This window comes from Salvelinus namaycush, chromosome 3 (genome assembly GCF_016432855.1).
Source record: "Salvelinus namaycush isolate Seneca chromosome 3, SaNama_1.0, whole genome shotgun sequence".
Lineage (NCBI taxonomy): Eukaryota > Metazoa > Chordata > Actinopteri > Salmoniformes > Salmonidae > Salvelinus > Salvelinus namaycush.
In genome coordinates this window covers 35,216,507-35,360,685 of record NC_052309.1, presented here as the reverse complement: position 1 = coordinate 35,360,685, position 144,179 = coordinate 35,216,507, and the positions used below count along the sequence as shown (strand labels likewise).

The following is a 144,179-nucleotide window of genomic DNA, read 5'->3' as shown; positions in this document are numbered from 1 at the left end:
CCTGTAAACATCCCATGGCAACGCAGGAATGTTAATAGCGCACAGAGCTGCGGGACATAATGTTTTGGGTTCTCAGACCACCGTGGACAAGAGTAGAGGTTGAAAGATCTCCTTTATAGTAAAAGCATTGCATGAATCTATCATCGTGTTTGCTATGTCATTTGACATACTGTATTAGCAGAATCGTTTTTAATACCACACAAATTACCGAAATTAAAGGCTAGGAATGGACAGAGAGAAATTGTCACGATCGTCTTGACAAGAGAGTGAGGACCAAAATGCAGCGTGTGGAAAGTACATCTTCTTTTATTAAAGAAGAGAGAAAAAACAAGAAACGAACAACTATACAAAAACTAACAAAATAACAAACTGACGACCGTGAAGCTATTCAAACATAAGTGCTGACACTAAACACTTAGACATAGACATACCTAGAAACATTCACTCAACACAAACTCATACACTACACCCAACACCCCCTTTACCATATAACCACCCAAAACGACAAAACACAAACATTCCCCATGTCACACCCTGACCTAACTAAAATAATAAAGAAAACAAAGAATACTAAGGCCAGGGCGTGACAGTACCCCCCCCAAAAGGTGCGGACTCCGGCCGCAAAACCTGACACATAAAGGGAGGGTCCGGGGTGGGCCTTAATATGGCGGCGGCTCGGGTGCGGGACGTGGCCCCCAATCCACCATTGTCAATATCCGCTTCGGTGTCTCTGGTAGATCCTGGCTGACTGGCGGCTCTGGAAGATCCTGGCTGGCTGGCGGCTTCGGAAGATCATGGCTGGCTGGCGACTCTGGCTGCTCATGGCTGGCTGGCGACTCTGGCTGCTCATGGCTGGCTGGCGACTCTGGCTGCTCATGGCTGGCTGGCGACTCTGGCTGCTCATGGCTGGCTGGCGACTCTGGCTGCTCATGGCTGGCTGGCGACTCTGGCTGCTCATGGCTGGCTGACGGCTCTGGACGCTCATGGCTGGCTGACGGCTCTGGACGCTCATGGCTGGCTGACGGCTCTGGACGCTCATGGCTGGCTGACGGCTCTGGACGCTCATGGCTGGCTGGCGGCTCTGGCAGATCCTGTCTGGTTGGCGGCTCTGGCAGATCCTGTCTGGTTGGCGGCTCTGGCAGATCCTGTCTGGTTGGCGGCTCTGGCAGATCCTGTCTGGTTGGCGGCTCTGGCAGATCCTGTCTGGTTGGCGGCTCTGGCAGATCCTGTCTGATTGGCGGCTCTGGCAGATCCTGTCTGATTGGCGGCTCTGGCAGATCCTGACTGACGAATGGCTCTAGCGGCTCCTGACTGACTAACGGCTCTGACGGCTCGGGACAGACGGGCGGCTCTAATGGCTCGGGACAGACTGATGGCTCAGACGGCGCTGGGCAGACGGATGGCTCAGATGGCGCTGGGGAGACGGATGGCTCAGATGGCGCTGGGGAGACGGATGGCTCAGATGGCGCTGGGGAGACGGATGGCTCAGATGGCGCTGGGGAGACGGATGGCTCAGATGGCGCTGGGGAGACGGATGGCTCAGATGGCGCTGGGGAGACGGATGGCTCAGATGGCACTGGACAGACGGATGGCTCTGGCCGGATGAGGCGCACTGTAGGCCTGGTGCGTGGTGCCGGAACTGGAGGCACCGGGCTAAGGTCACGCACCTTCAGGCTAGTGCGGGGAGAAGGAACAGGGCATACTGGACCCTGGGGACGCACATTAGGCCTAGTGCGTGGTGCCGGAATTGGTGGTACCGGGCTGGAGACACGCACCATAGGGCGAGTGCGTGGAGGAGGAACAGGGCTCTGGAGACACACTGGAAGCCTGTTGCGTGGTGTAGGCACTGGTGGAACTGGACTGGGGCGGGGAGGTGGCGCCGGAAATACCGGACCGTGCAGGCGTACTGGCTCCCTTGAGCACCGAGCCTGCCCAACCTTACCTGGTTGAATGCTCCCCGTCGCCCGACCAGTGCGGGGAGGTGGAATAACCCGCACCGGGCTATGTAGGCGAACCGGGGACACCATGCGTAAGGCTGGTGCCATGTATGCCGGCCCGAGGAGACGCACTGGAGACCAGACGCGTTGAGCCGGCTTCATGGCACCTGGCTCAATGCCCAATCTAGCCCTACCAGTGCGGGGAGGTGGAATAACCCGCACCGGGCTATGAACACGTACAGGAGACACCGTGCGCTCTACTGCGTAACACGCTGTTCGCCCGTACTCCCGCTCTCCACGGTTAGCCTGGGAAGTGGGCGCAGGTCTCCTACCTGCCCTCGGCCCACTACCTCTAAGCCCCCCCCCCAATAAATTTTTTGGGCTGACTCACAGGCTTCCTACCGCGTCGTCGTGCTGCCTCCATTCGCCGGTATCCCTCCTCGCACTGCGCCAGAGAATCCCAGGCAGGCTCCGGCACTCGCCCTGGGTCGATCGCCCACCTGTCGATCTCCTCCCACGTAGTGTAGTCCAGATTACGCTCCCATTGCCATTCCTCCTTGCGCTGCTCCTGTTGCCGCTTATCACGCTGCTTGATCCCGCATTGGTGGGTAATTCTGTCACGATCGTCTTGACAAGAGAGTGAGGACCAAAATGCAGCGTGTGGAAAGTACATCTTCTTTTATTAAAGAAGAGAGAAAAAACAAGAAACGAACAACTATACAAAAACTAACAAAATAACAAACTGACGACCGTGAAGCTATTCAAACATAAGTGCTGACACTAAACACTTAGACATAGACATACCTAGAAACATTCACTCAACACAAACTCATACACTACACCCAACACCCCCTTTACCATATAACCACCCAAAACGACAAAACACAAACATTCCCCATGTCACACCCTGACCTAACTAAAATAATAAAGAAAACAAAGAATACTAAGGCCAGGGCGTGACAGTACCCCCCCCAAAAGGTGCGGACTCCGGCCGCAAAACCTGACACATAAAGGGAGGGTCCGGGGTGGGCCTTAATATGGCGGCGGCTCGGGTGCGGGACGTGGCCCCCACTCCACCATTGTCAATATCCGCTTCGGTGTCTCTGGTAGATCCTGGCTGACTGGCGGCTCTGGAAGATCCTGGCTGGCTGGCGGCTTCGGAAGATCATGGCTGGCTGGCGACTCTGGCTGCTCATGGCTGGCTGGCGACTCTGGCTGCTCATGGCTGGCTGGCGACTCTGGCTGCTCATGGCTGGCTGGCGACTCTGGCTGCTCATGGCTGGCTGGCGACTCTGGCTGCTCATGGCTGGCTGACGGCTCTGGACGCTCATGGCTGGCTGACGGCTCTGGACGCTCATGGCTGGCTGACGGCTCTGGACGCTCATGGCTGGCTGACGGCTCTGGACGCTCATGGCTGGCTGGCGGCTCTGGCAGATCCTGTCTGGTTGGCGGCTCTGGCAGATCCTGTCTGGTTGGCGGCTCTGGCAGATCCTGTCTGGTTGGCGGCTCTGGCAGATCCTGTCTGGTTGGCGGCTCTGGCAGATCCTGTCTGGTTGGCGGCTCTGGCAGATCCTGTCTGGTTGGCGGCTCTGGCAGATCCTGTCTGGTTGGCGGCTCTGGCAGATCCTGTCTGATTGGCGGCTCTGGTAGATCCTGTCTGATTGGCGGCTCTGGCAGATCCTGACTGACGAATGGCTCTAGCGGCTCCTGACTGACTAACGGCTCTGACGGCTCGGGACAGACGGGCGGCTCTAATGGCTCGGGACAGACGGATGGCTCAGACGGCGCTGGGCAGACGGATGGCTCAGATGGCGCTGGGGAGACGGATGGCTCAGATGGCGCTGGGGAGACGGATGGCTCAGATGGCGCTGGGGAGACGGATGGCTCAGATGGCGCTGGGGAGACGGATGGCTCAGATGGCGCTGGGGAGACGGATGGCTCAGATGGCGCTGGGGAGACGGATGGCTCAGATGGCACTGGACAGACGGATGGCTCTGGCCGGATGAGGCGCACTGTAGGCCTGGTGCGTGGTGCCGGAACTGGAGGCACCGGGCTAAGGTCACGCACCTTCAGGCTAGTGCGGGGAGAAGGAACAGGGCATACTGGACCCTGGGGACGCACATTAGGCCTAGTGCGTGGTGCCGGAATTGGTGGTACCGGGCTGGAGACACGCACCATAGGGCGAGTGCGTGGAGGAGGAACAGGGCTCTGGAGACACACTGGAAGCCTGTTGCGTGGTGTAGGCACTGGTGGAACTGGACTGGGGCGGGGAGGTGGCGCCGGAAATACCGGACCGTGCAGGCGTACTGGCTCCCTTGAGCACCGAGCCTGCCCAACCTTACCTGGTTGAATGCTCCCCGTCGCCCGACCAGTGCGGGGAGGTGGAATAACCCGCACCGGGCTATGTAGGCGAACCGGGGACACCATGCGTAAGGCTGGTGCCATGTATGCCGGCCCGAGGAGACGCACTGGAGACCAGACGCGTTGAGCCGGCTTCATGGCACCTGGCTCAATGCCCAATCTAGCCCTACCAGTGCGGGGAGGTGGAATAACCCGCACCGGGCTATGAACACGTACAGGAGACACCGTGCGCTCTACTGCGTAACACGCTGTTCGCCCGTACTCCCGCTCTCCACGGTTAGCCTGGGAAGTGGGCGCAGGTCTCCTACCTGCCCTCGGCCCACTACCTCTAAGCCCCCCCCCCAATAAATTTTTTGGGCTGACTCACAGGCTTCCTACCGCGTCGTCGTGCTGCCTCCATTCGCCGGTATCCCTCCTCGCACTGCGCCAGAGAATCCCAGGCAGGCTCCGGCACTCGCCCTGGGTCGATCGCCCACCTGTCGATCTCCTCCCACGTAGTGTAGTCCAGATTACGCTCCCATTGCCATTCCTCCTTGCGCTGCTCCTGTTGCCGCTTATCACGCTGCTTGATCCCGCATTGGTGGGTAATTCTGTCACGATCGTCTTGACAAGAGAGTGAGGACCAAAATGCAGCGTGTGGAAAGTACATCTTCTTTTATTAAAGAAGAGAGAAAAAACAAGAAACGAACAACTATACAAAAACTAACAAAATAACAAACTGACGACCGTGAAGCTATTCAAACATAAGTGCTGACACTAAACACTTAAACATAGACATACCTAGAAACATTCACTCAACACAAACTCATACACTACACCCAACACCCCCTTTACCATATAACCACCCAAAACGACAAAACACAAACATTCCCCATGTCACACCCTGACCTAACTAAAATAATAAAGAAAACAAAGAATACTAAGGCCAGGGCGTGACAGAAATGTATATGTGTTAATCTTATCATATTTCTCCAACAGCAAATCAGTGTGTCTTGTTTGCAATGAAGCTGTGCCTGTTTGCAAATAATTAAATCTGAGACGTCATTAGGAATCTGACCATGGTACTTTCAAAAGTTACGCCTACCTTTCCACCCCAGACAGAGTAGGCCTACCAACGCAGAACATTTAAGCTTTAACTGCTGGCTACTCTTCTTCCGTGGCTTAACTCAACAAGAGAAGACGGCCCCGGAGGAGATGGCTGACATTTTACATGCTCCTAACCGATTGTGTTTTTATGTTGTTTTTTTCCCCGTTGTCTGTAACTTAAAAAAAAACGTATTTTGTACATAATGTTGCTGCTACCCTCTCTTATGACCGAAAATAACTTCTGGACATCAGAACAGAGATTACTCACCACAAACTGGCAGAAGCTTTTTTTTCCTTTAACGAGTCCGACGAGCCCGACGTGAACGACATTTCCCGGGAACAGGCCAAAATCCCCGTAATTTGTGTGAAAAGACGACAGAGAAAAAGAGGACGGAGGTCGAACTGCCTTCTGATAATTCGTATGGAATTCGAATAAACCCCCCCTGCCTTCCGTTCTACTAGCTAAAGTGCAATCATTGGAAAATAAAATCAACGACCTATGGGGAAGATTAAACTACCAACGGAACATTAAAAACTGGAATATGTTATGCTTCACGGAGTCGTGGCTGAATGACAACATTATCAACATACAGCTGGCTGGTTATACGCTGTATCGGCAGGATAGAACAGCGGCGTCTGGTAAGACAAGGGGTGGCGGACTATGCATATATGTAAAAAACAGCTGGTGCACGATATCTAAGGAAGTATCAAGGTTTTGCTCGCCTGAGGTAAGAGTATCTCATGATAAGCTGTAGACCACACTATCTACCGAGAGTTTTCATCTGTATTTTTCGTAGCTGTCTACATACCACAGACCGATGCTGGCACTAAGACCACACTCAATGAGCTGTATTCCGCCATAGGCAAACAGGAAAACGCTCATTCAGACACGGCGCTTCCAGTGGCCGGGGACGTTAATGCAAGGAAACTTAAATCTGTTTTACCAAATTTCTATCAGCATGTTAAATGTGCATCCAGAGGGAAAAAAAACTCTAGACCACCTTTACTCCACACACAGAGACGCATACAAAGCTCTCCCTCACCCTCCATTTGGCAAATCTGACCATAATTCTATCCTCCTTATTCCTGTTTACGAGCAAAAATGAAAGCAGGAAGCACCAGTGACTCGGTCAATAAAAAAGTGGTCAGATGAAGCAGATGCTAAGCTACAGGACTGTTTTGCTAGCACAGACTGGAATATGTTCCGGGATTCTTCCTATGGCGTTGAGGAGTACACCACATCAGTCATTGGCTTCATCAATAAGTGCATCGATGACGTCGTCCCCACAGTGACCGTACGTACATACCCCAACCAGAAGCCATGGATTACAGGCAACATCCGCACTGAGCTAAAGGCTAGAGCTGCCGCTTTCAAGGAGCAGGACTCTAACCCGGAAGCTTATAAGAAATCCCGCAATGCCCTCTGACAAACTATCAAACAGGCAAACTGTCAATACAGGACTAAGATCGAATCGTACTACACCGGCTCCGACGCTCGTCGTATGTGGCAGGGCTTGCAAACCATTACAGACTACAAAGGGAAGCACAGCCGAGAGCTGCCCAGTGACACAAGCCTACCAGATGAGCTAAACTACCTATATGCTCGCAGGGAGGCAAATAACACTGAAACATGCATGAGAGCACCAGTTGTTCCGAACGACTGTGTGATCACGCTCTCTGCAGCCGATGAAGTAAGACCTTTAAACAGGTCAACATTCACAAGGACGCAGGGCCAGATGGATTACCAGGATGTGTACTGCGAGCATGCGCTGACCAACTGGCAAGTGTCTTCACTGACATTTTCAACCTTTCTCTGTCCGAGTCTGTAATAACAACATGTTTTAAGCAGACCACCATAGTCCCTGGGCCCAAGAACACTAAGGTAACCTGCCTAAATGACTGCTGACCCGTAGCACTCATGTCTGTAGCCATGAAGTGCTTTGAAATGATGGTCATGGCTCACATCAACACCATTATCCCAGAAACCCTAGACCCACTCCAATATGCATACCGCCCTAAAAGATCCACAGATGATGCAATCTCTACTGCACTCTACACGGCCCTTTCCCACCTGGACAAAAGGAACACCTATGTGAGAATGCTATTCATTGACCACAGCTCAGCGTTCAACACCATAGTGCCCTCAAAGCTCATCACTAAGCTAAGGACCCTGGGACTAAACACCTCCCTTTGCAACTGGATCCTGGACTTCCTGACGGGCCGCCCCCAGGTGGTAAGGGTAGGTAATAACACATCCGCCACGCTGATCCTCAACACAGGGGCCCTTCAGGGGTGCGTGCTCTGTCCCCTCCTGTACTCCCTGGAGTTCACTCATGACTGCACAGCCAGGCACTACTCCAACACCATCATTAAGTTTGCCAATGACACAACAGTGGTAAGCCTGAACACAGACAACGACGAGACAGCCTATAGGGAGGAGGTTAGAGACCTGGCCGTGTGGTGCCAGGACAACAACCTCTCCCTCAACGTGATCAAGACAAAGGAGATGATTGTATACTACAGGAAAACGAGGACCGAGCACACCCCCATTCTCATTGACGGGGCTGGAGCAGGTTGAGAGCTTCAAGTTCCTTGATGTCCACATCACCAACAAACTAACATGGTCCAAGCACACCAAGACAGTCGTGAAGAGGGCACGGCAAAACCTTTTCCCCATCAGGAGACTGAAAAGATTTGGCATTGGTCCCCAGATCCCGAAAAGGTTCTATAGCTGCACCATCTAGAGCATCCTGACTGGTTGCATCACTGCCTGGTATAGCAACTGCTCGGCCTCCTACCGCAAGGCACTACAGAGGGTAGTGCGTACGGCCCAGTACATCACTGGGGCCAAGCTTCCTGCCATCCAGGACCTCTACACCAGGCGGTGTCAGAGGAAGGCCCTAAATATTGTCAGACTCCAGCCACCCTAGTCATAGACTGTTCTCTCTGCTTCCGCACAGCAAGCGGTACCTGAGCGCCAAGTCTAGGTCCAAGAGGCTTCTAAACAGTTTCTTCCACCAAGCCATATGACTCCTGAACATCTAATCAAATGGCTACCCAGACTATTTGCATTGCCCCCCCTCTTTTACGCCGCTGTTACGCTCTGTTGTTATCTATGCATAGTCACTTAAATTAACTCTACCTGCATGTATATTACCTCAATTACCTCGACTAACCGGTGGCCCCACACATTGAGTCTGTACCGGTACCCCCTTTATATAGTCTCGCTATTCTTATTTTACTGCTGCTCTTTAACTACTTGTTACTTTTATTTCTTATTCCTATTTTTTTAATTGCATTGTTGGTTAGGGGCTTTAAGTAAGCATTTCACTGTGTTGTATTCGGCATTTCACCTGTTGTATTCGGAGCATGCGACTAATAAAATGTGATTTGATTTGATTTGACAAGTGTTTCCCTAAAAGGCGACTGGGTTTAAACATCTTCTATTGCACTGACAGTGAATAGCTTAATTACTTTATAGTGACAGAATTAGATTACTTCCCAAGCAAAGTCTATTTTTTGTCACCTCGGCTATAGAAGGTTGTAGCTCAGCCTCTGAATGTCAAAGAAATGAAACAATGATATTCCCATATGCATCTGAGTCAAGTCTTTCCCATTTATTTTACAGCTTGTATCTAGCATAAAGCGTAGTGGACCAAAGTGTGGTTATAGATCACTTTATATAATCAGATCCGTTTTCTTTTCTTTCAAATCTTAAGCTTTTTGCCATTTAAAAAAAATAAATGGTAGGCCTATGGCATACCCGCTTAATTTGAGTCTTGTTTTTAACTCAACAGCCCTTCACTGACATGGAGGTAGGGTATTTAAAGAGTACATGGTGGGTGGAGGAATTTACTGACAAATCTATGTACAGTTGAAGTCGGAAGTTTACATACACTTAGATTGGAGTCATTAAAACTTGTATTTCATCCACACCATACATTTCTAGTTAACAAACTATAGTTTTGGCAAGTCGGTGAGGACATCTACTTTGTGCATGACACTAGTAAATTTTACAGCAATTGATTATTTCACTTATAATTCACTGTATCACAATTCCAGTGGGTCAGAAGTTTACATATGCTAAGTTGACTGCGCCTTTAAACAGCTTGGAAAATTCCCGAAAATTATGTCATGGCTTTAGAAGCTTCTGATAGGCTAAATTATATAATTTGAGTCAATTGGAGGTGTACCTGTGGAGGTATTTCAAGGCCTACCTTCAAACTCAGTGCCTCTTTGCTTGACATCATGGAAAAATCTAAATAAGTCAGCCAAGACCTCAGAAAAAAAAATTGTAGACCTCCACAATTCTGGTTCATCCTTGGGAGCAATTTCCAAATGCCTGAAGGTGCCACGTTCATCTGTACAAACGATAGTACTCAAGTATAAACACCATGGGACCACGCAGCCGTCATACCGCTCAGGAAGGAGATGCTTTCTGCCTCTTAGAGATGAACGTACTTTGGTGCTAAAAGTGCAAATCAATCCCAGAACAACAGATGATGGAGGAAACAGGTACAAAAGTATCTATATCCACAGTAAAATGAGTCCTATATCGACATAACCTGAAAGGCCGCTCAGCAAGGAAGAAGCCACTGCTCCAAAACTGCCATAAAAAAGCCAGACTACGGTTTGCAACTGCACATGGGGACAAAGATCGTACTTTTTGGAGAAATATCCTTTGGTCTGATGAAACAAAAATAGAACTGTTTGGCCATAATGACCATTGTTATGTTTGGAGTAAAAAGGGGGAGGCTTGCAAGCTGAAGGACACCATCCCAACCGTGAAGCACCGGGGTGGCAGAATCATGTTGTGGGGGTGCTTTGCTGCAGGAGGGACTGGTGCACTTCACAAAATAGATGGCATCATGAGGAAGGACAATTATGAGGATATATTGAAGCAACATCTCAAGACATCAGTCAGGAAGTTAAAGCTTGGTCTCAAATGGAGCTTCCAAATGGACAATGACCCCAAAGCTTACTTCCAAAGTTGTGGCAAAATGCCTTAAGGACAACAAAGTCAAGGTATTGGAGTGGCCACAAAGCCCTGACCTCAATCCTATAGAACATTTGTGGGCAGAACTGAAAAAGCATGTGTGAGCAAGGAGGTCTACAAACCTGACTCAGTTACACCAGCTCTGTCAGGAGGAATGGGCCAAAATTCACCCAACTTATTGTGGGAAGCTTGTGGAAGGCTACCGGAACTGTTTGACCGACGTTAAACAATTTAAAGGCAATGCTACCAAATACTAATTGAGTGTATGTAAACTTCTGACCCACTGGGAATGTGATGAAAGAAATCATTCTCTCTTCTATTATTCTGACATTTCACATTTTTAAAATACAATAGTATTTTTACTAGGATGAAATGTCAGGAATTGTGAAAAACTGAGTTTAAATGTATTTGGCTAAGGTGTATGTAAACTTCCGACTTCAACAGTATATAGCAGTTTATAGCCTAATTTCATCTGTCAAACAGGTAGGCCTACCTCTTATTTCTTAAATAGGAAGAAATAGGCTCCAACACAAAGCCCTCTTTTTGTTAGTAAAGTAAAATTAAATTGAAGAAGGTTGAAATGAATTATGCCTACTGGAATTTGCCTACTTTCAGCACCATGAGCTGTCCATTTACGATTGATTGTGCCACGGCTGCTGCTTCAAGTTTCAGCACCACAGTGTAAGAATCTGGCTTATTGTGAGGTCAATAACTCTGATAAATACATCATGGGCAAGAAACATTATAGTAGTAGCAAGTTGACCTCTAGTCCTCCTTCTCATCTTCGCGCTCTCCTTCTCAAACTGAACAGAACATAGGCATAGGCTAGTCCGCACGCAAGATGGTGAATTTTTTTGGACTAGGCCTAATCAAACCTGCCACTGTAGGCTTATACAGCACAGCCATTGGTTAGGCAGCACACAAAAATGTTTTTGATCAGCAAGCGCAGAGCAGGCTCTTGTGTAATGCAGCCTAGTTGTGTTTACACCATCCCAGCAGCTATCTTAGAAATTTTACTTTGCTCAGTGCTTCTCCGAGCATGCGCTTAGTAGCTTATAGCCTATAGGCGCACTTGATATTGTGTACCCAGTGGAGAATCAGAGACGAGGGGCAGCATCGAGCACACATCGATATACACTGAGTATACCGAACATAAGGAACACCGGATTCACCTGGTCAGTCTATGTCATGGCAAGAGCAGGTGTTCTTAATGTTTTGTATACTCAATGTATACACTAATCAGAAACTAATTCTAAAACACTGAGAAATATTGAAATTTCATCAATAACAAATTACATGACCCTCCCCTGGACTAGATAAAAAAAATACTGAGTCCTCTCCTTGACTGAAATTGAAAAAGCATGACCCTCCCCCATTTTCCTCCAGGTAACCATTCTGACAATTTTGATCCATCCCTTAGTTGACAAGTCAACCAAAATTAAATAAAAATTAAGACTTTGAAATTACGTCTATGCCCAGTGGGTAGTGTCTGTTGCTGTTGCAGTTTGTCTAAGTGTGGACGACGTTTTAGTACTGTATGTCCTACATGTATATTTTGAACTTTGTCACACAAGTCATGACCTTTTTGTTAGTATAGAGAAGGTTATCAGTTAAAGCATCTTGTAATAATGTACAAAATAAAATAAAAATGATCATCTCTCTTAATGATGAAGACATGGAACGTAGGCTACGCCTACTCCCTGGTATCTTGTGGTTTGTCTTTGTTGATATATCGCCCACTCAGCAACGCCGCAGCAGTGGTTTGCTTAAGTGAAGCCACTCTTGCTGGTTATCATATTTATGGTTGATATATGTAACCCCTCACCCTTTCAGCTTTTACTCCCATCTTAGTGAAAACACAGCCCACAAAGCTCTCTCTGTTCCTTGTGAGGAATAAATAAAAAAAACATGCCTAGGAGAAACTGTCTTTAGTTAAAAAATATTCCTTGGCTCCTGGCTCTTAATTCTCCGGTGTCTTTTCTGATTGAGTGGTCAGTAGCTTTGGCCGACTGCACACTGTCTTGTCATGCCTCATGTAGATAAATCATTTGGTTGGGTTTCGTTTGGTCAGTGTGCCACTGCCAAGGTTTCTCTCTGCACCTATAAATTCGCTGACAACGTCCTATTTGAACAGTGATGTGTATTCATGGCTTCCCCAAAAAATGTACCAATAAAACAAATTGTCTCTCTGTGTTTCATAATTTTCCTTAAATTCGCAAGAGGCTGAATGTATCTCACAGGAGAAAGCATCTGAGCGAGCGAAACAGTACCCCTCTGTTTCTCTACGTGTATGCCGTCTATCTGATGCTGTCTGGTCCAAACGACTATGACATGGTTGCCCCCCGTAGCATTGAAGGCAAGGGAAGCCAGCGATTATCTGGCCTCCCTTGACAAAAAAAGTATAAAAAATGTGCCTATCAGCATTGAGCTAAACTGAGCGAGCTCAACTGTGAATGGTCCTGGTGCACCAAAAGAAAGTGTCAAAGGAAGTCAGTTTGGATTTGGCGTCACTCCTATCAAATCCCATTGAGAGCATACGTCATTGACAGAAAATTTTGAATTGTTGCATCTCGTTGTGTTTTGTCCTCCGGTGGCTATCTAACCAGCTAGCTAAAATTGGCCCTTTCCTACATTAGTCATGGATGGAGATAGGGATTTGGACTTGTGGTTTTAGTTATTCTCCGCACTGGCCAATGATTATAACGCCAATTCTGAACCTACCATTAATTAATACATTATTGTGCCTCTGGCCTGAGAGTATGAAAGTTCAATATGTAGCTAGATGTAGAAGGCTACTGTTAACCAGCTTAACGTTGCCCATGAATAGAAGTTAGGCTAGCGAGCAAGCATTTTAGCCAGGTAGCCTAGGACAACTAAAAATACAAGTGTGTACTGTATGACAGAGTGATAGACCGTTTCATCAACAGGAAAGAGAATAGGATGGCATTGGTGTTTCTCTACAAATAAGGTTAGTCAACATGTTTTTCTACTTGCACGAATGCACACACGCACAGAAATCAGAACCATGAACAGCCACATCATATTTAGCTTACTTTGATTGTGCTAAATTGTTTTTGGTATCTTTTAGTTGTCACTGTATTAGACTAAGCAGAGGTGATTGATGATGTTGAAATGTTGAAGTTGAAATTGTGCTGGAATAGGTTAGGCAGCTCCTGTTTTCTTTGCGACTTGTGGTAACTCTCTGTAGTTCTAAATCAATAGTTGTTTAGTGGTCCGAAAATGTCGGAAACATTAACTTGCTTGACCATGCTGTAGGTCATGTAACTGTACATGCAATATGCTTTGTGGACCGAGGTTGCTATCCGGTTTTGTGATATAACAAAGGTGTGGTTGAATTTATTTTGCCACTGTGTTTTCTTATTGTCTCTGACTTTAAGCCTATATATCATGGTTGCAAGGCATATGCATTAACAGGCTATAGAGCAAACAATGCAATTATCACAACACATAGTTTGTAATATATAAGATAGGTTGCTTGGCTTCCCCAGTGATTTTACCCACGCACCGCTACTGTCACGCCCTGACCTTAGAGAGCCGTTTTTTTTCTCTATTTGGTTAGGTCAGGGTGTGATGTGGGGTGGGCATTCTATGTTCTGTGTTTCTATGTTTTGGCCGGGTATGGTTCTCAATCAGAGACAGCTGTCTATCGTTGTCTCTGATTGGGAATCATACTTAGGCAGCCTGTTTTGCCACCTTAGGTTGTGGGATGTTGTTTTTTGTTAGCTCTGAGAAGCCTTCAGAACGTAACGTTCGTTATTCTTTTGTTGTTTTGTTTGGGTGTTCTGAGGAAATAAAGTATCATGAACACGTACCACGCTGCACCTTGGTCTACTTCATACGACGAGCATTACAGCTACTGTATTTGAATTCAGCTGCGTTTAACCACTTCTTCTATAAGCATGGTTGGAATGCTGCCCGATGCAAACCTGATCACAGAAAATTGTTGTTATTGTGGATCCCACGAAATTACTGTTAAAGCATCAAACTCCCCTTAACTGCACACCACCTCTGCTGCGTGTTAAACGGTCCGTAGCCCTTCATCGTCTGAAATTAATTTCCTCCCATTAAACGTTCTCATAAACGTTGTTTATATGCACATATTCATTAGGACAAAGACAGATATGTCAGACAGAATGTGTCCATTTTGTTGTGATTGCTGGTGGGAAGAAATATTAGCTCATAGTGTCATCCAACATTGCCTTTTATTACTTTTTCGTAATTCTTGGATAAAAATACCTGTTGTCCTCGTAAACCTTGGAATATATGAATCTGCCACTGACATTCAAGATTTATCGTTGGGAAATTATTATGCTGTGTTTCTGGTTCCTGTGAGGTTCCTTCTTGCAATTTTCAGATCAAGTTTCACTTCTAAGAAGGTTATTGATTACACAGCAGGGTCAATCCACAACTTGGCATTGGTTTGTTCAGAAGTAATGAACTGGAATGGAAGTCATTATTGTCACATAACTCACCAGTAAGTCACCAATCAAGTACAGTATTTGTCTGCCCTCAAGCCAATACTTCATTATGATTCACTTTGCAATCCAAGAACTATAAGATAATCGCTCCTTGAGTTGTATGAATAATAGGGTAGGTAGCTGTTCCTTCATCTGATTGTTGATTTATAGTCCTAGTGTGTTAGTTCAGAGTGCTTAGCTTTGCAAGGGGTTACAGGGGTTACAAGTCTATGGATGGCAATTCTCTCGATTAGTATTGAGTAGAGGGATTAGAGGTGAGTTGCCCCATATGGTCATTCTTATCTAATATGTAGCAATATTGATATAAACAGACCCCTCCCAAGTTCCATGATTATTAGCCACTTAATTATTGATGTTTCCTGAAGTGCTGCTCAGTCAGCCTCCGCTAATCCCAGTCACGTAAGGACCCTTAAGTGTAACCTACGTAGTCCACTGGGCTCAATTTAGTCCATTAACAGAGGTAGCTAGCTATGTATGTTTGCTTACAAAATGAAGTAAGGCTAAGACTCTATCACCCCAACCAGGGGCAACTGGTTTACAACTGTTGTATATCCAATGGAGAGTGCCAGCAGGTCTGTTAGAAAGCAGCTGACTCAGCACTTCCCCCTGCAGTGCTGGAGGAGTCATGGCACAGCGGGCTCTCCACTCCTACTGACTGGCATCTGCTCTCCCAGCGGACACCAGGAACTGTGATATTGACAAGCACATACAAACACACAAACACCGGGCACAGGGAGAACACCTAAGTAGCCAATTATAGTGAGGAGGGAAACAGACAGGTCAATGTCTTACTGAGATAGATACCACACCACTGAGGGGAGCTCTGTTGTTACTCAGGAAGGAAGGGTTCTTTTTGGCATCTTCAGGTAGCTAAATCACCCCCCCAAACAGATTAATTGAATTCATTGTACTGTCTCTCTTCAATGGCAATTCATTTTTGTAGCGTCATTTTGTTGGCTGCTAAGCTCCCCAAAGTTTCATTAAATAGCTTTATTTGGTCATTGCCTGCTTGGAACTTGCTATAAACCACATTTTCCCCATCAGTTTTAGGGGCATTATTGGATTAAATATCTGTTGTCCTCGAAGGTTGAGGCCATTTGATGCCTTGAAGCGTTCTCTGCTGAGTTATCATTCTCATTATTCCTTTATGTCTTTATTTCACCACCCAACTGTAGTATCATTTAGGAAACATAAGTGACATAATAGCAATTGAGCTTGGAGAGATGGTATTAGGTACAAATACTATAACTCAATCTTCTGCTTTTAGGGTACAATACTATCAAATCACATCACAAAATTCCATACCAATGACCCAAGCCTTTACCCATGACCAGGGTTCTAACATGCGATGAAATATTTTGTTGTGTGACCTGCAGTTTTAATTTGGGAGCACCAGTGAGACCCCCAAAAAATACAATGTACACTGAGTGGACAAAACATTATTTTGATGACATAAACTGACCATGTGAATCCAGGTAAAAGCTATGATCCCTTATTGATGTCACCTGTTAAATCCACTTCAATCAGTGTAGATGAAGGGGAGGAGACAGGCTAAAGAATGATTTTCAAGCCTTGAGACAACTGAGACATGAATTGTGTATGTGTGCCATCAGAGGGTGAATGGGCAAGACAAAATATTTAAGTGCCTTTGAACGGGGTATGGTAGTAGGTGCCAGGCACAACGGTTTGACTGTGTCAAGAACTGCAACGCTTCTGGGTTTTTCACGCTCAACCGTTTCCCGTGTGTATCAAGAATGGTTAACCACCCAAAGGACATCCAGCCAACTTGACAGAACTGTGGGAAGCATTGGAGTCAACATGGGCCAGCATCCCTTTGGAACGCTTTCAACACCTTGTAGTCCATGCCCCGACTAATTGACGCTGTTCTGAGGGGAAAATGTGGGTGCAACTCAATATTAGGAAGGTGTTCCTAATTTTTTGTACACTCAATGTATATACACTGTTGAGCGTGAAACCCAGCAGTGTTGCAGTTTTTGACACAGTCAAACTGGTGCGCCTGGAACCTACCTACCATACCCCGTTCAAAGGCACTTAAATATTTTGTCTTGCCCATTCACTCTCTGAATGGCACACATACACAATCCATGTCTCAATTGTCTGAAGGCTTAAATTCCTTCTTTAACCCATCTCCTCCCTTTCATCTAAACTGATTGAAGTGGATTTAACAGGTGACATAAATAATTGATCATAGCTTTCACCTGGATTCACTTGGTCAGTCTGTCATGGAAAGAGCAGGTATTCTTACTGTTTTGTACACTCAGTGTATATTTTTGTAATGATAATTGTTGTAATGATAAGGCTTTGCTGTACTGTTGTTTACCGAGCTCAGATTTGTTAGCGTCATGCTTGCACCATTACTACAGCAAAAACTGCTTGTTTCTAGTCCAAACAGTTCAAAAGATCAAGGCCTGATTGTTTTAATGACGCATCGTTCCTACAACGGCCGATAATATTATGTTGTTAAACAATATGAAATATAGAGGAAAAAATGACAGAAAGCGTACAATTACCAAAATAGAACTCAATTGATTGAACATGAAATGGATTTCAATATTATTGAATTATGGGGCTTATGTAGCCTACTGTATTTATATTTTAATGCAGTCATCTCGGTTTTTATTTTAAGCATCTTTTAATCCTTCTCTTGTTTGGAAAAGTAGCTGCTGCTTTTGCAACAGCTAATGGGAATCATAATATAATACCAAATACCAAAATAATTGCACAGACATGGGCAACTTTGGGTTTGTATTCATCTTCGTTCTAATGTTACCCGCGGTCACAGATAGACAGATAAACATCTTGATTCTATGTTTAGCTGAGATATTCTGTGTATAAAGTGCAAAAAAGGGCAAATAAGTATCTAATGACACATCTTATGACGCTATACAGTGACTAACTTCCTGATGAAAACAAAGGGCATACAAACAAAGCATACCATAGGAACCCACATTAAAACGCTTTGAGCCATTCAGTAGTATAAAGAAATTAACCCAAATGCTCAGCTGTGGAGAAAAATGAATGCTAGTGGGGAAGTATATTGGCTACTCTTCTATTTTCCCATATCAATGACTTTCCAGCTTGTTCTCTGGCTCGCCTCCAGTTCAGCAGGGCATCGACTGGGGCTGACAGTGGAATTGATGGGACAAAAATGAATTGGCAAGGCATCACAGAAACACTTCCTTGAATCAGTGCCCACTTTGCCTTGCCTCCAAAAGCTCAAATTTACAGTATATGAATTTTAACACTTCTACTTTAATATATTTTTTCCTAAAATGAGCATTCCACTTGTATCGTGCTGACTCAGTAGTATACTCTAGACTATGTGTACTACGTTTGCATATAATGTTCAGTTTTGTTCATACTGCAAATTTTTTGGATGAAAGGGCTCGACTGGTCTAGACTTCAGGCTAAGAGAGTTAGCATATCACAGGGACTGCCTTGGATCGCTTCCTAATTGAATAACTTAATTTGGTGATAAAAGCCTCAAACATCTAAGAATATTTCATTATGCAGAAATTGCTCTGATTTGATAAAACTGAAAGGAGCATGGGAAAAAACATAAAAGAATGTGGATCCATTGCGCTGCAGAGCTATTTTTGTGATATTATCATTGATAATAATAATAATACTTGTCATAGTTTCCAGGAACCCCCCATTGTCTCTTGTCGGTATTGATCCATATGATAACTCACAAACACTCAAGGGATATCTAAATAGAAGTTTGGCTATAATATCCTATCCTAACATTCAAAAATGTTACCAAGGTGACATTTCATCCTAAAAAGAGTCAGAGATAATGTTAACAAAAACCATAAACCTGTAGCTAACTTTGAACAAAAGTATTCACTACCTAATTATACATCCAGCTAAGGCATTTTGTGGTTGTAGAATCAGTATTTATAAACATTTAAATGTGCACAAAAATTTACTAGCTGGCTAGTGTCTGCTTGCTGAACCAGTCTCAAATCAATCCATATGAAACGAAAGGGATGCTAACAACTCCAGTTCACACACTCAATGCTGAATACTCCCTCTAGCTAGTTATAGATACATTCTGATTTCTTAGAATAGTCCCATCATTTGGTGATGTGCATCAACAAGCTGGCAAACTATCTACCATAATGGCTATTCAAATAAGCTAGCACTAGGCTGCTAACTGGAGCAAATTTGCTCAGCTGATCGAGCATGGTTTGCCGTAGTGAGTGATTTTCTGCGTTAGGAACTAGTGCAGGGGTCTCCATCAGGTCGATCGCAAGCCACCTGTAGCTCACAGCTACTATGAGTAGGTCGCCAAACAATTCCCAAAAGTAGGCCTGTATGCAATGTTCCATCGCAAACTGTCTTAAACAAATCTCACAAGTATCCGACACCACAAGCTCCCAGCTACTATCCTAGCTACTAAAATATAAAACAGAATTTGGGAAAAAATCTCACATTTTATAGGGCCCCCCTTAGAATTGTTTATGAACCATTATTTTACCAAGTATATTGACAGAACACACACTGCACAAATGACGCCATCTGAAGTCGGACAATGGGAACCACAAATACAGACATTGCTGTTGCTCTATGATGAAGAACAGTTGCTTAGTTATTCTTAAGGTCGTCTAGGCCCACAGATGAAGGGGATAGTTGTGTATCTTTGAACTTGACGTTTCAAAGAGAGACGATAAAAGCTCCTTAAATATCAAATCCTCCCCTTCCTCTCCCCTGATATTAGACACTGTTAAAAGATCACGAGTGAATTAAAGTGGTGTGTTGGTGTGCATACTGATTATCTGGTGCGATTGCTTGTGCTGAAGTGATTCATATACCAGCTTCAGTGCACACCTAAAAAGGAGCCCTTTACCTCTTTTGAGAATTTTGGGATAGTGGGCCCAAAGCTATTACGTCCAATAATTCAATATTGCTACTATCTCTCTGATTCAGAATGCGGAAGACACATTTCAGTTGAATGTATTCAGTTGTACAACTGACTAGGTATCCCCCTTTCCCTTTAGAGCAGGACTTGCAGAACGAGAATCGGATCCTGACTTTTTCTCAGTTACCCATTCTTTCCATCATCACAATGATTGACAAAATCACACACTGTTAATTACACAGAGAGCCTTTGGGTGCTTGTTGAGGATATGTTGAGTTAGATAAAAGCACTTCCCTCCAAACACATTGTGCTTTGCCTCCCCAAAGGCAATGTAGTGTAATCCTTCAAAAGTCTAACTCATCAAACCAAAGACAGGCCACTTTAAAAGGAAAACTGAAGAATAATAGGAGCCGTGCACTCAAACCAGGCTTCCTTTTCTTGCCACAGGGAACATAGACATTATGGATTACACCTTTAAACTGAGAGACTGACATACTGAATTAACTCAACGAGATCAGAGACTGATTAGTTCATGAGTTCAGTAGTATTGAACAGTGTTAATAAAGACTATCCCTTATCCTATGACAGCGTAATGACATATTCAAACAGACCAGCAGCTATGCATTGTCTACAAAACAGTAGGCTACATAAAGTTGCTCTTAAATCCAAGTTATAATAATAATAATAATTCATTTAATTTGTAAAGCTTTTCTCACATCCAAGGTGCAATTAAAAAAAAACAAAAAAAACAAAACAATCCAAAACACAGAACATAGACAACAATCAAAGGTGTCGTCAGATCCGGAAGACATGAGACCAGAATTAGGACAGAGAATCTGCAGCGCTAATAGTGTCTGGAAGTGCGTTCCACGGCGCGGCTATTATGGCTTAAGCAAAAGGCATATCCAGTTAAAAGCACCAGAGCACCTGCTGTTGACATCCCAGTGGGGGACATTAACCAAGCCGGTTTCCGTGACCCAAACTTATGCAGAGAAACCGCTGAACAGATCCCTCTGAATGAGGGGGAAAGGAAGTGCAGGATTTATTATGGGCACAGGTGTGGCTGGTGTGGGAGAGAGAAATAAAAACTTGAGAGAGAGAGAGAGAGAGAGAGAGAGAGAGAGAGAGAGAACAGTGTCAGTCAGTGTGTGGTCCACTGCCTCTCCTCTACTTTCTCACCGTTGTTCCCCCTCTGCCCACCTCCACCCACTCCTCCACCACTTTCCATTAAATCACTTGACAAATGGCCAGGCGACAGGTGTCAATAGGAGAGTTCTCTGTCCCCCGCTGCGCCTGTCTTTAGCTTGGGAGTCTGAGAGATGTTCCCATTGTTGCAGCTGCCCATGTCAGTGTGAACCCCACCTCTCTATCTATCTCAGGACTATTCCGTCCTCTCTCCCTGCGCAGCGTGACATGGGCCACCCAGCGGACTGGAGCAGCAGCCATAATAGTAGCATCTTTCAAGGTATTGGCATGGCGCACAGTCAATACAACATTAGTCTGGAGCTGTTGATATTATTTCCGCCACAGTGGATTTAGTTCCAGTCACAAGTTTAGATGTACAGAAGATATGAAAAGGAAAGCGCTTAACATTTTGATATGAAAGTCTGTGGCTTGGAGTTATGAAAACAGTCAATATGTCATTGAGCTTGACATTGTCTGACTGGTAGTGGATTAATTTGAGGTAAAGGAGGCTGTATTTTTGCTCCTGGAGTTGAGACTGTTTCAAGGGGAAACATGGGCATTTTTTTGTGAAAACAGAAGTGGTTGTAGGACTTCAAGTCCTGACGTTTAGTGCTAGGCTGTTTGAGGCTGCTGTAAACAGTGCTTAGGACGGAATGGGAGCAAAGAGTGCAATACACTGAGGGGTACGAGGAGAAAACCAACAGTTGTTTTTTAACTTTCACCTTTGGCACTTGCTGGTGGGGAGAGAGGCTTGGGATTGGTAGGCAGCTGAAACAGCTCCAGGCAGCAGAATTCAGACAAACCTTTCCAGTGCCAAACTTTAGAACATTTAAAATACTGAATTCTCCTGTCGAGCTTGACCTACTATTTCAGTCCAAATCAAGCCATTCAAAGCCCACACAGGCCCTGTCTCCCAAAACATTGTTTGGTGGTTTGGGGCTGTGTACCTCTAAAACTGCCAATCTTAATTTAAACACGGAAACAACTCACCTACTCACTGCCTGTTCATAATCCTCAAGACCAGGCTTATCCAAAGCCCCATTAAAGAATTCCTGTAAAAGAGAAGATTAGAATTCAGACTAGCCCAGGCTCTCATTAGCTGACAGCCGGGAGTTTGAGAATGGGGGGGTTTTGGGGTACTAGTCCCCCCCACCCCCTCATTAACGCTATGGTGCACCTGTGATCAATCTGCTATTCTCTTTGAGGTCATTAAGCCCTTGTGGCGGGGGTTCATAGAACTGGAGATATGCTGCTGGTTGATCCTCGTTTCGGGTGTGTCTCTGACCGGGTGACAGCGTCCTGACGTCTGATCGATAGGATAAAAGGACGGGTGTATGCAGATTGGTCTTTGTTGTGTGACTGGTAGAAGCAGGCTGAGAGTTCTGCCAGCACAAGAGGGATTGGTTGGTTGATGTAGCAGCACACACACAGGCCGACAGCAGCCCACATCCAGGGGATGGGAATGTTGGAGACATGCCAGAGAGGCTGGAGTCAGATTATTGGCGAGGTCGTACTGGAAACCATAGCGCTCTTTATATCTGGTTCATTTGATGGTTTTCAGTGTATTTCATGCTGAAAATACATAGAATACTTTGTCCAAAGTAAAGAGAAAAGCCACCGAAGGCCAGTGGGTTTGATTCCTCAGCTCCTCCACTCTTTCCTCTCTCCTCTAGGACCTTTCTGAGAGTATCTATTACATTGGTAACCACATGCCTGTGCACAGAGACAAGGAGATCTTTTGTCAGGTTCCTGTGAGGCTGCTGTCATGAGAGCTGACGTGAAGCAGGGATTCTATTTATAGGGTTGTAATAACGTCACATGCAAACGTCTGATATACGTTTTATATTTGCCACGGGCCACCTGACCTTTCTGCTTTAATGTCAGTCAAACTTGTCTGTCACTCCTAGTGATTTTAATTCTAGATAGAATATGAATTGCCTTAATCAGCTTAGGGTTGTCTACCTGGAAACGCATGTGAATGTCACTCTTGACTTCCGTACATTTTCCAGCCCCTTTTTGGATCATTATGACCTAAGGCTAGATTTATGATCTCTGGAGAGACTGTGAAAATACATAAAATTGAGAGAAGCCAAAAGGACCAAGAAAACCAAGCTGGAAAATAAAGTTAATTAATAGATCAATGAGAAAGAGAGTTCCAAATAGGGCTGGGCAGTATTTAGATTGTCATACCTTCGCTGCTTTAGGTAGCCTACCTCCTATCCTAGTTGGGTCTGCGAGATCAAGTATGCCTAGTATATGTGTGGTCTCAACGGGCAGTTTTCTTTCCAAGGAAATGTATTTCCTAAATATGATTAGGCTATTTCTACATTGCTTAGAATAAATAAATATTGATCACCCGTATTTGTCTCCATCTGAAAATCATCCCACTCCTAAAAGGTAGGCTGTAAAACGTAGCTCAAGAGAAAGTGCAAGTTTCTCCAACTCAGCTGTCTTCAAACTACGCCTTACCTATTCGCTGATATAGCCCAGTAATACCGATAGCCTAATATAATGATCCACATTAAAATCTGGTAATTTAACCTATTTCTTAGGATATTTTAGCGCATTTTGATATTGTCTATAAGGCGCAAAATTGCTGAGACCATGGCTGGCAAGTGAGCTGCATCATCACATATGCCTAAAATAACATTGCGAGACTGGGGTTGGGTTTGGACCAGTTCGGATTCGGACAGAAAGCCAGTGGTTATGGTATGGAAAGGTGCGGGTGCAGGTGGAGGTGGGAGCAGAATTAATCACCTCCCGGGTGGCGCAGTGGTCTAGGGGCACTGCATCGCAGTGCTAGCTGCGCCACCAGAGTCTCTGGGTTCGCGCCCAGGCTCTGTCGCAGCCGGCCGCAACCGGGAGGTCCGTGGGGCGAAGCACAATTGGCATAGCGTCGTCCGGGTTAGGGAGGGTTTGGCCGGTAGGGATATCCTTGTCTCAGTATGTTAAAAAAAAAATGTAATAAAATGTATGCACTCTACTGTAAGTCGCTCTGGATAAGAGCGTCTGCTAAATGACTAAAATGTAAATGTAAATTAATAAATCAGTTGCGCAGACCTCTAATGATTGCAAGAAGCTAACCAATTAGCTAGATAACTAGCTACTAAGTCAGTAAACCAAATGCACATCTGCAGAGCATTTAGATATCTAGCTGGCAAACATTTAGTTGTGAATTCCATACTGTAATATCACCTGGTGTATGCTGCACAACAGTGAGTGACTCACAAGTCTCCAGTCTCTCCTCATTGTGTGCTTGTAAACAAAGGACATGTGCCTGGGGACTACTGGTAAGCTTCATAAGGTCAAATAATGTGACAGGTGAAATGAAGAACACAATCTGCTTTATCTCCTAACGTACATCACAAGTTGATTGCAGGTATTTACTTAAAAAGTAGCTGCAAATATTCAAATGTATTAAAACACGTCAAAGATAAATAGTTTCAACGGTATTGACGGTATTGAAAAAACATCCAGTGGCGATTGATATATAGGCTACGTGTGCATCTTTTAAATTGATGAAGTTCTGTCCTTGAGCTGTTCTTGTCTATTAATGTTCTGTATTATGTAATGTTTAATGTTTTGTGTGGACCCCAGGAAGAGTAGCTGCTGCTTTCGCAACAGTTAATGGGGATTCTGAAAAATACCCCGTTAAACGGTATATACGGTAGAGGTCGACCGATTACGATTTTTCAACGCCGATACCGATTATTGGATGACCAAAAAAAGCCGATACCGATTAATCGGACAATTTTTATTTATTTATTTTTTATTTATTTGTAATAATGACAATTACAACAATACTGAATGAACACTTATTTTAACTTAATATAATACATCAATAAAATCAATTTAGCCTCAAATAAATAATGAAACATGTTCAATTTGTTTTAAATAATGCAAAAACAAAGTGTTGGAGAAGAAAGTAAAAGTGCAATATGTGCCATGTAAGAAAGCTAACGTTTAAGTTCCTTGCTCAGAACATGAGAACATATGAAAGCTGGTGGTTCCATTCAACATGAGTCTTCAATATTCCCAGGTAAGAAGTTTTAGGTTGTAGTAATTATAAGAATTATAGGACTATTTCTCTCTATACGATTTGTATTTCATATACCTTTGACTATTGGATGTTCTTATAGGCACTTTAGTATTGCCAGTGTAACAGTATAGCTTCCGTCCCTCTCCTCGCCCCTACCTGGGCTCGAACCAGGAACACATCGACAACAGCCACCCTCGAAGCAGCGTTACCCATCGCTCCACAAAAGCCAAAAAGCAAGGGGAACAACTACTCCAAGTCTCAGAGCGAGTGACGTTTGAAACGCTATTAGCGCGCACCCCGCTAACTAGCTAGCCATTTCACATCGGTTACACCAGCCTAATCTCGAGAGTTGATAGGCTTGAAGTCATAAACAGCTCAATGCTTGAAGCATTGCGAAGAGCTGCTGGCAAAATGCACTAAAGTGCTGTTTGAATGAATGCTTACGAGCCTGCTGGTGCCTACCATCGCTCAGTCAGACTGCTCTATCAAATCATAGACTTAATTATAACATAATAACACACAGAAATACGAGCCTTTGGTCATTAAAATGGTCGAATCCGGAAACTATCATTTCGAAAACAAAACGTTTATTCTTTCAGTGAAATATGGAACCGTTACGTGTTTTATCTAACAGATGGCATCCCTAAGTCTAAATATTGCTGTTACATTGTACAACCTTCAATGTTATGTCATAATTATGTACAATTCTGGCAAATTAATTACGGCCTTTGTTAGGAATAAATGGACTTCACACAGTTCGCAATGAGCCAGGCGGCCTAAACTGCTGCATATACCCTGACTGCTTGCACAGAACGCAAGAGAAATGACACAATTTCCCTAGTTATAAGAAATTTATGGTAGCAGGTAATATTAACTAAATATGCAGGATTAAAAATATATACTTGTATATTGATTTTAAGGAAAGGCGTTGATGTTTATGGTTAGGTACATTGGTGCAACGACAGTGCCTTTTTTGCAAATGCGCTTGTTAAATCATCACCCATTTGTCAAAGTAGGCTGTGATTCAATGAGAAATTAACAGGCACCGCATCGATTATATGCAACGCAGGACACGCTAGATAAACTAGTAATATCATCATCCATGTGTAGTTAACTAGTGATTATATTAAGATTGATTGTTTTTTATAACATAAGTTTAATGCTAGCTAGCAACTTACCTTGGCTTCTTGCAACCCTCGCGTAACAGGTAGTCAGCCTGCCACGCAGGCTCCTCGTGGAGTGCAATGTAAGACAGGTGGTTAGAGCGTTGTACTAGTAACCGGAAGGTTGCAAAAACTAATCCCCGAGCTGACAAGGTAAAAATCTGTCGTTCTGCCCCTGATCAAGGCAGTTAACCCACCGTTCCTAGGCCGTCATTGAAGATATGAATGTTTTCTTAACTGACTTGCCTAGCTAAATAAAGGTGTAAAAATGTTAATAATAAAAAAAATGTATCTGCAAATCGGTGTCCAAAAATACAGATTACCGATTGTTATGAAAACTTGAAATCGGCCCTAATTAATCGGCCATTCCGATTAATCGTTAGACCTCTAATATACGGTATACCGCCCAAGCCTAGTTCCTAACCTCTCTGCCAATAACAGCTAGTTTTCAGTCAATGTGCACACATGGCGGCCTGGCTGCTTTTGTTCACCTGACCTAGAACTCCTTACAATCAAATGCCGACCACATTATCTACCAAGATAATTATTTTTGATTATAGTCACAGCCGTGTATATCCCCCCCAAGCACATACCTTGACGGCCCTGAAAGAACGTCACTAGACTCTATGTAAACTGGAAACCATATATCCTGAGGCTGCATTTATTGTAGCTGGGGATTCTAACAAAGCTAATTTGAGAACAAGGCTTCCTAAATTCTATCAGCATATCGAATGCGCGACACGAGCTGGTAGCATTCTGGACCATTGCTACTCTAACTTCCGCGATGCATACAAACCCCTCCCCCGCCCTCCCTTCGGCAAATCTGACCATGACTCGATTTTGTTGCTCCCAGCCTATAGACAGAAATTAAAACAAGAAACGCCCATGCTCAGGTCTATCCAACGATGGTCTGACCAATCGGATTCCACGCTTCAAGATTGCTTCGATCACGTGGACTGGGATATGGTCCGGGTAGCCTCAGACAATAGCATTGACGTATATACACTGACTCGGTGAGCGAGTTTATTAGCAAGTGCATCGGTGATGTTGTACCCACTGTGACTATTACAACCTTCCCTAACCAGAAACCGTGGATTGGTGGCAGCATTCGCGCAAAACTGAAAGCGTGAACCACCGCTTTTAATCATGGCAAGGCGACTGGAAACATGACCGAATACAAACAGTGTAGCTATTCCCTCCACAAGGAAATAAAACTAGCAAAGCGGCAGGTAGCCTAGTGGTTAGAGTGTTGGACTTGTAACCGAAAGGTTGCTAGATCAAATCCCAGAGCTGAAAAGGTACAAATCTGTCATTCTGCCCCTGAACAAGGCAGTTAACCCACTGAATCTAGGCCTTCATTGAAAATAAAAATTACAAAAAGAAAACCAGCCCTGTCCTGGACATCAACATCCTTTTCCCAGAAAAATTAAACAACTGTCACGAGAATTATGTTCTCAGTGTTCATAAACCCAATTCAATTAACTACTCAGTCTGCGACCCAGAATTTGTAATATACTGGTTGAAATGAAACAGACGAAGGCCCCAGCTATGATAGTCAAAATGTTTATTCACGGGCGCGCTCCTTAGTTGTACAAAACCATTCATTTTATACTGGCTTCTTACGCACATACTTTCACAAACAAACAGACTCTTTACGCGCATACTTACACACACACAAACATTAAGTATCCTACGCACACACTGTCCCACTACCCAGCCGACAAAGATTAGGGACCGTGAGAAGCACTCCCTGTCCTTTCCCAAATCTCTCAGTGGCCCCTAGCCAAGGTCGGCACCGAATCTTGCTCAGACAGTCTGTGTTTAAGACACTTTAGAGACATATTGTACAGATATATTATTTTACCCTAATTCTGACTAAAACTACACACATCATTTATTATAATTTTACTGACTAAGACTACACACATCATTAATAATAATTTGATGATTTCCTTGATGATTCTAATCAATTACATACAATTATATAGTTTCAGGGTGGAATATTCTAATCATTAATTTAAACATATAAATTCCATCCACAACAACTTTGCTCGCTTTGAGGACAATACAGTGCCGCTGACACAGCCTGCTACCAAAGCCTGTGAGTAACGTGAGTAAAACATTTAAACATGTTAACCCTCGCAAGGCTGCCGGCCCAGACGGCATCCCGAGCCGCGCCTCAGAGCATGCGCAGATCAACTGGCTGGTGTGTTTACGGACATATTCAATCAATCCCTATCCCAGTCTGCTGTGCCCACATGCTTCAAAATAGCCACCATTGTTCCTGTTCCCAAGAAAGCCAAGGTAACTGAACTAAGTGACTATCGCCCCTTAGCACTTACTTCTGTCATCATGAAGTGCTTTGAGAGACTAGCCAAGGATCATATCACCTCCACCCTACCTGATACCCTAGACCCACTCCAATTTGCTTACCGCCGCAATAGGTCCACAGATGACGCAATCGCCATCACACTGCCATATCCCATCTGGACAAGAGGAATACCTATGTAAGAATGCTGTTCATTGACTACAGCTCAGCATTTAACACCATAGTACCCTCCAAACTCGTCATTAAGCTCGAGACCCTGGGTCTGAACCCCGCCTTGTGCAACTGGGTCCTGGACTTTCTCACGGGCCGCCCCCAAGTGGTGAGGGTAGGAAACAACATCTCCACCCCGCTGATCCTCAACACTGGGGCCTCACAAGGGTGCGTTCTCAGCACACTCCTGTACTCCCTGTTCACCCATGACTGCCTGGCCAAGCACGGCTCCAACTCAATCATCAAGTTTGCAGATGACACTACAGTGGTAGGCTTGATTACCAACAACGACGAGACGGCCTACAGGGAGGAGGTGAGGGCCCTCGGAGTGTGGTGTCAGGAAAACAACCTCTCACTCAATGTCAACAAAACAAAGGAGATGATCGTGGATTTCAGGAAACAGCAGAGGGAGCATCCCCCCATCCACATCGGCAGGACAGTAGTGGAGAAGGTGGAAAGTTTTAAGTTCCTCTGCGTACACATCACAAACAGCGTTGTGAATAAGGCACAACAGCACCTCTTCAACCTCAGGAAGAAATTTGGCTTGTCACATAAAACAGTCACAAACTTTTACAGATGCACAATCGAGAGCATCCTGTCAGGCTGTAACACCGTCTGGTATGGCAATTGCTCCGCCCACAACCGTAAGGCTCTCCAGAGGGTAGTGCGGTCTGCCCAACGCATCACTGGGGGCAATCTACCTGCCCTCCAGGACACCTACAGCACCCGATGTCACAGGAAGGCCAAAAAGATCATCAAGGACAACAACCACCCAAGCCACTGCCTATTCACCCCGCTATCATCCAGAAGGCGAGGTTAGTACAGGTGCATCAAAGCTGGGACCAAGAGACTGAAAACAGCTTCTATCTCAAGGCCATCAGTCTGTTAAACAGCCATCACTAACATAGAGTGGCTGCTGCCAACATACTGACTCAAATCTCTGGCCACTTTAATAAATGTAATAAATGGATTAATAAAGGTATAACTAGTCACTTTAAATAACGCCACTTTATATAATGTCTACATATCCTACATTATGTAGACATTCTGTACTAGAGGTCGACCGATTAATCGGAATGGCCGATTAATTAGGGTCGATTTCAAGTTTTCATAACAATTGGAAATCGGTAATTTTGGACGCCGAATTATTTATTTAAATTATTATTATTTTTATAATTTGTTATACCTTTATTTAACTAGGCAAGTCAGTTAAGAACACATTCTTATTTTCAATGACGGCCTAGGAACGGTGGGTTAACTGCCTTGTTCAGGGGCAGAAGGACCGATTTTTACCTTGTCAGCTCAGGGATTCAATCTTGCAACCTTACGGTTAACTAGTCCAACGCTCTAACCACCTGCCTCACGAGGAGCCCGCAGTAAGAAGCAGTAAGAAGCCACGGTAAGTTGCTAGCTAGCATTAAACTTATCTTATGAAAAACAATCAATCAATCATAATCACTAGTTATAACTACACATGGTTGATGATATTACAAGTTTATCTAGCGTGTCCTGCGTTGCATATAATCGGTGCCGTGCGCGTTCGCGAAAAAGGACTGTCGTTGCTCCAACGTGTACCTAACCATAAACATCAATGCCTTTCTTAAAATCAATACACAGAAGTATATATTTTTTAAACCTGCATATTTAGCTAAAAGATATCCAGGTTAGCAGGCAATATTAACCAGGTGAAATTGTGTCACTTCTCTTGCGTTTATTGCACGCAGAGTCAGAGTATATGCAACAGTGTGGGCCGCCTGTCACGTTCCTGACCTGTTTTCCTTGTTTTTGTATGTGTTTAGTTGGTCAGGGCGTGAGTTGGGGTGGGCATTTTATGTTATGTGTTTCTATGTTTAGGTTCATTGTCTATTGGCCTGATATGGTTCTCAATCAGGGACAGGTGTTTTACGTTTCCTCTGATTGAGAACCATATTAAGGTAGGCTGTTCTCACTGTTTGTTTGTGGGTGATTGTTCCTGTGTCTGTGTCTGTCGCATCACACGGGACTGTTTCGTTTTCATTCGTTTGGTTAGTCTGTTCCTGTTCGTGCGTTCTTCGTGTTATATTGTAAGTTCTCATGTTCAGGTCTGTCTACGTCGTTTTGTTGTTTTGTAGTTATTCTAGTGTATTTCGTGTCAGTGTTCGTCTTGTTTAATAAATTCATTATGTCTTCATACAACGCTGCGTTTTGGTCCGATCCCTACTCCTACTCTTCAGACGAAGAGGAGGAAAGCAGCCGTGACAGAATCACCCACCAACCAAGGACCAAGCGGCGTAACAGAAAGCAGCAGCAGCGATCGCAGGATTCCTGGACATGGGAGGAAATACTGGACGGTAAAGGTCCATGGGCACAACCTGGAGAATATCGCCGCCCTCGTGAAGAGCTTGAGGCAGCTAAAGCCGAGAGGCGGCGGTATGAGGAGGCAGCACGGAAGCAGGTGAAGGATCTGGACTATACAACCTGGGAGGAGATCGACAGGTGGGCGATCGACCCAAGGAGAGTGCCGGAGCCCGCCTGGGATTCTCTGGCGCAGTGTGAGGAGGGATACCGGCGAATGGAGGCAGCACGACGACGCGGTAGGAAGCCTGTTAGTCAAGCCCAAAAATGTCTTGGGGGGGGGGATAAAGGGTAGTGTGGCGAAGTCAGGTAGGAGACCTGCGCCAACTTCCCGATCTTACCGTGGAGAGCGAGAGTACGGGCAGACACCGTGTTATGCGGTAGAGCGCACGGTGTCTCCTGTACGTGTGCATAGCCCGGTGCGGGTTATTCCACCTCCCCGCACTGGCAGGGCTAGATTGAGTATTGAGCCGGATGTCATGAAGCCGGCCCAACGCATCTGGCCTCCAGTGCGTCTCCTCGGGCCGGCATACATGCCACCAGCCTTACGCATGGTGTCCCCGATTCGCCTACATAGCCCAGTGCGGGTTATTCCACCTCCCCGCACTGGTCGGGCTACGGGGAGCATACAACCAGGTAAGGTTGGGCAGGCTCAGTGCTCAAGGGAGCCAGTACGCCTGCATGGTCCGGTATATCCGGCGCCACCTCCCCGCCCCAGCCCAGTACCACCAGTGCTTACACCACACACCAGGCTTCCTGTGCGTCTCCAGAGCCCTGTTCCTCCTCCACGCACTAGCCCTGTGGTGCGTGTCTCCAGCCCAGTACCTCCAGTTCCGGTACCACGCACCAAGCCTCCTGTGCGCCTCCAGAGTCCTGTGCGTCCTGTTGCTGCTCCCCGCACTAGCCTGAAGGTGCGTGTCCTTAGCCCGGTACCTCCAGTTCCGGCACCACGCACCAGGCCTACAGTGCGCCTCAGCCGGCCAGAGTCTGCCCAGCGGTGCCTGAACTGCCCGTCTGCCCAACGCCGTCTGAGCTGTCCGTCTGCCAAGCGCCGCCTGAACTGCCCGTCTGTCCTGAGCCTTCAAAGCCGCCCGTCTGTACTGAGCCTTCAAAGCCGCCCGTCTGTACTGAGCCTTCAAAGCGCCCGTCTGTCCTGAGCCTTCAGAGCCGTCTGCCAGACAGGAGCCGCTAGAGCCGTCCGCCAGACAGGAGCCGCTAGAGCCTTCCGCCAGACAGGAGCCGCTAGAGCCTTCCGCCAGACAGGAGCAGCCAGAGCCTTCCGCCAGACAGGAGCAGCCACAGCCTTCCGCCAGACAGGAGCAGCCAGAGCCTTCCGCCAGACAGGAGCAGCCAGAGCCTTCAGCCAGCCATGAGCAGCCAGAGCCTTCAGCCAGCCATGAGCAGCCAGAGCCGCCAGCCAGCCATGAGCAGCCAGAGCCGCCAGCCAGCCATGAGCAGCCAGAGCCACCAGCCAGCCATGAGCAGCCAGAGCCGCCAGCCAGCCATGAGCAGCCAGAGCCGCCAGCCATGAGCAGCCAGAGCCGCCAGCCAGCCATGAGCAGCCAGAGCCGCCAGCCAGCCATGAGCAGCCAGAGCCGTCAGCCAGCCATGAGCAGCCAGGGCCGTCAGCCAGCCATGAGCAGCCAGAGCCGTCACCCAGCCATGAGCAGCCAGAGCCGTCAGCCAGCCATGAGCAGCCAGAGCCGTCAGCCAGCCATGAGCAGCCCCTCAGTCCGGAGCAGCCCCTCAGTCCGGAGCAGCCCCTCAGGCCGGAGCTGCCCCTCAGTCCGGAGCTGCCCCTCAGTCCGGAGCTGCCCCTCATTCCGGTGTTGCCCCTCATTCCGGTGTTGCCCCTCATTCCGGTGTTGCCCCTCATTCCGGTGTTGCCCCTTAGTCCGGTGCTGCCCCTTAATCCAGTGGGGTTAATTTGGAGGGTGGCCATTTGGAGGAGGCTACGGAAGCGGGGTTTGACTATGGTGGGGTGGGGACCACGTCCGGAGCCGGACAGATGTGGACAGATGCCCACCCAGACCCTCCCCTAGACTTTAGGTGGTGCGCCCGGAGTTCGCACCTTGACGGGGGGGGTTCTGTCACGTTCCTGACCTGTTTTCCTTGTTTTTGTATGTGTTTAGTTGGTCAGGGCGTGAGTTGGGGTGGGCATTCTATGTTATGTGTTTCTATGTTTAGGTTCATTGTCTATTGGCCTGATATGGTTCTCAATCAGGGACAGGTGTTTTACGTTTCCTCTGATTGAGAACCATATTAAGGTAGGCTGTTCTCACTGTTTGTTTGTGGGTGATTGTTCCTGTGTCTGTGTCTGTCGCACCACACGGGACTGTTTCGTTTTCGTTCGTTTGGTTAGTCTGTTCCTGTTCGTGCGTTCTTCGTGTTATATTGTAAGTTCTCATGTTCAGGTCTGTCTACATCGTTTTGTAGTTATTCTAGTGTATTTCGTGTCAGTGTTCGTCTTGTTTAATAAATTCATTATGTCTTCATACAACGCTGCGTTTTGGTCCGATCCCTACTCCTCCTCTTCAGACGAAGAGGAGGAAAGCAGCCGTGACACCGCCTGGCTCATTGCGAACTAATTTGCCAGAATTTTACGTAATTATGGCATAACATTGAAGGTTGTGCAATGTAACAGGAATATTTAGAATTATGGATGCCACCCGTTAGATAAAATACGGAACGGTTCCTTATTTCACTGAAAGAATAAACGTTTTGTTTTAGTGATGATAGTTTCCGGAATCGACCATATTAATGACCTAAGGCTCGTATTTCTGTGTGTTATTATGTTATAATTAAGTCTATGATTTGATAGAGCAGTCTGACTGAGCGATGGTAGGCACCAGCAAGCTCGTAAGCATTCATTCAAACAGCACTTTTGTGCGTTTTGCCTGCAGCTCTTCGCAATGCTTCAAACATTGCTCTGTTTATGACTTCAAGTCTATCAACTCCCGAGATTAGGCTGGTGTAACCGATGTGAAATGGCTAGCTAGTTAACGAGGTGCGCGCTAATAGCGTTTCAAACGTCACTCGCTCTGAGACTTGGAGTAGTTGTTCCCCTTGCTCTGCATGGGTAACGCTGCTTCGAGGATGGCTGTTGTCGATGTGTTCCTGGTTCAGACTCATGTTAAAAGGAACCATCAGCTTTCATATGTTCTCATGTTCTGAGCAAGGAATTTAAACGTTAGCTTTCTTACATGGCACATATTGCACTTTTACTTTCTTCTCCAACACTTTGTTTTTGCATTATTTAAACCAAATTGAACATGTTTCATTATTTATTTGAGGCTAAATTGATTTTATTGATGTATTATATTAAGTTAAAATAAGTGTTCATTCAGTATTGTTGTAATTGTCATTATTACAAATACATTTAAAAAAATCGGCCGATTAATCGGTATCGGCTTTTTTGGTCCTCCAATAATCGGTATCGGTATCGGCGTTGAAAAATCATAATCGGTCGACCTCTATTCTGTACCATCTACTGCATCTTGCCTATGCCGCATGGCCATTGCTCATCCATATATTTATATGTACATATTCTTATTCATCCCTTTACATTTGTGTGTTTAAGGTAGTTGTTGTGAATTTGTGAGATTACTTGTTAGATATTACTGCACTGTCAGAACTAGAAGCACAAGCATTTCGCTACACTCGCATTAACATCTGCTAACCATGTGTATGTGACCAATAACGTTTGATTTGATTTGACATGTTTGATGTGGACCATGACTTCTGTCACGCCTGCTCCCGCTCTTCCCCCCTGGAGCTTGAGGGCGCACCTGCCTTCCCCCTGTCAAGGGCATCAACGATTATTGGACTCGCCTCTACTCAATCACCTCTGTCATTACCTTCCCTATATCTGTCTGGTTCCTTGCTCTGTTCCCTGCTTCTGCATTGATTGTCTTATGTCCTTGTATACCTGTGTGCTGACGCTGTTCCTGTCTTGTTTTATGTCTGTTCCTGATTAAATGTTTGACTCCCCATACCTGCTTCTCATCCCCTGCATTGTTCCTTACACCTTCATTCCTCCAGTTCTTTCTCTGGGAAGTAGTTGACTTTAACCCTCCCTTTGCTGCCATCTGAATGAATGCCACAGCCCTGGCCCTGGCTCAGACCCACCCTCCTGGGGAGATTTGTGCCAGAGTGTAGTTCACAAAGCCAGGGTGTGTGTGTGTGTGTGTGTGTGTGTGTGTGTGTGTGTGTGTGTGTGTGTGTGTGTGTGTGTGTGTGTGTGTGTGTGTGTGTGTGTGTGTGTGTGTGTGTGTGTGTGTGTGTGTGTGTGTGTGTGTGTGTGTGTGTGTGTGTGTGTGTTTAACAGCACACTGAGAGAGCAGAGCTGAGGCTCAGGGTCACTTTGATCTCAGGTGGGTGCTGTGTGGACTCCCCCGGGTGTTTCAGTGGGACCAGGGGGTGCTGTTTAAAGTTCTGAGGGGGCCATCACTGCCTAACTGTCACCCCGGGTTACATGCCAGCCCCACAAACTGACCCCTTTGACCCTTTGACTTCCTGAGGTGGCTTAGAACCACCAGGTATGCCATTTTCAAACCACACCACCTAGAACACATGGTGTTTGAAGAAGAACAGAAGGAATCACCATTGCCTGGATAGGCTTTGGTGACTCTATAAAGATGTGAAGGTTAGATCAGTGTGTTGTAATTAAGAGGATCACACGTCAATAGGAATCAATAGAAAACTACAGACGTCATAGTAACCGTCTGGGAATGAGAAAGCCTCAGCGTAACAGCTCCTCTTTGGAAAGTGTGTCGCTGATCTATATGGGGAGTTGGTGCAGGCAATGCCCCTAAGCAGAAGAAGGCTGAGAGTCAGAGGCAGGGAAAACCACCATGGGGCCCCAGGCACATAAACGTTATACCTCCACTTACATTAGTCACCCCATATTACCAAGATTTCACATGATATCAAATCAAATCCAATTTTATTGGTCACATACACATGGTTAGCAGATGTTAATGCGAGTGTAGCGAAATGCTTGTGCTTCTAGTTCCGACAGTGTAGTAATATCTAACAATTCCCCAACAACTACCTAAAACTCACAAATCTAAAGGGGTGAATTAGAATATGTACATATAAGTATATGGATGAGCGATGGCGAAACAGCATTGGCAAGGTGCAATAGATGGTATAAAATACAGTATATACATGTGATGTGAGTAATGTAAGATATGTAAACATTATTAGTGGCGTTATTTAAAGTGGCATTGTTTAAAGTGACTAGTGATCCATTTATTAAAGTGGCCAGTGATTGGGTCTCAATGTAGGCAGCAGCCTCTAGTGAGTTAGTGATTGCTGTTTTGCAGTCTGATGGCCTTGAGATAGAAGCTGTTTTTCAGTCTCTTGATCCCAGCTTTGATGCACCTGTACTGACCTCGCCTTCTGGATGGTAGCAGTGTGAACAGGCACTGGTTATCTGCCACAACATACATATTGCACTATTTCATGCCTGGCTAGACATGGAGGGATTAGGCTATATCTCCCATTTAAATAGCTTTAATTTCTATTGCCACAGGTGATTCGTGTGTGTTGTCGTCAACGGTTGGCAGAGGCAGGGTGGGTCTGTTACCGTGGATAAGGAGGATGACGAGGAACAGCTGGAGCTTTAATGGAGCTCAGATGGGCCTGCAACCCAAGCTGATCCGCTTTGTCAGTGAGGGAGGTGAGGGGAGGTGCACAGAAGCTAATGTTGAGACTACCGTGATTAGCTTCTAATGCTATTGTCTGCGTATTAGGTGTATAATGACCGACTGTATGCAAGACCCCCCTCAAACAATCCATGCGGCACTTCCCATTGTCTCAGTGCTATTGTCTGCAATGCCTCTGACTGTTAACAATGCAGCTTGGATTCAATGGGCAATGTTCCCTAAGAACGGGACAAATTTTAAATCTCCTTGGTACACCCCCCTCCATTGCCTCTGTGACAGCCCAGAAGTTTCGGGCCTCATTGCCTCATTACGGGCCCTGTCAACACGTCCAAATATCCAGTGGCGGTTTCCAGCCAGCAGACTGTGGTAACCAGGGACAACACTCTGACTGAGTAGTCCACAGGTGAGGTATGCTGCTGTTGTATCTGTAAGTCTACACAGATAAGGCAGCCCATGTTGGCTTTGGAGTTAAATCCCCCGATTAGTAGATATTCTGTCCGCAAGCTAATCGGATTAGCCCAAAAATGACGAGGCCCAAAGAGACGGAAACTTTGCCCCCTCCTCTCTACTCCTGTTCCCTCATGAGCTAAACCACCACAGCTCAGGAGATAAACAGCAAACAACCTTAGTGGTACGTGAAAAACTCCCTGTAACCTCTGAGTTTGAGGTGAACAAACATTCTGGAGAGAGGCAGAGGCTAAGGTCTTACCAGGTGTGGGAACAATGGCGTGTGCGTCTTAGAGCTGACTGAATACAGCCTGGGGCCTCATGGCTCGGAGCGAGGGAAAGAGAGATTGAGAGAGAAACCAGATGAGAGACTGGGAGAATTGACACAAATAAGCCTCAACAAGCAGGGCCACAATGAGCAGGCTGGTTGCTTGGTGCTGTGGACAGGATAAAGGAGGGGAAAAGCAGGCTGACAGTGGGGGTGGGAAAGCTCAATAGGACCAGCGGGATGTGACTGTGAGTTTAATAAGGGCTCTGTATGTATGTGTGTGCGTGCATGCATTTGTGTGTGTGTATGTGTCTGCGTGCATGCATTTGTGTGTGATTTAAAATGACGGATCTGAATATAGAAGTTTGAAAATACTTCCAGAAAGTGCAAATGGTAATGGCTTGTGGGCTTGGACACACACACACACACACACACATACAGACTCAGACACATACCCTCCTCACAAACACACATACAGTACACACACACCACACAAACAAATGAATGAGGCCGATTCCAATTCCATTCCCTCTCACTCACCCAGGACCCCCCTAGCCCCCCCTTGCCATGTCTTCTTTGACATTGGCATTCCTACTCTTATGTGGTGAGAAAACAACAAGATAATTACTTGACACATTGGAAAGAAATAACAAAAAAACTGAGCAAACTAGAATGCTATTTTGGCCCTAAACAGAGAGTACACAGTGGCAGAATACCTGACCACTGTGACTGACCCAAAATTAAGGAAAGCTTTGTACAGACTCAGTGACCATAGCCTTGCTCTTGAGAGAGGCCGCCGTAGGCAGACCTGGCTCACAAGAGAAGACAGGTTATGTGCACACTGCCCACAAAATGAGGTGGAAACTGAGCTGCACTTCCTAACCTCCTGCTAAATGTATGACCATATTAGAGACACATATTTCCCTCAGATTACAGAGACCTACAAAGAATTCAAAAAACAAATGCAATTTCGATAAACTCACATCTTTTGGTTGAAATATCACAATGTGCCATCACAGCAGCAAGATGTGTGACCACAAGAAAAGGGCAACCAATGAATAACAACCATTGTACAACCCATATTTATGTTGATTTATTTATTTGCACATTGTTACAACACTGTTTATAGCCATAATATGACATTTTAAATGTCTCTATTCCTTTAGAATGTTTGTGAGTGTAATGTTTACTGTTAAAAAAAATCTCATTTTTTTCTGTTCATTGTTTTTCACTTTTGTTTATAATCTATTTCACTTGCTTTGACAATGTAAACATATATTTTCCATGCCAATAAAGCCCTGAATTGAATTGAAAAGCAATTTCACCCCCTTACCACTACCAATGTCTGCTCTCCCCTTCCCCTCCACCCAGTCAGGGCTCCTTCTGCCAACATGGAGGAAACCCATTAATACTCCCCGGCTCCCTACCAGCACCAGTCCCCGCCTCCCACATGCTTCCGATTAAGAAGGAAGCCTCTCTCAATTCTCTCTACTTCTCTCCATGCTGAAGTGAAGATGGAGGCTAGAGAGAGAAGAGGGGTTGGGGTGAGATAGAGAAGGTGGGGTGCGGTTGAGATAGGGGTAGACAGCGAGAGGGGGGGTTGAAATGGATTGAGAGAAAAATAAAAAGACGAGGGGGTGTAGATAGGAGGGGGGGCATGGTGGCCCCAGTGGACTAGGATCTGGCTAGATAGATGGAGGGGTGGGACGAGGGGAGAAAAACAGACTGTCTTTGAGCCAGAAAGAGGGGGATGTGCGGGGTAGAGAGGGAGAGGAGAACAGAGTGGGGGTCATAGCTTACAAGTCAGTGTGGCGGATTGCTGTGGCACCAAGGGTAGTTCAAGTTTCAAGTTCATGTTTATTTATCGTATGTACAGGATACACATGGTATGCACAGTCCAACGAAATGCTTACTTGCAGGTTCCCTCTCGATATTGCGACAAAAATAAGAAATAATAAAATATAAAAATTTAAATAAAAAAGGAAATGAGCGCAGTAGAATAGAATAAAAAAGTAGCTTTAGTATAAATACAGGAAGGCACTCAACAATTTACCATACAATATTTACATGTGTGTCGGGGAAGGGGGATTGAAGAGCAAGTATCTCTCCAGCATGAATGGGAGGCTTAATTTGAGGCATGTCTCCTTTTCTCTGGCTCAGACAGGGTATTACTATAGATAGAGATCTGTGTGGGGGCTACCTACTGGAGATCACAAGAACAATGTGGTAACAAAACAACACGTACTGTAAGACTGTCTCAGAGAATGTCTGTGTGGCCCAGCTCCAATGGAGTGGGAAGAGGCTTGAGAACAACGTTGCCAGATCATTTTGGAAAAGTGACCTTCAGAACAGACATGAGTGTGAAACATGATTATAACCCAATTCAATTAATATTGCATATTTGATTGTTACCTAAAATTACAAAACCCTGCAGTAGCAAACTATATAACTTTCAATTATTTGGTTATGGGTAGCTGTGTGACCCTAAAGTCTAGACAGATCTGCCAAGAATAGTGCTAGATTCTACATCCTATTAAAAAAATGTTTTTATAATGCTGTTATACATCAAACAGGCTCTATCTTGTGTCTGGTGGTTCTCATGACGATGCTGAGCGGGCCAGTTTTAGGATAGTTTGTTGGCTCGGTCACGGGTTAACAGGGAACACTGCAGTAATTCTTCAGTCTGTGTGTAAAACAAGCCTTTTCTCTGTGCTGGCGGCTGGCGGGTGACATGCTGAAGAGCTGGACACTGCCCAGTGCTCCTGGAGGGACCACGGTGGGCCCTGCTTCACACATTCCACACATTGTAACATCTCTCCCCTCTGCCAGCCAGCCACAGTGTCTAGTTCTCACACCATTAGAGCGGTAAAAACACAGGTCCCACTGATCCATAGATGATCCATCAGTTTGCAATAGAGTGAACATGCTGGCTTTCACACTGTGCCTGTGTGTCATTATAGTACTGGCACAATAGGGGTAATGAATTAAAGATTGTCTTTTGAAAATATAAAATGCGAAGCCTATTTTTGGCCTGCCTTGCATGTTGTTGTGGTCCTTGGTGTGACAAGACACTGATGATGGTGTTGTGTTTGTTCTTTGCAGCCTGGGCCAAGGTGGACATGACCATGGAGGAGAGTGTGGAGGTGTACCTGGGTGACATAGCAGACATCCCCTGCCAGTATGTCTTCAGTGAGCAGGCCAGAGCAGTCATGATCCAGTGGTTTGTGGTGAGTACTTCTGGACCATTTTCTGCCTCTCTCTGCCTCTCTCTCTCTCTCTCTCTCTCTCTCTCTCTCTCTCTCTCTGCCTCTCTCTCTCTCTCTCTCTCTCTCTCTCTCTCTCTCTCTCTCTCTCTCTCTCTCTCTCTCTCTCTCTCTCTCTCTCTCTCTCTCTCTCTCTCTCTCTCTCTCTCTCATCTAAGTATGTGTGCGGAGCGTCCCCAATTTGACTGGAGCGCAGAGCGAGATTCCCAAAGGTTGGAGCGTCGGACTCCTCGCTGCTCGAATTTCACTCTTGTAGCACTCACTTAAAGAGCTCAGGGCATGCCCGGCCCAACATGCATTTGTAGTCTCCTTGTGTGCTGCTATAGCCCCTTGCTTCAGCTACTGTCATAGAGTTCACTAAATATTTTCATAAAGAAACTGATAGAACTCACAGGTGCTAAATCAAGGTGACTTAGAAAGATGAGGACCAAGAGCAAGAGAGGGAGTGTGGTGATGTAGTGTCCACAACTAAAGAATCATTGTGGAATCTGAAAAGACACATATCCCGAAAGCATGATGGTGTACTTACTATATGCAAATGCTAAAAAAAAAGGAACGAGGTGGGTAGATAACTAAGTATTTCATTGTAGCAAAGTATTCATAAATAAAAAAGCTGATATTTTAAACTTTTCGTTCATTTTTGTTCTGTTATCTATACAATAGGCCATAATTGATTTTGGCCCAATAGGCCTGGTATATTCCAATGTTGTCACGTTCTGACCTTTATTTCCTTTGTTTTGTCTTTATTTAGTATGGTCAGGGCGTGAGTTGGGGTGGGCAGTCTATGTGTGTTTTTCTATGTTGGGGTTTTGAGTTCGGCCTGGTATGGTTCTCAATCAGAGGCAGCTGTCAATCGTTGTCCCTGAATGAGAATCATACATAGGTAGCCTGGGTTTCACTTTTGGTTTGTGGGTGTTTGTTTCCGTGTTAGTGTTTGTCGCCACACGGTACTGTTTCGGTTTCGTTCGTTTCACGTTTATTGTTTTGTATTTTGTAGTGTTCAGTTTATGTCTGAAAATAAACATTATGGACACTTACCACGCTGCGCATTGGTCCTCCGATCCTTCTCGTTTCTCCTCATCAGAAGGGGAGGACGACAGGCGTTACAAATGTTCAAGGAGCTTTCTGTTTTGATCAGGTTATTTTGCCTAAAAATCTTTATGCCTACCTATATATATACACTACCGTTCTAAAGTTTGAGGTCACTTAGAAATTTCCTTGTTTTTGAAAAAAAATCTACTTTTTGTCCGTTAAAATAACATAAAATTTATCAGAAATACGGTGTTGTTAATGTTGTAAATGACTATTGTAGCTGGAAACATCAGATTTTTTATGAAATATCTACATAGGCGTACAGAGACCCATTATCAGCAACCATCACTCCTGTGTTCCAATGGCACATTGTGATATCTAATCCAAGTTTATCATTTTGAAAGGCTAATTGATCATTAGAAAACCCTTTTGCAATTATGTTAGCACAGCTGAAAACTGTTGTTCTGAAAAATAAATAAATAGGCTATTCCATGCGAGAAATTGCCAAGAAACTAAAGATCTCGTACAACACTGTGTACTACTCCCTTCACAGAACAGCGAAAACTGTCTCTAACCAGAATTGAAAGAGGAGTGGGAGGCCCCGGTGCACAACTGAGCAAGAGGACAAGTACATTAGAGTGTCTAGTTTGAGAAACAAATGCCTCACAGTCCTCAACTGGCAGCTTCATTAAATAGTACCCACAAAACACCAGTCTCAACGTCAACAGTGAAGAGGTGACTCCGGAATGCTGGCCTTCTAGGCAGAGTTCCTCTGTCCAGTGTCTGTGTTCTTTTGCCCATGTTAATCTTTTATTTTTAAAAGAAGATTTTTTTTTTATGGCTTAGTCTCCCTGTCTGGCTCCTTACCTATTTAGAGTGTTTATATGCTGTTTAATATGACATGTAGCCTATTTTAAATTATGTGCACTTCTTACATTCACCTTTTCATGTTTATTCAAATAATTTTCATTCAAATCCATATGGTTTGGTTTCAATACTTCAAAACCAAATGGTAGGTCCAGGTAGTCACAGAAATAGATTGCTGTTGGTTAAATTGTGATTTTAATGAATGGAGCGAATTTGGAGCGGCAGTTTTTTTTCCTGTGAGTGCACAACGGTTTTAGGCGGAGCGGTTGGGAAGGAGCACCGCTCCATGAGCGATGAACGGGATTTCCAACTGGTCCACTCCGCTCACATGCTCTGACACACATACACACACCAATTCATTTCTATGTACAGTACACTGTATTTTTCACATTCAACCTAGTTCATCTTCTGGCACTTTCCTTCCCTACAGAGGAATCCCGGTAGCAGTAGCCGGGAGCGGATCTACTACGGTGACAACACACAGCAGATAGTGGATAGTGGTACAGACTTTACGGGCCGTATCACAGTGTCCGACATTGGGGACCAGGAGGGCGTGCTGCTTACCATCCAGGACGTCCAGCTGACTGATGAGAGGGAGTTCTTCTGCCAAGTCAACGGCATGGCTGCAGGCAACGGAGAAGGCAAGACCCACCTCAGGGTGTTCGGTAAGACATTGGACTCTGCATCAGTCTCTTCCTAGCCTGATGGTCCAGATCTGTTTGTGCTTGATCCAACTTCTCTCTCCTTGTTATCCAAATGATTGAGGATTTGGGTACAGCACAGTATGGGCACATACTCTTCCCATTACCAGGTGTTTCAGTGGTTATTGATAGAATGCGTCTATACATTGATAATGTTATTTTTTCCAGATCCTCCAGAGGCCTCAGTAATTGAAGGTGTCCATGCTGGAATCTCTGTGACCAATGAGCTGCCATCAAGGGTAGGCACTAGGCAGTCCACTTGAGTACATCTCACTTTATCTCTCAGTCCATGAAAGCAACATTGAACATTATAAAACGCTTTACGGTATCTTATTCCCTCTATACAGATTGCATCGTGTGAGGCAAGGAACAGCTTCCCCAAACCCAACATCACCTGGTACCGTGACAGCAGCCCACTTACCCCCACACATGGCCGTGAGTAGCAAGAATACCAATGGACTATCTCACCAATGGACTATTTGAGAAAAACTAGTCAAGCAATTTTCTTGTTTTGACTTCATGTGGTGAGACTCACAACAGTTACTGAAATACATGTTGTCGTTACACGAAGAAGTGTTTCCGGATGTCATCTATCTATCAGTCTGTGATAGCAGCTAAATCAGTGTTTTTCTCACCCCTCCCAGGGATCAATGTGGTAACATTGGTGACCCGTGAGTCCAGTGGCTTCTACACGGTCCAGAGTGAGCTGCAGTACAAAGTGGCCAAGGAGGACAAGGACGCCCTGTTCTCTTGTGAGGTCAGCTACTACGTTCCAGAAGGTGTGAGGACAGCCAAGTCCAAGGTCATCAACATCACTGTGCACTGTAAGAAACCTACCAACTGTCATATACCCCAGACATGCTATCGCTAACCGCACAACTTATGCTAACTCAGCATGCTAATACTTTTAGCATTATTGAGTTCAATTGAATGTATTGCTAACTAGAGCTAATACTTCCTCTTTGTGATAAAGGCGCTCTCCAGTTGTTTTTATGAATTTCCCTACCATAAAACTAGTAGGGTGTTTGCTGGTGTTTCTCTCTACAACACCCAAGTTAAAGCCTATGAAATATATCAGCCTATCTAAAACAAGTCAACAACAGCTTCTGGATTGTCAAAGTAGTAAACCAACTAATCTAATCCAAACCCACCATCTTTGGTGCTCTTTCAATTTTAGCCCACAATGTTTTCTCAATGTGTCTGGTGTTGTTTGAACCAATTTCGCATACCATGACAGTGATGACAAAACACAAACTTTGCTGTTGTCAGTGCTGAGTAAATGACTGGCTTGTAAAGCGGCGTAGCCTGGTGACTTCACCAGGCGTTGAATAGCCCCGTTGATGTATGGTTTTTGTCCCGCAGTCCCCACGACCATCATCGAGTTGTGGAAGGAATCTCCCCAGGGCCTGGTCAAAGAGGGGGACACTGTGGAGCTTCGTTGCCAAGGCGATGGCAACCCCCCGCCGCCCTTCACTTTCAACCGAGAACAAGTAAGAATAGCCCGCTTTTCTGCGTCTGCCTATTGAGTCCAGAGAACCATAAAACGAGGGGGAAAAAATGACACGCAGGAGACATCTGGAGAATGTTTTTGATATTCAAACTCAGGCCTCGGAGTAGAAGTGTAGGCCTTGTGAACGGGACCGCATAATGTTTGACCCTGTGGCTCTGGGAGAGATCTTTGGACCCCGTCGGGCAAGGTCTGTGACTGACTGGAGATCAAAATCTTCAGGATGGAATAGTTCTCATTCCCATGTCTCACACACAATACCTACAGTATGTTCAACTGACCACAATAACACATTTAAGGTTTCCCCTGTTGAGTCTTAAGACTGGAATGTGGATAGAAGCATGATTTGGTCATTCAGAGCAGGGGTTCCCTAACCTAACGTAACAGGCGTAAAAGAAACGCCTGAGCGTGACACCCCACATTCTGGTCCTGACGAGAGGAAAAACCTGTCGAGTGAGGTTCAACCAATCCAGTAAATGTGGAGGAGTTAAGATGGAGTGTTGCCTCGTCAATGACCAAAAGCATAAGTCGCGTCACAGAAAAGTCTATAAACAGGATCCTTGGGACACCCCAACTCTGACGTCACCCCATAGAGCCCCACAGTGGATGTGTCATAGTACCCATAAAACCTAGTGGTCAAATAGGGAAATGGTTCCAATTGTTTTTCCGCCCTTCATTTTCCCCATAGGATTTTAGAGCCACTTAAAATAAGGGCTGTGTTTCGTTTTAGGTTTACCCTGGAGTGACGTTTTGATAACCATGTAAATCTCTCTCGGACAAGGTGACTTTTATCAATAGATTCGGCTCTATTTACCCTCAGCTGACACCTTTACTAACAGGTATTGTGTCAATTTAAAACTTGCACAAGACAGTTCAAAGAATTGTCAGTTTAAAGAAATGTTGCCAATTTATTAATTACTAAATATAGCTAACATTAGATAGTTAATACAGAGATTCTTACTTTTGCCTCAATTTGGCAGTCTCGTCCAGATCATCAAGGCATTTGTAGTTTTTGTAGGATGGCCACATAAAAATCATCTGTACTCGGTTGCAACACTTACTACCGAGTTCCAAACTGCCTCTGCAAGCAATGTCAGCACAATAACTTTTTGTCGGGAGCTTCATGATATGGGTTTCCTTGGCCAAACAAGCCTAAATTCACCTTGCGCAATGCCAAGCGTCGGCTGGAGTGGTGTAAAGCTACGGACATATTCAATCAATCCCTATCCCAGTCTGCTGTGCCCACATGCTTCAAGATGGCCACCATTGTTCCTGTTCCCAAGAAAGCTAAGATAACTGAACTAAATGACTATCGCCCCGTAGCGCTCACTTCTGTCATCATGAAGTGCTTTGAGAGACTAGTCAAGGATCATATCACCTCTACCTTACCTGCCACCCTAGACCCACTTCAATTTGCGTACCGCCCCAAAGGTCCACAGACGATGCAATCGTCATCACACTGCACACTGCCCTATCCCATCTGGACAAGAGGAATACCTGTAAGAATGCTGTTCATTGACTACAGCTCAGCATTCAACACCATAGTACCTTCCAAGCTTATCAATAAGCTCGAGGCCCTGGGTCTCAACCACGCCCTGTGCAATTGGGTCTTGGACTTTCTGACAGGCTGCCCCCAGGTGCTGAAGGTAGGAAACAACATCTCCACTTCGTTGATCCTCAACACTGGGGCCCCACAAGGGTGCATGCTCAGCCCCCTCCTGTGCTCCCTGTTCACCCATGACTGCGTAGCCATGCACACCTCAATCTCAATCATCAAGTTTGCAGACGACATAACAGTAATGGGCTTGATTACCAACAATGACGAGACAGCCTACAGGGAGGAGGTGAGGGCAGTCGGAGTGTGGATGATCATGGACTTCAGGAAACAGCAGAGGCAGCACCCCCCTATCCATATCAATTGGACAGCAGTGGAGAAGGTGGAAAGTTTTAAGTTCCTCTGCGTACACATGACGGACAAACTGAAATGGTCCACCCACACAGGAGGCTGAAGAAATTTGGCTTGTCACCTAAAACCCTCACAAACTTTTACAGATGCACAATTGAGAGCATCCTGTCGGGCTGTATCACAGCCTGGTACGGCAACTGCACCGCCCAAAACCACAAGGCTCTCCAGAGGGTGGTGCGGTCTGCACAATTCATCACCAGAGGCAAACGACCCGCCCTCCAGGACACCTACAGCACCCGATGTTACAGGCAGGCCAAAAAGATCATCAAGGACAACCACCCGAGCCACTACCTGTTCACCCCGCTACCATCCATAAGGCAAGGTCAGTACAGGTGCATCAAAGCTGGGACCGAGAGACTGAAAAACAGCTTCTATCTCAAGGCCATCAGACTGTTAAACAGCCTTCAATAATGTTTACATACAGTGGGGAGAACAAGTATTTGATACACTGCCGATTTTGCAGGTTTTCCTACTTACAAAGCATGTAGAGGTCTGTCATTTTTATCATAGGTACACTTCAACTGTGAGAGACGGAATCTAAAACAAAAATCCAGAAAATCACATTGTATGATTTTTAAGTAATTAATTTGCATTTTATTGCATGACATAAGTATTTGATACATCAGAGAAGCAGAACTTAATATTTGGTACAGAAACCTTTGTTTGCAATTACAGAGATCATACGTTTCCTGTAGTTCTTTACCAGGTTTGCACACACTGCAGCAGGGAGTACACTAAGTTGACTGTGCCTTTAAACAGCTTGGAAAATTCCAGAAAAGGCATGTCATGGCTTTCGAAGCTTCTGTTAGGCTAATTGCCAACATTTCAGTCAATTGGAGGTGTACCTGTGGATGTATTTCAAGGACTACCTTCAAACTCAGTGCCTCTTTGCTTGACATCATGGGAAAATTAAAAGAAATCAGCCAAGACCTCAGAAAAAGAATTGTAGACCTCCACAAGTCTGGTTCATCCTTGTGAGCAATTTCCAAACTCCTGAAGGTACCACGTTCATCTGTACAAACAATAGTATGCAAGTATAAACACCATGGGACCATGCAGCCGTCATACCGCTCAGGAAGGAGACGCATTCTGTCTCCTAGAGATGAATGTACTTTGGTGCAAAAAGTGCAAATCAATCCCAGAACAACAGCAAAGGACCTTGTGAAGATGCTGGAGGAAACAGGTACAGAAGTATCTATATCCACAGTAAAACGAATCTTAAATCGACATAACCTGAAACCATAACGCTCAGCTAGGAAGAAGCCACTGCTCCAAAACTGCCATAAAAAGCCAGACTACGGTTTGCAACTGCACATGGGGACAAAGATCATACTTTTTGGAGAAATGTCCTCTGGTCTGATAAAACAAAAATAGAACTGTTTGCCCATAATGACCATCGGTATGTTTGGAGGAAAAGGGGGGAAGCTTGCAAGCCGAAGAACACCATCCCAACCGTGAAGCCGTGCTTTGCTGCTGGAGGAACTGGTGCACTTCACAAAATAGATGGCATCATGAGGTAGGAAAAGTATGTGGATATATTGAAGCAACATCTCAAGACATCAGTCAGGAAGTAAAATTTTGGTCACAAATGGGTCTTCCAAATGGACAATGACCCCAAGCATACTTCCAAAGTTGTGGCAAAATGGCTTAAGGACAACAAAGTCAAGGTATTAGAGTGGCCATCACAAAGCCCTGACCTCAGTCATATAGTACATTTGTGGGCAGAACTGAAAAAGCGTGTGCGAGCAAGGAGGTCTACAAACTTGACTCAGTTACACCAGCTCTGTCAGGAGGAATGGGCCAAAATTCACCCAACTTATTGTGGGAAGCTTGTGGAAGGCTACCCAAAACGTTTGACCCAAGTTAAACAATTTAAATGCAATGCTGCCAAATACTAATTGAGTGTATGTAAACTTCTGACCCACTGGGAATGTGATGAAAGAAATGAAAGCTGAAATAAATAATTATCTCTACTATTATTCTGACATTTCACATTCTTAAAATAAAGTGGTGATCCTAACTGACCTAAGACAGGGAATGTTTACTTGGATTAAATGTCAGGAATTGTGAAAAACTGAGTTTAAATGTATTTGGCTAAGGTGTAGGTAAACTTCCGACTTCAACTGTACATGTATTTTAATTAAATACATTTCAGAATACATGTATTTTGTAGTATTTGATACATTGATCTTTATGGTATTTTGTCATTGTATTTTGTCATTTTTGCCCATCCCTTGGTGTGACAATGGGCGTGGTCGGTTTTCTGCACTGCTGAATTCTGCCCTGGCCCTGGGCAAGAACATTTTAGGCCCTCATCTTGGCAGCAAGGAGAATATATATTTTTTCAATGCACAAAAAATATCCTCCCGTGACCCACCTGGACCCCTGACCCTTTAAAATTTTCCTGTGACCCTCTTAATCAGTGGTTCAACACTGTGGGTCGGGACCAACCGGTGGGTCACAGGAACATTTTAAAGGGTTTATATACTGTAGCTCCCGGTAACCAGACTAGTTAAGCTGTTGTTTGGGTGTGACTTAAAAGGGATAGTTCACCCCAAAGTCTACATTTGCCAAAGATTTCCATTCCATAAAAGTATCCAAAATGTAGATCCATTAATATGACAGTGTACACCTGATGTTGCCCCTCTCAGGAGCAGGAGAAGGCGCTGGAGGCCAGCGATGACACTTTGGTGCTGAGGGAGGTGATCCGTGGGGACAGCGGGGTCTACCAGTGTCGTTCTCTGGACCTGGACACCTACGAGCAGGTCACGGGAGACATGCAGCTCACTATCCACTGTAAGTTAACACACACACACACACACACACACATAATGAAACATGCGCACGCACACGTACACGTGTATTTTTTATGCTCTGTTTGTTTAGACTGGAAGTGGTTGAATTAGTTGCTTGACTGAGTTTACGCCATCAATTATTTTTACTCATGGACCTTTGATTACCAAGATAGCTCTGCTGTTGTGTTCCAATTGCTCACTTGTCACTGCATCACTTCACTACTCATTAAGATAATTTAATTGAAGTCAACATTTTCACCGTCGATTAACATGATTTGCAGTGATGTAATTCAAATTGAGAAGGCATTTGAATGGAAAAAGGTTGCATGGACCACACACTAGCATGGTACTTAGCAATGTCTTGTCCTCACATCATGTCTACTCTCTCCAGATCTGGACCCAGCTGTTGTGGTGCCCAAAGACTCAGAGATCTTGTTAAAAGGAGAGAGTCTGACTGCTACCTGCAACGCTCTGTCTTCCCTGGAAACCGCCACTGTCTGGTTCAAGGTACAGTATACCCCGTAATAAGCACTAACTTAGTGCTTTAAATGAAAGACATTTATAAGACTGACATAACAGATGACCATGTCACTTGCCGAATGTAGCTAATCATGCATTGTTATTCAGTTATGTGGACTTAGTAATGTTCCCTCTTATATGTCTTATGTTTGTGTGTATATTTTTGTCTTTGTGTAGAATGGGCAGCAGGTTGGAAAAGGCCACATGCTGTTCCTGCAGGATGCCACCTATGACACGGCAGGAGAGTATGTGTGTGAGGTGACTGTTTCTTCCCTGCCTGGACTGCACACCTCTGGCTCGGTCCACATCATTGTCCAGGGTGAGTCACCACGCCACCACATGTACTCTCTGTAACATACAGTCCATTTCTGGGGAACTCCCAAGGGGGTACACATTTTTGCTTTAGCCCAGCACTTTCACTACTTGGTGATTAGTTGTATCAGGTGTGATATGACAGAACAAAAACATACACCCACCCTGGTTGTTCTACCAGAAACAATGGATTGATAAACAATGAATTGAGTTTGTCAGATAAGATGATTTCATAGCTCAAAAACTGTCTTTTACTAGAGTCTATAATGTGTATGTGTTTGTAACCCATCTCCCAGGTGCTCCCCAGATGAAGGATGCTGACAGGGAGGTTGAAATGGATGAGGGAACTGGGAAGTGGGTGAACCTGAGCTGTGAGGCACATGCACACCCCCTGCCCACCATCTCCTGGACCGTGACTGGCAGCCAGGTAAAACAAGGCTTGGCAGTACACTGGGCAGTTTACATATGTGGGCATATTTACATTGCATGAATTTTTTTATGCTATCTAATTTTCTTGGTTATGTCTCTTTCCGATGCACATTGGTGTGACTGATGATATGACATTAGTGTGTGTGTGTGCTGTGTGTTAACAGAGCTGGCGCGAGGTGCTGACCAGAGCCACGGAGCAGAGCACTATCAGCGTGGTGTCCATCAAAGTGACATCTGACATCACAGCCTTCTGCAACGCCACCAACGATATTGGCACAGAGACAAAGTCCTTCAGCATCAGAGCCAGTAAGCCACCCTGCCACATACACTACATAGGAATATATGGGCATTAGTGATGCGCGGGTTGACTCATTACCTGCAGTCCCCACAGTTATGGAATGACATTGACCTCATCCCGTCAGTAGAGGATGCCTGGTTATTCTTTAAAAGTGTCTTCCTCACCATCTTAAATAAGCATGCTCCGTTCAAAAAATGTAGAACTAGGAATATATATAGCCTTTGGTTCACTCCAGACTTGTCTGCCCTTGACCAGCACAAAAACATCCTGTGGCGTCTGCATTAGCATCGAATAGTCCCCGTGATATGCAACTTTTTAGGGAAGTCAGGAACCAACAGGCAGTTAGGAAAGCTAAGGCTAGCTTTTTCAAACAGAAATTTGCATCCTCTAGTACAAACGCCAAAAAGTTCTGGGACACTGTAAAGTCCATAGAGAATAAGAGCACCTCCTCCCAGCTGCCCACTGCACTGAGGCTAGGAAACACTATCACTACCGATAAATCCACTATAATTGAGAATTTCAATAAGAATTTTTCTACGGCTGGCCATACTTTCCACCTGGCTGCCCCTACCCCGGTCAACAGCCCTGCGCTCCCCACAGCAACTCGCCCAAACCTCCCCCACTTCTCCTTCACCCAAATCCAGATAGCTGATGTTCTGAAAGAGCTGCAAAATCTGGACCCCTACAAATCAGCCGAGCTAGACAATCTGGACCCTCTCTTTCTAAAATTATCTGCCGAAATTATTGCAACCCCTATTACTAGCCTGTTCAACCTCTCTTTCGTATCGTCTGAGATTCCCATAGATTGGAAAGCTGCCGTGGTCATCCCCCTCTTCAAAGGGGGAGACACTCTAGACCCAAACTGCTACAGACCTATATCTATTCTACCCTGCCTTTCTAAGGTCTAAGGTTTAAGGTTTAAAGCCAAGTTAACAAACACATTACCAACCATTTCGAATCTCACCGTAACTTCTACGCTATGCAATCTGGTTTCAGAGCTGGTCATGGGTGCACCTCAGCCATGCTTGAGGTCCTAAACGATATCATAACCGCCATCGATAAGAGACATTACTGTGCAGCTGTATTCATCGACCAGGCCTTTGACTCTGTCAATCACAACATTCTTATTGGCAGACTCAACAGCCTTGGTTTCTCAAATGATTGCCTCGCTTGGTTCACCAACTTCTTCTCCGATAGAGTTCAGTATGTCAAATCGGAGGGCCTGTTGTCTGGACCTCTGGCAGTCTCTATGGGGGTGCCACAGGGTTCAATTCTCGGGCCGACTCTCTTCTCTGTATACATCAATGATGTCGCTCTCGCTGCTGGAGATTCTTTGATCCACCTCTACGCAGACGACACCATTCTGTATACCTCTGGCCCTTCGTTGTACACTGTGTTAACTAACCTCCAGATGAGCTTCAATGCCATACAACTCTCCTTCCGTGGCCTCCAACTGCTCTTAAATGCAAGTAAAACTAAATGCATGCTCTTCAACCGATCGCTGCGCACACCTGCCCGCCCATCCAGCATCACTACTCTGGACGGTTCTGACTTAGAATATGTGGACAACTACAAATACCTAGGTGTCTGGTTAAACTGTAAACTCTCCTTTCAGACTCACATTAAACATCTCCAAACCAAAATTAAATCTATAATCGGCTTCCTATTTTGCAACAAAGCATCCTTCACTCATGCTGCCAAACATACCCTCGTTAAACTGACCATTCTACCGATCCTCGACGTCGGCGATGTCATTTACAAAATAGCCTCCAACACTCTACTCAACATATTGGATGCAGTCTATCACAGTGCCATCAGTTTTGTCACCAAAGCCCCATATACTACCCACCACTGCGACCTGTATGATCTCGTTGGCTGGCCCTCGCTTCATACTCGTTGCCAAACCCACTGGCTCCAGGTCATCTACAAGTCTCTGCTAGGTAAAGCCTCGCCTTATCTCAGCTCACTGGTCACCATAGCAGCACCCACCCGTAGCACGCGCTCCAGCAGATATATCTCACTGGTCACCCCCAAAGCCAATTCTTCCTTTGGCCGCCTCTCTTTCCAGTTCTCTGCTGCCAATGACTGGAACGAACTGCAAAAATCTCTGAAGCTGGAGACTCTTACCTCCCTCACTAGCTTTAAGAACCAGCTGTCAGAGCAGCTCACAGATCACTGCACCTTTACATAGCTCATCTGTAAATAGCCCATCCAATCTTCCTCATCCCCATACTGTATTTATTTATCTTGCTCCTTTGCACCCCAGTATCTCAACTTGCACATTCATCTTCTGCACATCCTACCATTCCAGTGTTTAATTGCTATATTGTAATTATTTTGCCACCATGGCCTATTTATTGCCTTACCTCTCTTATCATACCTCATTTGCACATGCTGTATTTAGATTTTTCTACTGTATTATTGATTGTATGTTTGTTTATTCCATGTGTAACTCTGTGTTGTTGTATGTGTCGAACTGCTTTGCTTTATCTTGGCCAGGTCGCAGTTGTAAATGAGAACTTGTTCTCAACTAGCCTACCTGGTTAAATAAAGGTGAAATAAAAAAATAAACACGGGGCGGGAGGGTTTAGGGTCATGAAACATCGTGTGGATGGGCAGGTTGAATAAAGAGAAAACAATGCATAAAAAATCCATAAATGTAACATTCTTGTGCAATTCATATCTATAGGCTACACTGAGGTTTTTCTTTCATTCTTTTTATCTAGTGCGTAGCCTAAGCCTAATCTTTAGGGTATAACTGTAAAACAACAAATACATGCCAATTGCCAAATGCTTTTGGGAACTTGGGCAGAGAAAGTTAACATTGATCCGCTGAGGCAAAAAGGACAAAGTCGTCAATAAGAGAAACGCTGTGAAATGGAGTTGAAAATGAATAGAAGGGAGGGCCAGAACAATAGTCTCGTGTTTGGGAAAGATTTGCTGACGTGGTAAAAGAGGATGATAGCAGTGTTACGTCTGATAATTGTGAGGCGCTATACAAATTCGACAGTCATGGGGACTTCAACATGGCCCGTCAAAGGAACTGTACTGTTCAGATGTATTAAATAGAATACTGGAAGCTGACTGTAGGTCTATAGCCTCTCACATAGCCTGATAAAATATGAACTCCTGCAGAATGAATCATTTCTTGCAGTAAAATTATACACCAAATGTAAATTTTTACTCTGGAACAGGAGTGGAGAAATATGATTTATTTATTTCAGCATCTTGAGAGAACGAATTCACGTTTAGGGACCGTCTGTAAAGGTGCCACCTTTATCAGCATCATAAAAGATGATAGTATTTCAATCACATAAAATATGCATCCAAGCCAAACTGAAATCAGAAACATGTTGGGTCTTTTAACAGCTTTTAAAGACTAACTTACATATTTAAAAAAATATATTTTTAAACCAGATGTTTTAGGCATAGTTATAGTGAAATACGTCAATTCTGGTCTTCATTTAGACAGTTTGTTGCAAAAGTGATACGCTATATATACAGAAATATGTGGACAATTTAGTGGATTTGGCTATTTCAGCCACACCCATTTCTGACAGGTGTATAAAATTGTGCATACAGCCATGCAATCTCCATAGACAAACATTGGCAGTAGAATGGCCTTAATGAAAAGCTCAGTGACTTTCAACTTGGCACCGTCATAGGATGCCACCTTTCCAACAAGTCAGTTCATCAAATTTCTGCCCTGCTAGAGCTGCTCCGGTCAACTGTAAGTGCTGTTATTGTGAAGTGGAAACGTCTAGGAGCAACATCGGCTCAGCCGCAAAGTGGTAGGCCACACAAGCTCACAGAACGGGACTGCTGAAGCGTGTAGCACATAAAAGTCGTCTGTCCTCTGTTGCAACACTCACTACCGAGTTCCAAACTGCCTCTGGAAGCAACGTCAGCACAATAACTGTTGGTCAGGAGCTTAACGAAATGGGTTTCCATGGCCAATGATTTTGGAATGAGATGTTCGACGAGCAAGTGTCCACATACTTTTTTTGTGTCATGTAGTGTATACAGTTGAAATCTGAAGTTTAAATACACCTTAGCCAAATACATTTAAACTCAGTTTTTCACAATTCCTGGCATTTAATTCTAGTAAACATTCCCTGTTTTAGGTCAGTTAGGATCACCACTTTATTTTAAGAATGTGAAACGGGAGAATAATAGTAGAAAGAATGATTTATTTCAGCTTTTATTTCTTTCATCACATTCCCAATGGGTCAGAAGTTTACATACACTCAATTAGTATTTGGTAGAATTGCTTTTAAATTGTTTAACTTTGGTCAAGCGTTTCAGGTAGCCTTCCACAAGCTTCCCACAATAAGTTGGGTGAATTTTGGCCCATTCCTCCTGACAGAGCTGGTGTAACGGAGTCAGGTTTGAAGACCTCCTTGCTCACACATGCTTTTTCAGTTCTGCCCACAAATGTTCTATAGGATTGAGGTCAGGGCTTTGTGATGGCCACTCCAATACCTTGACTTTGTTGTCCTTAAGCCATTTTGCCACAGCTTTGGAAGTATGCTTGGGGTCATTGTTCATTTGGAAGACCCATTTGCGACCAAGCTTTAACTTCCTGACTGATGTCTTGAGATGTTACTTCAATATATCCACATACTTTTCCTACCTCATGATGCCATCTATTTTGTGAAGTGCACCAGTCCCTCCTGCAGCAAAGCACCCCCACAACATGATGCTGCCACCCCCGTGCTTCACGGTTGGGATGGTGTTCTTCGGCTGGCAAGCATCCCCCTTTTTCCTCCAAACATAACAATGGTCATTATGGCCAAACATTTCTATTTTGTTTCATCAGACCAGAGGACATTTCTCCAAAAAGTATGATCTTTGTCCCCATGTGCAGTTGCAAACCGTAGTCTGGCTTTTTTATGGTGGTTTTGGAGCAGTGGCTTCTTCCTAGCTGAGCGGCCTTTCAGGTTATGTCAACATAGGACTCGTTTTACTGTGGCTATAGATACTTCTGTACCTGTTTCCTCCAGCATCTTCACAAGGTTCTTTGCTGTTGTTCTGGGATTGATTTGCACTTTTTGCATCAAAGTACGTTCATCTCTAGGAGACAGAACGCGTCTCCTTCCTGAGCGGTATGACGGCTGTGCGGTCCCATGGTGTTTATACTTGCGTACTATTGTTTGTACAGATGAACGTGGTACCTTCAGGCATTTGGAAATTGCTCCCAAGGATGAACCAGACTTGTGGAGGTCTACAATTTTTTTTATTAGGTCTTGGCTGATTTCTTTTGATTTTCCCATGATGTCAAGCAAACAGGCACTGAGTTTGAAGGTAAGCCTTGAAATACATCCACAAGTACACCTCCAATTGACTCAAATGACGTCAATTAGCCTATCAGAAATATGAAATATTCTGTCTGTAAACAATTGTTGGAAAAATTACTTGTGTCATGCACACAGTAGATGTCCTAACCGACTTGCCAAAACTATAATTTGTTAACAAGAAATTTGTGGAGTGGTTGAAAAACGAGTTTTAATGACTCCAACCTAAGTGAATGTAAACTTCCGACTTCAACTGTATGTGCTTTTACAAAGAAAAAAAACATGTAGGCTATGAGGATTATATGTTTATATTCATAGCTACATCCATCAGATGTAACAAGAAATAGATGACAATGGTGGTAATGTCAACTTGTTGTATTTTTTCCAAACTGTTATGACTGATTGCTGGTGCATTCCGCTAAGACAGTTGCATCATAGTTCACAAATTGTGAGTTCAAATCCTTTATTTGCAATATTTGTCCCATGCCCACACACTTCTAATTCTTAAAAGTTAAAGCATACCTGTGAAAGGGGTCACACCGGTAGTAGTTGTAGGTTTTTGTACAGTACCCAAGACCAATCTGTGAGTTAATTTGACCATTGAAAAAAGAGCTACCGCATAAAAATGCAGGTTGAATTGAATCTTAATTTTCAAGGTGATGATTGCACTTTTCTTCCCGACACCGCAATAAATATGAGTCCACATTTAAAATATTTGTTTTGCCCCACATGGGGGATTTGAACTTACACCACAAATGGCAATAAATGTCAGGAACTCAGCACCTTATCACTGTGAGCTAACTGTCCAAAGCTGTATTTACTCGCAGTGAACATCATTTTATTATCAGAGCGTGACAGTGGACCTCTGGTAAGTATGCTTTAGTGAGAAAGTTTTGGGATCAAGGACAACTACGTTTACCCACCCCCAAAATTGATATTTATGAGCAATTCCCCACACCCACAATAAAAATGCATTTTTATTTTAAACAGCTCACTAATGTATATTGTTGATGGGAAGGTCTTACATTTTAATTGTTGTTTTGCTTGTCCACAGTTCCCATGGTCACTTCAACTGCGCCCTACTCACCCGGTAAGACAGCAATCTCGCTATTATTTTGTTCTTGCTGATCTCTGTTTCTCCTCATCTTTTTTTTAAAGGAGAACAGGAGCATATTTTATCACTTTTATTTAGACAGTTGGAAGTAGTACAGAGAAGAAACAGCACAAATGTGTGGGGTGGAATTCCTACCCATGTCACTATGGGTAACATGTGCTTTGGAGGCTTCAGCACTACCACTGAACCACACTCCCACACTGTTTCTGTTCTTCTTCACCTTTAGATCACTCTTATCTAGTTGAGAAGAACTTTTAGATTTTTTTCATTTGCTTTCTCTCAACTTTTGTTTGATTCTCTCTGAATGCACACCAACCCAGACAATGAAGGATAAGCCAACGAGGCAACTAAATAATTAATGATTTTCATACGGGCAAAGTGTTCGCTGGAATGAGTGGGAGGATTGGCTCTGCTCATTGCCTGCGGGTACATTTAAAATTCTGTCTGAAAGAGACAAATCTAACAGGAAAAAAAGAGCAAGACAACACTTATAGTGGTCGAGTTCCAAAATATAGTGGTCGAGTGCCAAAATCACTTATATTTACTTATTATTGGGGAAGTTAATGCGCTGTCTCACTGTTTTATTGAGCTGTTGCAATAGAAATTCTCATAAATCCACACCCAGACTATTGTTTCCCTTTTAACGAGGGCTTACTGCATGGTTAAATATAGGAGTTAATTGCTCTGGTAGGTAGTAGCACTCTCTAATTTTCTCCTGGGGGGATTGCACTGAAATGTTGATGGCTCTGTCACAGGGGCAGGCCAGGGCTATTTCCCATCTCTCTCTGCCCAGTGTCTGGAGCACTCACTCACAAAGCAAGAGAGCTGAAGCTGGGAAGTTAATGTGTATATTCAAACCCACTTTTACATTAAAAACCACACCAGCCTGTAGGGAACATACAGTCATTTGTACAATGTTCCGAACACAACAAATTAACTATATCTATTGTGCCATTCTGTCAGAGAACCAGGAAATTGACATTTGATTTGTTTCCCAATCTGCTTCTTATGACTTGGCCATAATTCATTACCAATAGCTGTTCATTACCAATAACTGTTCATTACCAATAACTGTTCTACAATCTGGATCCCAGGACTCCCTGGAAAACAGTGGCAAATGTTACTGAGTGGACTATCCTGGCTAGTGGCTACTATCCTCCACATCTTTCTACGTTTTGTCCTACTATTACATCTATTTTTGTTGGTACTGCAAGAAGAGGATGGGCCACCCATCCCTGGCCACTATGCTTCTGAATTTGCTTCTGCCTTCTCTTTGGGGTCATGGCTGGGTTATTTACAGTAACCACTTTCTGACAACTGCTGATGTAAAAAGTTGTCACAACTGCTTTAACAACTGCTGATGTAGCAAATCTGAAAACGTTATTGTACGAGTCATTTTGGCCTTTTTATGTCTTGGGTATATGTTGTTTGTCTAGGGATGTTTTCACTTGTTTTTTTACACTAAGGGCACTCTCACATCATGGGTCATGGGTCATTGGTCACGTGTAGTCAGCACAGGTGACCAGGAAGTGTTTACCCTTATCATGTCTGGATGATTCTCCATGACCATTCTCCATTCTCCCAGTTTATCGGATTGGTGAACGGGTGTAAGCATTAACCTGAGCTTGCCCTCCCCTCTGTCTGTTTGTCTGTCTGTCTATATAGCTGAGGGGAATGGTGTGATCATTGTGGTTATCATCCTCTGTATCCTTCTGCTGGCCATCCTGGGCAGTGTGCTCTACTTCCTCCACAAGAAGGGAAAGATCCCCTGTGGCCGCTCTGGCAAGCAGGAGATGTGAGTATTGCACTTTAACAACTGGTCTAGGGCCAGGTTTTGTGTCTAGTTCTATAAGGTAGGTGCTACACATTTGTAGTGTGTTAGGGTAAATTACAATGTAAACCACCCTGAGCACTTGAAAAAGTGTTATGTAAATGTATTCTATATGATCCTCCATAAATTAGTATTTTTGCCTCTAAGAATGTGATACTGTCCTCACTGGAGAGGACTTTTGAGAGTAAACTGAGTGTGCTCTCCATCCACAGCACCAAGGAGAACCCCAACAAAGATGACATTGTGGTGGAGATGAAGACTAACACCAAGACCGAGGACGCCGGACTTCTGAAGGGCGTCAACGGTGACAAGAATGGCCCCAGCGACCAGGTAACTATGGATACGAAAGCTATACGCTAAACAGAAGTAGCCTACTGTCTAATGTATTTCTTGAATCTTCCATGGCTCACCGAATTGACATTATCTGGTGTTTTTTTCTCCCTCTCCCCCATACATTTCCGTGTGTGTTTTTCCCTGGAGTAAAGTACATGGATCTGAGGAAGTGACATATGCAGAGGGCCGAGCTCTGACGTGGCCAGCCGAAGCTCTTCGCCACCCCACCACATCCACCCACAATCCAAGGCTAGACTACTAGAAGCCTTGGAAAAATCAGCTTTCACAATCACTTTATAATTAGGACTCAATCAATCACTTTCCCCACATTTCTTCTGTGTTCAGCAGTATAACCCATATCTGGCCAAAACCACACAGGAACACACACCACAGATTTTAAGGTATATGATAGAGGTTTGTAGGATGTTTTGATTGCTCCGTTTGACTGTTTCTTCTTTTGTACCGTTTCCCCAAAGCCTTTTTGATTTGATTTGATTTTGCTGTTTTCAAGTGTACGATGACGTTCTTTAATTGTGCGTTATAAACTTTATAAAGTGTATATATTATATATATTTCGTTATTTAAGATATTTTGACATACCTTTCAGACTTCATGGTAGTATCTGTTTATGGTGTCATTTTGCTTTAACTATTCATCCATGTTTAGGCGTTCCAACATTATCTTATGGAGGTGATTTGACCATAAATGTCACTCAAGTCAGGCCAACTGTTCTCTCTTCATACCTTCACCCTCTTAGGGCTCTATTCAATCTGTAACTCTGAAGTGTTACAGATTCCACAATATAAATGTTAAGATCATTCCCGATTGAGCCGACATAAGCAGCGTCTACCGTGAATGCAGTCTCCGCTAAAGCAAGAACATTGCCTTTAAATTACAATCATGCTGTAAAGCTGAATTTCCTCGATGCAGATTAAATAGAGCCCTCAGTTTCTTTTCTGATTGTTATGTCTTCTTAAGCACTATCAGTGGCATCAGTGGAAGCTTAAAGGTACTGCATGTAACAATTCAACAACGAACCGTCTCTTGTTGTCAAATTGACTGGTCCGTTGTTGAATTGACAATACAGGATTTGCTGGCTTCAGTCAATTTGACAACAAGAGATGGTCTGTCTTTTGATAGCCAATACGGCTGCACCATTTGAATGCAATTTTGTGTAGGCAGATTGTTAAACAAATTCAAATAAATATTGTGAAACTATCATTCCACTATAACTATACATATATTAAGGACATTTTCTGAAATTACAATGGAAAAATATTACATATAGCCCTTTAAGTCCCCACACTAAATCTCCCTGCCACGGGGGCAAGGTGGATCTAAATCCTCAATCCGTGTTGACATGTTCCAGCAGTCACACCACTGAATTACAGGACTCTCCTCTTCTACTCTAATCACCATTTACTTATGTTACTTCTTACATCTGGATGTACATGTATGTGACCTGTGGCAGTATACATGACCTGTTGTCTGCCAAAGCTTATGCAAAGCGGGTTAGTTTTGTGAATGGTCTACTATCAGTGGACCAGTTGCTGTTTTTATGTTTTTTGTTTTTACTTTTCTTTTGGAAACATGCAGTAAATATACTGGTGTTCAAGACCTGATCCGATGAATAATCAGATTGTGTCTACAACTCTACATTCTTCAAAGCTCTGTTGTACACAATTATAACGCAATAATTTGTTATCCATTAATCATTCATGATATCAATATGATATTCATAATATGCTAATCTGTTGACATTGGACCAATTACCCATTGTAATGTTTAGAGAGACATACATTGTGAGTGTGTGTACAGCACTATATTGGCTCACTAAAATCTTTGACAGCTATACTCCATCATAAGACATAAGTTCTGGAGCTGCCTATCTGAAGAGAGAAAGCCTAAAGTAAATCAGGGAACCAGTGAGCTTGTCATGTCAGATAAGCAGTAGTGGCCCAATGCTTTGCCACCGTTATGTAAATGGCGAAACGCCATGCCAACAGCCGTTTAAATTTAGTCCGGAAAACTCGCCCATCCGGATGGGTCATTCTCTTGTGAACTACTGTCAAGCTCTTGTACTGTTTGTAATCGTAGCATAAGAACCTTTGTAGCCATGGCCTTCAACTGTCTTTTTTTAAATGGCCTACTGTTTTATAATCTGCAATGCCTGTGGAAATTTGTCTCATTTTGAAAATGTAAGATACACTGAATATTTTCTTTTTTCTTATTTGCTCTGTGTATTTCTTTGTGTTTGGGTGAGCACCAAGCAGACCTGAAGGTCATTTTGTGTGTGATCCATTTTGGATGCTTATTGTAAGTTGTGTGCAGGGAAGAAGTTGTTGCTCTGATTTGTATCATTTACGGAATGGTGATATGTTAGAGTTCAATTTGTACAAATAGTGTATGTTGGGATCCTAACATTGCCTTCAAAGGTAATATTTTAGTGGTCATTGTAAGTGTTTAGTTGAAATGTAATACATTTTGTTCAGCCAGCTTTCATCCTGCCATTGGACTGCAGATAGTGGACCTTTGGTAGTAGTATGACAACTGTGTGCCTTTTTTGTTCAGTCTGGTTTAGTTGTGTTATAGTGTAGTGTTGTGATGCTTATGGAAGGAAGAGGTCTGGACATAGGAGTGTTTTAGTTTCGTTCATTTATGTCACCCCAAGACAGATCCCAACACAGAAGGAAAAGCTTGTGGATGACTGGCCTACATGATGTAAAAAAGGTTCACTGTTAGCCAACACCACCAGTGAAAACAGCATGTTATGCAGTTGACTCAGAAAATATCAAGTTAAACCTGCTTCCTCCCATCCCAACCACTTTCTTTGACTGATATGTTATGACTATCTGGAACAGCTACTGGTGGACAAGAATGTTTGGACCAGCAGTTTATCATTGTTTTGTAATGTTTTGATTTTGCAAATGTGTGTAAATTAAGTATAGTTCTTGTGATTTGATGCTTGCATTTTTTATAATTCTTTTTTGCAAAAAAATGCCAAATAAAAAAAGTTAAATTTGATGTCGCTTTTTCATTGTCATCTTTATACAAAATATTTAAAAGAAAGGTTTACAGCAGAGAATTGAAAACATACTACGAGTGCATTTCAGTGGCTAAGGCATGACTGAAAATACATTTAATTCACAACAGCCAAAATATGACTGACTATACACCTCAGTATGGTCTATATCAGAGACCCAGAATGTGATCAACGGGGGAAAGGAGATAATTCTCCCCGCTAACAACTGTTATGCTGGAGTGAGTAGTATAGTAGCTCCAGATTTCCATAGAGAGCATGCTTGGTGGGAGGAGGTTCAACAAAAGAGTCTAGACATGTAGAAACAGCACATTTCATCTGTATTTGAATGCCCTTACTGTTACCAGATTGGAAAATGTTATTTTCTAGAGCTACATTATAAACACAATATTTTTCCAGTACTACAATATTATTTATATATTTTTCAATAAAATATACCAAATCATCAAATTTTAAAGAAAATATGGTTTATTTTAAAATATTTAATGGCTGAGGCATGAACACATGGCAACATAATGAATGCTGAGTATATTAAAATCAATAAATACAATATTTTATCTACACATGCAATAACAAGGCAATGAAAAAAGCCTCTCCGTATGTAACGGTTAGGCGAACAATGAGTTATACCATACATACATTTTCACATTGGATCTTAGATCGAATGACAAAGTACCAACTGTACTACAGTATACCAGTAAATTCTGCAACTATTGAGCACTGTATGTGGAGTCAGAGACCACAGCAATATCTTATGACAGAGTGCCCTCTTGTGGTGAGTCTACATATGAGTGACAGTGGAAAGCAGAGGGCTTACAAAGTACTACTTTGAACAATTTCAAGTTCATTTTCACAAGGAGTGGCACTTAAGTTCATGATCAAGGAATTGCAGTCAACGTACATTACAATTTGAAAGAAGTTAAAACGGTATTGAGATCAAGAGAAACAAACCGATGCAGAAATATCATGGCCATTCTTTACAATGACCTTACAAGTATCTACTACTAATATGCGATTTAAACCTGTATTTTAAATGCTTTTGGCTTTAAATCCAACACATTTACAACTAACATTTCTGGAGTGTGAGTCCCCATACAACCTTGGCATATCACTACACATTGTTCAGTTTCTGTTGTGTACCTGAGTCAAGAGGACAATGACAAAAACTCCCTCTGTCCAACCGGGTTTCAAATTCAAAGGAAATAAATGTAATTATTCATATATGAACAGATTCTCAATAATGTGTCAAAGCCACATCCCTGGGGGAAAAAGCCTGCTAATCAAGGTAGGTACAAAGAAAACGCATTAACAAAGTTACATTTTTTTTGCCAACTTACGATGGGGTCATGGTCTGTTTGTAACGTAACAAGAACGTTGTACAAGAGGAGGCAGCAAATCAAGTCTATGAGGTAGTGCCAATTAAGTATTTCCTTTCACTAAATATCAAGGAGTGATATATAACTGTATATGACTTGGATCACTTTGTCTTCTCTGCCCAATCAATATGCTATTGTCTGGAAAATGAATAGTGTGGATGTGAAAAAAATACAGATTAGGCTAGGAAAATTATGATAGGGCACATATACTCCCTTAATTTTAAGTATGACATTAAAAAAAGCACACTGTCACTTTAAAATATACAAGCTATTCACATAATTAACAATAAGGCTTAACCATGAAACCACTACCACTGGTGGAATTAAAACAATTATAAAAATTAATTACAAATATGATAAATGTTACGTTGGTTCATCCGTCAATGTTAGCACTACATTGTACATTTACTGTACATTCCAAGATTACGTACACGTCAGACTGTTATATATTATAAGACCATCAATAAACCAGGAACTAAAGCAATTTGGAGTTATTCTTAATTTTTTTAAATCATTACTTCATTTACTACAATACAGTGAAATGTATGACATGGAGCCCTGTAATACTGCAATGCAACTTCAAGATTCACATTCGTTAGCTTTAGCACAAACCACAGAATTAAACGCTTTAGTCTCCACCTGACGTATTTAGCTACAAAATGTATGTACGAGGGGAGGGGAATCATGAGTCAAGTACGCCCCGACGACAGTTACTGCACAATAAGTCTCAAACTATTCCTTGCGAGACATTGCAGCCTAAGAACACAGTGTAAAGCTAGGCTTACTCTACGCTGTACCCAGAAACAAGGAAATGCTTAGATCCACACAATAAGACTGGAGGCAAGCGCAAACGACCATGCGAGGTTCAAAGGCTTGGCCGTACACAGGCCACATGACGCATTCTCCCTCTCTTTAGATTCTCTCACTAGATGCCTGTGCATGGGACCAAGGTGAGCCCTCCTCCCCTTACAATATACAGCACTTCCAGACCTGTCAAAACTAGCGCAGCAGAAATGCTATCCATTATGGCACAAAGGGTAAAGGATATAGGGTGTGGTGTTGCAGCTGCTACGTGAGGATGTGGGCCGTGGAGGGGATGGAAACAAACTCGCGCAGGATGTTCTTGGCCGTCTCCAGGTTGTTCTGGGCGATCATCAGGGCCTTCTGGATGTCCTGGAACGAATAGCCCTGGCTCATGAGACGCTCTATCTCCCCGTTGATGGGTAGTTCCGCACCAGGAATTGGAGAGGGCCCTCCGGATGCTCCTCTGGAGCCCGCTGATGGATTGGCAGCAGCGGGCAGGGCCTCTGGGGTGAGGGGGCGGGGCTGCCGGTCTGAGTTGACCCGGGGGGGGGGGGGCTTAGGGGGGCGCTCGGGGTCCTGACCTGGTGCAAACATAGCTGAGAGAGGAAAGAGATGGTGTTTGATAACTATAACACTTAACATAAAGCAAGAGAGTGAAAGGACTGAAAACACTAATGCTAAGCTACATACAGGGATCCATGGTAGACAGGCTGTCCATGGAGATGCACCTGAAGGCGGCCGAGGTGCCGGTGACATCAGAGAGGGTGCGCCTGGCGGGGGTCGGGGGAGCCTGGGGTCGGGGGTAGTCATAATCACACACATCCTTTGCCTCAATCTCCTCTACTGCGAGGTGCAGGGGAACCGCAGGGGGCGGAATGAGGTAGTCTGGATGGAAACCAGAGAATTCAAGGGATAAAAAAAAGATGAAGTGATTTTAATACCCCAAATACAGAATATACATTTTCTATGCATGATAACTGGCTTAACAGATAACCTGATCAATGGTGGGGATCAAAATTAACTGTTATCCAATCGTGGCCACATTCATTGCGATAGTAGGTTTCTGGGCAGGTATAGAGTAGCATTTTTTTTTTATTGTGATTCAAGCCCAAGTTAGATGATGGTTTTCTGATTGTACAAAGGTATGACTCATGTAACTTGATGTGCAATCAGAAAGATGAGAATTGAGATCCTTAATTTATCTCTATGTACCGGACTCTGGGGGCTGCTGTGGCAGGGACAGGGCGGGCAGAGGCTCAGCAGCACTAGCCTGGGCCTTGATGTTACACATGGACTCATACACCTGAGGGTCCTCACAGTCCACATCACACACCACAGATCTAGGAGAGAAGTAAGGTGAGAGAGAGAAAGAGGCAGGGATGGAGAAACAGAGAGGGAGAGATGGCGGGCAGAGGGAGGGGCATCAGAAAAACAGTAGTCATGACCCTGTACTGATTTTAGAGATTTAAACCATTCAGGAATTACATACATCTAGGATGGTACAATCATAATCCACTGGGCCACCTCAGTGACATTCTTGAGTGCTCACCGTGAGTCGTGGTTAGTGGTTTGGGGCGGTGGTGGCACGACAGCCCCCGCCATGGCCCAGGAGGGTCCTCCTGAAGGGAGAGAGGTGGGGCTCATGTACTCGTTCTCCTCGTCACTCCCAGAAGACTTCTCACCAGTAGCCGCCCGTTGAGGTGTCCTAACAGACAGACACACAGACAGACACTGAGGCAGGTAATACATATGACGCGTTTGAATTGCTGATCAATCATACCATGAGTAACAAACAAGGAATATAGCCACAGTTTTAGTTTAATCAGTTTATTAAGTACACCACCCGGTTCACGAAAATGGTTTGCTCCTACACAGTGGTCACGTGGCCTGCTATATAAAGCAGGCAGACAGGCATCAAGGCATACAGTTACTGTTCGACAACATTAGAATGTGCAAAACGAGTGACCTAAGCGACTGAGCTTTAGTATGCTCGTCGGTGCCAGGCGCGCAGGTTCCAGTATCTCAGAAACTGATTTTCACGCACATCAGTGTCTAGGGTTTACAGAGAATGGTGCAACAAACAAAAAACATCCAGTCAGCGGCAGTCCTGTGGGTGAAAACAGATCATTGATGAGAGGTCGAAAGAGAATGGCAAGAATTGTGCAAGCTAACAAGCGTGCCACAAACCTACAAATAATGGCGCAGTATAACAGTGGTGTGCAGAACGGCATCTCGGAACGCACAACTCATCGATCTTTGTCTTGGATGGACTATTGCACCAGACGACCACACTGGGTTCCACTCCTGTCAGCTAAAACCAAGAAGACCTGGCATCAGTGAGGCCTCCCGAGTGGCACAGTGGTCTAAGGCTGGAGGATGGGACACATGGGGCGGCACATGCTGTGCCACTAGAGATCCTGGGTTCGAGTACAGGCTCTGTCGAAGCCGGCTGCGACCGGGAGACACATGGGGCGGCACACAATTGGCCCATCGTCGTCCGGGTTAGGGGAGGGTTTGACCGGGAGAGATTTCCTTGTCCCATCCCGCACTAGCGACTCCTGTGGCGGGCCGGCCGCAGTGCACGCTGAAACGATCGCCAGGTGTACGGTGTTTCCGCCGACACATTGGTGCAGCTGGCTTCCGGGTTAAGTGGGCATTGCGTCAAGAAGCGGTGCGGCTTGGTTGGGTAAAGTTTCGGAGGACGCATGGCTCTCAACCTCTCCCGAGTCCGTACGGGAGCTGCAGCGATGAGACAAGACTAACTACCAATTGGATAGCACGAAATTGGGGAGAAAAAAGGGCCAAAAAAAAAAACAAGGACTGGAAACACATTTCCTGGTCCGACAAATCCTGGTTCATGTTCCATCATGCTGATGGCAGAGTCAGGATTTGGCGTAAGCAGCATGAGTCCGTAGCCCCATCCTGCCTGGTAGCAGTGGTGTACTGGTGTGGGGAATGTTTTCCTGGGACCTGAGCGACTAATCAAAATTGAACATCTACATTACATCCACACATATTTTATCCATATCTATACAAATGCCATACCTGATTGCCAAGGAGTAGATAGCGTTGGTCGCTGCCAGCGGCTTTGCTCTGGGGATGCAGTCACTGTCACTGGGCCCGTTGGTCTGTGGCAGGGCCTTGGCAACAGGCCGGGGAACCATGTAGTTAGAGGCCCAGTTGGGCTCCGGAGGGGTGCATGGCAGGGGTCTCCTCTGGAGCCGGCCCTCTGTGGGTGCAAGGGGAGAGGGACGCTCGGGTGGGGGAGGTGGGGGTAACTCTCGCAGGGCAGGAGGGAGAGGCAAAGGTTTGTCTCTGTGGAGGGCTGTAATCTGGGGAGAGCAGACATTAATATGACTGGATGCAATTTATAATTGTAAATTCATTGCAAGTCGTTCTGGATTAGAGTGTCTGCTAAATTAGTCAAATGTAAATGTCCCATGACATGCATGGTCACACACCATTATATACATAAGAAAGCTTGAATTCGATTAAGTGATTGATGGATTAGGTCCTCCACTTGCCTTGGGTGTGGCTCCTTGGCCCAGGGCCCCTGGGGAGCTGGGGGGCCTCTGTAGCACCAGGTCCAGCCGGGGGGGCACGGGGGGCAATGGCGTCACAGGGGAGGGTGGGCGCTCTACCTGAAAACACAAAGGGGAGACATTAAAACAAACTCGAGGTCAGACTGTTTCTACAACTTATAGATGGAGGAGCTGTTTTTTTGTTGTTGTTGATTTACTGGGTGGTGTATCTGATTGGCGAATTCTGAAAACGGCCAAGTCTTTTATAGATTGCCTTTTCACTTTGAGCACATAAGGAAACAATTATGTTGTGAGATGGTGTGTGTAGGAGAAAGAGAGAGAACATGACAAAGTCTGACTGATTCCAGATGGTGGCTGGGGGTGAGGAAGTCTTGCCTTGGTGCAGGCCAGCCTGCTCATGTTGAGGTGGGGGTCCTCCAGGCGCTCGTCATCATCCTCGTCGTTGCTCGGGGAGACTGACAGGGAGCCCCCTCCCTCCGCCCCGTAGGGCCCCTGGAAGCTGGCGAAGGAGGCCCCGCTGCCGTTGTTCTTGGGGCGGAAGGGGTCCACCACGATGGGCTCCGTGCCTTTAATCTCACAGCGGCAGAACGGACAGCCCTGTCCCTCCGACTCCTAAAGAGAAAACAAGAAAGGCGAGGAAGAGGGGAGAATAACAGTACAGGACCAAAATAGACTAAATCTAGATCAAATGTATAAAATCCGTGAGTGAAACAATAGACGCTCTTTCAGGGTGAAGCAACTCTGGGACCTACCTGCCAGGCAGTGAGACAGGAGGTGCACATGAGGTGGCTACAGGGCTCGATCTTCACGTCCTTGTCATTCTCGGCACATATCTTACACAGCTGGAATGTGGAGCCCATCTCACAGTAGAGCTCGTACTGCTCCTGTAACACAGAGAAGAGAAAGGAGACAACAGAAATGTCAGAATATCTCAGTGCATGCATACTACAATTGAACAAATATTTCCTTTTCTGATTTTAGGAAACATCCATCTAAAACAGACAGCATTCTGACTTGAGAAAGACGGACATAAAATTGGAATAACTATGCAAATTTACATTTAGGGCGTTGTAAGCTATGGAAAATTACAGTAAGCAAACTTTTGAGTCACACAAGTGAATCTGAAGTCTGAATTACGACCTGTACTTTGTGGATGTTTCTGACCTGTGTGACTTTGATGTGGTCCTGTGGGGAGGGCTCACACAGCCCTGTGAGGTCTGGGTTCTGGGTCCGGCCGTCTGGGAACAGGTAGCTGGACAGAGAGAGCAACAAACCAAAACATTTCAATGGCCAGTTGAAGCCACAGGCTGTATGATTTCCTGTTATTTCAACTAATGTGCAATTCTGTGGTGACTTTAGTTTAGTCATAGAAACTGATTTCAACCATTTTCAGAGGAAACTTCATAACAGATTCAGCAAACGCCTTGACTGAACCAGAGAAGGTAGTAGTTGGTCATTCTTTCATCTTGGCTATGTCATGGTACTCACAATCCCTCCCTGTATCCGTCAATGAGGGCCTGGAAGAGGGGCTTGTTGTGGGGGATGGTCTGCAGAATGTTCCCATCTGCAGTGACGTAGCCAATGGCCCACTGGCCCAGCCGAGTGCAGCTCAGTCTAAAGATATAACTGGGACAGAGTGTGGTGTGTGAGGGCCGGCCGTAATTTGCAAACCAGTTGTACATGTAGAATGATCCCTGAAATACAGCACGCCGAATGAATGGCAGACGAACGGTAGATCCAGAAGGCGAGGTCAGTACAGCTGCCTCAAAGCTGGGACCGAGAGACTGAAAAACAGCTTCTATCCAGGCCATCAGACTGTTAAATAGCCATCACTAGCACATTAGAGGCTGCTGCCCTATATACATAGACTTGAAATCACTGGCCACTTTAATCATGTTCACATATTCTGCATTACTCATCTCATATGTATATAGTGAATTCTATTCTACTGAATCTTAGTCTACGCCGCTCTGACATTACTCGTCTAAATATTTACACTACCGTTCAAAAGTTTGGAGCCACTTAGAAATGTCCTAACATCAAATTGATCAGAAATAGTGTAGACATTGTTAATGTTGTAAATGACTATTGTAGCTGGAAACGTCAGATTTTTTATGGAATATCTACATAGGCCCATTATCAGCAACCATCACTCCTGTGTTCCAATGGCACTTTGTGTTAGGTAATCCAAGTTTATAATTTTAAAAGGCTAATTGATCATTATAAAACCTTATGCAATTATGTTAAAAAAGCTGAAAACTGTTGTTCTGATTAAAGAAGCAATAAAAAAATTAAAAAAATGGCCTTTAGACTTGTTGAGTATCTGGAGCATCAGCATTTGTGGGTTCGATTACAGGCTCAAAATGGTCAGAAACAAAGAACTTTCTTCTGAAACTCATCAGTCTATTCTTGTTCTGAGAAATGAAGGCTATTCCATGCAAGAAATTGCCAAGAAACTGAAGATCTCATACAACGCTGTGTACTACTCCCTTCACAGAACAGTGCAAACTGGCTCTAACCAGAATAGAAAGAAGAGTGGGAGGCCCCGGTGCACAACTGAAACAACGGGTACTATTTAATGAAGCTGCCAGTTGAGGACTTGTGAGGAGTCTGTTTCTCAAACTAGACACTAATGTACTTGTCCTCTTGCTCAGTTGTGCACCGGGGCCTCCCACTCTTCTTTCTATTCTGGTTAGAGCCAGTTTGCACTGTTCTGTGAAGTGAGTAGTACACAGCGTTGTATGAGATCTTCAGTTTCTTGGCAATTTCTAGCATTGAATAGCCTATTTATTTTTTTAATCAGCCGTTTCCAGCTACAATAGTAATTTACAACATTAACAATGTCTACACTGTATTTCTGATCAATTTTATGTTATTTTAAATGGACAAAAAACAAGGACACTTCTAAGTGACCCAAAACTTTTGAACGGTAGTGTAAATATTCTTAATTCCATTCTTTTAGATTTCTGTGTAGTTTGTGTATTGCTGTAAAATGTTTAGATTTTACTTGTTAGATATAACTGCACTGCTGGAGCTATAAACACAAGCATTTCGCTACACCCGCAATAACATCTGCTAAACATGTGTAAGTGACCAATAAAATTGGATTTGAGATTAACATTCAGTGCGGTGTGTGTGGTCAATAAGGGGAGTTGTGAGTGTACATGATGTATTTGGATGGTCTGTGTGCCTCACTGTTTGTGTGTTAGTGTGTATCGAAGTGCATGCAAGTGTGTGTGTCTCACCTGCCAGGCTTGTGGATGAACCTCTGAAGCCGGGCCTTGACCTCGTCGTAGGTGAGGAAGGCCATGTACCCAGAGTGTGTGACAGCCAGACTGTTCCAGTTTCTCAGGAGAGATGACCACGGCTGCACAATACAACACACAAACCACGGTCAAAACCCTGACAACAAATCATAATCCTAGTTGATAATTTTAAAAAACACTTGTGTTCCCACTGGGATTCTCTGCCTCTGACCTGATTACGGGGAATAAGTCACTGGCTTACTAGTGCTCTTCCATAACGTCCCTAGGAGAGCAGCATCACGTCGTGGCAGGCTTTTTTCGCAATACTCGACTTGAGTGGGTTGAGTCACTGATGTGATCTTCCTGTCCGGCTTTGCACCCCCTCAGGCTCGTGCGGTGGAGGAGATCTTTGTGGGTAGTAAGTTGGTGGTAGGGCTGTTACAGTGACCGTATTACCATCACACCGACTGTCACGAGTCATGAGTTCAAATTCCACGTGACCGTTTAGTCACGGTATTTAGGCTTCTCCAAGCTCTGATGTTCATTAGTAGCCTACCAAACTTGTTAACTGCCTGGTACTCAACATTCTATTGTCCCTCTAATCACTCTGACATCAATGCAAATGTAATCAAAAATCTAATCAAACACTTGATGAGAGCCCATGAGCTCATGTTGCGCAACATTTCTATATGCTTTGCAATTGCGTGAAAACAGAGTGATGGCATCTATTAAAAAGAGGACGATCCCATCAGCTTTCTATAGGCTAGGCCTACTATATTTATTTCTCAGCTTTACTAATGTTAAGCACATTGCTTCTCTTTACAACAGGAGTATAGCCTACCTGACTGGCATGAAAATTAACCACGCAAAAAGCATCCTCCATTCGTTATTTAAGTGCATAGGTGACAAATATTTTTTCCTGCTGCCCCTGTTTCGAGACAGGTGCATGATAATGGTTCATTCCAAATCAAAACAAATTCAACACATATTATTCAGTATATGTAAAGACAAGATTAAATCAAGAAAAGTCTGATGGGTGACAATAGCCTATAACTTGTGAATTACAGTTGAAGTCGGAAGTTTACAAACACCTTAGCCAAATACATTTAAACTCAGTTTCACAATTCCTGACATTTAATCTTAGTAAAAATTCCCTGTCTTAGGTCAGTTAGGATCACCACCATATTTTAAGAATGTGAAATGTCAGAATAATAGTAGAGAGAATGATTTATTTCAGCTTTTATTTCTTTCATCACATTCCCAGTGGGTCAGAAGTTCACATACACTCAATTAGTATTTGGTAGCATTGCCTTTAAATTGTTGAACTTGGGTCAAACGTTTCGGGTAGCCTTCTACAAGCTTCCTACAATAAGTTGGGTGAATTTTGGCCCATTCCTCCATGACAGAGCTGGTGTAACTGAGTCAGGTTTCTAGGCCTCCTTGCTCGAACACACTTTTTCAGTTCTGCCCACAAAATTTCCATAGGATTGAGGTCAGGGCTTTGTGATGGCCACTGCAATACATTGACTTTGTTGTCCTTAAGGTATTTTGCCACAACTTTGGAAGTATGCTTGCGGTCATTGTTCATTTGGAAGACCCATTTGCGACAAAGCTTTAACTTCCTGACTGATGTCTTGAGATGTTGCTTCAAAATATCCACATAATTTTCCATCCTCATGATGCCATCTATTTTGTGAAGTGCACCAGACCTTCCTGCAGCAAAGCACCCCCACAACATGATGCTGCCACCCCTGTGCTTCACGGTTGGGGTGGTGTTCTTCAGCTTGCAAGCATCCCCCTTTTTCCTCCAAACATAACAATGGTCATTATGGCCAAACAGTTCTATTTTTGTTTCATCAGACATTTCTCCAAAAAGTACGATCTTTGTCCCCATGTGCAGTTGCAAACCGTAGTCTGGCTTTTTTATGGTGGTTTTGGAGCAGTGGCTTCTTTCTTGCTGAGTGGCCTTTCAGGTTATGTCGATATAGGACTCGTTTTACTGTGGATATAGATATTTTGTACCTGTTTCCTCCAGGATCTTCACATGGTCCTTTGCTGTAGTTCTGGGATTGATTTGCACTTTTCGCACCAAAGTACATTAATCTCTATCAGACAGAACATGTCTCCTTTCTGAGCGGTATGACAGCTGCATGGTCCCATGGTGTTTATACTTGCGTACTATTGTTTGTACAGATGAACGTGGTACCTTCAGGTATTTGGAAATTGCTCCCAAGGATGAACCAGACTTGGAGGTCTACAATTTTTTTTATTTCTGAGGTCTTGGCTGATTTCCCCATGATGTCAAGCAAAGAGGCACTGAGTTTGAAGGTAGGCCTTGAAATACATCCACAGGTATACCTCCAATTGACTCAAATTATGTCAACTAGCCTATCAAATTGCTTCTAAAGCCATGACCTAATGTTCTGGAATTTTCCAAGCTGTTTAAAATGCACAGTCAATTTAGTGTAAGGCACAATCAACTTCTGACCCACTGGAATTGTGATACAGTGAATTATAAGTGAAATAATCTGCCTGTAAACAATTGTTGGTAAAATTACTTGTGTCATACACAAAGTAGATGTCCTAACAGACTTGCCAAAAATATAATTTGTTAACAAGAAATTTGTGGAGTGGTTGAAAAACGAGTTAATGACTCCAACCTAAGTGTATGCAAACTTCCGACTTCAACTGTATATATTATGATGCCCAGCTAAAGGCAATTAGCGCATAATTTGTTTGCAACTTTTTAAACTTATAGCTCATGTAGCCTAGCTCATAGGCCTATATGTTTCGATAATGTTTGTATCACAACTAAAGTGGCCAAATAACTTCTTAAAATAAAGCACATTAATCTGCTTTACAAAGGGTGTAGAACCTAAATGGCATACATACGCAGTGCTTGAGTTACAAGTTTGGAGAAGATCATTTTCACCATAAAAATGCACCTTTATAATAAAAGCAATAGATGCATATTCGCATTTGTGGTCACTTGAGAATGGTATTTTCCTGCTAATGGAACGTTAGCGCTTATAGCCTACTGACGTGTGCGCATTGCTGCGCTTATAATGTGAAGAAATAGCCTAATCGTTTATCTTAAAATGTTGATAAACTTTGTCATCTGTTGCGTCAGGCTCATTGCTTAAAACAGGTTTTTTGATGCTAGTGGTTGTATTAATTTGGGATCTATCGCATCCCACAACTGTCCCAGATAATATTTGGAATATTTATTTATTGCACAAAATAGAGTAGATCAACTTTTGTACTATGGGGTATAGTAGATTAATATAGGCTAATGCTTTTGGTGTTCGTTAGGCATAATCATCTTGTTGGCTGACGAAAATTAAATGTGGACAGTTCTTCCAATATCTTCAATATGCGCTTCGGAATTAGATAAGGACGCACCCCGATGTGTCTGTCTTCCCTTGTAGCCTGTGAGAAAGACCCGATCACGTGACGGAGAGGTGCTTCTGCAGGCAGCTGGGAGAAGCAAATTATATTTATTATATTCAGCCTAAGGGCACGGGCTGCAAAAGGCACCGATTTTTTTAGGGGGCATTAAGGCCACACAAAGGGGATGAAGACGGAAAATTCGAGGCATTATCAAGTGCTTGTCAAATTGTGAGTGAGAGAGTGATTAAGTGTACAGCCTGCGCAACAACAAAAAAAGTAGAGCTCATGCCTTTCATGCAACATTTTTCAAATCACCATCAGTCACATCATGCAGCCTAAGAAAATATTAAAAATCTAAACATATAGCCCAACATTTGTATCACAACTAAAGTTACATAAATAACAGAATAGCCGCATGTGCGCACTCCCTCAAATAATTGAGAAAAGATCCTTTCTATTTTATTCAGCTATGTTCAATTGTATTCTTTATACTATAAAATAATGCCACGGAATTCTAAGCAAATATTGTCTGCTAAATGAACTAGTGTAGCCCACAGGCATATGGCATAGCCAGATCAGGGCCTAACATAAGGACAACTCAGAGTACCGTATGCTATTCCGTTCTTCTGAAATAGACTATATTTTCTTCATATCATGTTTCTTTAGACCCGTTTAAAATAAATAATGGATTTATTGTGATGGTGAAGGCTATATTACATGGATTTATTAGACTTTAAAATGTAGATGATCCAAAGGCCTGCATCAGTGACTTGTAGGCTATGCTTGGAAGCCAGGAGATGCTAAATGTGTTTATGTAAATTAAAGGTCAATTACCATGAGACCGGCAGTTATTTGCTTGACAATCATCGGCTGACAAAATGTCATGACCACCAGCCCTGGTCTGTTGATATCCCACTAGTGGTGTGGGGGCTGTGCTTTGGCAAATTAGGTGGGGTTATATCCTGCCTGGTTGGCTCTGTCCATGGGTATCGTCGGAGTATCTATTCTGCAATAGTCTACGTGCCGGGGAGCTAGGGTCAGTCTGTCCTATCTGGTGAAATTCTCCTGTCTTATCTGGTGTCCTGTGTGAACTTAAGTATGCTCTCTCCAATTTTCCCATATTTCTCTCCCCTCCTGAAGGACCTGAGCCCTAGGACCATCTGGCCGGATGACTCCCGTCTGCCCCCGGCCCCAGTCCACCTGTTCGTGCTGCTGATCCAGTTTATGCTGTTTCGCCTGTGTCTATGGAACCCTGACCTGTTCACCAGACAAGCTATCTTGTCCCAGACCCTCTCCCTCCCTCCCACACCTGCTGTCTCGACCTCTGAATGTTCAGCTATGAAAATTCAACTGACATTTACTCCTGAGGTGCTGACCTGTTGCACCCTCTACAACCACTGATTATTATTTGACCCTGCTGGTCCTCTATGAACATTTGAACATCTTGAAGAACAAACTGGCCTTAGTGGCGATGTACTCTTATAATCTCAACCCGGCACAGCCAGAAGAGGACTGGCCACACCTCAGAGCCTGGTTCCTTCTCTTGGTTTCTTCCTAGGTTCCTCCCTTTCTAGGGAGTTTATCCTAGCTACTGTGCTTCTACATTGCTTGCTTTTTGGGTTTTAGGTTGGGTTCTGTATAAGCGCTTTATGACATCTGATGATGTAAAAACAGCTTTATAAATACATTTGATTTTGTTCTTCACCTGATATTTACTACAACTGTGGTCACCCATCATGGTCTGGAGAGCTACAGGGCGTGCATGATTTTGTTCCAGCCCAGCTCTAAATCCCCTCAATGTCTTGATGATTAATTGATTATCATATTCAAGCTGATGCGTTAGTGGTGGGCTGCAACAAAACCCAGCATACCCAGTAGCTCTCCAGGGCCACTGGCTGGTAACCACTGCTGCACTACAAACTATATTGGTTAAACATTTACAGGCATCTCCAGTTCACATCTCAAGGCTAATTTGAGGAAGTCATTTTGGTTTCAGTCTGCCCGGAGTCAGGCTGTGGAAACACTTGTGGCCTCTGTGCACACACAGTCGAGGGAACTACTGTAAAGGCCACGCACAGTCAGGATACGTTCAATAGAACACGTACTGACTGAACTTTAACCACCCCACCCTAAATAATGATAGAGCAGCTGTTTCTACCTTTGTACTCACATGTCCTTATGGCCTAAAAAAAGGTACCCATGGTTGAAATTAACCACCCACACAGTGGTGTCACAGGCCTTTCCTTAGCCACCTCCAACAGTTTTGTTAACTTCTACAGTGAACTTTCTACACAGCAATTGAGCTCTGTATAGATTTGGCACCCCAGAGAGAAAACAACTTTGTGACTGTAGAAGGTAATAAAGTTACCGTTGTGCTTAAAGCTAGAATCCTTAGTTGCTACCTCCATTTTTGGAAACGTCCAATGGCAGAGACGCAAGTTGCTTAGGGTGGTTACTTAATTATGCATAAAATGACTCGATGACCATGTCAAAGTAAGTGGTCCTGAATGCACTTACTATAAGTCACTTTGTATTAATTTAGCAGACGCTCTCATCCAAAGTAATATGATAGTGAGTGATTCAGGAAAGGAACGGGGAGCAGTGACAGCACATTCCCTATATATTGGTGGTGGAATGGGTGCAAAACTATTTTGGTAGTGGATGAGTTGAGTTTCCCCCAATCAATCTAAAGTGTTTTAGGCACCTGGAAAAGCGTTATACAAACGCATCCATCACCATCATTACTTGAGTTTGAGAAACGTAAATGCAAACGCATGCAAATCATTACCTGGAAGAGCCTGGTGAAGATGTCAAACTCGAAGACGGAGATGTAGTCGTTGCAGGTGAGGTCGATGGTAGACTTGAGAGCCATGGCTTCCAGGCCTGAGCTGATGGGGTGGAACTCATGAAGAGACTGGCGGAACGTCCTCCATGGAACAATGGTCCTACAGAGGGGAAAGCGTTTAGTGATACAAAAGTAGTAATTATCCCCAGGCATGTTTTGGTTAAGCGTTTAAGTTCAATTTTAAGGACATTTTATATAATAGATGAGCCAAAAAAAAACTCACTTATCACCAAAAGACCTTCTCCAGAACTCAGCGGCGTCAGCTTTGGTGATGCGGAAGTTGTCTCCTTGGAACAGACCATTGGGAAAGATGGCTTTTAGCTCAGCCAGCATGTGGCTGAATATCAGCGACAGCTTGGTCAGGTTTCGCCTATGGAGAAAAGGTATCTTATATCTCATCTTAGCAAATCAGGTCCTCAAACAAACCTCATATATCCCTGAGGTTGACTAATGGTAATGCATTCTCTTGACTTTGGCACCCCCTGGTCAAACATTTAGGCTAGGTAGTATAAGCCTAGCCGCTTAGGATTGGATACTAAATTCACATTAGTCTACTAAAGCAATGCCTTTGAGTGGGGACTGGTATGCAATACCAACTGGAGTATTCACTACAGGCGATCAAAGGGAAAGTGCAATAGAGAAGCAATTGCGTTTGATTCAATTACATTCATCTTACTTGCTCACCCATTCAGTTGTAAGAAAGTGTGATGAGGTTCTTAGAAGTGTAATCTGTGTGGTGGTATATGCTGGAGACAGTCTGGTGGGTTTATCTTTAGACCACATAAGTTTACACAGGGGCTATACATTATTTTATTTTTTTTACATTCCTCCGAATACTTGTTAAGAAGATGTTCACCTTTAGGAAAAAACTATTTTTCCGACCAAACTATTTCATGTTGTATACAAGTACTAGCACGTCCGTTTCCTATAATGGCTCATGCACTTGTGCTACTTGTGAGTAAGAAGAATCAATAGCATCATTGCTTTCACAGAACTAGAATGAGATTACAGTTCTATGATTGCTTCACTGAAACCTAAAGTAAACAGGATGGGTTTCAGCTTAGTAGTGTATTTTTGATTAAAAGAGGAAATACATCCTAAACAGATCTGCTCATCATTTAGCCTAGTGGTTCTTGCATCACTCAGCTTTACAGAACGTTAGCTGCACCTAAATAATGAAAAATGTCCAATTCCTATTTTCTAGTATTTTTTTGTGTGTAAATGGCTACAAATCGTTGCAAATAACACATGTGCTTTATTCATAGGACATTGGATTGAGGTGTGGGGTAGTTTCTTGGAAGAAATTCAAAACACTGATCACACAGCATTTCCCACTACGGCATTCCTATTTTGAAGCGTCACTCAAGAGTAGGTTAACACTGCTGAGACATGCATAAATACTCTTATACCTCCCCGCAAGTGGTCGAAATCACTTGAGAAACTCTTTGAAAATAAGACATACCAGTCACCTTGATAACGAGAAACGAAACCTTTGATAGGAACTAGGCCTACTATTCAAGTTTGGTTCTAGCCTTAAAACTGAACAACAACAAGTTGGCTAAAGCAGAAACAGACTCCGACATTTTACCTGGGCTGAGAGTTCTCCTCGTACATGCGCTCTTTTGCCTCCTTGAACAAGCTCATGGTCTGCTTGATCTTATTGGTCAGGTTCTCCATCACCACCCGGAAGTACTCGTTCTCCCCGAGAATCTCCATCTTGCCCTCGTAGCGGGACAGGATGGTGCGGAGGTGCTGGTAGGTGTCTGGCAGCAGGTCCAGGATGTAAGGGGGGCTGTTCTTCAGGGCCACCTTAGGGTTCTGGCAGAGACGTACCACCTGCGTGGGAAAGGGAGGATAAGACGGGGTCAGAGGAACCTGGACGTGTTTCTCCAACGTGCATCTGTGTGAAATTAAACTTTTTTTTTTTTTTTTTTACAGTCTGGTTGATGTTTATATTTCAGCTGGTTCACCCAACCAGGCCTAGCCAGTACCTTGTTCGTGTCTCAACTGTCCTTTTTGAAAGTACACCAAGTAGTCCTTATCATCTTTGTTTATAAGCACTTCGCTAAACCTGTGATAACAGCTGCAAAATAAGTGTACCCAACCATTAAAATTTGATTTGTAGAAAATATAGTTGATATTTTTACCACACCAGCAGTAGGAAAGGAAACATACCATTTTGAAGGCCTATCATTTCTTTTAGTTGTGTCAAATGTAAAATACATGTGAAAATAATACCTTTTAGGCCTACTTGATATTGTTGTAATATCTGAATAGGCCATTTGACACATGGAACTGGTACGCTTGTGTTCATTCAAACTGGAGTGAGTGAGCAAAAGAGGAAGGATGTAATAACCACCTGATGTTTAGTTCATCAGACTTTGAAAACAGACTTTGTTGTGAAACTGAATAGGCAAGTGTTTTCCTGCCAAAGACAACTTGTACACTCTGCTTAAGTCAAAATTGCCCAATCAGCATAATTGGTAATTGTGGCCATTTGGAGAACAATGTATTGGAGCCCATTGTATAAATAAAAAAATGCCTGAATATGTCACCTTCTTTTTGCAGAATAAATAGTTTTGACTTAGCATGATCAGTCTTGTGGTAATTTCTCACCGCATATGAAAAGCACACTGTCCTATTGTTTTGCTATTGCTACACTATGGACATTTGCAAACCTTGCATTTCATATTTTGAGTATTCTGGCTATTTAAATGGACAATTGCACTACCTATCAAAAGGACTTAACATAAGACCTGAGGAAATTGGATGGCTTGTTACCTACCTTATCCATAAGTTTCCAGCATTTCTCCACCATTTTCTTGTCTACCACCGCAGGTTGGGGAGGCTGGAGAGGCTGGTGATTGGGCTGAAATGCGTCCTTCATCAAGCCGATGAGACCCGCGCCCCTCCTCGGATTTCCTGCCATGCTTCTGTCGCCGGCCGGGGGAGAGCCCCGGGGCTTGGAGGCCGTCAATGAATGACAATTCTGGGCACGTATTTAGTAACAACGGTAGTTGCCTATCTCTATTGTTCTCGAATAAAGACAGTAATAACCACACAAAGATCACAAGACGAATTAAAGGATGGTAAGCTTGCTGGCTAGCTGATTTAAAGTCTTCATCTGCCCTCTCCTTTCGTCGGAAAAGACAGGCGTTTGCATAGTTCAACCTCCTGCCTGGTTGTTCAATTTGTGACCCGTCTGTTATATTTGTGGACAGGCTTGGATGAACACAGGGCACACGCAAATACAAAAGCGTATTGATTAAAAAAAAAATAATAATATCGAGCTAAGTATACTGGCTAATTTCTTCAGACTTCTAGCTAAATAGGAGCGTAGCTAGGTTGCTACTATTTGTCTGTTTTCTTCCTATGTTTCAGTTTTTTTCCGCCTGTAGAGCAAATCGGGTAACTTCCGGTTTGGAATGTAGCTTCAAACGTAAAAAAGTATATATATATATATTTTTTTTTTAAAAGTCTTCTTCTATTGTATTATGGAGGTCGCAAACAAACGTTAGAGGTGCATGCCGCCACCTACTGTGTGTCCATCTACTGTTCTGGAGCATTAATTTTCTCAATTAAGATAGTATCAACTCCGGTGTCCTCTCTCTGGCCTCCTTTTGAAAAAGGTCAAAGGTAATCAAGAAGAGGCGGCGAGGAGAGGGAACGTGGACTAAAATGCGCTCCTATGAAATGAGACTGTCCTCCAATCACGCGCCATCAGGCAAATTACGTTTACAGGGTGGAATCCCAAAATAAATGTATAAAGTGATACAAACGAATTTGCAAGACATTTTATACATGAAAGGATACGTAGCATAACGTTTTTAAATGTTTGTATGCTTTTCTCATTCCAGAAAACGATAGCTGATTTAAAGGGGGTGTGGCAGATTTCAAAGCTTTTTAGTGAAGGACTCAGGTAGGATACACTTGTGCTTCCTCGCCTAAAGGAGGCAATCGAGGAGTGAATGGCTGTCTTACATTTGTCTACCAACGAATTGATACACTCTCCGATCACTTATGGGTTTTCGGGTCACAAAGGAGAGGAAGAGTTTTTCTCAAAAGAGAAATCCCCACTGTGACAAAAAAGAGGGATGGGGTAAGGGAAGAAAAGAATTGTCCTACCAACTAACCCTACACTCTTTAAAACCTTACCACTATTCCACTACTTTGGCCCTATCTGATCCTACACCAAGCCGGCAGCCTGTGAGGACGGGACACTATCGTTCAATACACCTTGTAACTCTTCTGCAGAAAAACCTTGTAAACCGAGTACTTTTCTGCAACTGCCACCACATCTATTTTCTGTGATTTACGTTAAATTTCTGCGGTCAGTTAACCATAACCATGGCTATGAACGCTAAGAAGCCAACCTTACTGAAGGAGGTCGGTGGCACATTCATTGGGGAGAAGGGGCACGTGGTAATGGCTGGAGTGGAAAGAAGTGGAATGGTATAAAATACATGGTTTCCATGTATTTGATGTCATTCCATTTGCGCCGTTCCGGTCATTATTATGAGCCATCCTCTCCTCAGCAGCCTTCTGTGCTACACATTCCATTGTCTCATGCCCTCCTGCACACTTCTCACAACTAGGTATCTCCCTCCTACACACTGCTGTATGACCATAAAACTTGGCACCCAACACACCATAATGGGTTTGGGACAAAAGCTCTTATGGGATAAATGACACACCCTAACTTGACTTTTTGGGGGTAAAGACTCTGCATCAAAACTCAGCAGGACAGACAGTGTCTTCTCTGTTTCACCACACTCTCCACTAGGTCTGTGTCGCACCAAATGGCAGGTGTCACAGACACCAGGAATCTTCCATTTCAGTTGATCCTCCACAACACTTCCACACCCCAGTTATCACTCCTTTCAACTGCACCCTGCGTCGGAGAGGAAAGCAAGTCACAGGTCTTGTCCCGAGGTGCGTGGTGCGGAGACACCACTCCCTCTGGGTGGAAGACACTAAAAAAATAATCACAAGTCCACTTCCAGTTACTTTCACCAATTCAACAGTTCCCAACCTCTTTTCATCCATATGTGGTGTCAGGTTGGGTAAGGCATACAGCAAGGATCCATTCTCTCCGAAAATCTCAGTACCACTGGGTCAGATTCATCTTTGTCATCATCAGGGCGAGGCCCAAACTCACCAGTGTTCACTGCACCTGACACTGCAGTTAATTCATACTCACTCTAGTTAGGTTCAATTTCTTAGCTACCAGATGTGGCATATTGTATCAGAGGCCACGTGACCACTTAGGGGACGCACAGCCCGCGCAGAGAGGTGGGAGAGCGGGAGATCCCAGCTCAATGCACAATTCTTGTACGGCTCCTGTTAACTTAAATAAAGAAGAACTTATGTTTTAAAGAACAGTTGTTTTCTTTAGTATTTCTTAGACAAGATACAACATGGTACCAGGAGTGACAGAACTCGCCTTTGTATCATCCATCATCGAGTTTTGGTAGAAAATGCTTAACGAAGCCAAGAGGCTTCACGTCAACTAGCTAACTTTAGCTAACGTTAGCTTACTAGCCACTGGGCTAACAAGACTGTGGTAAAAAAAAATAACACGCCGGCGTTAACGGAGCGTGCAGTTCATGTAGCTAGTCGTTTTGCAGTGCTAGCTGGCTAACAACATGGAGCAGCTAAAGCCTCTAACAGAACTGAAACTTAATGGAAAAGTTGAAGAGCAATGGAAGTGGTTCAAGCAGCGTTTCATCCTCTATCTGACCGGCGATAGGAGAGGCTGAAAAAGACGACGCACCGAAGGTTGCACAGTTTCTCACAGTAGCTGGCTCGGACGCCATTGATGTCTACAACAGCTTTCAGCTAATGGATGAAGAGCAAGCAGATTATGAACTGGTATTAGCCAAATGTCTGTCTTTTTGTACTCCCAGAGGAAACAAGACATTTGAGAGGTATGTTTTCAACAGTAGATGTCAGAATGAAAAATTAAAGGAATTTATTATGGACTTGAAACTGAAATGTCAGTCGTGTAATTTTGGTCAAATTGCGGACTCGCTGAAACGAGATGGAATTGTCATGGGGGTGAGAGGCAAGGGGCTGAGAGAAAAGTTACTTGGTGAGAATAAATTGACACTAGAAAGAGCAATACAAATGTGTCTAGCTAGAGAAGTGACTCAGAGTTGCATATGGTCAATGGACAGTGGTGTTCTTAGTGACATAGTATGCAAAGTGGAGTATGTTAGCAAAGGAAGACCTACAGCTAAAAGGCTCACTTCAAAGGACAGTGCCGACAGCAGTCAGCAGTGCACTTAAGGGAACCAGCTCTCGTGCGGCAACTGCGGAGGAGAGCACAGACTTCAACAGTGCCCAGCATATAGAAAAGAGAGTGTTACAACCGTGGCATGAAGAACCACTTTGCACTCAAATGCAGGCAGCGAAGACAACAAAATACAGTACACTGTGTCAAAGAGGACCAGGACAACAGCAGTGACAACGAGTACAGTGAGCAGTCTTTGGGTGACCTCTTTGTGTGAACCGTCGCACTTGCAGGACCGGACAAGGACTGGACAGCTACCTACAGCCAGCAGCATACCACCCTACATCCCACTGTTGGCTTACTTCTGAAGGTAAGCAGGGTTGGTCCTGGTTGATCACTGGATGGGAGACCACATGGTGTTGGAAGTGGTGTTGGAGGGCCAGTAGGAGGCACCCTTTCCTCTGGTCTAAAAAAAAATGCCCAGGGAAGTGATTGGGGACATTTCCCTGTGTAGGGTGCTGTTTTTCAGATGGGATGTTAAATGGGTGTCCTAACTCTCTATGGTCACTGAAAATCCCATGGCACGTATTGTAAGAGTAGGAGTGTTACCCTGGAGTCCAGGCTAAATTCCCAATCTGGCCCTCATACCGTCACCTAATCATCCCCAGTTTACAATTGGCTCATTCTTTTCCCCAGGTTGTTGCTGTAAATGAGAATGTGTTCTCAGTCAACTTACTGGGTTAAATCAAATAAATAAAAATTCAAGACTAATGGAACTGACATTGATTTTAAACTTGACACTAGAGCACAGGTCAACATCATTCCATAGATTGAATTGTTACGGTTACAGGTAAAACCAGTGGTGAACACAAAACAAAGGATAATACTGAAAGCTTACAGTGGTGAAGCAATTGCCACTTCAGGGACATGCACATTAGTACAGGAGGTAGATTATCAATCTCACAAGGTTCTGTTTGTCATAGTAAAGAGAGAAAAAACACCCATCATTGGGTTCAAGTCATGTAACTTACTGGGTCTAGTGAAATAGGTTCATACAGTGAATGGTGAAATTATTAATGTTGAGGATACATATGCTGATGTTTTTCAGGGAGTAGGAAAACTCAAGGTGCAGCACAAAATCGATTTAGAGCAGCCATATATACCAGTGATCCATGCACCTACTGTAGAAAGGTCCCAGTATCACGAAGAGACAAGCTAAAAGCAGAGCTACTGAGGCTAGAGTCCTTACATATCCAAGACAAAGTAGAAGAGCCTACTGAATGGGTCCACTCACTAGTAATAGTTGAGAAGAAAGACGGCTCGCTCAGACTGTGTATGGATTCAAAAGAGCTAAACAAGTGTGTAAAAAGGAAACACTTTCAGCTGCCCACCAGAGGGGAGATATTCGGGGACATAGCAGGGGCTAAATACTTCTCAAAGCTAGACGCCTCCTCAGGGTTTTGGCAGATCAGTCTAGACAAGGAGAGTACAAGGATTTGTACTTTCAATACTCCTTTTGGTAGGTTCTCATTTAAAAGGCTCCCGTTTGGTCTCATTTCAGCACCAGAAGTCTTTCATAGGATAGTCCAACATATTTTTGAGAGTGTGCCAGGCACAAAGGTGTACATTGATGATGTGCTAATATGGGGTCAGACTCTTGAAGAGCACAACACAAGGTTGAAAGCAGCACTTGATCTAGTAAGAGCTAACGGGCTAAAGCTAAATGCAGACAAATGTGAATTCAGAAAGACAGAAATAACCTTCTTGAGTGAAAAACTAACATGTGAAGGTGTTCAGATAGACCAGAGCAAAGTGAAAGCCATCAAGAACATGCCACCGCCTACCGATCAAGAGGGTGTACAAAGGTTTTAAGTTTAGTTAACTACTGTATGTGGGCAAATTTGTACCTAATCTGGCAACTCACAAGAGTCAGATGAGAAGTTTACTCTGTAAAACTACAGAGTGGTGTTGGAACAGTAAACACCAGAAAGCGTTTGAGGAGCTCAAGGCATTAATCATGCATGCTCCAGTACTGAGGTTCTATGATGAAAAGCGCAAAACCAAAATCTTAGCAGATGCTTCTAAAGCAGGTTTAGGTGCAGTGTTGTTACAGCAGTATGGCACTAAATGGTGCCCAGTTGCATATGCCTCCAGGGCTCTGACAATTTCTGAGTGTAACTATGCTCAAATTGAGAAAGAGACATTGGCACTGTCATATGCATGTCAGAAATTCCATGTGTTTTTCTATGGCTAACACAGTATGGGCCGAAACAGATTATAAACCTTTGGTTACTTTTGCAAAGAATGGTCAAGGGTACAGAGACGGTTTCTAAAACTTCAGAAATATGACTTGCAACTCGAGTACAGGCCAGGGAAAGAGTTGTTAGTGGCAGACACATTGTCCAGAGCTTTTGACAGCTCAGAACCAAACCAGATATACTAGCAGGATGAGGCCATACATGTAAACCTTATCAGAAAGAGTTGCCCAGTCTCAGATGAAATGTGGACAGTTATTTCACGTGCTACTGCAGAAGATGAGTGTTTGCAAAAGGTGATTCAAGCCATAACATGCGGGTGGTCTGTACAAGTTATACCATACCCTTATGTTCAATACAGGTATGAGCTATCTGTACTTAATGGAATTCTCTTCATCTGTTCAAGAATTGTGATACCAAGTGTGTTACAGAAAAACATGCTGATCAAAATAGGGATGGAAAAGTCAAAACGACGTGCAAAAGTAGTGTTATTCTGGCCCAAGATGAATGCTAATATAGAGCAGATAGTCAGAGTCTGTGAAACATGCCAGAAATACAGGTCAAAACAGAGCAAAGAGCCAATGTGGGTTGAGGAAAAAGAGGTATTGAGATCATGGGGCAAAGTAGGAATACATCTCTTGTTCTACTGACAGACTATTACTCTCATTACCCAGAGATGGCTTTGCTGAAGAACACTACTGTTAGTCAGGTGATAACTCACATTGAGTCATTCTTTGCTCGTCATAGGGTCGCATAGGTAGTCGGTACAGACAACGCCTCACAGTTCAGTTTTCAGTGATTTTGCAAAACTGGAGAGTTCAAGCATGTTACATCTAGCCCACTGTACCCACAGTCTAATGGGTGAAACTACTGCTTAAGAAAGCTCCCGACTCAAAGACAGATCCGTATCTAGCTTTGTTAAACTACAGGGCTACTCCACTAAAACATGGTGTCTCCTGCAGAGCTGTTGTTCAACAGGAAACTCAAAACTAGGTTGCCAGTACTCCTAGAAACAGAGAACGATGACAAGGTCATTCTTAACAAACTGAGAAAAAGGAGTGAACAGAAAAGGTACTATGACAAAGAGTCCAAGGTGCTCAGTGCCCTCAGTCCAAATGATAGGGTGAAAATGTATGTTTTTCAGCGGCAGGGACTGGGACATGGTCAGTATCGAGGCAAAGATGAACGGAGCAAAGTACAGAGAGTTCCTTGATGAAAACCTACTCCGGAGAGCTCAGGACCTCAGACTGGGGGCGAAGGTTCACCTTCCAACAGGACAACGGCCCTAAGCACACATCCAAGACAATGCAGGAGTGGCTTCGGGACAAGTCTCTGAATGTCCTTAAGTAGCCCAGCCACAGCCCGGACTTGAACCTATCAAACATCTCTGGAGAGACCTGAAAATAGCTGTGCAGCAACACTCCCCATCCAACCTGACAGAGCTTGAGAGGATCTGCAGAGAAGAATGGGAGAAACTCCCCAAACACAGGTGTGCCAAGCTTGTGGTGTCATACCCAAGAAGACTCAAGGCCATAATTGCTGCCAAAGGTGTGTCACGGCCATCAAAAGGTGGAGACCAAGGCGTAGCGTGGTAAGCGTACATTCTTCTTTATTAAAAGAACGAACACTGAACAAATGAACAAAATAACAAAACGAACTGTGAAGCTAATATGGATAGTGCAGACAGGCAACTAAACATAGATCAAGAACCCACAAAACCAAAAGGGAAAATGGCAACCTAAATATGATCCCGAATCAGAGACAACGATAAACAGCTGCCTCTGATTGGGAACCAATTCAGGCCACCATAGACCTACATATACCTAGACTACCAAAACCCCTAGACATACAAAAAACCCTAGACAATACAAAACCAGCATACCCACCCTAGTCACACCCTGACCTAAACAAAATAATAAAGAAAACATAGATAACTAAGGTCAGGGCATGACAGTACCCCCCCAAAGGTGCGGACTCCCGACCGCAAACCTGAACTTATAGGGGAGGGTCCGGATGGGCATCTACCCCCGGTGGCGGCTCTGGTTCTGGACGCCGCCCCCCCTCTTTACACTGGTCCCTCCGCCTTTGCAGAGCCAGACCACGGATCTTCGCCGGAGGCTCTGGACTGCGGATCATCGCCGGAGGCCCCGGACCGGGGACCCTCGCCGGAGACCCAGGGACCGTCGCCGGAGACCCCGAGCCGGGGACCGTCGCTGGAGGCTCCGGACTGGGGATCGTCGCTGGAGGCTCCGGACTGTGGCCCGTCGTTGGAGGTTCCGGACTGTGGCCCGTCGTTGGAGGTTCCGGACTGTGGCCCGTCGTTGGAGGTTCCGGACTGTGGCCCGTCGCCGGAAGCTCCGGACTGGGTACTGTCGCCGGAAGCTCCGGACTGGGTACTGTCGCCGGAAGCTCCGGACTGGGTACTGTCGCCGGAAGCTCTGGACTATGGAAGCGCACTGGAAGCCAAATGCGTGGTGCCAGAACTGGTGGTACCGGGCTGAGGACACGCACCTCAAGGCGAGTGCGGGGAAGAGGCACAGGCCGTATTGGACTGTGGACGCGCACTGGAGGCCTGATGCGTGGTGCCGGAACTGGTGGTATCGGGCTGAGGACACGCACCTCAGGGCGAGTGCGAGGAGCAGGAACAGGACGTACTGGACTGTGGAGGCGCACTGGAGATCTGCAGCGTAGAGCTGGCACAATGCGTCCTGGCTAGATGCTCACTTGAGCCCGGGAAGTGCGGGGCGCTAGCACAGGACGCACTGGGCTGTGCAGACGCACCGTAGACAGTACGCAGACCCGGCGCAGGATATCCTGGTCCAAGGAGGTATACTGGAGACCAGGAGCGCTGAGCCAGCAACATCTGTCCTGGCTGGATGCCCATTCTAGCCCGGCAAATGTGAGGAGCTGGAATAGATCGCACCGGGCTATGAATGCGAACTGGAGACACCGTGCTCATTTCTGCATAACACGGTGCCTGACCAGTCACACGCTCCCCATGGTAAGCCCGAGGAGTTGGCTCAGGTTTCCAACCTGACTCAGCCAATCTCCTCGTGTGCCCCCCCCCCCCAAAAAAAATGATTGGGGCTGCCTCTCGGGCTTCCGTGCTAAACGTGTCCCCTCATATCGTCGCCGTTCATCCTGTGCCATCTCCACCTGCTTCCATCGCAGGGTCTTGTCCCCTGCCATTACCTCCTCCCAAGTCCAGGATGTCCTCCACTCATCTTTCTCCCGGGCACAGGATGTCCGCTCCTGGGTTCTTCTGTCATTACCGTCAAAAGGTGGAGACCAAGGCACAGCGTGGTAAGCGTACATTCTTCTTTATTAAAAGAACGAACACTGAACAAACGAACAAAATAAGAAAACGAACCGTGAAGCTAATATGGATAGTGCAGACAGGCAACTAAACATAGATCAAGAACCCACAAAACCAAAAGGGAAAATGGCAACCTAAATATGATCCCCAATCAGAGACAACGATAAACAGCTGCCTCTGATTGGGAACCAATTCAGGCCACCATAGACCTACATATACCTAGACTACCAAAACCCCTAGACATACAAAAAACCCTAGACAATACAAAACCAGCATACCCACCCTAGTCACACCCTGACCTAACCAAAATAATAAAGAAAACATAGATAACTAAGGTCAGAGCGTGACAAGGTGCTTCAACAAAGTACTGAGTAAAGGGTCTGAATGCTTATGTAAATGTGGTTTTCTGTTTTTTATTTTTAATACATTTGCAAAAATTTATAAAAACCTGTTTTTGCTTTTTCATTATGGGGTATTGTGTGTAGATTGAGGAGGGGAAAAAACTATTTAATACATTTTAGAATAAGGCTGTAATGTATTTTTTTTGTTTGAAAAAGGGGTCTGAATACTTTCCGAAGGCACTGTATGTAGGAACTCTAGAGGAGTTCAAGAGCAAAAGAGTCAGTCCAGCAGTGTGTGTTGGCTCTAGGCCACATCTACCCTCAGGGAGAGGATTTCCTGGTCTCAACCTGGCTAAAGAAAGAGCTCTCCCCTTGGCTGACCAGTGAGGTTCATAATGTACAGACGAGAAGGTACAGCTGCCCTCCAAACGGAAGGTTTTCAGCACTTTGACTTTGCCTCTATCACAATAACTTACATTCCAACACAATGGTGAAGAACTCCACCTGGAGTTCCTAAAAACGGACCCCCTGGACGCATTCTGCAGCGATACGCCATCCCATCTGGTTTGCGCTTAGTAGGACTATCATTTGTTTTTCAACAGGACAATGACCCAACACACCTCCAGGCGGTGTAAGGGCTATTTGACCAAGAAGGAGAGTGATGGAGCACTGCATCAGATGACCTGGCCTCCACAATCAACCGACCTCAACCCAATTGAGATGTTTTGGGATGAGTTGGACCGCAGATTGAAGGAAAAGCAGCCAACAAGTGCTCAGCATATGTGGGAACTCCTTCAAGATTGTTGGAAAAACATTCCAGGTGAGGCTGGAATGCAAAGCTGTCATCGAGGCAAAGGGTGGCTACTTTGAAGAATATAAAATATATTTTTATTTGTTTAACTTCTTGCTGCACGGATTCCAAAAAGTATCCGTAATGTTCGTAGAAACATGTCAAACGTTTTTTATAATCAATCCTCAGGTTGTTTTTAACATACATAATCGATAATATTTCAACCGGAAGGTAACCTATTCAATACTACAGAGAACGAAAATGTCAAGCTACATCTGTCGCGCGCAGGAACTAATCAAAGGACACCTGACGCATTTTGAAAAATCTCGCTAATTTTTCAAAATAAAAGCTTGAAACTATGTCTAAAGCCTGGTCACAGCCTGAGGAAGCCATTGGAAAAGGAATCTGGTTGATACCCCTTTAAATGGAGGGGCAGGCAACGGAACAGGGATTTTTCCAAATAAAAGGCACTTCCGGGTTGGATTTCCTCAGGTTTTCGCCTGCAAAATAAGTTCTGTTATACTCACAGACAATATTTTGACAGTTTTGGAAACTTTAGTGTTTTCTATCCTAATCTGTCAATTATATGCATATTCTAGCATCTGGACCTGAGAAATACTCCGTTTACCTTGGGAACGTTATTTTTCCAAACATAAAAATTCTGCCCCCTAGCTGAAAGAAGTTAACACTTTCTTGGTTACTACATGATTCCATATGTGTTATTTCATAGTTTTGTCTTCACTATTATTACACAATGTAGAAAATAAAGAAAAACCCTTGAATGAGTAGGTGTGTCGAAACATATCCATTGATGCTTGAAGAATATAACTTATAGATTACTCATGAGCCTAGTTCAACTGTCACACTCCATGTGAACCCAAAATATAATCTTGTTTTTCTCTAATGTTTGTAAACATTGTAAATGCAAACAAACACTGTATAGCCTCATGATTAAAATAATAATTTTGATATCATGGTCAGTCCTTGCATCCATAACTCTCTTTATTAAACTGAGAATGGTTACATTTCTCCAGGGCCATCCCTTAGCTTTTTACCAAAACATGGGCGGGCGGTGGTTTGTTATTGTTTCATCTGTGAATTTGTACTTTAAACAGCAGAATATTATCAAGATATCAAAGTGTCACCAACAAAAAGGTTAACAATAGGCCTATAGCAAATGCAGCATATGGCATACATTTTTCACATGTAAATAGCACTTTTCAGTAGTGTTCAAAGCATGCCATTCCATGAGCGCAGCATGTATTTTTCAACTCGAATCAATGAGCCCAATCAGTCCTCCATGACAACAAAATCATAAACAAAAGAGTAGGGCTGGCTAATAAGTCCTTAGTTTTTTGGTTATGTTCAGGTAAAACAATTTGCTAATCTATACTTCCATATTTCCAAGTCCTTTTCTTGAAGATCAAGGGGTATAACATTTATTTGAATGACTGGAATTCTGATAGAGTTTGGTTTTTAATGTAAAGATATCATTTAATCGTATTATTATATGTAGTAGAAAGCAATGGGTTATTTTTATTTAACTAGGCAAGTCAGTTAAGAACAAATTCTTATTTTCAATGACGGCCTATGAACAGTGGGTTAACTGCCTTGTTCAGGGGCAGAACGACAGATTTGTACCTTGTCAGCTCGGGGATTCGATCTCGCAACCTTTCGGTTACTAGTTCAACGCCCTAACCACGGGGCTACCTGCTACCCCACAGGTTAGAAGAAGCCTACATAACCAACCCATAAAGTAAAATGTAACATCCATATGTGGCCAGCTATGTAAACTTTAACACTGATTTATCCTTCAATAGATGTCGTTCAATTGGTAACATACATTTTTGGCTTCTTCTAATGCCGCTTAAGGGGAAAGTAATCTAAAAGTAACTGGATGTAATCAGATTACGTTACTGTGTTTGGGTAATCCAAAAGTTACGTTACTGATTACTATTTTGGACAGGTAACTAGTAACTGTAAAGGATTACACTTAGAAAGTAACCTACCCAACCCTGCAGGTAATTTACAGCTATAGTAGGAGGGAATGACAACCCCTTCCCAAAACCTACCTGTTGGGCCACTCCTGCTATTTCCTGCTCCATTTCCTTGAGCAGCTTCCTACCAATCTCGCTCGGGTTGGTGATAGGGTCCAGATAAGGGCTGCAGTGGTATAAGAAGTACTCCACAGCAGGCGGAGAAAAAATGACATGGACAGGGCTGGGAGGAGTCAAAGGCCTTGGGACATCCTTTGGGGAGGGAGGGAGGGGCCACAGCAGAGGGCAGGGCCATAGTGTAACGGCAGCCTTCCTCCTCTTCACGAGAAGAGAAGGTGTAGCAAGGATCGGACCAACACGCAGCGTAGCCAGTGCTCAATATGTTTAATTACAAAACTGTGAACACTTACAAATAACAAAATAATAAATGTGGCAAACCGATACAGTCCTAACTGGTGCAGAGAAACACAAAGACAGGAAACAACCACCCACAAACTCCAACACAAAACATGCCACCTATATATGATTCCCAATCAGAGACAACACAAAACACCTGCCTCTGATTGAGAACCATATTAGGCCAAACACAGAAACAGACAAACTAGACACACAACATAGAATGCCCACCCAGCTTACGTCCTGACCAACACTAAAACAAGCAAAACACACAAGAACTATGGTCAGAACGTGACACATAGGGCTTCATCCAGGGTCTGCGGTGCTGAAGTCACAAGAGGTGAGAGACCAGTCATGCCAGACACAGGACCAGAGACCTTCCCTGGGCTCTGTAGGACCAGAAACAACAAACAAACTATCAGGACAGTGCTATGTTATAGACAATCTCTAGATATACTGTATAACTACTTCATAACACATTGCAGATGTGACTACACTCAATAAGTAGGAGTAACTTACAAAGCTCTGGACAGAGTTCTTTTTCTCAGGCTTGAGGACTCTGCTCTCACCTATGGTGGCCTGCATTTCTGCCATGCTCTCTATCATTTCGACCATCTCTCCAGTGCATTTCTTGAAGGCCACTTTCAACTTTTTGAGGTCATTCAGCCAGCTGTCCAGGCCTACTGCCTCAAGATCCCCTTCGCTGCAGTTTCTCTTCATCACTTGGATCAGTGCCCTTACCTCCATGCCTATCCTCCCTTTGTCCTCCCTATTCATCTCTTTCAGGTTCTCCTCCTTCATCGTCCCATGCACTTCTCAATCCAGAATCTGAAGCATCACTTAGTCGTCTTCTGATTCTCTTTTTGAGGTACAGGTTGGTGTCCAGACCGTCATTGATAAGGGCGCTATAATTTCTATGATTTCACTCATCAAGACGCACAGATCTTGTATGAAGACCTTTATTTTGAAATCCCTTGATAAGAAACGCTACCGGAAGTTAGTCCCACCAGCTATTGAGTCCCTCATTCAATAATTGTGTTGTGTGTGTTCGCTGTTTCTGCACTCTTATATGCAACTACGTAGATAACTAACGTTAACTAACTGTTCAAATATGAACGCGCCACCGGCATTCGAGTCATTTCTGTTGTTTGAAGGGGAAAAGAAGTACGTTTTATACATATAGCTAGATAGCTACTGTAACATATTACCTGATCCCTTGCTGACGTTCAGATAGCTAGGATTAGCTCATTTAGCTATTGTTTTTCTGGTTTAGGTTAGCTAGCGATCATAGTTAACTGCCAGGTAAGGAGGTATCTGAACCATAATCTGGGTTTACAGGAGACGTTGAATATGGCGATTCTCAGAAGAGAATCCCAGATTCTGGTTCATGAAGTAGCTAGATAGGTAGCATGCTACAACATATCATATTTGATAGCCTAGTAGCTAGATAGGTAGCATGCTACAACATATCATATTTGATAGCCTGACAGTTAGCTAGTATGCTATGTTTGTGCGTTGCCAGTGGCTAAAGAGTAGTAGCTAGGGAAGTCTGTTAGTCATTATCAGCTAGCAAATTCGCGTCTACTGGCTACCAGAGTTATATAGTTATGGCTTTGTTGCCTACTATATTTTAGCTCAATTCAGCATAAACTAGCTAGCTAACTTACACGCCACAATGATTGGTCTGCCATTACCACTGAATATGAATCTGAAAGTGAAATACTCTTACAAAAAAATGTTTTTAGAATCACAATCATCAAGGACACAAAAGTCCCTAACGCCTGCCTCTTCACGTTGAACAAAGAGGATCACACGCTTGGTAACATCATCAGACAGTGAGTGCAATTCTTGAATTTTATTGTGATTCTTGTGTAATCAATGATAATTGCAAAGCTCCTCAATCATAACTAAAATGTATTGTATTTGCAGACAACTTCTGAAAGACCCCCAAGTGCTATTTGCTGGCTACAAGGTCCCTCATCCTCTGGAGCACAAGATTGTGATCCGTGTTCAGACCACACCAGACTACAGTCCTCAGGAGGCTTTCACTAATGCCATCACTGACCTCATCAGTGAGCTGTCCTTGTTGGAAGAGAGATTCAGGGTGAGTACATGAGATACCGTCATCATCACATCTCTTAATCTGTACATTTCGTGGAACAGTTCTACTGTAGCGAACTGTCAATATAGAATATTATATGGTTTGTCCTCTATACTAGAACTGGTTGTGGAAAATATTATTCTTTGACAAAAATGTATGTACGCCAGGGGAAGTTGCAGAGGGGAGGACTGCTCATTATAATGGCTGGAACGGTGCGAATGGCATCAAACACATAGAAACCATGTGTTTTGATTATTTGATACCATTCCACCTATTCCGCTCCAGCCATTACCTCGAGCCTGTCCTGTGATGTACGCGCTAACTACATTTCCAACAACCTTTGCTTAGTAATTTACCTGAAACACTCATCTGCAATACTATTTGGATTAAAACGTTGTGTGTGACTCACTTGGTAGAGCATGGCACTTGCAATGCCAGGGTTGTGAGTTGGTTTCCCATGGGGGACCAGTATGAAAATGTATGCACTCACTACTTTAAGTTGTTCTCGATAAGAGCATCTGCTAAATGACTAAAATGGACATTTATTTTTGAAAAATAATAATAATACAAATTAGTGAGTATAGACCTACTTGATCAGCAGAATGTGTAACTACTAAATTCATATCTCTCAACTTTGTTTCAGGTTGCAATTAAAGACAAGCAAGAAGGAATTGAATGAGGATTGGTGCATAATGTTGGGAAAGAAGATTTCACTTTGAAGATCACATTTTATTTGACCAGGATTCTATAAAATGACTCTGTTTTGGACTTACTGCCATGCTAGGCACAGCATGGCCTCTGTATACAAAGTACTGAATGGCGTTTTGAGTGAGTTTTCATTTGAGAATACGGTAACATATTTGCAAGAATGGATGTAATTGTATCTGTTAAATAATACTTTTTTCACACACTGAAACATAAGGAAATTGGTGATTTGAAACAGATTCTGAGATCATATAGTGGATTGGTTAATTCAAAACAGAATCACATGTTGTTTTACTCATTTGAATTCAATACTGTAGTTTGTTAGGTATGTGCTGAAAGATGACAAGCATGGTTTAAAAGTTTATTTCATGGAAATATTTTGCATGATATCCATTCCTGTTAAATGCTTTAATTTTACAATGCCCGACATGCTCCTTATTTGGCCCTACATTTTCTGAGAATAATAGTGTGTCATGAACATTTAAGGTTTGTTTTTCAATAAATCATTCTTGTAATATTTATTTTCATGTAACGTTATAGCCAGCCCCCCAATAGGTTTGTCACTAGTTAGCACTGCCACAAAGTCAAAATAGTCTATCCTAACTTAATGAAAACAAAAATGAGCTTTTTGGTCTTCATTTAAGTTTCAGGTTAGGCAGAAGGTTAGCAGTGTGGTTAAGTTTGGGTTAAACATAGAATTTTAAGAAGAAACATTTTAGAAATAGGCAGGGTTTATGACCGTGGCTGTGTTAACTAGTGATGACCCGCCCTATAGAGCTCGCCAGCTTGTCCTAAAAAACGGAAATGAGTTACCTCTGTTTTTTTCATCCATTCCTATGGGGGAAAATAATCGGTTTTTGGGATGAATGCCAAAAATAAGGTCTGAGGGCAACACAGGCTTAGGTCTTATACGTTTTGTTCTATGAGATATCAGTCCGTTTACAAATTTAATTTAATTTGTCACATGTGCCAAATACAACAGGTGTAGTAGACCTTACCGTGAAATGCTTACAAGCCCTTAACCAACAATGCCGTTAAGAAAATATTTACTAAAAAACTAAAGTAAAAAATATTTTTTAAAGTTACACAAAACATTGAGGCTATATACAGGGGGTACCGGTACCGAGTCAATGTGCAAGGGTACAGGTTAGTCGAGGTAATTTGTACATATACAGCGCATTCGGAAAGTATTCAGACCCCTTGACTTTTCCACAAAGTTACCTTACAGCCAGCCTTATTTAGAACGATGGAATTGTTATTTTCCCTCAATCTACACACAATACCCTATAATGACAAAGCAAAAACAGGTTTAGACATTTTTGCAAATGTATTCAATGTTTAAAAAAACTCACATTTACATAAGTATTCAGACCCTTTACTCAGTACTTTGTTGAAGCACCTTTTGCAGCGATTACAGCCTCAGGTCTTCTTGAGTATGACGCTACAAGCTTGACAAACCTGTATTTGGGTAGTTTCTCCCATTCCTCTCTGCAGATGCTCTCAAGCTGTCAGGCTGGATGGGGAGCGTTGCTGCACAGCTGTTTTCAGGTCTCCAGAGATGTTTGATCAGGTTCAAGTCCGGGCTTTGCCTGGGCCACTCAAGGACATTCAGAGACTTGTCCCAAACCACTCCGGTGTTGTCTTGGCTGTGTGCTTAGGGTCGTTGTCCTGTTGGAAGGTGAACCTTCGCCCCAGTCTGAGGTCCTGAGCGCTCTGGAGCAGGTTTTCATCAAGGATCTCTCTACTTTGCTCCGTTCATCTTTCCCTCGATCCTGACTAGTCTTCCAGTCCCTGCCGCTAAAAAACATCCCCACAGCATGATGCTGCCACCACTATCCTTTACCGTAGGGATGGTGCCAGGTTTCCTCCAGATGTGACGCTTGGTATTAAGGCCAAAAAGTTCAATCTTGGTTTCATCTGACTAGAGAATCCTTTTTCTCATGGTCTGAGAGTCCTTCAGGTGCCTTTTCGCAAACTCCAAGCAGACTGTCATGTGCCTTTTACTGAGGAGTTGCTTCCGTCTAGACACTACCATAAAGGCCTAATTGGTGGAGTGCTGCAGAGATGGTTGTCCTTCTGGAAGTTTCTACCATCTCCACAGAGGAACTCCAGAGCTCTGTCAGAGTGACCATCAGGTTCTTGGTCACCTCCCTGACCAAGGCCCTTCTCCCCCGATTGCTCAGTTTGGCTGAGCGGCCAGCTCAAGGAAGAGTCTTGGTGGTTCCAAACTTCTTCCATTTTAAGAATGATGGAGGCCACTGTGTTCTTGGGGACCTTCAAAGCTGCAGAATTTATTTTGGTACCCTTCCCCAGATCTGTGCCTCAACACAATCCTGTCTCTGAGTTCTATGGCAAATTCCTTCAACCTCATAGCTTGTTTTTTGCTCTGACATGCACTGTTAACTGTGGGACCTTTGACAGGTGTGCCTTTCCAAATCATGTCCAGTCAATTGAATTTACCACAGGAGGACTCCAATTAAGTTGTAGAAACATCTTAAGGATGATCAATGGAAACAGGATGCACCTGAGCTCAATTTTGAGTCAAATAACAAAGGGTCTGAATACTTATGTAAATAAGGTATGTTTTTATTTATTTATATAAATTAGCAAACATTTTTAAAAACCTGTTTTCAACTGGCAGCCTCATTATATAGTACCCGCAAAACACCAGTCTCAACGTCAACAGTGAAGAGGCGACTCCGGGATGATGGCCTTCTAAGCAGAGTTGCAAAGAAAAAGCAATCTCAGACTGGCCAATAAAAAGAAAAGATTACGATGCGCAAAAGAACACAGACACTGGACAGAGGAACTCTGCCTAGAAGTCCAGCATCCCGGAGTCGCCTCTTTACTGTTGACGTTGAGACTGCTGTTTTGCGGGTACTATTTATTGAAGCTGCCAGTTGAGAACTTGTTGAGGCGTCTGTTTCTCAAACTAGACACTAATGTACTTGTCCTCTTGCTCAGTTGTGCACCGGGGCTTCCCACACCTCTTTCTATTCTGGTTAGAGCCAGTTTGCGCTGTTCTATGAAGGGAGAAGTACACAGCGTGGTACGTAATCTTCCGTTTCTTGGCAAATTCTCGCATGGAATAGCCTTCATTTCTCAGAACAAGAATAGACTGAAGAGTTTCAGAAGAAAGGTCTTTGTTTCTGGCCATTTTGAGCCTGTAATCGAATCCACAAATGCTGATGCTCCAGATACTCAACTAGCTTCTTTAATTAGCACAACAGTTTTCATCTGCTCTAACATAATTGCAAAAGGGTTTTCTAAAGATCAATTAGCACTTAAAATTATAAACTTGGATTAGCTAACACAACGTGCCATTGCAACATAGGAGTGATGGTTGCTGATAATGGACCTCTATACACCTATGTATATAATCCATACAAATCTGCTGTTTCCAGCTACAATAGTAATTTACAAAATTAACAATGTCTTCTACACTGTATTTCTGATCAATTTTATGTTATTTTAATGGACAAAAAAATGGTGCTTTTCTTTCAAAAACAAGGAAATTTCGAAGTGACCCCAAACTTTTGAACAGTAATGTATATACACACACATCCTACTGGACGTTCATTACTTCCTTTCTAGTCGGAACTGTGCTATGCCAGAATGTGGACACCGGGAAGCAGGTGTGAGATATGGCTCAGAAAATGTACCTCAATCAAGTAATGGGAGATGGTGCTGTACTCTTAATTATCCCAGCTGAAAAATTGAGAAGATTGAGGTTGCGTTCTACTGCTTAGACGTGGCCAGATCTTACAATGCCTGGATAGGTATTTTATCTATCAGCTAACCACGTATGTTATGGATTATGTCATGACCGTCCTGTGAGGATCCAAATAGGTCAGATCAGCTTTGCAATAAATAACTTCAACCAGACCCCCTCTCACTAACAGAGGGCGGGGGGGCTGGTGGGGGTTGACAGCTCACACCCTGTTGTAAATCAAGGACAGAACATTCAGCTCTCTCCAAATTCACCCGTGGAATGTGCCTTTGTTTCACAGACTCTTTGCCACTGAAACTCTTAACACGTTCTAAAGCAAATACTGGAACAATATTTCTAACATTGAACTTGGGGAATGGTCAGAGGTGACCTAAAAGAACACTGATGTCGGTTTGGTTGTTATTTTGTGATGTCATAAAAAAAATGATAAAGGAAATTTGGTTTAAACTTTGAATCTCAACACGAGGTAGAGACGATAAAGTCACCTCCCGGACAATCACTGGTACGGCTGATTAGCGGTCTAAGTTAAAGTATTTAGAAAAGGGAATTTAAGTGGGAACATTCTGCTACTCTTCTCAAACCACCGTAGTACGCGACTCTCATCACCCCACTCGGAACCATCTACACGGCTTGCTCACCTACCTTCATAGAAGCATCTTCCAGATTGAATGGAAGTAGAATAAACTCTGTAGTTCTGTTCAGGACTATATGACAAGATACTGGACGACTGCAGAGGAGAACAGTAGAAGAGGAGTGAGGACCCCTTTTGGACAATCAGAGCCTTACAAGCGTGCTGCGAAAAGGCCCAACAATACATGGCAATCAAAGGCATTTCCACGTAAATACATTCATGATTTCTTACTCCAAGCGGGTGCCGGTTTGTGTGCAAAGTATAAGTGAGAGTAGTTTCAAAATGTACTCATGTTAAGTGTCGCTTTCTCGCCCTCTCCATGTCTTTTTTAACAAGCAGCCATATCGTTGTCAGTCTGCTAGGGACCTTTCTAATGCATTAAGTGTGTATGTTTATCCTGTGTTACCATTTAGTTAGCTAGTAAATAAATAATTAAACCAATTTGTGTAGTACTGGACCATAAGTAAGGCTCAGGTTTTTGCAGATGCAAGGTTACGACTGTTCAGAATGATGATATGATACAAGGTTATGATTAATAAGTTGACTGTTTATGGATGTGATAGGTAAAGACCTTTATAGTTTAATTCAGGAGATGGTAACTCTTTAAAGAACCGCTCTCGTGGTGCCCCAAATACTAATTGTTGAGTTAATTGTTAGATTATTCATTTAAATCGGGTAACAATTAAACATAGTTAGTTGATTAGATAAGTAAGTCATCAGATTAATGAAAGTAAAGTTGCGACAATTACCACCCCCAGCGTGTCTGCCATCGACCCCCACCTGGATGACAGCTGTCCGTGGGGTTAGCGTCTGGTCACCGTCCCCTTACAAAAAAATGTTGCAGTTTTGAAACTGCAGTGTCTGCAGTCGACTGTGGTATTTTGGGCGCAGTAATTGCAGCATACTGCAGTTATACTGCTATCTTTTTTTAGTAAGGGTCAAGCTGCTCTCAGACACCACTCTCACAATGTCCCTGGAGGAGGGACTGACAAAACTGGTTCCCAGGGAGGTCAGGGTGGCTGTGCACCTTCCCTGCGTATCCCTTGTGGTGGTATACAACGACGCAAGGCACAGAGGGAAGCATGCTATCCACAGACATGACATCCATGAGCGCAGGGTGTGCAGTAGGCTACCAACAGGGAGCTGAGTTCTTTTCTGGGGAGAGCTTCAAAACTTGGGCTCCCAACTGCTGGACATGGATCTGAGCTTTGAGGGTACACCGATATAGAGAGACTACAATGATCACTGTTTCTATTTTTGTAAAAATCAGTTGATCAGAGCATTTCCTATTATTATGTACAGTACTTAAATTGGCTGGCTGGCTGGCTGGGCTGGAGTTATCTAACATGCTAAGTAAACTCAGTAATAAAAGAAACATCCCTTTTTCAGGACCCTGTCTGTCAAAGATAATTCGAAAAAATCCAAATAACTTCACAGATCTTCATTGTAAAGGGTTTAAACACTGTTTCCCATGCTTGTTCAATGAACCATAAACAATTAATGAACATGCACCTGTGGAACAGTTGTTAAGACACTAACAGCTTACAGATGGTAAGCAATTAAGGTCACAGTTATGAAAACTTAGGACACTGAAGAGGCCTTTCTACTGACTCTCAAAAACACCAAAAGAAAGATGCCCAGGGTCCCTGCTCATCTGCGTGAACGTGCCTTAGGCATGCTGCAAGGAGGCATGAGGACTGCAGATGTGGCCAGGGCAATACATTGCAATGTCCATACTGTGAGACGCCTAAGACAGCGCTACAGGGAGACAGGATGGACAGCTGATCGTCCTCGCAGTGGCAGACCACGTGTAACAACACCTGCACAGGATCGGTACATCCGAACATCACACCTGTGGGACAGGTACAGGATGGCAACAACAACTGCCCGAGTTACACCAGGAACGCACAATTCCTCCATCAGTGCTTAGACTGTCCGCAATAGGCTGAGAGAGGCTGAACTGAGGGCTTGTAGGCCTGTTGTAAGGCAGGTCCTCACCAGACATCACCGGCAACAACGTCGCAGACCAGACAGGACTGGCAAAAAGTGCTCTTCACTGATGAGTCGCAGTTTTGTCTCACCAGGGGTAGGGGTGATGGTCGGATTCGCGTTTATCGTCAAAGGAATGAGCATTACACCGAGGCCTGTACTCTGGAGCGGGATCGATTTGGAGGTGGAGGGTCCGTCATGGTCTGGGGCGGTGTGTCACAGCATCATCGGACTGAGCTTGTTGCAGGCAATCTCAATGCTGTGCGTTACAGGGAAGACATCCTCCTCCCTCATGTGGTACCCTTCCTGCAGGCTCATCCTGACATGACCCTCCAGCATGACAATCCCACCAGCCATACTGCTCATTCTGTGCGTGATTTCCTGCAAGACAGGAATGTCAGTGGACTGCCATGGCCAGCGAAGAGCCCGGATCTCAATCCCATTGAGCACGTCTGTGACCTGTTAGATCAGAGGGTGAGGGATAGGGCCATTCCCGACAGAAATGTCCGGGAACTTGCAGGTGCCTTGGTGGAAGAGTGGGGTAACATCTCACAGCAAGAACTGGCAAATCTGGTGCAGTCCACGAGGAGGAGATACACTGCAGTACTTAATGCAGCTGGTGGCCACACCAGATACTGACTGTTACTTTTGATTTTGACCCCCCCTTTATTCAGGGACACATTACTCAATTTCTGTTAGTCCCATGTCTGTGGAAATGGTTCAGTTTATGCCTCAGTTGTTGAATCTTGTTATGTTCATACAAATATGTACACGTTAAGTTTGCTGAAAATATACGCAGTTGACAGTGAGAGGATGTTTCTTTTTTTGCTGAGTTTAGTTGCAAAGTAGCAAGTACTGTAGTTGAGAAGTTTCTAATTAGCTGAAATGTCAGTTGTCCATGAGATTCTTACTTGCAACCTTTCGGTTGCTAGACATTCGCATTAACCCCCTCCCTCTCCCCTCCACATCCCTCATTTCTGTTTTCTCCTACCTTTCTGTCCACCTCTTTTATATTGCTCTCTCCCTCTCAGGGCAGGGCTCTATCTACCGGTTTAGCTGAATTGGCACACAAGCCCAGCGCCCCAATAATTATGAGGAGGTGTGTGCTGTGATCCTGGCGGAACTGCAGTGGTCCAGCACAGACATCCCCTACCTGTCCCTCAACAGGGCATATGTCATAACAGGGCACAGCATGTCACAACAACACATCAACATGTCACAACACCACGGCAACATGTCCCAGCACATCACTGCATGTCACATCATGTAATTGTTTCCGTCAAGACCACATCATACTGTGTAAATGGCGCTGATCAAACCCATCAAACAGACATGATGAAACAATTAAAGGGATCACTCCCAAAATCGTTGACTATCCTTTTAAATTGTGAGACACAAAGCACGACTAAGGCAGGGTCTGAGGAGCTATTTGGCATAGCAGTTAGCCTAGTTGCTAGCAAGCTGCCTATCAAGCTAGGGGGGTTTCTTGAGAGCTTGAACAAAGCCCGCGACGAGGTTAGCCATTGTGGCTGGGACTGTGGATTTTCCCGGGTTTGTGGCTCTCTAGATCGCTCGTTGTTGGTCATATCTTTAATATGAGCCTAGAAGAAAGTCTTTGTACTTAGGCCTTGAGGGAAGCCAAAGTAATTCCACTACCCAAGAGTGGTAAAGCGGCCTTTACTGGTTCTAACAGCAGACCTATAAGCTTGCTGCCAGCCCATAGCAAACTGTTGGAAAAAATTATGTTTGACCAAATACAATGCTATTTCTCTGTAAACAAATTAACAACAGACCTTCAGCATGCTTATAGAGAAGGGCACTCAACATGTACTGCAATGACACAATTAACTGATGATTGGTTGAAAGAAATTGATAATAAGAAGATCGTAGGAGCTGTACTGTTAGATTTCAGTGCAGCCTTTGATATTATTGACCATAACCTGTTGTTGAAAAAACTTGTGTTATGGCTTTTCAACCTCTGCCATATCATGGATTCGGAGCTATCTATCAAATAGAACTCAAAAGTTTTTTTTAATGGAAACTTCTCTAATGTCAAACATGTAAAGTGTGGTGTACCGCAGGGCAGCTTTCTAGGCCCTCAACTCTTTTCTATTTTTACCAATGACCTGCCACTGGCATTAAACAAAGCATGTGTGTCCATGTATGCTGATGAGTCAACCATATATGCATCAGCAACCACAGCTAATGAAGTCACTGAAACCCTTAACAAAGAGTTGCAGTCTGTTTTGGAATGGGTGGCCAGTAATTAACTGGTCCTGAACATCTCTAAAACTAAGACCATTGTATTTGGTACAAATCCTTCTCTATGTTCTAGACCTCAGCTGAATCTGGTAATGAATGGTGTGGCTGTTGAACAAGTTGAGGAGACTAAATTACTTGCCGTTACCTTAGATTGTAAACTGTCATGGTCAAACCATATAGATTAAATGTTTGTAAAGATGGGGAGCGGTCTGTCCGTAATAAAGAGACGCTCTGCTTTTTTAACACCAATGTCGTGTCTTTGGCTATGCCGGATTAAGTGATATGACATGCTATTCTATAAAATCCTTTCTCTGTAATTAATATTACCTGATTGAGCTAATCATGTAAATGTAATTAACTATAAAGTCGGGGCACCACGAAAGAGTGTTTATAGAGCTGTTATCTTCCGAATAAACTCTGAAAGACCTAGTAATATTTTACATCAATAGCAGTCAATATTAATCGTCACCTTATTTCAGTCTCATCTGAACATCGTAGAATTCTTGGTTATCTTCACAAACCCTGGCTAACAAGTTGAATCAGCAATACAAAATTGGGTTTAATTATTTATTTACTAAATACCTAACTAATCACACAGAATTACATATACACAGAATGAATCATACCTTGATTACAAATTATGTCATAAAGGAAAACGTCCCTAGCGGATGGAACAAATATGACAGATGGTTAAACAAAGAAAAGGGGGTTGGGTTTGAGTGAAAGAGCGGGAAGACTGAGGAACAAAGGGAGAAACTATCGTAAATACAGTATCTTATGCATTCTAAATTACCGCCCATTTGGAAAAGGAAAATGCAATAAATATTTACTCTGAGCTGCGCTTCGGTAGGTTGGTCGTAGATGCTGGCCGTGTTGGCCAACAGAGATCTTCCTGTCTTCGGAAGAATGTCTCTGGTGGTAAATTGGATACGTGGTAGTATCGTCGTTGTGTGGTAGACGGGATAGGTCGTCCGTCCTTTCCTAGCCCACGTTTACAGCTGCTGTTGCTAACTCAACGGCTAGGATGTCTCACTTCTTTAGTGAATAAGAGTTCAAAGTTTATACCATTCACAACCAAAGCTCACGCTGAGGTTGGCTTAGTTCTGTAGTTGACATGTTAGTCCTTTTCAACGTATAGACCATCGTCCTATCGTCCTCGGAACAGATAGTTACATTTTCGTCAAGGGCTTATATAGTGGAGGGAGAGAAGGGTGTGTTTCCTAGTTTATAACCCATGTCTCTTCACAGGGGCGGGCCACTGATTGAGCAGAGCTCTAATTTTATGAAAACCCAAATCTCTCATTTGGAAGCTAAAATTACATTTAATCGTTTCACAAATAGTGTCATATTTAAACATTGCACAACAATTCCATGTGAATCTGATAACTAGAATGTGTAGACTTTCCCAGATACAGTTTATGTCATCCTGTCATCAGTCATAATGTCTCAGATGACAACCGAACTGACATCATATTCATTAAGTACCAAAGCATATTTTCAACTGGTTCTATTACCGAAATATGGTTCCTTTCCCCCACTTGTTTGATTTTCCCAGACTCTCTATGTTTAACAAAGGCTATTCAAGAGTCCTTCAAGAGTCAGAGAGAGAGGGAAGGGAGAAAGGTATTTATGGGGGGGGTCATAAACTTTACCCACAGGCCAAAGTCATGACACCACACTCCAAAAAGCTAGTCCTGCAGGCTTTAGTTTTGACTTATCTTGATTATTGTCCAGTTGAGGGTCAAGTGCTGCAAGGAAAGACCTAGATAAGCTGCAGCTGGCCCAGAACAGTGCGGCACTTCTTGCTCTTCATTGTAATCAGAAGGCTAATATAAATACTATGCAACTCTTGGTTAAGAGTTGAGGAGAGACTGACTGCATCACTTCTTCTTTTTATAAGAAACAATGTGTTGAAAATCACAAATTGTTTGCATTGTCAAATTACACACAGCTCTGACACACATAGTTACACGCCAGACATGGCACCAGGGGTCAATTCACAGTCCCCCAATCCAGAACAAATACAAGAAACCATACAGTATTATATTATATAGAGCTATTATTGCTCAAGTGAACAGCAAACCTGGTTTAAATAAACAGATAAAGCAACACCGCATGGCACAACACCTCTCCCCTATTTGACCTAGATAGTTTGTGTGTATGTATTGCTATGTAGGCTACGTGTGCCTTTTGTAATTTTTTATTTATTTATGTAGTTCTGTTCTTGTCTATTAATGTTCTGTATTATGTCATGTTTCCTGTTTTGTGTGGACTCCAGGAGTGGTTAAGCAATACCTGCCACAGAGGTACTTATTAGTGAAACTTTTTATTAAAGTGATAGTTTACTCCAAAACCTAATTTTGTCAGGGGTTTTCAGACCTTAAAAGTGGTCTACTGTTGAGATGAATCTATGTCATAGCCATCTGCTGTGTATATCCAACCATATGCCTCAATCCTAAATTAATGGGAATGGTGGTCACCATCTAAAGATGTCCCATGGATCCCACATAGCAAGGACCGTCAGTCTAAAGTCATCCTTTCTCACTGAAACGATACATGTTTTCCATGTCATTTGATTGTCTAATAATGAGCTGTTTGGGGCATTGCAGATTCTGGAATGGCCGTCACCTGTGAGGAAAGGACAGGGCCCAATGGAAGGTCCCACTATCAACAGTTTGGCCATGGACCCCGAGCTCAGACAGCTGGTGGCCCTCGTTGACAAGTGTGGAGAAGGGCAGAGTCCTCCTGATGACCAGAGAGAACCTTTCCTGGGCTAATTTTCTTAATGTTCACTGATGGGTTGCCAACCAAGTCCTTTCAGGTCAGTAATGATCAGTAAGGAAAGGAAGCTATTCAATGCTATTGGGAATTGGCATTGGCTTGGCACCTTTCTGTTGTTTGGTTGACCTTGCTCTACTGTTGACTCCTCACCTTAACACTTGGCTAAACTGTACCCTCCCTAATTTCCACTCCCCTCCTCGCCAGGCAGCACCTATTAGACTAGTTGATTTTGATGCAGGGGTTGTTGATGCTTGAAAATTATTTCTTAAAAACATGGGTCAATCTTATATATTAATTGTACTGAAGATGCATAAGAATATGCATATGTAACGGTGTAATTAAGTTCCTGCATAAAGTGGGTATTATGCCACCTCCTGGTAGATGAATGTGTTTACATTATCTAATACACTCACTGATAAAGGAATGGGATTCTAGGTCATTCACAGCAGATTTATGGAAAATGTAATGGTCCCGGGATAGAAATGCATAAAGTTGACATTACATCATAAAATCCACCTTTTACATCGTACATTAGCAATTTATGTTATTATTATTTATGTTGTTGGTTTGAAGTCAAATAAGCAATACTTTATATGTTATTAGCCAAATTTCAGTTTTACAAATGTATAAATTATATGTTTTATAAACTCATGAACACCAGCCAGCGTATTTAGCCTGGTTTTGTCAGTGTTGGAAAACGTGTGGTACATTCTAGGTGTATTATATTCCTTCGCCACAAGAGTGAGACATTGAGTCATTTTTCAGGTTAATTTGATATATTTTGAATACTGAAATGGATTATAGTTTTCTGATGTTGTAAGTATGAGATTACATATGGAAACGATTTATTTATTTTTATTATAGTAAATTAGGAATAATTAGAAATGGTTAAATCCACTATACAATCACAATGACTTTGATAAACATTTCGATAGTTTTTGTTTTTTTGTATATTATACAGCAGATTTATGGAGAATTGCTGTGGGAGTGATATTTATATCCCGTCGACTACTGACCATTAATCTATACTGTGTGTGTCCCATCACCGCGGCTTTGGAAATAAATTAACTATCCAACCATTGCTCCTTCCTGTGTTGACTCACTGACTTGAGGGACGGACCAGGACGGTCACACATATACTGAGAAGCATGTGTGATGCCTAAAGATTGTGGATGTATTTGTTTTTATATAATTGTACTTATTTTGACCTTTACTATTCAGTTATATATATATTGTGATGGAGTGAGAGGGTGGGTGTGTGAAGGCCGGTACATTCATGACGTTGGCTACTTTTGCTGGCCACAAGATAGGGCGGCCTGGAAGGGTAAGGGCCTAATTACACACATCTGGATATAATTAGCTTGGAGGTTGGGTGGTGGCTGTTGTAACCTGGTTTTGGCCAGATCTGTTTTTGGTCTGGATCAGCAAGAGCTGACATTCAGAGCCCGCCAACGCTGTGAGGGATATCGAACCCAACTGGACAGGAACCTACCGGACGTTACTTGGCCGTAGACCTGACCCCAGGAAGGGCAAGCCTGTTGGATTCGTTGTATTTTATTTGATATGCCGGTAAACAGGTTAGCTGTCCGGTTGCAGAGGGACCGGAAGACCCGTGTGGAAAGACTCAAAGAGGAGCTAGGTTTTTGGTTGGGGTTTTATTGTTACCCAGCGCTGTGGCGCATTCTGTTTATTTTCTTGAATAAAAGTACTGGGTCGTTTCTCTGGAGGAAGGTCAATTTTTGTTTACGCTTGTGTTACTTCACACGTCACTTGTGGGTGGGCCAGCCCGCCCGCCCTACCGCTACACTATATTGTTGCTTTTTTTGGGGGGGGGTTGATGGATATGAGTTGTACATTAGGAACATCTGCCACATTCTTGTGCAGCCCAATTCTGATATTTTGCCCTAGTAACTAATTTCTTGTTAGACATAGTCCCATACTTTTGTAATTTATGTCAAGTAGGCTGCGTTCACACGTCCAATCTTTTTCCGAGCTGATCTGATTGGTCAAGCGACCAATTTTATAAAAAAGATCCGAATTGGGCTGCCTGTCCAAAACGCAGCCGTAGTGTATATCTGAGGGGATTCGATTAATCTGGTCCGGGTTGTCTTTTTGTGCAGAGTGAAAGTTGATTTGCATTCGTTTTGGAACCGGGCTGCCTCCCAGGCGTGTAGCACGAGGAGTAATGAGTAGGATTGTGTTTTCAAAATACGCCTTTCCTGCCTTTCCAGGAAAACTAGTTTGAAAATTCAAACATATATTTTATGGAAAATAGATGTTTCTAGATGATGCACCATGCTGCCTTGTTGACATGAGCGAGCGGCGCAGATTACTGTTCTATTTGTAGGCCGTCATTGTAAATAAGAATTTGTTCTTAAAACTGACTTGCCTAGTTAAATAAAGGTTACATTTTTAAAGCCCTCTCACGTCACGGGCGATGAACCGGAGCCCCCGCAGCTTAGCATAATGTAAACCGGGTAACAGGAGCATGAGCAATTTCTTAAACGACAGATCAACATGTGGCACCTTGTGGGGAAATGTCTCGAAATATGATAGAGATAGATAATGACAAAACCCTACACTTAAAAAAAAGAAAAAAACGAATTCAACTTACCTCATGATATACTGTTTTTATTTTAAGATACTGTTTTATTTGCAAACTAATTAGATGGAGAATCAGGAAGTATTTTTCTCTTTATTTTGCTCAACTGGTGCCTTGCTAAATTTGTTGCACAATAATTCATTGCATGTGATTGAGGACTATGCCAAAATGAAATCTGTATAAATGAGAAGTATGCATTTGATTCCTATTTATAAACATGTAAAATGTACCAATGAGAAGAACATTGGTAGAATCAGGTGCATTTCCTTGATTTCTAGCGTCCTCTCCTTGCCGCCTCCTCAAAACCCACTTGGTGAGGGGAGGCTATAAGAGAGGATGCGAGGAATCAAGGAAATGCATATGAGAATCTCCCACTCTTCTTGGTACTTCCATTATTCTGTGCACGCACACAAACCGTACCGACAATAGGATGTGGGCGTGGCAATACACCATTCCCCGCCTCTCCTCTCTGCGATTGGTTAAACCGACACGTCTTCTGAAAAACACTGTTGCAGACTGGTCAATCTCTTTATAAAGTGACCCTTCCGTACTCTTCATGAGATTGACTGTATCAGATACGTGCCTTTGTGCACGATCACAAGGTTTACCTACGTCCATCAAATAATTTGAACAATCTCAGAACAGGATTTTCCTGTTCCTGTAAATATATATCCGAAATGCGTCGTAGAGTGACAGGTACTGCGTTCGAGATGCTGGGCTGTGGTTCTACTATCACGAGCCCGAGGTTGAGCAAGCTTTTGCTTGCCCCCATCACGAAAACAATCACCCCCATCTCAACAGACAGCAAATTATTTCGTTCTACATCTTTAATACAGGGACATACAGAACTGGCACGAGAGAGGTCCAAAACCGTCACGTCGTTTTACAACCAGTCTGCAATCGATGCCTCGGCAGAAAAGGTAAGGAAATGCTGCTCCTCTGACTTGCCCTTTTTGGTCAGTAAGCCTCAGCACTGTCCTTAACAGCTAGCTAGTTATTACTGTGGTTAGCTATCTAACGTTAGCGGGTTAGAACGGATGGTTAACTAGCTAACGTAGCTAATATCTTCGGTAAGAATGTTTGTACACATTGGTGCGTTGCCTTGGGCCCCAATAAGTAAGCAACTGTAACCACCATGTGAAAGATTATGACCATGTGAAAAATGATGAACAAAGTACCAGGTTTGCGTGCTCGATAGTTTAATAGAATATATATTTAGCTAGTTTCAGATTAGTGGGAGTGACGTGAACGACACGGGTATGTTCTCTACACACACGGGTCAATCCAAGGTCCGCAAACATTTGTCAAACCCTGGTAAAATAGGTTCGAGATTCGACAGATATTTGGACCTTCAAACTTCCATAGTTCGCGAACTATTTGAGCTACCTACAGTGACTTTAGAAAGTATTCTCACCCCTTGACTTTTCCCAAATTTTGTTACAGCCTAAATTTTAAATTATTTAAAATGGTCACTGGCCTACACACAATACCCAATTATGTCAAAGTGGAATTTGTTTTTATTAATTTGTATAAATTCAAAATGTAAATCTGAAATGTCTTGAGTCAATAAGTATTCAACCCCTTTGTTATGGCAAGCATAAATAAATTCAGGAGTAAACATTTGCTTCGCAAGTTGCATGGACTCACCCTGTGTGTGTGTGTGTGTTTAGGCATTCAAAACTAATGTTAACTCCCCTCTGTACCGCGCACACACAATTAACTGTCAGGTCCCTCTGCCTAGTTGTGAATTCCAAACAGATAAAACCACCAAGACGAGGGAGATTTTCCAAGGCCTTGCAAATAAGGGAACCTATTGGTGGATGGGTAAAATAGAATTGCAGACATTGTATATCCCTTTTGAGCATGGTATTAATAACACTTTGGATGGTATCAGTGCACCCACTCACTACAAAGATACAGGCGTCCTTCTTAACTCAGTTGCCGGAGAGGAAGGAAACCACCCAGGGATTAAACCATGGTGACTTTTAAAACAATTAGAGTTTTTAATGGGGTGGCAGCATAGCCTAGTGGTTAGAGCGTTGGACTAGTAACCGAAAGGTTGCAAGATCGACTCCCCGAGCTGACAAGGTACAAATCTGTCGTTCTGCCCCTGAACAAGACAGTTAACCCACTGTTCCTAGGCCGTCATTGAAAATAAGAATTTGTTCTTAACTGACTTGCCTAGTAAAATAAAAAAAATGGCTGTGATAACTGAGGATGGATCAACATTGCAGTTACTCCACAATACTTACTTAATTGACAGAGTGAAAAGAAGGAAGCCTGTACAGAATATAAATATTCTAAAACATGCATCCTGTTTGCAACAAGGCACTAACGTAATACTGCAAAAAACGTTAAAATAATGTTAAAATAATTAACTATGTCCTGAATACAAAGCGTTAGGTTCGAGGCAAACACATCACAGAGTTCCACAATTCATATTTTCCAGCTTGGTGGTGGCTGTATTATGTTATGGGTGTATTATGTCATCTGCAAGGACTAGGGATTTTTTTTAAGGATGAGTAGAAATTATGCTTATCACAGGCAAAATCTGTATAAAAAAAAATCCTCCCAGTGTGACAAATTCACGTTTTTAAGCAGGACAATAACCTAAAATATAAGACCAAATATATATACGAGTTGCTTACCAAGATACATTGAATGTATTAATATTAGGATGGTGTCCTTAATGTTTAGTACACTCAGTGTATAAGGAATAGTGTTGTCACTATACCAACATTTTACTAACGATACCAGGCCAAGTATCACGATACCGAGTAGTATGGATGGGGTACCACAGGGGGGAAATTCTGTGGCCTGGTGCCCCCCCCCCCCCAGTTCCGGTTTCCTAAACGTTATCCGCAGGTGCTTCAAACAACCGTCACTGATATTCACACTTATACTCATTACAACACAGAATTTAACTTCAAACTGTTTAATAGCGTACTGCATAGAATGGATGATTTGCTCATATTTGCTAAGGCCTACCTGTGATTTGGCTGGAGAGATGGGAGGAAGGAATATGAACTCAGCAAAAAAAGAAACGTCCTCAAACTGTCAACTGCTTTTATTTTCAGCAAACTTAACATGTGTAAATATTTGTATGAACATAAGATTCAACAACTGAGACATAAACTGAACAAGTTCCACAGACATGTGACTAACAGAAATGGAATAATGTGTCCCTGAACAAAGGGGGGGGGGGGGGGGGGGGGTCAAAATCAAAAGTAACAGTCAGTATCTGGTGTGGCCACCAGCTGCATTAAGTACTGCACCAGATTTGCCAGTTCTTGCTGTGAGATGTTACCCCACTCTTCCACCAGATACTTGCAAGTTCCTGGACATTTCTGGGGGGAATGGCAGAACACTGACATTCCTGTCTTGCAGGAAATCACACACAGAATGAGCAGTGTCGCATTGTCTTTCTGGAGGGTCATGTCAGGATGAGCCTGCAGGAAGGGTACCACATGAGGGAGGAGGATGTCTTCCCTGTAACGCACAGCATTGAGATTGCCTGCATTGACAACAAGCTCAGTCCAATGATGCTGTGACACACCGCCCATGACGGACCCTCCACCTCCAAATCGATCCCGCTCCAGAGTATAGGCTTCGGTGTAATGCTCAAACCTTCGACGATAAGCGCGAATCCAACCATCACCCCTGGTGAGACAAAACCGCGACTCTTCAGTGAAGAGCACTTTTTGCCAGTCGTGTCTGGTCTGTGACGTTGTTGCCAGTGATGTCTGGTTGGGGACCTGCCTTACAACAGGCCTACAAGCCCTTAATTGTCTACCGTCTGTCTATAAGCTGTTAGTGTCTTAACGACCGTTCCACAGGTGCTTGTTTATTAATTGTTTATGGTTCATTGAACAAGCATGGGAAACAGTGTTTAAACCGTTTACAATGAAGATATGTGAAGTTAATTGAATTTTTACAATTATCTTTGAAAGACAAGGTCCTGAAAAAGAGACGTTTCCTTTTTTGCTGAGTTTACATGTCTAATGATCTGCATGTAATTGTGGCAGTAAGGTGAAAACACTGCATGAAGTCTTCTTTACTCTTCAGTAAACAGACCCACACGGACTCCCTCCCACACTCTCTCGGTCTCTCTCGCTCTCATAAACACACACCACTCTCTCTCCCACAAACACATACATACTGCTTCCAACTTAAAAAATGTTAGGCACCAAACAAAATGTAATGAGCACCAGAGGGATTTGTCATATACACTGAACAAAAATAAACATGCAACAATTTCAAAGATTTTAGTTAATTCATATAAGAACATCAGTCAATTGAAATGAATTAGGCCCTGATCTATGGATTTCACATGACTGGGACTATAGATATGCATCGGTTGGTCACCGATACCTTTTTATAAAGAAAAAAAGGTTGGGGCGTGGATGATAAAATTAGGCAGTATCTGGTGTGGCCACATTTGCCTCATGCAACGTGACGCATCTCCTTGGAATAGAGTTGATCAGGCTGTTGATTTTGGAATGTTGTCCTGCTCCTCTTCAATTGCTGTGTGACGTTACTGGATATTGTCGGGAACTGGAACACGCTGTCGTACACGTCGATCCAGAACAGCCTCCTGAACATGCTCATTGAGTGACATGTCTGAGTATGCAGGCCATGGAAGAACTGGGACATTTTCAGCTTCCAGTAATTGTGTACATATCCTTACAACATGGGGCTGTGCATTATTAGGATGGCAGATGAATGGCACGACAATGGGCCTCAGGATCTCGTCGCGGTATCTTTGTGCATTGAAATTACTATTGATAAAATACAGTTGTTGGTTGTTCATTGCTTATGCCTGCCCATATCATAACCCCACAGCCACCATGGGGTACTCTGTTCTCAACGTTGACATCAGCAAACCGTTTGCCCAGACATGGTCTGCTGTTGTGAGGCCAGTCGGACGTACTGCCAAATTCTCTAAATGATGTTGGTGGCTTATGGTTGAGAAATGAACATTTCACTGGCAACAGCTCTGGTGGACATTCCTGCAGTCAGCATGCCATTTGCACGCCCCCTCACATCTGCGGCATTGTGTGATAAAACGGCACATTTTGTGCAAGGTGCACCTGTGTAATTATCATGCTGTTTAATCAGCTTCTTGATGATCCTTCCACCTGACTGGTGTGGCATATCTTGGCAAAGGAGAAATGGTCACTAACAGGGATGTAAAAAAAAATGTGTGCACCAATTTGAGTCAGAAATAAGCTTTTTGTGCATATGGAACATTTTCTGGGATCTGTTATTTCAGCTCATGAAACATTCAACACTTTACATGTTGCAGTTTTTATATTTGGTAAGTGTATTTTAAAATTGACATTCCTTATGAACTGTAAGTCAGTAATCTTTCTTGCGGATTTATGTTCTGTTTAAAAAAATATATATATAATGTTTAGAACCAAAGGTTGTGCCATATGCCTCTTTTGTAAGGAATAATGAACAGTTTAAATAAAGTTGCTAAGTCAAGTGGTTGAAGAGCTATTGACATTGGAATAATGCCAGGCTGCCTACACTTTGCCATGTGATTATGACACACTGGTTGGGATTATTAAAATAAGACCTGTGCAATGTTGTACCCCATTTTTCATTCATAGGAAGGTACATACCTCAGGTTATCATGATTATGGATAATCCTGAATTAATTGTGAATAATGACGAGGGAGAGTTAAGACACACATAACAAAAATGCTAACCTTTCCTGTTATTGTAATGGTGAGAGGTTAGCATGTCTTGGGGGTATGCTATTTGTGTTTAACTTTCTCAGTCATTATTCACGATTCATTCATGGCTATGTACAAAAGTATGTAATTTCTTAAATTCACCCGATATGGATGAAAATGACCACTTTAATTTGAGGTTAGTCTGCACTTTAACTTCATAGTCATTGTTTGATTTCAAATCCAAACTTTTAGAGTATAGAGCCAAAATAAGGAGAAATGCTTCACTGTCCCAATAATTATGGAGGGCACTAATTCATATCATAGGCCTAATAGTACTGTAGAGCATTTTGTACTTGCACACAATATAGCTGAATTGCCCCGTCCTGCCCTAGGGGCCCACTACCCTGCCACACCCCAACACACCCCCAGTCAGCTTTAGGAACTTAATGAAAACATTCATTATTAGTTTTGGGTGTGTTAGGCCAAGACCAGAGTGACAACCAACAGTAGTGCAGACCCCCAGGGCTAGGACTGGGCTAGGGATTGCCTAAATGTGGGATTGCCTAAGTGTTTTCAATAGACTCCTTTTGTCGTACAGTATTACATAAGGCATCCAGACCTTATGAAAGTTGCACAGTATACCCGTAGTCTTGTAGTAAATCAAATCTAGTGATTTAAGATCTAGTCTAGCCACTACCGATTATTAATCGGCTGATTTTATTTTAATTTGTGTGTAATGACAATTACTACAATACTGAATGAACACTTATTTTAACTTTAAATTGATTTTATTCATTATATTAGTCTCAATTTAGTCTCAAATAAATAATGAAACATGTTCAATTTGGTTTAAATAATGCAAAAACAGTGTTTGAGAAGAAGGTAAAAGTGCAATATATGCTATGTAAAAAATCTAACGTTTAAGTTCTTTGCTCAGAACATGAGAACATATGTTAAAAAGGGACCACCAGCTTTCATGAGTCTTCAATATTCCCAGTTAAGAAGTTTTGTGTTGCAGTTATTGGAATTATGACACGTCGACTATTTCTCTATACCATTTTTTTATTTCATAAATGTTTCACTATTGGATGTTCTTATAGTTAATATAGTATTGCCAGCCTAATCTCGGGAGTTGATAGGCTTGAAGTCTAAACAGCTCTTTGCATCAAGCATTGCTAAGAGCTGCTGGCAAACACAGTAAAGTGCTGTTTGAATGAATGCTTACGAGCCTGCTGCTGCCTACCACCGCTCAGTCAGACTGCTCTATCAAGTCATAGACTTAATTATATTATAACAAACACACAGAAATACGAGCCTTTGGTCATTAATATGGTCAAATCCGGAAAATATCATTTAGAAAACAAAATGTTTATTCTTTCAGTGAAATATGGAACCATTCTGTATTTTATCGAAAGGGTGGCAACCCTAAGTCTAAATATAGCTGTTACATTGCAAAACCTTCAATGTTATAATTACGTACAATTCTGGTATATTAATTACGGTCTTTGTTAGGAAGAAATGGTCTTCACACAGTTCGGAACGAGCCAGGTGGCCCAAACTGCTGCATATACCCTGACTCTGCTTGCACTTGATATTGCCTGCTAACATGAATTTCTTTTAACTAAATATACAGGTTTAAAAAAAATGATACTTCTCTATTGATTTTAAGAAAAGCATTGTTTATGGTTAGGCACATTTGTGCAACGATTGTGCTTTTTCCGCGAATGCCCTTTTGTTAAATCATAACCCGTTTGGCAAAGTTGAAGTAGGCTGTGATTCGACGATAAGTTAACAGGCACCGCATTGATTATATGCAACACAGGACAAGCTAGTTAACCTAGTAATATCATCAACCATTTGTAGTTAACTAGTGATTGTGAAGATACGCTTAATGCTAGCTAGCAACTTACCTTGGCTCCTTGCAGCCACAAGGTCCTTTTGATGCTGCACTTTCGTAACAGGTGGTCAGCCTGCCGCAGTCTCCTCGTGGATTGCAATGTAATCGGCGTCCAAAAAGGCAGATTACCGATTGTTATGATAACTTGAAATCGGCCCTCACTAAATCGGTCGACCTTTACTAGTGATACATAACTTGATTTGTCCCAAATATAATGCTTTTAGTTTAAATATTTAGGACTAAATTATTTCTTGTTTTAGGTTATGGTCCTGCTTAAAGGTGAATTTGTCTGTTAAAGCAGACTGAACCAGGTATTCCTCCAGGATTTCACCTGTGCTGAGCTCTATTCCGTTTTATTTTTATCTTCAACTCCTTAGTCCTTGCAGATGACAAGCATATCCATAACATGATTGAGCCATCACCATGCTTGAAAATATGAGGAGTGGTAACTTTCATGCCTTATTGCGTGTTTTGGAATATTTGTATTCTGTACGGGCTTCCTTCTTTTCACTCTGTCAGTTTGGTTAGTATTGTGGCGTAACTACAATGTTGTTGATCCATCCTCCGTTTTCTCCTATCACAGTCATTTAAACTCTAAAACAGTTACAAAGTCACCATTGGCCTTAGTAAGGAAACCACTCAGGGATTTCACCATGTCTGGCAACCGAGTTAGGAAGGATGCCTGTATCTCAAAAGGTTTGCTGCACACACAAAACATACTAGACAGCTGGGATTTTGGTCCAGGAGGGGATTGATTCTCTGCTGTAAGCAAGTTAAGCAAACAGAGAATTTCAATTTTAACTTGATCACCTCTTGCGCTGCACAACAGTGGATCGTCAGGTCGTGGAAGCTTCTGTTTACTCTGTGGGCTTTTTGTAATAAAAAAAACAACATACCATGTGACTGGCTCAATCCGCTGCTTTGGGGAACGGTTTCATAATGAAACGGGCGAAATGAATAACTTGATCAGCTTTATCTATTAAAGGGATACTTGGGGATTTTGGCAATGGCCCTTCATCTATTTCCCCAGAGTCCGATGCACTTGTGGATACCACTTTCAGTTTCTGTGCGCAGTTTGAAGGAAGTTGCTAACTAGCGCAATTGCTAGTGCAATGACAGTCTATGGGTATCTGCTAGCATGCTAGTAGATACCCATAGACTTTCAGTCATAACGCTAGTTAGCATTGGCTCACGAAACTACCCCTAACTTCCTTTAAATGGTATTCACGAGTTCATCTGACTCTGGGGAAGTAGGTAAAGGGCCTCATTGCCAAAGTTCCCAATTATCTCTTTAACCTAGTGCACAAGTTGACTGCAGGTATTTATTGAGTTCTTGTGTCCGTAATCCGTATCATGAATTCACACTACATTGTTGTTTGCTTATGTCCATTGTATCTAATATTGGAGGAAATCCACTAAACCAGACCTACCGCTGTTTTTCTCCTCTCTCTCGCTCTCCCCAGGCCTTGGTCCGACTGACACCAGCCACCCTGCTCTATGCTGGGAAGTCTCCGGATGGAAACCACATCCTGGTAACTGACCACTCCTCTGTCCAGTCTTTGGACAATATTGTATGGTTAGTTCTCATCATAATAGGTCTTAGACACGCTTTGTCTGCGGGATTGATGACTGCCTTGAAGTTGACTTGATAAGTGATGCAGCTTATCTATATTTGAGTGTTCCTTAACGGGATTTCATCCATAAGAAGTTAACGGGATCGACTTGACAACAGCCAGTGAAAATGCAGGGCGCCAAATTCAAACAACAGAAATCTCATAATTAAAATTCCTCAAACATACAATTATTATACACCATTATAAAGATAAACTTGTTGTAAATCCAGCCACAGTGTCCGATTTCAAAAAGGCTTTACGACGAAAGCACACCAAAAGATTATGTTAGGTCAGCACCTAGTCACAGAAAAACACAGCCATTTCTCCAGCCAAAGACAGGAGTCACAAAAAGCAGAAATAGAGAAAATGAATCACTAACCTTTGATCTTCATCAGATGACCCTCATAGGACTTCATGTTACACAATACATGTACGTTTTGTTCGATAAAGTTCATATTTATATCCAAAATCTCAGTTTACATTGGCGCATTATGTTCAGTAATGTTTTGCTTCCAAAACATCCGGTGATTTTGCAGAGAGCCACATCAATTTACAGAAATACTCATCATAAATGTTGATGAGAATACAAGTGTTATACATGGAATTAAAGATATACTTCTCCTTAATGCAACCGCTGTGTCACATTTTCAAAAAAGCTACGGAGAAAGCACACCATGCAATAATCTGAGTACAGCGCTCAGGCACCAAAACAAGCCATACAGATACCCGCCATGTTGTGGAGTCAACAGAAGTCAGAAATAGCATTATAAATATTCACTTACCTTTCATCGGAATGCACTCCCAGGAATCCCAGTTCCACAATAAATGTTTGTTTTGTCCGATAAAGTCCATCATTTATGTCCAAATACCTCCTTTTTGTTCGCTCATTTAGTTCACGAATCCAAATTCAAGTGGCGCAGGCACTTAGTCCAGACAAAGTCAAAAAAGTTATATTACAGTTCGTAGAAACATGTCAAACGATGTATAGAATCAATATTTATGATGTTTTTAACATAAATCTTCAATAATATTCCAACCGGACAATTCCTTTGTCTTTAGAAAGGAAAAGGAACGCAGCTAACTCTCACGGGCGCACGCCTGACTGAGCTCATGGCATTCTGCCAGACACCTGACTCAAACAGGTCTTATTCGCTCCCCCTTCACAGTAGAAGCCTGAAACAAGGTTCTAAAGACTGTTGACATCTAGTGGAAGCCTTAGGAAGTGCAAACTGACCCATATCCCACTGTGTATTCGATAGGCGATGAGTTGAAAACCTACAAACCTCAGATTTCCCACTTCCTGGTTGGATTTTTTTCTCAGGTTTTTGCCTGACATATGAGTTCTGTTATACTCACAGACATAATTCAAACAGCTTTAGAAATTTCAGTGTTTTCTATCCAAATCTACTAATAATATGCATATCTTAGTTTCTGGGCTTGAGTAGCAGGCAGTTTACTCTGGGCACCTTATTCATCCAAGCTACTCAATACTGCCCCCAGCCATAAGAAGTTAAACAGATATTGAACCAATATTTCACTTTCTTTTTCTCCCCTATGCTGCTTTCCTATGCTGCTTTAGGAATGTCATCTTGAGTGTTTACGTGTAGCACTCTCACTGGAAATAACATTTTACTATACTACAGTTTACGACTCTAAATAACCTAGGTCATAACTTTTTTTTGCCTAGTCATTGATCACTTTGCCTTGCTCTGTATTGTCTGCGGTGTGTATCTGTCTCACCCTTCCACCCTGTGTGTTTGTAGAGTAGTGCCAAGTACCTGCACAAGGAGTTGCCTGTGCGCATTGCCCACCGTATCAAGGGCTTCCGCAGCCTTCCCTTCATCATTGGCTGCAACCCCACCATTCTGCAAGTGGTGAGTCCCTTTGTCAACATGTCTGGTTTACCTTTCTGGTGCAGTAACGGCCACTTTGCAACTTACGGGACAAGCCTCTCATTCCAATCATTGTGCTTGTCTGGGAGAGGGCATGTGCTCAACAGGTGTCCGAAACATAATTGAGTCACTGTCTATCAAAATAGACTAACCTTGAACAATCATTCATTGAGAATGGACTTGTCACACAACACTCTGCTAGCGTTTATTAGCTTAGCTGCATCGCTTAGCTTCCTAAATTCATGAGAAGGGCTTCTTTACACTGTAACAAACAAAGCCACATCACTATGCCTACAGAACTATAATCAATTCGATTAAGTAATGTGTCTATCAGCATACCCAATTTCTGCTTGAGTGTGGAAAGTTCTTCTCCTATAGAGCTAGAGTTGAAAAGATACACCATCTGTGAAATTGGAGGTTTTCCTTTGTTCTTTAGCTGTCATGTGCAGTACTAGGAAACCTTCTCTACTCCTCCCTTTGGCATCTCTTCTCTCCTCCCTTCCCATGGTCTATTTACTTCATCTGATTGTCTTGACACTGGATGAACTTTTACCTAGATTTTGCACACAGCAGAGGCACTCTTCATTTTCATCAACAACAAAAACATCGGTGCCTGCAATGCATGATCAGTCATACAAGGGATGTATGTATACCTGTAGGCCTAGTGCTTTCTCTGAATATTCTCCTACCAAAAACACATAACCAGTGATGCACAAATTACTCTACATTGATTGTTTTTTAAGATGGGGTAATATTACACATTCACTCAAACAACTATTAAGGATTTGAGTCATATTGGAAGACCTAGGCTATAACCTTGTAAACATCCTCTGTTTTTGGAATGTAGGCCAGGACACATGTACGCCCATGGGATGTATTGTGGCCCACTTATGGAGGCAGAGGAGGTTCCTCTTACCTAAGTGTGCTCAGAGGGAATTCTAATCAACACCCACTCTGTCTCTTTCCCTCCTGCAGCATGAGCTCTACATTCGAGCCTACCATGTGTTGAGTGATTTCCCAGTGGTGAGTAGTCAAGCGGCCACACTGAGGAGTAGGTTGGGTTGGCCAAGTGCTTGACCCTCACGTCTTCATATTTATTTCTGGAACTGGAGAGGCTGTCAGACTGGCCTGACACCTCCAGACTGACTAATGTATTTGTTTGTGGAGTGGGCAACGGGTGTCTGCTATAGAGATATGTGTGTGTGTGTGAGACGACTTCAAATGAAATCCCAAGTTCAAGAACATTAGGAAAGACAAAGATTTCGCCTACTGTATTTGTTTGACTGAAAGTGTCATTGTTTGGATGAAAAGTATAGTATTTTGAATGGGTATTTTTGCAAGATTTGTAACAAATCCAGCTGAGATGATACAACCAGTTTTATACAGAGGATAGCTACTGCATACAGTGCCTTCGGGAAAGTATTCAGACCCCTTGACTTTTTCCAACTTTTGTTACATTTAGTCTTATTCTAAAATGGACTATATATATATTCAGCAATCTACACACTACCACATAATTACAAAGTGAAAAAATATTCAGACCCTTTGTTATGAGACTTAAAATTGAGCTCAGGTGCATCCTGTTTCCACTGATCATCCTTGGTGTTTCTACAACTTGATGGGAGTTTGTGGTAAATTAAATTGATTGGACATGATTTGGAAAGGCACACACCTGTATACATAAGGTCCCACAGTTGACAGTGCATGTCAGAACAAAAACCAAGCCATGAGGTCGAAGGAATTGTCCGTAGAGCGCCGAGACAGGATTGTGTCGAGGCACAGATCTGGCGAAGGGTACCAAAACATTTCAGCAGCATTTAAGGTCCCCAAGAACAGTAGCCTCTATTCTTAAATGGAAGAAGTTTGGAACCTACAAGACTCTTCCTAGAGCTGGCCGCCCGACCAAAATGAGCAGGGAGGTGACCAAGAACCTGATGGTCACTCTGAAAGAGCTTCAGAGTTCCTGTGTGGAGATGGGAGAACCTTCCAGAAGGACAACAGGACTCCACCAATTAGGACTTTATGGTAGTGGCCAGACAGAAGCCGTTCCTCAGTAAAAGGCACATGACGTCGTGCTTAGATTTGCCAAAAGGCACATAATCTTGTTTCTCAGGCTATGAGAGTTTTTCTGGTCTGGTGAAACCAAGATTGAACTCTTTGGCCTGAATGCTAAGCGTCACGTCTGGAGGAAACCTGGCACCATCCCTACGGTGAAGCATGGTGGTGGCAGCATGCTGTGGGGATGTTTTTCAGCAGCAGGGACTGGGAGACTAGTCAGGCTCGAGGCAAAAATGAACGGAGCAAAGTACAGAGATCCTTGATGAAAACCTGCTCCAGAGCACTCAGGGGCACCAGTCTGAGGTCCTAAGGTTCACCTTCCAACAGGACAGCGACCCTAAGCACACAGCCAAGACAACACAGGAGTGGCTTCGGGACAAGTCTCAATGTCTTTGGGTGGCCCAGCCAGAGCCGGGACTTGAACCCAATCGAACAGCTCTGGAGAGACCTGAAAATAGCTGTGCTGCAACGCTCCCCAACCAACCTGACAGAGCTTGAGAGGATCTGCAGAGAAGAATGGGAGAAACTCCCCAAATACTGGTGTGCCAAGCTTGTAGCGTCATACCCAAGAAGACTCGGCCGTAATCACTGCCAAAGGTGCTTCAACAAAGTACTGAGTAATGGGTCTGAATACTTATGTAAATGTGATATTTCTGTTTATTTGTAATACATTTGCAAAAATTTCTACAACTTTTTGCTTTGTCATTATGGGGTATTGTGTGTATATTGATGAGAAACAAAACAATTTAATCAATTTTAGAAGAAGGCTGTAACGTAGTAAAATGTGGAAAAATACGTTAATTACACTTTGGATGGTGTATCGATACACCCAGTCTCTATAGAGATACAGGTGTCCTTCCTAACTCCGTTGCCGGAGAGGAAAGAAATCACGCAAAGACATCACGCAGGAATTTCACCTTGAAGCCAATGGTGGCTAAAACAGTTCAAGTTTAATTGCTGTGATGGGCTAAAACTGAGGATGGATCCACAGCATTGTAATTACTCCACAATACTAACCTGAGTGAAAAGAAGGAAGCCTATACAGAATTAATACGTTTCCTAAACATTCATCCTGTTTGCAATAAGGCACTAAAGTAAAACTGCAAAAAATGTGGCAATGAAGTGAATTTTGCCCTGAATACAACACGTTAGGTTTGACGCTAATACACATCAGTGAGTACCACTCTACAGTGCCCTCCACTAATATTGGCACCCTTGGTGAATATGAGTAAAACGGGTTCTGAAAAAAGGCTTACCATAAAACATTTCTCAAATGTGTGCCACAATTATTGCCACCCCTTCATTCAATACCTTGTGCAACCTCCCTTTGCCAAGAAAACAGCTCTGAGTCTTCTCCTATAATGCGTAATGAGGTTGGAGAACACATGGCAAGGGATCTGAGATCATTCCTCCGTACAGAATCTCTCCCAATCCTTCAGATTCCGAGGTCCATGCTTGTGAAATCTCCTCTTCAGCTCATCCCACAGTTTTTCTTTGGGCTTTAGGTCAGGGGACTGGGATGGCCATGGCAAAACCTTGATACTGTGGTCTGAACCATTTTTGTTGCTTTTAAGGTGTGCTTTGGATCATTGTCCTGCTGTAAGATCCAACCCATGGCCAAGTTTAAGCTTTCTAGCAGAGGCAGTCAGGTTGATTTAATATCTGCTGGTACTTGATGGAGTCCATGATACCATGTATCCTAACAAGATGTCCACGGCCTTTGGAAGAGTAACAGCCCCACAACAAAAATCCACCACCAAACTTCACAGGGGGGATGAGGTACTTTTCTGCATGGCTATCTTTCTGTCTACACCAAACCCAACTCTGGTGTTTGTTTCCCAAAAGCTCTATTTTGGTCTCATCTCACCATAGTACCTGGTTCCAGTAACGTTTGGCAAACTGTAGGCGCTTGAGTTTGTTGTTTGATGACAGAAAAGGCTTTTTTTTATGGCAACCCTCCCAAACAACTTGTGGTTATGTAGGTGGCGTCTGATTGTAGATTGAGACTTTGACCCCTAAACCCAACTAATGTCTGCAATTCTCCAGCTGTGATCCTTGGAGATTTTTGGGCCACTTGAACCATCCTCACTGTGCGTGGGGTCAATATAGACACACGTCCTCTTCCAGGCCGATTGTTAACATCTCCAGTTGCTTTAAACTTCTTAATTATTGCCTTGATAGGGGAAATGGGCATTTCAACCGTTGAGCTATTTTCTTATAGCCATTTCCTGATTTTGTGCAGCGCCACGACCTTTTTGTCGCACATCATTACTGTATTCTCGGGTCTTTCCCATTAGTAATGGATGACTATGGGAACTTGGCCTGTGTTACCTCATATTTATACCCCAGTGAAACAGGAGGTCATGGCTTACCACTTATGTGTTCCTAATCACTCAGCTGAACTTAAACTTAAAATGGGAATATACTTCAGTTAGATTTTACTCAAGAATTTCTAGGGGTGCCAATAATTGTGACACCCATGTTTGAGGAATAATTTAACTTTTTTCTCTATTCATATTACATAAATTATAGGTTTGATTTTTGTGAATATTTTGAATGAAAGACCAAGAGGATAAACACTGGGAGACAAATTCACCTTTCAGCAGGACCATAACCTAAAAGACCAGGCCAAATGTGTGTGTGTGTATATATATATATATATATATATACACTGCTCAAAAAAAATAAAGGGAACACTTAAACAACACAATGTAACTCCAAGTCAATCACACTTCTGTGAAATCAAAACTGTCCACTTAGGAAGCAACACTGATTGACAATAAATTTCACATGCTGTTGTGCAAATGGAATAGACAAAAGGTGGAAATTATAGGCAATTAGCAAGACACCCCCAAAAAAGGAGTGATTCTGCAGGTGGTGACCACAGACCACTTCTCAGTTCCTATGCTTCCTGGCTGATGTTTTGGTCACTTTTGAATGCTGGCGGTGCTCTCACTCTAGTGGTAGCATGAGACGGAGTCTACAACCCACACAAGTGGCTCAGGTAGTGCAGTTCATCCAGGATGGCACATCAATGCGAGCTGTGGCAAAAAGGTTTGCTGTGTCTGTCAGCGTAGTGTCCAGAGCATGGAGGCGCTACCAGGAGACAGGCCAGTACATCAGGAGACGTGGAGGAGGCCGTAGGAGGGCAACAACCCAGCAGCAGGACCGCTACCTCCGCCTTTGTGCAAGGAGGTGCACTGCCAGAGCCCTGCAAAATGACCTCCAGCAGGCCACAAATGTGCATGTGTCTGCTCAAACGGTCAGAAACAGACTCCATGAGGGTGGTATGAGGGCCCGACGTCCACAGGTGGGGGTTGTGCTTACATACATTTTGCAGGGCTTTTGCAGGGCTCTGGCAGTGCACCTCCTTGCACAAAGGCGGAGGTAGCGGTCCTGCTGCTGGGTTGTTGCCCTCCTACGGCCTCCTCCACATCTCCTGATGTACTGGCCTGTCTCCTGGTAGCGCCTCCATGCTCTGGACACTACGCTGACAGACACAGCAAACCTTTTTGCCACAGCTCGCATTGATGTGCCATCCTGGATGAACTGCACTACCTGAGCCACTTGTGTGGGTTGTAGACTCCGTCTCATGCTACCACTAGAGTGAGAGCACCGCCAGCATTCAAAAGTGACCAAAACATCAGCCAGGAAGCATAGGAACTGAGAAGTGGTCTGTGGTCACCGCCTGCAGAATCACTCCTTTTTTGGGGGTGTCTTGCTAATTGCCTATAATTTCCACCTTTTGTCTATTCCATTTGCACAACAGCATGTGAAATTTATTGTCAATCAGTGTTGCTTCCTAAGTGGACAGTTTGATTTCACAGAAGTGTGATTGACTTGGAGTTACATTGTGTTGTTTAAGTGTTCCCTTTATTTTTTTGAGCAGTGTATATACTGGAGTTGCTTACAAAGATGACATTGAATGTTTGAGTGGCCTAGTTAGTTTTGACTTTAATCAGCTTAAATCTATGGCAAGACTTAAATGTCTAGCAATGATCAACAACCAACTAGACAGAGCTTGAAAAATGTTCTGAAGAATAATGGGCAAATGTTGCACAATCCAGGTGTGGAAAGCTTTTAGACTTACCCAGAAAGACTGACAGCTGTCATCGCTGCCAAAGGTGATTATAACATGTATTGACTCAGGGTTGTGAATAGTTATATAAATTATATTTTTCTGTTTTCATTTTCAATACATAAAAACAAAAATTCGCTGTCATTATTGGTTGTGTGTAGATGGGTGAATACTTTCTGAAGGCTGTGTGTGTGTGTGGATAAACAGTTGATTTCAAGCCACTTCTGCAAGTATATTTTATTCTAGTGGAGAAATGTACCAATTCATCTGACTGGAATAAGAATGGAATTCATCCCAGCTCAGATTTTGATAATGGTCAAATTCAAATGGATTTCACTCTGCATCATCTGTTTGTCAGATCAAGGACCAGGAGATGGACGCTCGCTACAGTAAGCTGGTGCAGCAGCTCCTGGATGACCACAAAGATGTGGTCACTCTGCTGGCTGAAGGCTTCAGGGAGTGTCGGCGGCACATCCAGGTAATGGCCATAAGCATATTTCAGCTGATTGAAGTCATTGACGTTCCACTTTAACAGCTGTTTTATCGTCTTGCTGCTGCCAGTCATATGGAACACAACTTGAGGTTGCAGATCTTTTATTTAAATTGGTTATAAGTTGGTTGTTGGAACTCTTTGTTTTGTAATGTTACCGTAGGATTTACAGAATGGTGTAATGTATTCCTGGCCTTGAGTGTTTTGTTTTGATGTTCCAGGATGAGACACTGGTCCGTAACTTTCTGGACACCACCCTCACCTCCCGTCTGGGCATCCGGATGTTAGCCACACACCACCTTGCCCTGCATGAAGAAAATGTATGTCTCCCAGAAACCTTCTAGTCATTAATTGCTAACAGACTGAGAAAAGGAACACGCATGGTGTTATTACAGGGCAGTATAAGTTGAAGAGGCAAAGCATACTTGGATAACTAATCTATTTTCACACTAAACGTGCCCACCAGAACATGAACCCAACATTTCAGCCTTGCAAACACACTTTTAGTTTGGATTATAAGCATTACAATAAACATCTGATTCATTTATATGTGCAGTAGTATCTCCAAATATATCTATAGACACTCTAGCATACACTAAAATGTTAAAACTAGCCCACCAGTGCAGTGAAATGCAGTGTCACTCCCGATTGACAGATTCTAGATTATGCACCACTCATGAGCTAAAAGAAAAACGAAACACGTCAGATGGACAAAGCCATTATTATTGGTGCAGTCTGCTGGCCCCATGACTTTTGCTAAAGCCTTATATTAACCCTTGATGTGCTTTATGCAACCAAAGAACAGGGCCCGGTTTCCCAAAATCATCTGAAGGCTAAGTTCATTGTTAGAACCTTCGTAGGAGGATTGTTAAATCTGAAAAATAATTACAAATAATTTGTGGACTGCATTTGACCACAAGAAGCCCAAACGGATATAACATTTGACTAAAACCATAATTTCAAATTGTGTGGGAATACTTTGGAACAGATTTCCTAAATAAATGCATTTGCCGATTTTTATTTTCTGGTGTTTTTAGTTATGTCCAATGGTGCAGCGGTCTAAGGCACTGCATCTCAGTGCCTAGGTGTCACTACAGACTCTGGTTTGATTCCAGGCTGTATCACAACTGGCCTTGATTGGGAGTCCCATAGGGCTGCGCACAATTGACCCAGTGTCGTCCGGGGTAGGCCGTCCATTGTAAATAAGAATTTGTTCTTAAACGACTTGCCTAGTTGAAATTTTTATTTTAAATGATCACCCGAAATAATGTTAAGGTAAGATTTGAATGGAGAAAGCTGATCCAAGAGCAGCACTCCCTTTTGATCCTGTCAGTATCGACACATGCGCCAACGACGCACTTAACACCATGCAGAGAGAACGGTCGTTTTGGGAAATGCATGTAACATCTTTGGCCGTTGTAGGAAAGATGCATCTTTAAAACACTCGTAAGCCTAAGTTCCAGTGTGTGGGCCTCAGAATATATTCATATGACCAGTTATAGGGTCTACATAACGTTTTGGTGGTCAGGATGATGAAGCATGTTTGCCAGGTCTAGAGACTGTTAGTTAGCCGCTAGTACCTGATACATCGCCGAGCGTTATGGTTTTGTTGCCCAACAACACTTAGACCTAACTCACTGTTTTATCAAATCCTTTGACGGCTGGTTTCTTTCTGAAACATTCTGACTAGGATTACATTGACTCTTAAGAAATTGGGCAAACTATCCAATGTTTAGCATGTCAGTAATAAAGCTTTTGCTTCTCCTCTTATACCTTTCATCCCTCTATGCAGCCTGATTTTGTGGGCATCATCTGCAGGCGACTTTCCCCCAAAAAGATCATTGAGAAATGGGTTGATTTTGCAAGGTGAGTGGTGGTTCGTTACCTTTATATATTGTTGGTATAGAATCTCGCTACTTCTGTATTAGACCACAGGTCACGCTCTGCCTTCTATTTGCCCCTATTTTTCTGTGTTAAGCTGATAGAGCTCATGTACAGACTTGTCACAGGGCATGCCATTGTGGACTGTATATGGGCCTTTGTTCCACCTTATCCATTAACAATTGCATCAAAAGTAGCAAATACAACTAGTAAAAGCAGATTGATTACATTTTAGTAGGGGACTGAACAGTGTCAATTCGTCGGGCATGGACTCTATAAGGTGTCGAAAGCATGCCACAGGGATGCTGGCCCATGTTGACTCCAATGCTTCCCACAGTTGTCAAGTTGGGTGGTAGATCATTCTTGATACACACGGGAAACTGTTGGGTGTGAAAAACCCAGCAACGTTGCAGTTCTTGACACAAACCAGTGTGCCTGGCACCTACTACCATACCCCATTCAAAAGGCACTTAAATATTTTGTCTTGCCCATTCACCCTCTGAATGGCACACATACACAATCCATGTCAAGGCTTAAAAACCCTTTAGCTCTTTAGACCCCAATAGAATGCTGCTGTAGATTACTGAGAATTTAAGATTAAGCTAATTTTGGCACACATTTCAAACAGACCGCTCAAAATCAATGAACAAATTACAAGTTAACTTAGTTTGAAAGAGCACAGTATTTTCTTTAATGTGACACCATGTTCATATCAATAGGAGTAACACTAATTTTGTCTTCCAATGTGTAAAGACACTACACTCAACAAAAAACCCGAAAGTATTTAAATTATAGTACATTTCAAAGTACCAAGTATAATATCTTATAAACAACAAATTATCCAAAATGTGACGGACAATATTCAGAAAGTATTTCAAAACTCACACAAATTAGTCTATTTGACAATGATTCTTTCTTCTGTAACAATGTAAAAACTATTCAGACTATTTAAAAATGTAGATACTCAATAAGATTTAGTACAGACCAGGCCTGACACACATTGTAGAAATAATAGCCTACTTTAACGACAATTCTGTGAATGCAACAAGTATTTGGATAGAATATAAAAAAACATCTGTCCAGAGACAAGACTTGTAGTACAAATTCATATTTCACACTATCACTTTAGTGTTTGCATTTAGCCTACAACATGTCATGGAACTTCTGGAAGCACGGCCCCATCCTGCAAGTGGCACAGAACACGTAGCGCACCCAAAGGAGGTTTCTACACATCCCCCACTCTTTGCTGATACACCACACACACACACTCTCTTGTGCCCATCAAACTTAACCTGCTTTCAAATGAGTTACAACTCGGTCCGCACACCCAGGTGTTACGCTCTTGGATCCCCTCTTCCTGCCACTGTAGCCATATCACGACGTGACTGTTTGCAAACTGCATTTTGAATGCCTTCATGGACCAGCGCCTGCGGTTTCTAGGAGGGGTCCTTTGTGTGGGGGACACTGCAATGTACACATTTATGATGGCAATGTTGAGCATCCCCCAAAACACATTCTTCCAACATTTTCTGCCTGTGCATCCTACATAGTAATAGCTCTTCACTTGGTCAAGATGTTCAATCCTGCCCATTTTCTTGTTGTAATCCATTACAAGCTCTGTAACAAGGTCCCTACCACTTAAAACCAACTCCAAAGCCACTGTCACTTTAGGCCCAGGCTGTGTGCTACAAGGGTGAATGGTGGGACTTAGGGCAGACACACGCCATTGAAACATAGGCTCCCCTCTCGGGTATGCTCTCCCTCGTCCACTCCTTCCACTGTTTTCTTCCTCTTCTCTCCTCGCTTCATCTCTATCCCTCCAATCCGCTAACTCCTATTCCTCTTTGCCTTTTGCTGCTGGGCCCTGACTCCACATCACTTTTTCACTTTCACTGACCCAGAGTAACAACAAATAGGATACCATTGTAGTCAGGAACATAATGTCTCTTGTCCTTCCTATCTTTTTCTCAACCATACACATACTATATAACTAAAAAATTGTGTGATAGTTACACCTACAATTCCTTTCTCGCTTTCTTTCCCTTTCTCTTCCTAAAAAAAAAAAAACTAAACTCTTGCCTGACACACTAACTACAGAGTTCGCCAATGTTAGCTGATTAGTTACGAAGCTGGGACAGTTTCCAAATGAATTGCAGTGGTAGAAACAGGACAAAACAAGGAACTTGTTAGCTGGCTATGTAAACAAATATCCAACTCATGTGAGCTTCACTGCGCAAGCATCTATACTGAACAGAAATATAAACGCAACATGTAAAGTGTTGATCACATGTTTCATGAGCTGAAATAAGAGCCCAGAAATGTTCCATATGCACAAAAAGCTTCTCTCAAACTTTGTGCACAATTTTGTTTACACCCCTGTTAGTAAGCATTTTTCCTTTGCTAAGAAAATCCATCCACCTGACAGGTGTGGCATATCAAGAAGCCGATTGAACAGCATGATCATTACACAGGTGCACCTTGTTCTGGGGACAACAAGGTCACTAAAATGTGTAGTTTTGTCACCACACAATGCCACATCTCAAGTTTTGATGGAGTGTGCTATTGACTGCAGGAATGTCCACCAGAGCTGTTGCCAGAGAATTTAATGTTAATTTCTCTACCATAAGTCACCTCCAACATCGTTTTAGAGAATTTGGCAGCACGTCCAACCGACCTCACAAGCGCAGACCACGTTTAACCACGCCAAACCAGGAACTCCACATCCGGCTTCTTCACCTGCGGGATCATCTGAGACCAGACAGCTGATGAAACAGGAGTATTTTAGTCTTATAAAGCCCTTTTGTGGGGAAAATTTTATTTTGGTTGGCTGGGCCTGGCTCCCAAGTGGGTGGGCCAATGCCCTCCCATGGCTGCGCCCCTGCCCAGTCATGTGAAATCCATAGATTAGAACCTCATATTTCAATTGACTGATTTCCTAATATGAACTTTAACTCAGTAAAATCGTTAATTGTTGCGTTTTATTTTTGTTCAGTATACTACCCTAACAGACAGCTATGCTGTCAAATAATAGGAAACGAGGCCATGTATAGCCGCACCTAGCAAACATGACATACCATAACCTAAGCCCAACAGATAAACAGAAATTACTCTAGCCTTCATTTCGGTGGCTAGTTAGCTGGATGTCTGTATGGCTAGCTAGTGAAAGTGACAGCTGAGGTTGATTGTGAGCACTGCCCACATTTCTGGCGCAACACAACTTTTCTTGCCTGACAGATTAGCTAGCTATAGCAAGCAGTTTGGGCAGTTTCCATATGAATTACATCGGTAGAAACAAAACAACCAACTAGTTAGCTGACTATATAGATAAACACTGCAACTTTTTCCATGAGCCAGAGGGCAATCATTCGAGCTCCACCGTTGATGTGCTCGCCTGTACCAACCAAATTATCATGACAGGATTTGCTAATCTGTGAGCTATTCCCTAAATTTCACAACATCAAACCTTGACAACCCCAAACATGTATCTGCTGTTTACTTATTTCACTCATCCTCAACATCGCTTTTCAAAGTGCAAGGACGTGTGCGAATCCGTATCACCAACCAACATGATATGACTTTTCACTGTGAAAGAGACTATCTGCTTCGGCGGTCATTTTGTAATTTAGTTTTAAAAAATTAACTCAAATGACCGCGCACCGTTTCTGGTTGATGACAACAGCCACGTGAATACGAGAAAAGGTTGTTAGCAAGTTAATTTTGCGATATTGTTAGAAAAACAAGGCTGAACCTGGGTGCTATAGTATTTTAAACGAAGGCCGTTGACTGCCGCTATGGGTTCTAAATTATTTTAACCTTCTCCCTTTCCTCTACATTGATTTGAAGTGGATTTAACAAGTGGCATCAATAAGGAATCCGCTTTCACCAGGTCAGACAGTCACGGAAAGAGCAGGTTTCCCAATATTTTGTACACAGTGTATATATGGTGTAGTGCTGTGCAATTAACCGACATTTCGGCTATTTTTCGTTTAAGCTAATTGACAGACTTCGGTTCAATAAAATTTTTTTTTTGCCCGAATCGCAGTTTCTCTAAAGATTAAATCGGATCAAGCCGAACTGTGCGATGTTTCCAACAGGCCAATATTCGATTTAGTTTAGTGCTGAAAACGTGGTAATTGTCCATTGCGTGCCCGCCTACTTGTCCGGTCTTTGTGGAACACACGGAGACTGAGAGAAGAGCGGCGATTGACGGGGATAAAAAGCAGTTGCGTCGGTATCTCCACCTGAAAATGCATGATCAAATGGATTTTATAGTTGGTATTCAGCCGTCAAAGGTATGCCTTATTTACTTTGAAGTACGACTAAAATTGTGATTTGTCAGATCGCATAGGCAGCAGCTCAATAGAGAAGAGATGATTACTTGGAACGAAGTAAGTCATTTAAATAAAACAAATGTAGTATACGTAACTGAAATATTTTTGTCACTACCATCATGGGACGTTTGTTTCATTCTGTGTTACAGCATTCAACCCACAATGCAGTGCATTTTAATGTAAAACATTTATCGAAAACCATTTTTTTAAAATTAAGAGGCAGATTCATTTATATTAAGCCCCACGATCAAGCCATGATCAATAGATACTGTATAGTGGGGAAAGACGGCGACAGGCAGTTAAGATATAGGCTACCAGGCTAACTCCACTGGCTCTGTATTAAGTTCATAGTCATAACCACGGTTTTGTGTGGCACAATGCAACCTACACAAGATATAGCATATCCACTCACACAGGCAAGCACAAGCCTCTGTGCACTTGTAGTCCCAGTTCAGCCCCTCTAGGGATGTGCAGCTTCCTCTCTCTCGCTCTCTCGCTCTCTCTCTGATTGATGATGTTTTATTTAATCAATTTTAGAATAAGGCTGTAACGTGGAAAAAGTGAAGTGGTCTGAATACTTTCCGAATGCACTGTATCTGTACACATTATAAGTGTGTGTGTGCATGCTCCCTCATGTCTTCTGCAGGCGTCTGTGTGAGCACCAGTACGGTAACTCCCCGCGGGTGCGTATCAACGGCCATGTGGCGGCCCGCTTCCCCTTCATCCCTCTGCCCCTAGACTACATCCTGCCTGAGCTGCTGAAGAACGCTATGAGGTACCAGAACATTTCACTAATCATTTTAACTGACTTTCTGACAACTCACACACCCCTAAAACATCATACCTTTTCACTTTGACTAGGAAATCAGACTCCACGGTAGCCATTGTAAGACTATACATAACTAAATCTCTAGTTAGACAACCTCTTTTCTTCAAAGTATTTAGCTGTGTGCTACTGCTCTTGGTGGTGAAATGTTGCCCTGGCACTTATGAGAGGATTGCTAAGGTGTGTGTGTTCAATAAGATAATAATCAGCCTTTCAGTCCAATGAGGAATAGAGGTGGTTCTGTTCTTGGAGCTCCGTCTCAGATGTCGCAATTAGCAGACAGACCATTCACTCTGACTCATGTTCCTCCTTCCTAGAAGGCAGTGTATTTAGGGTGTGTCATAATGTGTCATCTACCAGTGAGTCAAAGTGTTTTCGCTCCACCCTTGTGTAACCGATGTGAGACCTTTGTGGAGCGATGGGTAACGACGCTTCGTGGGTGACTGTTGTCGATGTGTGCAGAAGGTCCCTGGTTCGCGCCCGGATCGGGGCGAGGAGACGGAATAAAGTTAAACTGTTACATTGATGCTGTTGACCTGGATCACTGGTTGCTGTGGAAAAGGAGTAGGTCGAAAGGGGGGGTGAGTGTAACGATGTGAAATGGCTAGCTAGTTAGCGGTGGTGTGCGCTAATAGCGTTTCAATCGGTGACGTCACTCGCTTTGAGACCTTGAAGCATCGTTACCCATCGCTCCACAAAAGCTGCGGCCCTTGCAGAGCAAGGGGAACCACTACTTCAAGGTCTCAGAGCAAGTGACGTCACCAATTTGAAAGGCTATTAGCGCGCACCACCGCTAACTAGCTAGCCATTTCACATCGGTTACACTTGTACTTGATTGATGAAATAAGGTCACTCATTAGTAAGGAACTCCCCTCACCTGGTTGTCTAGGTCTTAATTGAAAGGACAAACCTGCAGACACTCGGCCCTACGTGGAATGAGTTTGACACCCCTGCTCTAAACAATCCTGCTGACAGACTGTCGGGTTACGTTGAAGGACTCCACAGGCTAATGTCGTCACTGCCTGCCCTTGACCTCCCCTCAACCTGTGTCCCCACAGGGCCACCATGGAAAGCCACCTCGACACACCTTACAACTTGCCTGATATCATAGTCACCATTGCTAACAACGACGTGGACTTTGTCATCAGGTGAGTGGGTGACCTTGATTATCTTTACCTCTATCTACTCAAGACTCCTTTAACAAGGTTAAAGAATTACGCAGTTGCTAGCTAGTTTGTTCTGGGATATAAACGTTGAGTTATTTTACCAGAAATGCACAAGGTCCCCTACTCCAACAACTAATCCACACCTAAAACGGTCAACCAACTCGTTTCTAGTCATCTCTCCTCCCAGGCTTTTTCTTCTTTGGACTTTATATGGCGATTGGCATCTAACTTTCATAGGTGTATTACAACGACTGACCGACCTCAGTTCATATTTCAATCACCCATGTGGGTATAACCAAGGAGGAGATGGCACGTGGGTATCTGCTTCTATAAACCAATGAGGAGATGGGAGAGGCAGGACTTGCACCGTGTTCAGCGTCACAAATAGAACTGACTACTATTTTAGCGCTTGGCAACGCAGACGCTCGTTGGCACACGCGTGCGGTGTGGGTGCAATGATTGAATAACATGTATGTGTACATTTATATTGCAGCCAACGCAACGCGGTCAACATGTTAGGAGTCCCAGACTCTGGGCTTAGCTGTTTGAATGGGAAACCTGGCGCCTCAGAGTGAGTTCCTTTAAGCTGCAGGCTTATCATGCCCAGTGTGGTCGCCATGGGAACAGCAGTTCAGGACCACAGTGAACGCACCGTCAGCAGACTTAATTACATTTACATTTTAGTCATTTAGCAGACGCTCTTATCCAGAGCGACTTACAGTAGAGTGCATACATTTTTATTACATTTTACATACTGAGACAAGGATATCCCTACCGGCCAAACCCTCCCTAACCCGGACGACGCTATGCCAATTGTGCGTCGCCCCACGGACCTCCCGGTTGCGGCCGGCTGCGACAGAGCCTGGGCGCGAACCCAGCCCAGCCTGGGCGCGAACCCAGCCCAGCCTGGGCGCGAACCCAGAGACTCTGGTGGCGCAGCTAGCACTGCGATGCAGTGCCCTAGACCACTGCGCCACCCGGGAGGCTAATCACATGCAGTATTTAAGAATAGTAAATCGATGTTGACACTGAACAAATGTACTGATGCTAAATTGTTTTACCAGCACAGATCAGTGTATTAAGTGCTTTTGTACTCCAGTCATTCCCAAATGCATTTACATACAGTGCATTTGTAAAGTATTCAGACCCCTTGACTTTTTCCACATTTGTTTACGTTACAGCCGACACACCATACCCCATAATGACAAAGCAAAAACTGTTTTTTAGAAATGTTTGTCAATGTATACAAAATAAGAAATTGAAACATCACATTTACATAAGTATTCAGACCATTTACTCAGTACTTTGTTGAAGCACCTTTGGCAGCGACTACAGCCTCGAGTCTTCTTGGATATGATGCTACAAGCTTGGCACACCTGTGTTTGGGGAGTTTCTCCCATTCTTCTCTGCAGATCCTCTAAAGCTCTGTCAGGTTGGATGGGGAGCGTCGCTGCACAGCTATTTTCAGGTCTCTCCAGAGATGTTCGATTGGGTTTAAGTCCGGGCTCTGGCTGGACCACACCAGGACATTCAGAGACTTGTCCAAAACTACTTCTGCATTGTCTTGGCTGTGTGCTTAGGGTCGCTGTCCTGTTGGAAGGTGAACCTTCGCCTCAGTCTGCGTTTCGGGGCGCTCTGGAGCAGGTTTTCATCAAGGATCGCTCTGTACTTTGCTCCGTTCATCTTTCCCTCGATCCTGACTAGTCTCCCAGTCCCTGCCGCTGAAAAACATGCCACCACCATGCTTCCCCGTAGGGATGGTGCCAGTTTTCCTCCAGACATGACACTTGGCATTCAGGCCAAAGAGTTCAATCTTGGTTTCATCAGACCAGAGAATTTTGTTTCTCAATGTCAGTCCTTTAGCCCCCGACCATTATTTCTCCTCCACCAAACTTTACAGTTGGCACTATGTATTGGGGCAGGTAGCGTTCTCCTGGCATCCGCCAAATCCAGATTCGTCCATGAAACTGCCAGATGGTGAAGCGTGATTCATCCCTCTAGAGAACGTGTTTCCACTGCTCCAGAGTCAAATGGCGGGGAGCTTTACACCACTCCAGCCACCGCTTGGCATTGCAAATTAAACCAATTTCATGAAGCTTCCAACGAACAGTTCCTTGTGCTGACATTGCTTCGGGGTAGTTTGGAACTCGGTAGTGAGTGTCGCTTCGGCACTCGGTGGTCCCGTTCTGTGGGCTTGTTTGGCCTACCACTTTGCGGCTGAGCCATTGTTGCTCGTAGACGTTTCCACTTAACAATCACAGCACTTACAGTTGACCGGGGCAGTCTAGCAGGGCAGCAATTTGACAAACTGACTTGTTGGAAAGGTGGCATCCTATGACGGTGCCACGTTGAAAGTCACTGAGCTCTTCAGTAAGGCTATTCTTCTGCCAATGTTTGTCTATGGAGATGGCATGGCTGTGTGCTCAATTTGGCTGAAATAGCCAAATCCACTAATTTGAAGGGGTGTCCACACACACACACACACACACACACACGTGTATATACAGTTGAAGTCGGAAGTTTACATGCACCTTAGCCAAAAACCTTTAAACTCAGTTTTTCATAATTCCTGACATTTAATCCTAGTAAAAATTCCCTGTCTTAGGTCAGTTAGGATCACCACTTTATTTTAAGAATGTGAAATGTCAGAATAATATCAGAGGGAATGATTTATTTCTACTTTTTTTTCTTTTAATCACATTCCCAGTGGGTCAGAAGTTTACGTACACTCAATTAGTATTTGGTAGCATTGCCTTTAAATTGTTTAACTTGGGTCAAGTGTTTTGGGTAGCCTTCCACAAGCTTCCCACAATAAGTTGGGTGAATTTTGGCCCATTCCTCCTGACAGAGCTGGTTTAACTGAGTCAGGTTTCTAGGCCTCCTTGCTTGCACACGCATTTTCAGTTCTGCCCACAAATGTACTATAGGATTGAGGTCAAGGCTTTGTAATGGCCACTCCAATACCTGGACTTTGTTGTCCTTAAGCCATTTTGCCACAACTTTGGAAGTATGCTTGGGGTCATTGTCCATTTGGAAGACCCATTTGTGACCAAAATTTAACTTCCTGACTGATGTCTTGATGTTGCTTCAATATATGCACATTTTCTTTCCTCATGATGCCATCTATTTTGTGAAGTGCACCAGTCCCTCCTGCAGCAAAGCACCCCCACAACATGATGCTGCCACCCCCGTCCTTCACGGTTGGGATGGTGTTCTTTGGCTTGCAAGCATTCCCCTTTTTCTTCCAAACATAACAATGGTCATTATGGCCAAACCGTTATATTTTTGTTTCATCAGACAGGGGACATTTCTACAAAAGTACAATCTTTGTCCCCATTTGCAGTTGCAAACAGTAGTCTAGCTTTTTTATGGCGATTTTGGAGTGGCTTCTTCCTTGCTGAGCGGCCTTTCAGGTTGTCGATATAGGACTCGTTTTACTGTGGATATAGATACTTTTGTACCGGTTTCCTCCAGCATCTTCACAAGGTCCTTTGCTGCTGTTCTGAGATTGCTTTGCACTTTTTGCATCAAAGTATGTTCATCTCTAGGAGACAGAACACGTCTCCTTCCTGAGCGGTATGACAGCTGCGTGGTCCCATGGTGTTTATACTTGCATACTATTGTTTGTCCAGATGAACGTGGTACCTTCAGGCGTTTGGAAATTGCTCCCAAGGATGAACCAGACTTGTGGAGGTTTGCCATTTTTCTGAGGTCTTGGCTGAATTCTTTTGATTTTCCTGTGATCTCAAGCAAATAGGCACTGAGTTTGAAGGTAGGCCTTGAAATACATCCACAGGTACACCTCCAATTGACTCAGGCTAATAGACATAATTTTTCAGAAGCTCCTAAAGCCATGACATTTTCCAAGCTGTTTAAAGGCACAGTCAACTTAGTGTATGTAAACTGACCCACTGGAATTGTGATACAGTGAAATAATCTGTCTTTAAACAATTGTTGGTAAAATGACTTGTGTCATACACAAAGTAGATGTCCTAACCGACTTTCCGAAACAGTAGTTTGTTAACAAGAAATTTGTGGAGTGGTTGAAAAAGGAGTTTTAATGACTCCAACTTAACTATGTAAACTTCCGACTTCAACTATACATACATACATACATGCATGCATACATACATACATACATACATACATACATACATACATACATACATACATACATACATGCATGCATACAAGAGGCACATTGTATGTATGTGGCTGCTATGAAAGTGAACCGGTTGCGTGTGACCGGGGTGTATTCATTCTGCCGATTTCTGTTGAGAGAGAAATATATTAGAATTTTTTTTTTTTTTTAGGTTGTGTTCATAAATTCGCTCTGGGTGTTCCTGAATTCAGAGCTTTTTGCTCTCGGCGCGTTCAGGGCACACACTAGTTGATCTGACCGAGGAGTAGGTTTGATCCAAATGTTCTGACCTCACAACGGCAGTCAAGCACCCAAGCTAAGTGGCTAAAGTTGACTATCTTGCTAGCTACTTCCAGACACAAATGAGAGAACACCTCATTGACCATTTTACTCGCCCTAGCAGAGCTGGTTAAAGTGGTTTCATGTAGTCTGGTGACAATTTTAATAACTTTTTTTTTTTTTGCCAACTTTTACTGACACCGGTCTTTTGAGCTTCGGCGTCAGTTATTCTGGGCTCTGGCACACTTTGATGAGAGTGCTCTGCAATCGGAGCAGATGGCCAGAGTCATTTTACGAACGCACCCTTAAATGGAAGCTACGAAACCGAAACAACTGGGATAAACTGAATTTGTCTAACTTGTTTGCAGGCAAGAATGTACAAGGTGATATTGAATATGTCACTGTCACCTTGATTACAAAAAAAAATTATCCTGCACCTGTGCACCTACATTGTAAACTTTTATTCATAGGCTTGGTTGTAGCAACCTCATGATGGGTATAGGGAAAAGTAGAGTATCATGTAGTAGCCTAAACGTATCACGGTTACATTGAACTGTGTGAATGGAATAGGAATGACAGTCATCCAGTGTGCTGTATAGAAAATAAGGCCAAGCTCATAAATAGTCTTAAACATCTTAAATGTCATCGACCGCCACTGGTGGCCATATAGGGGAATAAGAAACCAAAGGATGATACCTTCATTTAACGAAGTAGTCTTGATGTGGGCTAGTGTTAGGTTTAAGTGACTTCAGTTTGCCAAGCACAGGGATAAATATTTGGATCACCAGAAATGTAATCCTACAGCATATACTGTTAATCGTCTGCCTTCTCTTTCTTTGGTTTCAGTTGTCTTCATTCAAACAAATGTTCAGTATTGTACTGTGGCAGGTATTTTATTTTTAATACCAGCCCCTGTCCTGGCAGGAGGCATTTTGGTAGGCTGTCATTGTAAATAAGAATTTGTTCTTAACTGACTTGCCTTGTTAACATGAATACTATACCTTTTTAAATTTCTCTTGTGTAACCCTGGGGTATCCTCCATGTTCGTCAGGATCTCAGACCGTGGTGGCGGCATCCCCCACAGCATCCTGGACAAGGTGACGGACTACCATTACAGCACAGCTGAAGAGAGCAACCAAGACCCTCGCATGAACAACCTTTTCAACACCTTGACCAACAGTGGGCCTCAGTCCGGCCCAATGCACGGGTGAGTTAGGCGGGCCTTATACAATTTCAGTTGGAAAACATTTGCACCAGTTCAGCTATAATGAATGTGAACAAGGTAATTGATACGTGTGATAATCCTGCTCATTGTGTCCTCCTGTCTGTTGATCCCCTTTCTACTACATCGGTTCTTAATCTCATAATGCAGGGTTGAATTGACTGCCAGTGTGCCATGGGGATGCCACGTAAAGTAGAAAAATATCACACTTCCATTTCACTGAGTCACATAGGTTTACTTTATCCTATGAATTATTGAGACTTGAAGGGGGATGGATATGGAAGTAAATAAGGTTGTCTTAACTGTTCTTTTCCATTAAGTAGTCATGGAGATGAAACCTACGAAATATTTCATTTGTGCAAACATCTTATGACTGTGAGGATAATGTTTACGTCTGCGTTTAGCAGCCCCAAATTATTTATACACATTTGCTTTCTTTGGAAGGCGGTCCTCGCATGTTGCAAAATAAATCTATCAATTTGTTAATGAGTGCCAGTTTACAAACCTCCATATTAACGAATGAGAAACTGTGTGCCCGTCAGATTTGGCTTTGGGCTGCCCACCTCCCGGGCGTATGCTGAGTACCTGGGCGGTTCCCTGTCCATCCAGTCCATGCAGGGCATCGGCACCGACGTCTACCTGCGCCTGCGCCACATCGACGGCAAGGGAGAAAGCTTCCGCGTCTAAGACCACTTGCAGGGAGCACAGATATATTTCCACCAAGGGGCTCAACCATTTCAGTGTAAGCCAGGGCTAAGCTGATATAGGTGACCAGTTGGCTCCTCACAAACTGGCCTCTTAAAGTTTCCTATTTTTGCCTCAACTTTAAATGGCTGCCCAGTTGGCGCTTTCACCTCTTTTTGTTTTGCGTTTGTCTACGCTTTTCAGCGTTGAGGGTTTTTGAACTCTTGAGCGTACAGGTCATAAGCAGAGCGTGTTTAGTAGTGTTAGTTTGGTAGAAAGGAAACAAATCTGCCTTAAAGTTAATTTGGTCTGCCTTTAAGTTACTTGTGTTGCATAGCTTCTGCAAATATAAAAAGACTAAAGAACAGAAGAGGTCTCTTTACACACTCCAGTAGCTACTATCTGAGTTTGGATGACGCTGCCCTTAAAAATGACTTCTCTTGAATTGACTGTGGAGGACACCACGGAGGATACTGCCAAAACAATGCTTGTGATTCAATTTGAAGAAAACAAGCAGAAGGAACTGTTGAGTGAACTCTTGGTTCAGTGCCATTTTGTCAAGCTCTTAAGCAAGGTCATGAGCAGAGATGTTCAGTTGCCTTACTGTGTGCGATGCTGGTCCTTATGACGACACGCTAATGTAACTTGTTCAATTTCATCCTTGTAATGCAATTTCACACTCATACCACATTAGTAAATCTAATAAAACATTTGCATAATACATTCGGGGGGGGGGTTGGAAATGCTCATCACTTGCTGTGTCGTCATAATATCTGAACTATAAGTTGTTTTTTGCTTTCAATACACTGGAAGAAGAAAGTGTTCAAAATGTCAATATTTCAGAGGTTGCTAACTTCCTATGTTTGGCTTGGTGTCGAAGGCATTTTTTACTGAACACATTCCGAGGAAGGGCAAGTTTTCAAACTTTTGAAACTGTATTTTCAGTATGGTGGACATTGTAAGGTGCATGATGAATTATCAGAATATAGAACTGCAGGTATGTGGTCTGGCCTGCTGGCATAAGCGTGCTGGGAATTTGCATGTAAATCCTTCAGTGTATACAAATCAGTGAGGCGCATTTGCAACGTTTCACCTCGATTAAATATACCTCTGGTTATTAATAATGTTCCCTGTGATTTAAAAGTTTTGGGATGGGGCTAGGTAGAGAAGAATTAGTATCTTTCTAGCATGAGAATTCCTGTCGGATAGACTGCAGTGACCTCATGAAGTATGTGCCCTGTCCAAATCTTCCCCCTGCTGGCAAAAGTGATGAAGTCTGATAACTCAAACTATTATGCTGTTTTTTTATGGCTTGTATACAGAACAAAAATATGAATGCAACATGTGAAGTTTTGATTTCATGAGCTGAAATAAAATATTCCAAAGATTTTCCAAAAGCTTCTTTCAAATTGTGCACAAATTTGTTTACATCCCTGTTGGTGCGTATTTCTCCTTTCCCAAAAGAATCCAGCCAGTGTGGCATATTGAAAAGCATGATTATAACACAGGTGTGCCCTGTGCTATGCACAATAAAAGGCCACTCTAAAATGTGCAGTTTTGTCACACAACACAATGCCACAGATGTCTCAAGTTGAGGGAGTGTGCAATTGGCAAGCTGACTGCAGCAATGTCCACCAGAGCTGGTGCCAGAGAATTTAATGTTAATTTCTCTACCATAAGGTGCCTCCAATGTCATTTTAGATTATTTGGCAGTACATCCAACTGGCCTCACAACCACAGACCATGTGTTACCACGCCAGTCAAGGACCTCCACATCCGGCCTGTTCACCTGCAGGATCGTCTGAGACCAGCCACCCGGACCGCTGATGAAACTGGAGTATTTCTGTCAGTAATTAAAGCCCTTTTGTGGGGGAAAAACATATTCTGATTCTATTTCAATTGAC

General features: G+C 43.4%; 4 protein-coding genes across 5 annotated transcripts; 3 read left to right on the top strand and 1 right to left on the bottom strand.

Annotated features, from left to right (window-relative positions):
• Nucleotides 1-36,625: 36,625 nt before the first annotated feature.
• On the top strand, nucleotides 36,626-59,693 carry mcama (melanoma cell adhesion molecule a). The gene is made up of 15 exons (XM_038988459.1): nucleotides 36,626-36,704; nucleotides 40,508-40,632; nucleotides 41,103-41,113; nucleotides 43,012-43,232; nucleotides 43,437-43,507; nucleotides 43,616-43,703; nucleotides 43,913-44,092; nucleotides 44,631-44,758; nucleotides 49,396-49,537; nucleotides 49,928-50,043; nucleotides 50,233-50,374; nucleotides 50,664-50,794; nucleotides 50,961-51,102; nucleotides 59,168-59,297; nucleotides 59,546-59,693. The coding sequence occupies exons 1-15, from the start codon at nucleotides 36,626-36,628 to the stop codon at nucleotides 59,691-59,693; spliced, it is 1,854 nt and encodes a 617-aa protein (XP_038844387.1).
• Nucleotides 59,694-63,151: 3,458 nt separating this feature from the next.
• Nucleotides 63,152-81,321, bottom strand: LOC120030821 (E3 ubiquitin-protein ligase CBL-like). Its single transcript, XM_038976283.1, has 15 exons — nucleotides 80,694-81,321; nucleotides 79,497-79,744; nucleotides 78,132-78,278; nucleotides 77,852-78,008; nucleotides 71,674-71,795; nucleotides 69,917-70,054; nucleotides 69,593-69,680; nucleotides 69,181-69,312; nucleotides 68,804-69,040; nucleotides 68,411-68,527; nucleotides 67,932-68,218; nucleotides 66,436-66,591; nucleotides 66,099-66,226; nucleotides 65,577-65,771; nucleotides 63,152-65,482 (listed from the first exon to the last, which is right to left on the bottom strand). The coding sequence occupies exons 1-15, from the start codon at nucleotides 80,835-80,837 to the stop codon at nucleotides 65,151-65,153; spliced, it is 2,628 nt and encodes an 875-aa protein (XP_038832211.1). The 5' UTR covers nucleotides 80,838-81,321; the 3' UTR covers nucleotides 63,152-65,150.
• A 12,939-nt stretch (nucleotides 81,322-94,260) lies between these two features.
• On the top strand, nucleotides 94,261-96,558 carry polr2j (RNA polymerase II subunit J). Its single transcript, XM_038988958.1, has 4 exons — nucleotides 94,261-94,399; nucleotides 94,981-95,070; nucleotides 95,165-95,339; nucleotides 95,980-96,558. The coding sequence occupies exons 1-4, from the start codon at nucleotides 94,347-94,349 to the stop codon at nucleotides 96,013-96,015; spliced, it is 354 nt and encodes a 117-aa protein (XP_038844886.1). The 5' UTR covers nucleotides 94,261-94,346; the 3' UTR covers nucleotides 96,016-96,558.
• A 14,020-nt stretch (nucleotides 96,559-110,578) lies between these two features.
• Nucleotides 110,579-143,826, top strand: LOC120030810 (3-methyl-2-oxobutanoate dehydrogenase [lipoamide] kinase, mitochondrial-like). 2 transcript variants are annotated; one of them, XM_038976262.1, is made up of 11 exons: nucleotides 110,579-110,956; nucleotides 119,078-119,146; nucleotides 120,991-121,101; nucleotides 122,095-122,142; nucleotides 127,614-127,733; nucleotides 127,967-128,065; nucleotides 129,538-129,611; nucleotides 134,604-134,732; nucleotides 135,842-135,931; nucleotides 141,421-141,576; nucleotides 142,134-143,824. In XM_038976262.1, exons 1-11 carry the CDS (start codon nucleotides 110,714-110,716, stop codon nucleotides 142,276-142,278), a joined length of 1,284 nt encoding a protein of 427 aa, XP_038832190.1. In that variant the 5' UTR covers nucleotides 110,579-110,713; the 3' UTR covers nucleotides 142,279-143,824. The 2 variants fall into 2 exon arrangements, with proteins under 2 accessions (XP_038832190.1, XP_038832199.1); XM_038976271.1 differs by lacking the exon at nucleotides 122,095-122,142 and having other exon boundaries at nucleotides 142,134-143,826.
• Nucleotides 143,827-144,179: the final 353 nt, after the last annotated feature.

Coding starts and splice junctions, on each gene's coding strand:
- mcama (XM_038988459.1), top strand. CDS start 36,626: ATGACGAGGAACAGCTGGAGCTTTAATGGAGCTCAGATGGGCCTGCAA. Junction 43,233..43,436: donor GACCCACCTCAGGGTGTTCG/GTAAGACATTGG, acceptor TATTTTTTCCAG/ATCCTCCAGAGGCCTCAGTA. Junction 44,759..49,395: donor TCACTTTCAACCGAGAACAA/GTAAGAATAGCC, acceptor CCCTCTCAGGAG/CAGGAGAAGGCGCTGGAGGC.
- LOC120030821 (XM_038976283.1), bottom strand. CDS start 80,837: ATGGCAGGAAATCCGAGGAGGGGCGCGGGTCTCATCGGCTTGATGAAG. Junction 70,055..71,673: donor TTCATCCACAAGCCTGGCAG/GTGAGACACACA, acceptor ACTCTGTCCCAG/TTATATCTTTAGACTGAGCT. Junction 65,772..66,098: donor ACAGCAGCCCCCAGAGTCCG/GTACATAGAGAT, acceptor GTTTCCATCCAG/ACTACCTCATTCCGCCCCCT.
- polr2j (XM_038988958.1), top strand. CDS start 94,347: ATGAACGCGCCACCGGCATTCGAGTCATTTCTGTTGTTTGAAGGGGAA. Junction 94,400..94,980: donor TTGTTTGAAGGGGAAAAGAA/GTACGTTTTATA, acceptor AAATGTTTTTAG/AATCACAATCATCAAGGACA. Junction 95,340..95,979: donor TGTTGGAAGAGAGATTCAGG/GTGAGTACATGA, acceptor ACTTTGTTTCAG/GTTGCAATTAAAGACAAGCA.
- LOC120030810 (XM_038976262.1), top strand. CDS start 110,714: ATGCGTCGTAGAGTGACAGGTACTGCGTTCGAGATGCTGGGCTGTGGT. Junction 134,733..135,841: donor CTGCTGAAGAACGCTATGAG/GTACCAGAACAT, acceptor GTGTCCCCACAG/GGCCACCATGGAAAGCCACC. Junction 141,577..142,133: donor CAGTCCGGCCCAATGCACGG/GTGAGTTAGGCG, acceptor TGTGCCCGTCAG/ATTTGGCTTTGGGCTGCCCA.